The 144,179-nt window shown below is 40.1% G+C and overlaps 3 protein-coding genes across 17 annotated transcripts; all 3 read right to left on the bottom strand.

Annotated features, from left to right (window-relative positions):
- Positions 1–19,738: 19,738 nt before the first annotated feature.
- On the bottom strand, positions 19,739–57,693 carry ZDHHC21 (zinc finger DHHC-type palmitoyltransferase 21). Of its 9 annotated transcripts, none has more exons than XM_048292255.1 (11): positions 55,791–57,498; positions 54,636–54,728; positions 54,055–54,400; positions 53,648–53,704; positions 48,865–49,063; positions 47,945–48,043; positions 45,231–45,342; positions 44,107–44,245; positions 35,545–35,661; positions 22,287–22,330; positions 19,739–21,753 (listed from the first exon to the last, which is right to left on the bottom strand). In XM_048292255.1, the coding sequence occupies exons 5-11, from the start codon at positions 49,016–49,018 to the stop codon at positions 21,621–21,623; spliced, it is 798 nt and encodes a 265-aa protein (XP_048148212.1). In that variant the 5' UTR covers positions 49,019–49,063; positions 53,648–53,704; positions 54,055–54,400; positions 54,636–54,728; positions 55,791–57,498; the 3' UTR covers positions 19,739–21,620. The 9 variants fall into 9 exon arrangements, 8 of the variants coding, with proteins under 8 accessions (XP_048148212.1, XP_048148215.1, XP_048148208.1 ...); XM_048292258.1 differs by having other exon boundaries at positions 54,345–54,400; XM_048292251.1 differs by lacking the exon at positions 54,055–54,400 and having other exon boundaries at positions 53,648–53,803.
- Positions 57,694–66,779: 9,086 nt separating this feature from the next.
- On the bottom strand, positions 66,780–68,452 carry CER1 (cerberus 1, DAN family BMP antagonist). The gene is made up of 2 exons (XM_048290798.1): positions 67,925–68,452; positions 66,780–67,073 (listed from the first exon to the last, which is right to left on the bottom strand). Exons 1-2 carry the CDS (start codon positions 68,450–68,452, stop codon positions 66,780–66,782), a joined length of 822 nt encoding a protein of 273 aa, XP_048146755.1.
- Positions 68,453–75,363: 6,911 nt separating this feature from the next.
- Positions 75,364–141,780, bottom strand: FREM1 (FRAS1 related extracellular matrix 1). Of its 7 annotated transcripts, none has more exons than XM_048291990.1 (37): positions 141,392–141,778; positions 135,517–136,015; positions 130,336–130,430; positions 129,497–129,792; positions 128,793–128,989; positions 127,800–128,123; positions 126,297–126,405; positions 124,322–124,453; positions 122,417–122,761; positions 121,617–121,759; positions 120,849–121,045; positions 119,601–119,691; positions 118,421–118,588; positions 117,667–117,875; positions 116,787–116,880; positions 116,161–116,413; positions 114,302–114,499; positions 112,894–113,079; positions 111,700–111,896; positions 110,673–110,901; positions 108,949–109,093; positions 106,481–106,622; positions 104,924–105,119; positions 103,932–104,196; positions 98,057–98,519; positions 96,761–96,962; positions 96,163–96,307; positions 93,848–93,977; positions 92,362–92,434; positions 91,336–91,485; positions 89,887–90,125; positions 89,115–89,162; positions 88,685–88,843; positions 88,381–88,500; positions 87,585–87,700; positions 80,296–80,381; positions 75,364–78,923 (listed from the first exon to the last, which is right to left on the bottom strand). In XM_048291990.1, the coding sequence occupies exons 2-37, from the start codon at positions 135,745–135,747 to the stop codon at positions 78,724–78,726; spliced, it is 6,573 nt and encodes a 2,190-aa protein (XP_048147947.1). In that variant the 5' UTR covers positions 135,748–136,015; positions 141,392–141,778; the 3' UTR covers positions 75,364–78,723. The 7 variants fall into 7 exon arrangements, 6 of the variants coding, with proteins under 6 accessions (XP_048147947.1, XP_048147948.1, XP_048147949.1 ...); XM_048291991.1 differs by having other exon boundaries at positions 98,105–98,519; XR_007200975.1 differs by having other exon boundaries at positions 78,840–78,923; positions 80,296–80,386; positions 141,392–141,779.
- Between the last annotated feature and the right edge of the window lie 2,399 nt (positions 141,781–144,179).

The raw sequence follows: 144,179 nt of genomic DNA, 5'->3' as shown, positions 1-144,179 counted from the left end.
ACCAAGCATCCCATCGTGAATATAATCTGAGGCTGAACACCAGAGACACCGGCTTCCCACTGGATTTCCAGAGGACAGGAGCTACACAGCCACCATTGGACTTCCTGAGGAAGAGCAGACTGTTTTACTACAGGATCACTGCTTCAGAGGACTGCAGCCACCATTCTACCAGACTGCTACCACCACCCTGCCTAACAGGGTGTCAGGTTGTACCTTGACTCTGTCAGTTTGACAGTGTTTTCTTTTACCTTTTTTTTCCCCTTTTCTTTAATTTCCATTAAATTGTTATTCTGACTTAGTGCCTCCCACTGGTTTGTTTTCAAACTAGTACATAATTTGGCGCCCAATGTGGGGCTTGCTCTGAGAAAAAGTCAGAATTACAATTTTGTATAAACAGAAATCTATTCACCATGGTGCTCAGCTGGTCTGCATGGGTACTGTATCTTGCTCTCTATATTTTTCCTCACATGGGGAACTACCTGCCTGTTGTATTACTCCTGTTAAAACCAGGGAATGGTATGAGAATTGCTTTATTGGTTTATTATGTCTATAGCATAATAACCTGCGAGGCGATGAATACCATTCGGAATATATACTCAATTTTGTTTGGCTGTCCTAGTCTGGGCTCCTATGTCTGGGACCTCTTCAACAATCACAGCCAGCCCCTGGTGGGAGGAGTAGAGAGTGGTTTCTTCCAGCCTTTCAGGCCAGGCACAGCAGTTTTTGAAAAAATTGAGTTCCCTCTGGATGTTAAGGATGGTATAATCTTCTTGTCAGTTCTCTTCTCTTTTTTCTCTATGGCCTGCATTGTGTACACCATGCTTAGAAACAAAACACTACTTAGTGTGGTGCAACGTCTGCTTGAGGAGGAGGTAAAAAGGAGCAAAGCAGCAAATACCACGTCTACACAGACTGTCACACAGAAAGGAGCCAAAAGCAAAGCAACCGCATCCATTTCTACGCAGACCGTCACAGAGGAGAAAGGAACCAAGAGCAAAGCAACCGCATCCATTTCTACGCAGACCGTCATAGAGGAGAAAGGAACCAAGAGCAAAGCAACCTCATCCATTTCCACGCAGACCGTCACAGAGGAGAAAGGTACCAAGAGCAAAGCAACCGCATCCATTTCCACGCAGACCGTCACAGAGGAGAAAGGAACCAAGAGCAAAGCAACCGCATCCATCTCTACGCAGACTGACACAGAGGAGAAAGGAACCAAACAAAAAGCAACAGTGTCCATCTCTACACAGACTGTCACAGAGGAGAAAGGAACCAAATGTAAAACAACAGCGTCCATGTCTACGCAGACTGACTCAGAGGAGAAAGGAACCAAAAGCACTGTCAGCGTCCCCATGCAAACCATCACTGAACCAGAACAGCCTAAACCGATTGCAGTTGCCCCCGTGCAGAAGAAGAAATCAAAAAGCAAATCAGTCCGCATAGTGACTGACGAGGATGCAGCAGGACCTTCGCACCCAGCAGAAGAGGCAGAGCCAGAGATCATCACTCGGTCACTATCCCTGGGTGAGCTGCGAGACCTGCGGAGGGAATTCACCCGCCAGACGAACGAGTCTATCCTGACCTGGCTGCTCCGCATCTGGGACGCTGCAGCCAATGACACCATTCTGGACGGAAGTGAGGCCAGGCAACTGGGATCTCTGTCCCGGGATGTGGTCATTGACCAGGGGATTGGGAGAACCCAAGAAACTCTCAGCCTCTGGCGGCGACTGCTTACAAGTGTAAGGGACAGGTACCTTTGTAAAGAAGACCTCCAGGTGCACCAAGGAAAATGGAGCACAATGGAACAAGGTATCCGATGCCTGAGGGAATTGGCTGTGCTGGAGATCATTTTCTCAGAAGATGAGAGATTTCCTAAGAGCCCAGATGGTGTCCAGTGCACGTCATAGATGTGGTTGAGGTTCGCACGCCTTGGACCAGAGATATACTCCCGTTACCTGGCAACGCTGCAATGGAGGGAAGGCGAGGACAGGGTGGGTGTCTTGGTGAACAAACTGAGGATTTACGAGGACACCGTCACAGCCCCGTTTCGCACCCATGTCTCATCCGTGGAAACAAGTCTTTTGGCTGAGCAAGTCCGGAGCTTGATTGAAGAAGGCCATCAGAAATTGAAAAAGGAACTTAAGGAAGAGATTTACCAGATCTCACCAGAACCAACAAGAGTCTCTGCCATTAGGAGCCGGCGACCCCCAACCAGGGAGAGAGGATACACCCCACGAGGTAATCTCTGGTTTTTCCTTCAGGAACATGGAGAAGACATGAGTAAGTGGGATGGAAAACCCACCTCCTCCTTAGCAGCTCGGGTACGTGAACTAAAAAGAGGGACAACTACCACAAGAAGCGCATCTAGAGTCAACATTGCTCCGGTCTCCCGCACACAGAACTCCAGACGGTACCGGAATGATAATATGACCGATCCTCTTGAAGGGACCTCAGGAACGTATTCACCGGAAGGGAGCAACATGCAACATGACCAGGAATAGAGGGGCCCTGCCTCTAGCCAGGTAGAGGAAAGGGAGAATCGGGTCTTTTGGACTGTGTGGGTCCGATGGCCTGGCACATCTGACCCACAAAGATACACGGCTTTGGTTGACACCGGTGCTCAATGTACTTTGATGCCATCAAGGTATGTGGGAGCAGAACCCATTTCTATTTCTGGGGTGACAGGAGGATCCCAGCTGACTGTACTGGAAGCTGAAGTGAGTTTAACTGGGAACGAGTGGCAGAAACACCCCATCGTGACTGGCCCGGAGGCCCCGTGCATTCTCGGCATAGACTATCTCAGAAATGGATATTTCAAGGACCCAAAAGGACATCGTTGGGCTTTTGGGATAGCTGCTGTGGAGACAGAAGATATCAGACAACTGAGTACATTGCCTGGCCTCTCAGATGACCCCTCTGCCGTGGGACTGCTAAGAGTTGCAGAACAACAGGTGCCAATCGCCACAGCAACAGTGCACCGCCGGCAATACCGCACCGACAGAGACTCTGTGGTTCCCATCCATGAGATGATTCGCAAACTGGAGAGCCAAGGGGTGGTCAGCAAGGCCCATTCACCTTTCAACAGCCCTATATGGCCAGTGCGTAAGTCCAGCGGAGAATGGAGGCTGACGGTGGACTACCGTGGCCTGAATGAGGTCACGCCACCATTGAGCGCCGCTGTGCCGGACATGTTGGAACTTCAGTACGAGCTGGAGTCCAAAGCAGCGAAGTGGTACGCCACTATTGACATTGCCAATGCCTTCTTCTCCATTCCTTTGGCAGCAGAATGCAGGCCCCAGTTTGCTTTTACCTGGAAGGGTGTGCAATACACCTGGAACCGACTGCCCCAGGGGTGGAAGCACAGTCCCACCATTTGCCACGGACTGATCCAGACTGCACTGGAAAAGGGTGAGGCTCCAGAACATCTGCAATACATCGATGACATCATCGTGTGGGGAAACACAGCAAAGGAAGTGTTTGAGAAAGGAGAGAAAATCATCCAGATTCTCCTGGAAGCTGGCTTTGCCATCAAAAGGAGCAAAGTCAAGGGACCTGCCCAAGAGATCCAGTTCCTGGGAGTAAAGTGGCAAGATGGACGACATCAGATTCCCACCGAGGTCATCAATAAGATCACTGCGATGTCTCCACCGACCAGCAAGAAGGAAACACAAGCTTTCCTAGGTGCCATAGGTTTCTGGAGGATGCACATTCCCGAGTACAGCCAGATCGTGAGCCCTCTCTACCTGGTTACCCGCAAGAAGAATGATTTCCACTGGGGCCCCGAACAGCAGCAAGCCTTTGCCCAGATCAAGCAGGAAATCGCTCATGTGGTAGCCCTTGGCCCAGTCAGGACAGGACCAGAAGTGAAGAACGTGCTCTACTCTGCAGCCGGGAACAATGGTCTGTCCTGGAGCCTCTGGCAGAAGGTGCCTGGTGAGACTCGGGGCCGACCACTGGGATTCTGGAGCCGAAGCTACAGAGGGTCTGAAGCCAACTACACTCCCACAGAGAAGGAAATCTTGGCAGCCTATGAAGGAGTCCAAGCTGCCTCAGAGGTAATTGGCACTGAAGCACAGTTGCTTCTGGCACCCCGACTACCGGTGCTGGGTTGGATGTTCAAGGGAAAGGTTCCTTCCACGCATCATGCCACCGACACCACATGGAGCAAGTGGATCGCCCTCATCACACAGCGTGCCCGTATTGGAAACCCGAATCGCCCTGGGATTCTAGAAATTATAACAAACTGGCCTGAAGGTGAGACTTTTGGATTATCCTCTGAAGAAGAGGAAGAGCAAGTGACTTGTGCTGAGGAAGCCCCACCATATAATGAGCTACCGGAGACTGAAAGACGTTATGCCTTCTTCACTGATGGTTCCTGCCGAATTGTAGGCGCTAATCGAAAGTGGAAAGCTGCAGTATGGAGCCCCACACGACGAGTTGCACAAGCTACCGAGGGACAAGGTGGATTGAGTCAGGTTGCAGAGCTTAAAGCCGTCCAGCTGGCTTTGGATATTGCTGAACGAGAGAAGTGGCCGAGGCTCTATCTCTACACCGACTCATGGATGGTAGCCAATGCTCTGTGGGGATGGCTGGATCGCTGGAGAAAGGCCAACTGGCAGCGCAGAGGGAAACCCATCTGGGCCGCTGAGATTTGGCAGGACATTGCCGCCCGAGTAGAGAAGCTGACCGTGAAGGTTCGACACGTGGATGCGCACGTACCCAAGAGTCGGGCTAATGAAGAGCATCGCAACAACGAGCAGGTGGACCGAGCTGCCAAGGTGAAAGTATCACAGGTGGATCTGGACTGGCAGCACAAGGGAGAATTATTCCTAGCTTGTTGGGCCCATGATGCCTCTGGTCATCAGGGGAGAGGTGCAACATACCGATGGGCCCGTGACCGAGGGGTGGACCTTTCCATGGACAGCATCTCCCAGGTCATCCACAGTTGTGAGACCTGTGCTGCAATCAAACAGGCCAAGCGGGTGAAGCCTCTGTGGTATGGTGGACGATGGTCAAAGTACAGGTATGGTGAAGCCTGGCAAGTTGACTACATCACCCTTCCCCAAACCCGCCAAGGCAAGCACTACGTGTTGACCATGGTTGAAGCAACCACTGGATGGCTGGAGACCTACCCTGTGCCTCATGCTACAGCCCGGAACACTATCCTGGGCCTGGAAAAGCAAGTCCTGTGGAGACATGGCACCCCTGATAGGATCGAATCAGACAACGGGACTCATTTTAAGAATAGCCTCATCAACACCTGGGCCAGAGAACACGGTATCGAATGGATATATCATATTCCTTATCATGCACCAGCTGCTGGAAAAGTTGAATGCTGCAATGGACTACTTAAAACTACCCTAAAGGCACTTGGTGGGGGGACTTTCAAAAATTGGGAAGTGAACTTAGCAAAGGCCACCTGGATGGTCAATACCCGAGGGTCCATCAATCGAGCTGGTCCTGCCGAGTCTGAACCCTTGCACACAGTGGATGGAGATAGAGTCCCTGTGGTACACCTGAGAGGTATTTTAGGAAAGACTGTTTGGATTAATCCCACCTCAGGCAAAGACAAACCCATCCGTGGGATTGTCTTTGCTCAAGGACCTGGTTGCACTTGGTGGGTAATGCAGAAAGATGGGGAAACCCGTTGTGTACCACAAGGAGACCTAATCTTAGGTGAGAACGGTGTGTAGGTTTCACTGTGTATATATATATATATATATATATGTATGTGTGTTTTAGAGTTTAAGAAGGTATTGGTTTGGGATAATGTAGATGGTAATAGAATAAGGGGTGGATAATGTCCTGGGTTGCAGTGTATTCTATTACCATCCTCAGGAGCCATTGAAACCAGGTGGGGCAGTGTTTCCTTGCCTCCTCCCCCCAGACTATCTTTCTGTTAACTGCCCATCATTGTCCTGCCGCCTGACTCAGAGATAACTCCCTCCGGACTATCTCCTGTTAATGAGCCTAATCAACACTTGGCCTCATGACTCATTACCCCATTGTGAGATGCTCCGCCCAGAGGGAGGAACCAAGCATCCCATCGTGAATATAATCTGAGGCTGAACACCAGAGACACCGGCTTCCCACTGGATTTCCAGAGGACAGGAGCTACACAGCCACCATTGGACTTCCTGAGGAAGAGCAGACTGTTTTACTACAGGATCACTGCTTCAGAGGACTGCAGCCACCATTCTACCAGACTGCTACCACCACCCTGCCTAACAGGGTGTCAGGTTGTACCTTGACTCTGTCAGTTTGACAGTGTTTTCTTTTACCTTTTTTTTCCCCTTTTCTTTAATTTCCATTAAATTGTTATTCTGACTTAGTGCCTCCCACTGGTTTGTTTTCAAACTAGTACACACACTTTTACTGAACGCAATGGATACCACACTTTTGCCAAAAGAGCTCTATGAAACCACTCATTTATATTGTCATGAAATCAAGGTTTGCAAATTCCACAGGTGAGCAAGGGACATCAGGCGTGACTCGCAGTCTCTCTGTTCGGCTCTCGTCTGTGTGCCTGCTTCTTCGCTCGTAGAGTTGTCAGAGCGCTCTCGTGTGCAATATGGTTTCATGTTCCTTGTGGGGACCCACTTAGGTCCTGCACCTGTGGAAACACAAGCATACCCTTTGCCCCAAGTTATTAGTCGAAAAGGACCTTCAGTTTGTCCTGTCTCAGGATTTCTAATTAAAACGGGGATTTTCTCTCAATTTTGCTTGTGTGTTATTTGAACAATGCCTAAAAATTGGTGGATCAGGTTCTGCAAAAGAGCTGCTCTCCCAGGGCAGAAGGACTGGGCATGGCAGGTGTCTTGGTCTGAGTGCTGGCCAAACCAGAGCTGGCACAGCTGGGGCAGAAAATATGGTCTCCACCAGTTTTCATCGATGAAACAAAACTCCTGAGAAAGTGAAGAGCAAAGAAAAGGGAAAACCCTGTTCCAGCTCATTTCTTCCAAGAATATTTATATTTAGTTTCTGTATTTCATTTCAACGGTTTTGCTGGAATGATGTAAAAGGGGTTTCTTATTAGACATGAGGCACAGATAGTGAAGTCTCCTTGGTTTGCGGTCATCATGTGTCTGTGTATCTGCTAAGAATAATCCTATGGTATCAGGGTAGCTACTGGCTTATCTCTGAGTAAGGCTTATGGTTATCTTCATCCCACCTGGCTGCCCAGGTAGCAATGGTTAATAATTTCCCCATGATGAGCAGTTTCATGCCCTTTCACACCCTCTCACAGTTCACAGTCTGAAAGCCCATTTTGCTTGTAAAGAGAAAACTACAGAGGTACAGTTAAGCTTTATGCAGAGTTATGTAGGCATTGTGGCATACCTGCAATTGATTCCACCTGATTATATTATACAACTGAAATGAGAAAAAGGGCAGAATAGGCCAGGACTAAAAGAAAAGTTCCTACTTGAAATATCTAGGAACTCTATTTCCTTTTAACTCCCCTGGACTAATCTATGTTTTTGATAGCATCTGCCAGCAAAAGGAGACTTCCTTATTTCATGTTGACAGTTATCATAATTCCCTCCAGATGCTAGGCAAGAATTCCGACTTCGCTCAGCACCAGGCTGGGTCAGACCCAGCACCATTCTGTGACGAATGCTAATGCACTATCTGTATGAGTTTCTATCTGCAGGAAGGCAGGAAGCACAGGAGGTTTTTAAACAGTGTTCAGCTGCATGCTCAGCACTGTGAGAGTCCTTACTGCTGCAGTCAGTCACAGAGGTTATGCTATCCCAGAATTGAGCATATGCCTCCCTTGGCATAAGGTCCATTTCTCTTTGGTCCTCCAATAGATCACCACGGTGTGTCCCACAGAAGGGGTATAGAAGCAATCTCTGTAGATGTTAATGTAAGACCTGCAATTTCTTAGGAAGTCTTTTTTTACTGGAGTGTTTGTCCAGTTGTTAAAAGGCCTGCATCTGCCATGATCTTCTCAACATTCTGTCCTGCTCAGTTTCTGGAAGGTTGGTGCTGTCCTAGCAAACAGCACTTCAGGTTATTCCTCAGGTTATAGCCTGTGGTAGGCAAGCCAGATGCATCAAGGTTCAATGCAGATGTATTTTGCCTTGAGTTTTGGTACCAGACCCTTGGACCTCACACAGGTATCTGTCTGATGCCAGAAGGGAGGATTGAGTTTTCCCACCTGGACTGAGAAGTTATCAGTATCCCTGTGACTACAGGCATGTGATTTAGCTACCTATCCAAACACACTGATAATTATCAATGCCTGCTACTATTCTGACTTGATACAAGTTTTGGCCCACCTTGCTGTTTAGGGTTTTCATATTCATGTGTTTCCGCATCTTCGTTGTGTCCAGTTTTACCAGATAAAGGTAAGCACACTGTGGGCAGAGCATGAAGTAACTCAATAAACTGACAAATCCAATCCTCTGCTGCCAAATTAGATACCAAAAAGCTGCAGGAAAGAGTAAATATGGGGAATTAGAAGTCCACAGGGAGCTCAGAGGTGCAGCACTAAAAGAAGCTAGCCCCACTTCTTTCAGTTCATCGTCTTTCCATACCCCAAGGAAGCACAGAACAGCAAGCTGCAACAGAAGGACAAACTGTGTATAAATAGAAAGAAGAGTAACATTTAACTCAGTTCACATCTGGGAAAAGTACTACCTGTGTGAAAACTGCCCCAGGGTCTCACAAGTGTCTATTTTTTTAAAGCTTGTTCCCGAAAGGACTTCATATAATAATGTAGCTCAATTCATCTAAGCAACTTAAAACTGTAAGGACATACTAGACAAATTGAATGCAACATTCTAACCAGCTGGTGTTGGGGTTTTAGCTGGCCAGCTTCTCTGGGTGATAATAATCAAAACATATTTAGTTAATGATACAGATTTCTACCTTCAAATGGCCTTTGGCCTTTGTGAAATAACTGCACAAAATGTATAGATTGAGAGAGCACATCCTACAAAGAGCTCACTAAACCCACAGTTGCTGTCCTCCTCACAAACTAATTACACAGTGTGTATTCCACATCCATTTTACATGATAAATAAATACAGCTCACCATCCATAGCATTGGTTTTGTACACAACTACCACTGTAATACAATACAGACCTTCACATTCAAAGACTTTGGGAATTATAACTGAAAGTGCATTCAAGGTACATTTGCCCAAACCTTTATTAGACCTAGTAATGGTCTCGTCAGTATTCTCCTAGGTGGAGACATAATACTTTTTTCTCCAACCCCTTTTAAGCAACACATAAATGTTGTGGAGACATAATACTTTTTTCTCCAACCCCTTTTAAGCAACACATAAATGTTGTTTACTGCCTATCTTTTATGAGAAAACAAACTGCTCTTTCACCCATTCATATATCTTTTTTCCCAAAATTTGATAAGCAGAAACAATGTGCTAAAAAAACAGTTTAATCTTTTATCAGAATCAGCTGCAGATCACTATCAGAAAATTTGCCTGTTGACTTTCTCAAGCAAAAGAGATGTAATTGAGATAATTGTTTCAACTAAATGTTATTCCCTATCATCTGCCTTTCAGATTAACTCAAGATCTATTTGCAAGAATAATGGTTTCATTCAGACTTCTCCAAAGCTGCAAAATTGTTATATGAATCCATACGAGCACACTGATTTCAACTGCGAGAGTTTTCTTTTTTTTTCCCGAAGCAGATAAAATAGGATATGTAGAGACTGACACATCTTAGGTGTAACCTCTGGCTTTTTCAATTGCCTTTGAACTAATTTTTCAGAAAGCAGCACCTACATTTTAATGAGAAGATTCTCTGAGGTACATGGATATCAATTTGGCTGGCTAGTATATTCAGAAAATGAATAATTTTGCTGCTTTGAAAAAGGCATGCAGGTGAGAAATCTGATCACCTGGACATGACTGTGGCTGAAGTTCAACAGTTCCCTCAGTGCTACATCTTCCAAGTATCTGCAGTTTTGACACAGTTGAAATGTCTAGCTTTTGGAAAGTGAGATTTCTAGGGAATTTGCAGGAAGACTCAGGAAGGGTGCACTGCATGTCCCATCCAGATGCAGCCATTCAGAACTCGGCTATTCCACAGGAAAGCTCCACAGAGTTGTGCTTAACAGAAAAAAAGCAGCTGAACTCAGGGCAGCAGAAAGGATAAAGAGACCAAATAAGACTTTTTTTCACTAAAACTGCTATTAGTTGAAAATTAGTATAAACCTAGTGATAAAAACACCACTGCTTTGACCTATAAATAGGTTTTACATATAAACCATTTCAATGTCTTTAATTGTGGCCTGCTATTAGCATGACAAACCTACCCTGCAGCACTAAGAATTGACCTTCATGCCCCATGCCATACCACCAGGAACAGACTAATAAACAGACAGGGAGTATTAGCAATACTGAAGATAAAGGTTTACTGAAATAACACAAGCATGGTTGCACACCTTTTGAAAATAACTGCTTTTGGAAATTTGAGGTCTACAAGCTGCAAAAACGTCTTTTTAGCACCACTTTGCCAACAGCAGAGCTTGTGTGCCTAAAGAGAGATTTCAAAAAATAATGAGCAGAGAGTCACTTTAAGAGAGAAATGGCATTGATTTGAAAACGTGAAAAACATTCTGTTGAAATATTATTCTGACCCAAATATTTTGTTGTAAGAAAGGTCCAATTTAAGCTGTCATTTTCTATTGAAAAAATGTATTGTATGTACTTCAAAACTTTAGCCAATCAGGACAAAATTAGATGTGTAAAAGCATTCTGATTTCATTGAATAGTCATAAATAAGGTCTTGAAAAAATATTTATTTAATTCAGTGTGTGCATCTCATTGTATTCACTTACTGAGGTCCAGGCATACCTTTACTCTGGAAGGCTGCAAAGAAAGCTGTGTTTATGGAGCAGGTACCTAGACCCTATGTTGCTGAGATGCCTAATTAGTTTTAAGTTCTCACTGAAAAGGTGCAAGATGCTCACATGATCACAACCCTTTTCCCTTATCTTTTTTTAGGAAGCTATAAAGGTTGTTGAGTTCACTCTGTAGGAATTCTCCATCTAGGAGCTCAGTAGAACATCAGCAAATATGCATTAGAATTTTTTTAGTTTAGATTTTAAGCAAATCTGTCCACAAAGCAGCTCTTTTAGAAGAGATTGTACAATCCTTCAGTTTGTTTGTCTTTTGGTATGGGCCAAGCCACAATCTAACTGGAAGATGACAAAAACTGGTGTACTTGAGTTCCACCTGACATCAAGCATTTGTTTCGAGTGACAATATTTGAGTTCTTGACCTGAAAGAAGCTTACAGAATCTGTCAGAGAGAAGAGAAACTCCTGTTCAGGTATCTGCTGCGGTTTGACACTGGTCCAACGCCAAGCACCCATGAGAGCTGGCTTGCTCACCCTCCCCTGGTACAGCTGGGCAGAGGAGGGAAAAGGGAAAAAAAAAATTAACAAATGCTTCATGAATGAGGTAAGAACCAGGAGAAACACTTCAAGGGCAAAACAGGCTCAACCGAAGTTGCAAAGTGAACTTACTACTAACAATCAAAGCAGGATAATGAGAAGTAAAATAAGCCCTTAGAACACCTTCGCCCCCCAGCCCCTCCCTCCTTCTGACAGTGCAGGGAGACAGGGCATGGGGGTTTGGTCAGTCCATCACTGAGATTTCCTTCTGCTGCTCCAGGAGAGGAGTCTTCCCCTGTGAGGCCGTGGGTCCTTCCCACGGGAGACAGTTCTCTGTGAACTTCCCCAGCATGGGTCCACCCTCACAAGCAGTAGCCACACTGCACCTGCTGCACTGTGAGCCCTCCCACGGGCACACAGCCCTCCCAAAACTGCTGCACCATGGCTCTCTCTTTCCATGGGTGCAGTCCCCCAAGGACAGGCTGCTCCAGCCTGGAAGCAGGGGCCCTCTCTCTCCACCGGGTCTCCCACTGGATCACAGCCTCCTCCAGGCATCCACCCGCTCCGGCACGGGCACCTCCCCCACGGGCTGCGGGTGGATCTCTGCATCCCCCATGGATCCCCATGGGCTGCAGGGGCACAGCTGCTTCACCATGGTCTGCACCACGGCCTGCAGAGGCATCTCAGCTCTGGTGCCTGGAGCACCTCCACCCCCTCCTTCTCCACTGGCCTTGGTGTCTCCATGCTGTTTTCCCTCACATGTTCTCACCTCCTCCTCTTCTCTGAATAAAACCAAAACCTTGTCACTTTGATTTTCTTCTTAAATGTGTCATCACAGAGGCGTTACCAACCTCTCTCATTGGCTCAGTTCTGGCCAGCAGCATGTCCATCTTCAGAGCCATCAACCATTGGCTCTGCTGGACATGGTGGGAAGCTTCCAGCAGCTTCCTCACCGGAGCTATCTCTGTGGCCCCCTGCTACCTAAAACCAGGCCGTGCCAATCCAATACAATATCTCACCTGGGGAAGCAGACCAGTGCCCAAGCTTCCTAAAGTGAAAGTAATTCTGAACTGCTTCCTCTGTGTTGGAAACAAAAATTTTATTTCCTTGACTTTATAAGGCCCTCCTCTCCCACACACAGGGAGATGCTGCTCTGAGACATGGAGAATAGTTAGATCTCTCTGTTCATATGCAAAAACAAGCAAGAAGAAAAAAGAGTCACAGAGCTACCCACAGATTTCTCTGGAGCCCCATCTCTGCGTGGTGTGCTGTGGCTGCAGTGCTGTTACTTCCTCTATCTGAAAACAACACTAGGTTAAAAATCCATGCTTTATTCATCAAACAAGGTTCCTGACTCTCCGGTATGCAGCAAAAAAGATTTAAAAAAAAAGAGAACACACTTGGACCAGTAAAAAAGGCATTGCATCTCCTTTCCTAGTTCATACATGTTGCAGTGGCTAAGTCCACTTTACACCCCCCAAGTTGCCCTAAAAGCACAACACTGTGCTAGAAAGTTCTCCCTTTGTCTAGATTCTGCTGGTCACTGGCCCTCTCTCCCCTCCCATCCCTTTTCACACAGTTATGCCATTCAACCTTGCCTCTGCCCCCTAGCCCTCAGACCATTGGTTTTGGATGCTCTGCCTGCCCTTGGGGGAGTTTTTGGGACAAAACGGGCGCAGGCTTTCGGTTTGGTGTTCTTGCCTCTGTTCCCTTGGGGGTGTTGCCATTAAACACCTCAGAATTGCAGGCAGAGAGCCCCTCTCACCTCTTTGTCTCCAGTTCATGCACAGACTGTGTTCACAAGCACCTGCGAAGGTGAGATCGTGAGCACGCATGGGTGCCGGCAGAGCCGCCTGAGCGGTGCACGAGGGACCCACTAGGGACAAACGCAGCATCGATCCACCGAAGCCCTCCCCCATACATACATACATACATATTGCTATGGCTTCTCACTACCCAAGGATATGAAGGTAGTACTCTCTAGCAATATTTTTTCAGAGTTATGAGGCTATGAGATCATTTGACTAGTCTAAGAAAAAAAAAAACTTCTTGGCTTTTTTGTTCTGGGAGTATTGAGGTAGAAGAACGGGGAAACCATATTTTGATTTTTCAATGCCAGATCAAAAAACCTTGATATAAAGCTGAACAGCTGATGATGCTGAAGCTGTACTACTGGTGAATGAAGAGACTTACAATAAAAATTTACAGTCTTGGCTGTTAGTGATAAATAGAAAAGAAGTATGTTTTTGTAGAAATATGTCCTGAATATGTAACTGTGTAGAAAAGAGCCAAATTAGATGCAGAAAGGTATTTTCAATTTCCCTACAAGTACTTTCTATAATAAAGGCATATACATAAAACTTCAATATTTGAAAGCAAAATAAATTTATCTCAAATGATTACCCATGACACAGTCATCTGTTATCCTTTAATTTAATCCAAATTCAAAGGCAGAAAACTAAATACAGTTTCTTATTTTTCTTTATTTTATTTATTATAAATAAATTCTTTATTTCTTATTTCTTCTTTCTTCTTGGTGTGTCCAAAACGTTTATCAGAATGAGCTGAAAAATACATATACTTCAAATTCCAGTCACCTATGCACTGCTGGATGTTAGCCTGAATTCCTTATGTGACCTGTGGGATATGACTGTTTCTTCTGAAGTGGATTATCCAGATTTCTGTGACATTGACAGTACACGTTCAGCACTGCAGCTTTGCACAACTCCTGCTTTGGAAACCCAGGTGTCTTTGCTACAAGAACCAGAGGTCATGCAGAGAACTGAAGGCAGATATTCTGAGTCCCAGACTTGCAGTCTGGGAGTTAACATCCATTAGCTATCAAAATAAATTACCAAATTCCACCTCCCTAGGGCTCAAATTACTGCACTGTCCGCACTTACACATCGTGCACTTTATACCAAAAAAGAGGAGCCCATTACCCACATGGCAGCCAACAGACTGGATTTTTCAGGTTTTGACCACAGCTCCAGGAAAGTCCAAGCTTCATGGAGTAAAAGTGATGTTAGGAAGCACATCTTAAACAGGAAAATCATGTTGTATTTAGGAATAAACTATTACTTGGGCTTGAAAGAGTTGCTACTCCTCAGCAGCACCCATCCAGTTTATTTTATGCTCATCTCTGTGCAACTGAAATACAGCTTTTTGGCTTACTGCATACAAAGCTTTTGATGCACACATCTGTGCTCACACTAATCCTTCAGCAAAGGGAATGTTTTTGAGATGGAAAGTCTAATGAGAAAAATATTGTGAAACTAGAGGACATACAAAGAATGTGCTGTAACTGATACAAATTATGGCCTGGGTTTTTTTCAGATTAGCTTAGCTTTATTTTATTCAGACTAACACATCCTCCATCCTTCCTCAAGCCCATTTACTCAGGTGGAAGTACACAGGGTCCAATTCTCACTCCAACTGCCCTTCCACACTAGTATTATTTCAGCTTATATGGGTAATTAATCAGACTACAGGAGTGTTTGCACGTATTTGTTCATCTGTACTACCTGGTTGCCTCTTAAAATAAACATATAGACTCAAAAGTACTGTTTCATTCAGCTTGTAAATAGACAAAACACATCAAGAAATACTTTCAGGAGCCTTAGGCACTAAAAATACTGGAGTGTACATATTAAAATTATTTTTATGGGCAACTGGAAGTAGACCTCAGTTTGCACACATTGAAAGGATAGCATGCACTCATACAAGCCACAAGTCAGTTGTATCTAATTCATAAATACTAAATAAACTTCATTTCAGAGATAACCAGATTTGAAACTATTATCTGGGGAAAGAGGCCCATTGAAATTTCAGGCAAGAGAGACTGACATTTTGGCAGCAGGTAAGAACAGCTTCTTCTGGAATACGCACAGAACACAGAATTTTACAGGCTGGTTTTAGGCTATTGTGGAAAGATCAGTACGGAAGTGATTTTTATTACTGTTACTACTGTTATTATTTATTTATTACTGTTATTTTATTAGGTTTTTTTATTTATTTACTTAATATTTACTTTATTTATTTATTTAATATTTATTACTGTTTTATTTTATTATTATATTTTATTTATTACTGTTATTAGCAGAATCCGGTTCTTGGGTTGAAACAGAAGATGCAATGCCTGCACCACAAACAAGTACCATGTAGTTTATGCCTCCTGATTTATGAAGTGACACAGTTCAGCTATTTTAATCATTTCCTTGAAGAATAACCACTGGTTTTCTTCTTGGGTTCACTAGTCTTGCAGTGATCTTCCTAGGTGTCTAAAATCTTGCCTGTATTTCTAAAGCAAAGACTACAGCTCGCACCATACCCAGCAGCTTTTATTGCTCTCTAAAATCTTTTCCTGTGGCCACTGCTGCACTTTTTTTTTACATCTTTAAAGCCAGTATCTCATTTGAAATAGACCAAAATGTGTGAATTTTTTCTGCATCAAAATGTGACATAAATTCCCATGTGCACAAAACAGAAGAGCTGCTGATTCAGATTCATTTAGCTCTCTCAAAAACTGCTACAAGGATGAACGATTTAATATCGTAAAAAAAGAAATACAAGTCAGAGATTAAAAAAGTCAGACTCTATTTTTGCAATTTGAAAAATGGCAATTTATATAAATCTTAGTTTGTACCTACATCAGAGGTTCCTACTCTGGCTGGAACTGTGATTATGTAGGCAAGAAATATAACCAATACTACAATAATACTAGTGTTGTTATGCCAACATTAGTTGGTATACTACTCCTAACAGAGAAAGTTACGTTCCACCAACGTTCAGCTCTTCTCTTAAAAGCAAACAACAAAGCTCAGATAAGTACCTCACTAACTATTCAGCAATTTTTCACAGTTCATTTTTTCAAAGCAATCATTTGGGATTCTAGCTTTTTCACTTGTCACAATAAAAAATATACAGCAATGAGAGTAATTTAAAACAGAATTAGGAAAATCTACTAAGAGATTTGAAAAATATTAGTAAATAATTGACACAACTTTAAATCTATGTAAATGAAATTCAGTGAAGAGAAAGAAACTTTTACTTTTTTTTATTTAAAAATAAGATTTCATAAAAATACAGGACAAAAGAATTCTCAGTAGGAATGAAAAAAATAAACCATAACTTAAATCAATTTAAAAAAAACCTCACAGAAATATTACATGAATGAAACAAGCAAAGAGAAATAAAGCAATACATTGCTTATCAGCTGAACATATTCTTGCATTTTCAGATTTGATTAAAAGAATACCAGAGTAAGCTTTCCTGTTTTTATATTATTCAGTCATTCACCTTGTACATTACCCATTCAGGCATAACCAGTGTTAGACCTCATAATTTTCAATAACTCCAGCACAACTTTATTCAGCATTATTTGAAAACAGTCAAAATCAAACTAAAAACAAATGACTAAAACTCAAACACATGCCCACATGTGAGCTAAAAAATTCAGAATGCTAGTTTACAAAAATCAGTATTATTTTTCTGCCTGTTAAAGAGACAGAGTGATAGTTTTCTATCTGTAGACTACTGTGATATGCAGATACCAGTCCTAGGAATGTGCATAAAAATACCCAGAAATGCACAGAAATTGGAAGTTAAAGTAGAAATTAAATTTAGTATTTTCTAACTTGAAAACCACTGTAAATATAAGTTATTCTTACAGTTAGGCAGGTGGTACTTAGATGTCCCTTGTTGCAACAACTGGCTTTAACCACTCTGCCATAGTCTGGCCAAGACACAAGATGCCACTGGATAATTTCAGCAGAAATCAAATGCTAGGCCTAATGCAGTCCACAGATACAAGTATTTCTATGCCTCACAAGTTCAAATGCTCAGCACTGAGAAAGTAGTACAAAAGTCTTTTGAAGAAAGAACCATGAGGAAACATAGTGACTGGGCCTTTTTGCTCCTTACATCATCACACCAAGGAGGCCGGGGATGCACAAGGAGTGGAGAGAGAGGGGACACAGCTGGGATAGCTGAGCCCAACTGACTCCAGGGATACTCCACATCACATGGTGTCATGCTCAGCACACAGAGCTGGGGGAAGGAGAAATGCATGAATATTTGGACTGGTGTTTGTCTTCCCCAGTCACCGTCACATGGCTGCAGCCCTGCTTTCCTGCAGCTGGCTGAACACCTGCCTGACCACGAGAAGCAGTAAATTAATTCCTTATTTTGCTTTGCTTATGTGTGTGTGCCTTTTGCTTATCAAACCTATTGTTTGTCTTTATCTCAACCCAAGAGTCTTCACATTTTTACTCTTCCAGTTCTCCCCCTCATCCTGTTGGGGTTGGGAAATGACTGAGTGGCTCTGTGATGCTTAGTTGCTGGCTGGGGTTAAACAAGGACATGTGACATCCCACTTGGTGTTTTATTAACCATGTATTTATAAACTAATGAATTAACTATCAGGAATATCTAAAGAACAGCTCAGAACATATTTTAAAAGTTACGTATATTAATAAAGACTGATGCATAGAAAATTTATTCTTAAAATTCCACGTACATGAGAATTCCAAGACTCCTCCTTCAAAGTAACAGAACAGAGGACAGATTTACAGACATTATTTACTGCATTATCTTTTACTTTAGACATCAGCATTTTTCAAATGAAATCTCAAATCTCTGATTATGAGAAGACAGCAAGTTAGCATTCTTCAGTCCTACCGGGCGTTACCCCACACTGCACATAAATCAGCTATTTTCAAATGTTTTCAGGGAGGAGTTAATTGGTTGTTTAAGTTCACTTTGTGCCTCTCAGGAAATCAAATATTGCCAAGGCAGAAGATAATCACTTTTCTTGATAAAGTATGTGTTGTTCTGATATTCTATTAGGATGAAATTTAGTAACAGTGTCTAAGATTTTTTTACATGCATAAAAATGACAAACACTAATCAATCTTAAAAATGCAGTTTATACTGAAACAAAGAATCTTAAGAAAGACCTGGAGGGAAAGAAAGCAATGGTTCGAAGGATTCAAGAATTTCAAGGTTTGAAGGATTTCAAACTGGTTCATAAAAAAGTCTATCTGGTTTTTCCTGATAGAACAACTCTTTCTGAAAATTAGTTTCAGAAACATTACTTGGAGAAACTAGTAATATGATAGGGTCATTCAGTTAAATTAAGGAAAAAATAATTACTTTTACCATTTTAGAGGCCTCTCATTCAAACAATGAAGCTTAGTACCTCCTAAAATATCAAGCCTCTCCAAATTCTCCCTTCTGTCCTCCAAATACTTATAAAAGGGATAGAAATGAACTAGCAGTCTTAATCATGTTGCAAATTGATTCCTAAGGTCATGATGAGCAGGAGACTGAGAAAAAGTAGATATAAAAGGAAATCAAACAATATGGAAACATTTGAGAATGTGAATTTGTGAAATTAGCACTTTTGTTTGAGAATCAAGCAAGATTTTCATGGACATCACTTGCTGGAAAGTATAACTGATACTCCAGCCTCCAGGGTCGTCTGTCAGTCATTTAAGCAAGCACCTTGGAATGCAGAGGTTTTCTAATTTCCCACGGGCAGCCGCTCGAGAGGGAGGTGTAAAGGCTCTGGCGGCTCTCCGGGGTGTGCGGGGTCCCGCGGCGGCTCCGCGCACGGCGGACGACAGGGGGCGCGGGGCGGTGCGGGGCGCGGGGCGGTGCGGGGCAGTGAGGGGCAGTGAGGGGCGCGGGGCGGCGCGGGGCGGTGCGGGAGGCGGGGCGGTGCGGGGCGGTGCGGAGCGGAGCGGTGCGGTGCGGGGCGGGGCGGGAGGCGGGGCGGTGCGGGGCGGTGCGGGGCGCGGGGCGGTGCGGAGCGGAGCGGTGCGGGGCGGCGCGGAGCGGTGCGGGAGGCGGGGCGGCGCGGGGCGGTGCGGGAGGCGGGGCGGTGCGGGAGGCGGGGCGGTGCGGGGCGGCGCGGGGCGGTGCGGGAGGCGGGGCGCGGGGCGGTGCGGGGCGGCGCGGGGCGGTGCGGGGCGCGGGGCGGTGCGGGACACGGCCGCCGCTCCGGGGCCGCTCCGGGGCCGCTCCGGGGCCGCTCCGGGGCCCCGCCACCCCACGGCCCCATCCCGCCGGCCGCAGCAAGCACGGCGCCCTTTGAAACTAAGGCTTCTGCCTCAGCACAGAACATACAATTATATGCCCCCACGGTAAATGTACCAAAAATAGTTAAATCCTTGGTTCTCCTTCTGAATAAGGTTCAGAACTGTACAATCTGCTATGATAACTGATTAGCATTGAAAACTTCAAACTATGTTTTGCTCATGGAACATTTAAATACTGGAACGGAAAATGAAATATTATTTCCCTGTATATTCCAGAGACTTACAGTTGGGGGGCGGGGGGGTGCGGTGGGAAGGAAAAGGAAATAATAGAGCCATTACTTTATTATGTATATCCACATTCTTTTCAATTTCAAGCACTGCTCCAGTCTTTTCACCCACTTCCTCCAGCTTCTTTTTGTTTAAATATTGCTGCCAATACAAAAAAAGCCTAACCTCACTACAAGTGGTATATAAAAAAAAAAAGGAAAATGGTTGAACATTAGGCTTGAAATTAAAATTAATAAAACATTGCATCTATTTTTAAAAGGACAGGAAAAGTAAAGTTGGATCAAATGTTAGACATTTACAAAACTTTAAAGTTCAAGTGATTTTTAAGATGCACTTTTTGGAACTTTGAATGGATCATCAAAATCTGTTCATTCAATAAAGGGACATCTAACATTGGCAGGAACTGTATTAAGACTTTAAAAGAGTTGATCTAAAACTTTGTCGCAAACACCACTCATGACAAATCTTACCCTTCTTTTTTGAATTAACTGTCCACAAATAAAATATTATTTTCTGAACAGTCTACATATATTAAATCCTGACTTTGTGTTTTTTACTGTGTCCTCTTGCATGGATGATATTTAAGGTGGGTCCTAGTCCTATTTGAACTATGCAACAAACACAGTAAGTGGAAACATTAAGCTGTGAATTCCTTCTAGAAATTCACAGTAGTTTTCACAATCATCTCAAGTTGATATTTGTATAGATACAGAGGGCTAAAGTAAGTACATAATTTTTCCAGATACAGGAAGACTGAGCTGGTACTTTGGCAATAGTTACCATTTTACCAGATCTGAAGGATGCTTTCTTTGGTCAACTACTTCCATACTTAAAGGAACAACAAGCTATCTACATCAACGTAGTACCCTATTAATTGAGTTAATATACTTCACTGTTCATGTTAGTAACAAATCTATATTTATGTATAAATATTTTAATTACTTTTATTCAATATACAAACACTCAGACCAATTCCAGCTAATCAAGACTAAAGAAATGAAAATATAAATTTTTAACTTTATTGACAATATACTCTTCTTTATGGTACATTATGCTAACTAACTACATCTGTATTTTTTAAAATTAATCATTCTAGTATTTGCACCATGCAACTTCTTTGTTGATTATTGCTGATTCAAATCCTTGAGATATAGGGAAAACATGCTTTGTATCTGCATAGTTTACCCTGAAATATTTAATCCCCCTCACTGACATAAAGACATGAACACTTTTCACTAACATCGTATCTAGGCTGAAAGATAACTGTAAGATTTCTCTATGTAAACACACACATTTGCGTGCATTTACAAAACCTCTCCAAGAAAGGTTTAGGAGGTACTCTGTTTCAGATTTAAATGTTATCTTTCATAGTGTGGTGCTGCAGGATTACTTCTGCATATCATAAATAACTGGCAGAATTAGGGAATTTTAAACACACGTAGCAGGAAAAAAAGACATTATTATTATTCAGACAGCCCTACTGATAAAACCTTAAAAAAAAAAAAATTCAAGGCAGAATAAGACACTTAGTGAGAAATCTAACCATCAATGTAAACTTCAGTGCTTCATGCACAAAAAAAAAAAAAAAAAAGAAAAGGATAAAAAAGGAAAAAACAAAAAAGAGCCTATATCAAACTGGATGACAACTACATTCCAGTTGTTTGCTTTTGGTATTAACCTCAAAGACAAACGGAATCTCTTTAGAAAGCTAATTTGAAAGTAAATATGCATAAAGTTGATTGTTTAACTTTCATTAATCTCAGAACAGAATCAAGACCATAACTAAAATAATGCCTGGGGCACACTGTGATGCCTATAGCTGGATTTTAATTGACTTGAAGACTGTCATAGTCCTATTATCATAAAACCTGTAATACACTTCCAGCATGGAGGACCCATCTGTGCCCACCATCCATCTGTTTAGACATGATTGGCAAAGTGGTAGGGAACTCGCAGTGGTTGCCTCTGCCTGAAAGGAATAAACCACAGGATCTTCCAGTGAGTGCCAAAAACTTCTGAGAAGGTCTGCTGCCATGGCTTTCGGGGCCTTGATCTACAGAAGACAGCATTATTAGTGGAAGACAGCATGCCCACAGTGCACTTCAGTCAGCTACAACAATGTAAGTTGGCTGGGGATCCATTACTGGACTCTGATGAATTGTGTCTGAGCATCACAAATACAACTTCCATTTCATTACAACACACAGCTGAGACTTAACTTTGGAGAACAGAAACTATCTGTGTCATCAATCAAACAAAGGCACCTTCTGAAGCACAGGAGACCTCAGAATCAATGAAATGTACATGAAAACACAGCAGAAAGTATCTTTTGGTCTGTACTTTTGAAAGAAAATATAGTTCCACTGGCTTTGGGTAGGGAAAGAAAGGGAACAACATGAGGCTACTTTGTGTACAACCAATATTAAAAGATTAGTGAAGTGCTGCTAGAGATAGGAAGTACAGAGCACAGCACCATGCAAAATCATCTTAACAAAGTGCCTTTAGCTCCTTTACTGTCTCAGCCAGTTTAAAAAAAACAGCTACTCCCTTAGCATTTCAGCAGTATAGGAATTTTACAGAACTTACACATCTTCACAACAGTTTGACATTTTTTCTATGCTTGTTGTGTCCTGTTGAAGAAAAAAAAACCACCATTAAAAAGTATTTATTTATATTCCTAACTTTTAAAATGTCATTAGGAAAGCAGGTAAATAAAGCAGGGAATGAATTATTAGTGTACACTGCTTTGACATTAGTTCCAAAGGTTGCATATTACACATATGCCATATTAGTTTTAAATTAATGTGAGATTACACACATAAATTTTAACTCAGTCTGTTAAGTGATTTTTACAAGCACGGTATGAAACTCTACTGTGTAGTTTGACTACAATACCAAAGAATGCCAACAAAAATTTACAGCATTATTACAGCTGAAATGAATTCAGATATTACAATTAATTCATGGGACATTTAGAAGCAATGTGTATAAGGTACACTCTTGCCATACTTTCCACAAGCACTCATTCCAGACGTGCAGTATTCCACTGAGACAACCACAGGAAAAGTTAGTAAAATGCAACCGTTAACAGATGAAGTATTTTCAAAAGCAGGAAATAGTCAGAAGTTTTAAAACCATTATCTTCATGAGTATTATAATGCAAAAAGCACAACTGGAAATATACCATAAATTTCTATAGTTCTACAGTTAAATACCAAATATAAAAATTGTTCTCTTAAAATATAAAAGCTAAATAATGTGCAGAGTTAAGGCAATCCTGCAGCTAACAGCAACTTAAAGTCATACTTTAATTATAAGACGTTGAGAAAAGTAACAGACCAATTTTAGCTTAGATCATCCCCAAATAAAACCTCTAAAACTACCAATAGTACTTTTTTTCTCACTTTTCACTATGTATTTCACCAAAAAGCTTCCCTTTTTTTGTGAGTATCACGTAGGGGGTTTCAATACATGTTTATAGTTCATTACATCCCCAAATCACTTGTGAAGTTCAAAGCACTATTAATTGAAATATTCCTCATGGTTTCAACTCCTTTCCATTGGCAGTTTGATATTTCCCTTTACTTTTCATTGATTCAGGCATGCACACAATGCACCTGTCAAATCACAGCAGCATTTGAGTAAGACCAAGAGCTTATCTGAGTTGTCCCAACCACATACAGACGAAAGGACTGTGGTTTAATTAGGCTGCAACTGCATTGTCATCTGGAAACACCACCTAGCACTAAAAACCATACTGTGCTCCTTGATTGCTCCTGCCATCAGTGCATGCAATTCAGTGCAGGCACTCCGCCCCATCTTCCACACAGTTTTAAGGGGGAAGGGTGAAATATGAGTGGGAAATAATGTACAGGAAGCTAATTCCCTGCTCCACCAGACATGGGTGGCTCCAACTTCCTTGCCAGTTTTTGTCCTTCTATTCTACTTCCCAGCTCTGATGAGTTTTGGAACAGGATCCCTTACCACACACTAAATGGTAAAAATCTTAATTCTGTCCACCACCTATCCAGCTGGATTCCAGATGCACTATGGCAAAGGGGAGAAGTCCCCTTTTCTCACACTAACCCATCAGGATGCACAAGTTCTTGCCCAGAAGTTTGTGTAGAGAAGGCATGCCCAGAGCAGGTTACGTAAACCACGCTGGCCCCATCGTCAGGTGGGTTTTAACACCGACTCAGCAGTGAAGGAGGAAAGGACTGGAGGCAGCAAACTGTAAATACTGCTTGTTGTTTTGACTCCCACAGATAAACTGCTGCTCCTCTCACCTTACAGGCCTGTCTTCCCTCTCCTGCTACAAGTGTCAGGAAAGCAGTACAAGACGCAAGTCATTCTCCTTGTTAGGGCGGGACCTGAGTGCAGAGCAAAGGTGTACTTTGCTTCCTTGGACTGGCTTTTTGTTCAGCTTTTGTCAGAAAAAACACCACCTTTGCCAACCACAGAAATTCATACATAGCTTTTTGAATAAAAAGGACTAAATGAACATGAGATTACTTCTATGGTATTTCAGCAAGGTGGAAACAGCACTTTCATGAGATGCTATAGCTCCTTTTTTACTGCAAAAATATCTCCGTTCTAGGAATAATTCTCTGGTCAACTCAAACCTATCTATCCAATAGTACAAAATAATATTGGCATGTTTGAAAGCAATAGTGGCAAATGGTCTTTTTAAAAACAATAACATGCTAGTCCAGACTCTAAACTGAGTTATAGCTATGGAAGATTTACGCTACCATTTCAAAAAAGGGGCTTTTTAACCAGCTTTGGGTGCAGAACTAACACCCCCAAATACCTTACATATGGCTTTCTGCTATGTTTCTGCACATTGCTTATTCACTAATACACTTGTACTGCTCCCTAAAATACTGTGTTTGAGATTTCTGGGGGGAAATCACAGGTTAGAAATTGGAGATTGTATTTCATTTTAAGTGTTGTCATGGCATGTTATCAAGACCTGAAAGGTTCTCATCAGGGTCTGCTCCCTTCAAAACTGTAACCTGTTAAATTAACGAAGTTAAAGCATCAAAACAGGAACTTCCTTCCTCCCTCCATCCCTCTCTTTTCCCTCCCTCCCTTCACCCCTTCCTCCCCCTCTTCTTTCCCTTCCTTTCTTTTCCCTCCTGCATTCTCTGCCTCCTTCCTTGCCCCCTCCCCTTCCCTTAAAATGCCAACATATACTTTAGATTACTTTTGCTTTACAGTGAAGTAATTGGGACTGAGCAGCAAGTCCTTTGCTTCTCGGATACTTTCAGAATTATAAAAACTTTAGAGAAGCTGCAAACTAGCAAAGAAACATTGCTCTGAAGTTTAGCTGCTTAACAAGTGCTGGTGACTGAACTTAATAAACAAAATGCCCCTCATACCTTCCTTCCCCCAATATTGCTGCCAAACTCATTTGAAATGTACTTTCATTTGAGACTGAACCAATTTACCTTTTCACATGAAAGTGAAACTTCACAGCACCCCAGGAAAGTCAGTAGCCGCTCTGGAGACAGGAGATGAAGGAAAAGGAGAGCACCACAGCTGAGTTTTGACCTGTTATTTAAGGCTTCCTTCTCAGACACTAATATTTCTTCTTTGGAGACAAAGGACCAGAATAGCCACTATTCTTCTGAATGACAAGGTGTTCTGCTCATTAAGACATCTTACAAATGGCTTTCAACCAGAATATCATCTCTCTTAATTATTCATTTGATGTATACCAAGATTTTGCTACAACATCAGAATTAATGTGTTCAGCCTAAGAGGCTTTGGCTGTCTGCATCTACTATCAGCTTGGATTACTATTAATACAAATAGAACTCTACTAAGATTTTTTTTTCCAGACTCAAAGCTAATGCTAATGTTAAAACCTTTTGGAGCACTGGCACTCATCCAAAAGTTTAAAATAACTTGCTATGAGCAAACATCACATACCTATGGAATCCTAGTAATCTCTAACTCTAAAAATCCCTTAAAATTTGGAATTGAATACAAGATGAAATTGACAAACACACAACTGATTAATTTGACATGATGGATCATCTGGATTCCCAAAGTCATCATCCAGATTGGAAATAAAAATTGTTCCTGCACCTGGTTATTGAGAGATACATAGCCAATCATAAGCATCTTAAAGCAACTAGAGAAAAAAAATCACACCTTAGTGAGATAGGCAAAAGAAATTAGAGGAAATAAACACAGGTATAGGAATAGGAAAAGGGCAAAGTGTTCAGATTCTGCTGAGGGGAGAAGAAATGTGGGTTTTTTTCACTTTGAGCTTATACCACAAGTCCGTAAGAGCACTTTGCTTACTCCAAGTAAGCTACTGCCACAGCTAAAACTGCTGTAAGAGGAAGGAGAAGAATGGAAAGACACGTACATGAAAGCACTGAAAGAGTTCTGCAAACCAGCTTCAGATTCACTTGCAAACGAATGCATCCACATTAGCTCCGAAGAGAACTGTATCTTTCACATCTACACTTTTATTTAGCATAACCAATTGCCAAAAAAAAAAAAGAAAATTTAAAAGATCACATGCACTGTTTAACAGACCGTGCTATAGGATGGGTTTTATCATGAAATAATTCAGTATGAAAAAATGCAAAGGGTATTTTTTGCTTACTGAATCATGTTTTCCAAAGGATAAACTGTAATTTGTAACTCAAACGACTAACTCCAAAGCATGAAGCTACAATCCCTGGTTCAGTTTTTCTTTTGTGTTTGCTTAAAATGACATGCAATCATTACAGCTCTATTAAATACTTGCAGTAGAAGAATGTAAGCATTATGCCATGCTTTCAGTATTTTCAAATGTTCAGTATAGATGAATCAGCAGAAAAGTATAATGAAACAGAAAAAGAGAAAACAAAACTTGCAAGCCTTCCTGGATTTGCAGCCTTTGCTTTTATCTGAAAGTTCAAGACAACACATCCTTTATATAAAGGGGTTTTTTTGCTTTTTGTATAACATCCTCCCATGGTGTGCATGCAAGTGACAGATTAGCAACGCAAGAATATAAAATACTAAACACAGAAAGAATACATCATATTTGAGAAATTTTCTCTTTTTCGGCATTAAATACATTTTGGGTTTACTTTTGGCCACTTTTTAGCATTCTTTTTTTAATCCAGACTTCTCATATATGATTAATTTTATCAATTATAATTATGTTCAGCCTGAAAATTATTAGTTCTAACTTTAAATCCTTATATCGGATTCATGTGCTAAATGAAAAATAAAGCTACACTATGTTATGTCTAGGGAATAGTCCTGCACTCCTCTATGCTCTGATTAATTCAGTTAAATAGATTTCCAATTTATTTATCGGATATTGGAAAATGATTCAATGAAAAGAAACCTTCTGATAACAAATGAGGGATACATCCACAATGGAGGAAATACAAGCAGGTCTCGTAACTTCAGGCTATTTCAAAACTATGGTATGTTTGGTGCAGATAGCTGCATGACAAGAGACATAAAAAACATGCTATATTTATTGATACCTACAATTACCTTCTTAAGACAAAAATATCAGGGAAAAATACTTAAGAAAGCTAGTCGTTGATCTCCTTCACACAGAAGCCATTTTAATGGTCTGATGTCTAAATCTGACAAGCAATATGTAAACAAAATGTACTCAGCTCATGGAACACTCAAACATTATTTTTACAGTTACTTATCTTCAAGTGGTTTAAAGTACTACCTTCACTATTAGAAAAATAGATTAATAAAAGGATTTCGTTCTTGAGTGATGAACTGGGGATAATTTTGGCATGATATTTTACGATATTTTACACTCCTTGCACAGTATAAAATCTGATTACATTTTCTAGCTTGCACTTTTTCCTTATAATATTGTAAATTATTAATTTCAATAAAAGTATTCCTATTTACCTAAGACCATGCAGTGACCTAAATAAAAGAGATGAGATCTTTTGCCACATAGAGTTTCTTACATTTCTATTTATTCCTACATTTTAAAAGAGGGGATTTTTTTAAACAAACTAGTATTTTATTTTTACGGTAAATATGTATTTAAAGATGTCAGAATACATTCATTAAAAATGCTAAACAAATTCCAAGTGTATTTGAGAAAAATAAGGTAAAGATACAAAAGAATTTACACAGTTAACAAAAATCATGTTCAAAGACCAGGACATTACTAATTCCTGACAATTTAATTTATAGGACTTCCCACAGTCTTTTAATAGGCGATCTACCTATAGCTGGATTAAAGGTAGAGACAGGAAAAGGGGAAGGGATAAGAATAACGAGGAAGAGGAAGACAGACAATGTTAACATTAAGTTATTTTCTGTTAGTAATTTCCAATTACTGTTGGGGGTTGTAGTTTATAAGCCCCTTGCTTTCCCTCTACAATTACTTTATATCTTACACTGTATTATAGCCACATAAAGAATACAATTGCCTGGAAATCCTAATTTCCCCTACCAATCCTAATTTTTAATATGCTAAACTTAATTATGAGGATTAATAGTTCCTTGATTATGCTCGTGCCATGTGTGAAAAAACAGGAAAAGCCCTTAGTATTCACTAATCAAAATAGTATTTAATAGATTATCTGATTAAAGATATGATTACAAATATTTTTAATTACAAGATACTCATCATTAAAGACAAAAAGCATTTCAGCAGAACTACAACTAGATCACTCTGCATATTAAATCAGCAATAGATCAATACTATAAAATATGCAAAGAATTAAAAAGCTCTTGATTTTACTAATGGAATAACTGCAGCTACATTTTCATTATTTTGAAACTCAATCTTTGTAAAAAGGTTGAAAAACTACCTAGTAAGATACACTTGCTGTTTTAAGGTGAAAAGGAGAAACACTGCAACAATAAAAAGCAAGTATCAATATTTTTAAAAGCTTCTAAGGGGAAAAATGTATGTGGTAGGCACCATATTGTGCACCACACAGGCTGTTGAACACTATTTTCCCTTCTATCCTTCCTAAAGAAAATAAAGGGAAATTTCTCTTTTCCACATCCAGAAAGTATTGTTGCAACAGGATATTGGCATATCACTGCACACCATTCAAACAGTTAATTAACAGGAAACCCTGGTAGCATTAATTAAATTAATAAAGTCACTGTCCACTTAGTTTATGATAATACATCCACTACTTTGCACAAAGGCCACATGGTATCTATTAAATTTATAAAAGCCTATCCATTAAATAGTTCTGCCCCAGAGAAACAAGTTAATTACTAAATAGTTTCAATGAAAAGTTTTTCTCTGCAATACCAGCATAAATCACATTAAATCATATTTAATGGACTGTAGTGGAAGAATTAAGAAAATTTCTTTTCTTCCATAGAAATAGTTTGTTAGAACATACGGAAAAATGAAACACTGTTTAGTGTTTGAGATAAAAACAATCAAAGGTAATCCTTTAAAACGAGGATTCAGATTAGTGTCTGCAAAGGATGCTGTTTAACTGAAACATCTGGTAGCGTTACGTTGAGAGACAGGCCTTTTTTAACTTTGGAAATGAGATTAGTAGATCAGTTATTTGTAAGTGTCCAAGTAATTTCTAATTATTTTATCTGGGTCACAGATAATCCGCTTTTACAGGGCTCCCACAATGACATCAGAGGATCACTGTTGAACTGATTATCCTGTTACCTTCCACCATCCATGGGAAGACCGGATTTTCCTTTTGTACAGAGGAAGAGAAAGAAGTGGCTGATTGCTTCAGACAGGTGACAGCCAACAAAATAAAGAACACCACAGATCTTGAGAGAAGAAAATCTCATATATGCAAAAGGTACCACTTTTAAAAAAACAGTCAACAAACTGAATACTTCTTAGCACTATCTGGTGCAATTAAAAAACTCACTAGATACAAACAAATATGAAAATAATCAGAAAAGCCATTGTTTAAAAAACAGCATGCCATATGTTCTATAGTAGTGTCTTGTAGATCAAACATAACCAATGGAAGAATCTTACAGTATAAAGAGAAAAACTAGGTTTTATCATCATTTAACTCTTGATGTGAAAAACATAGAGGAGTAATTTCTTAAAACTAAAATGGAATATGAGTGAGAGAAATGCAAATTCCAGGGTTAGTCTTCTACTAATATACACATGAGCATCCTGATAGTGCCACCTTTTTTAAACAGACTGAAAAAAAGCATTCTCTTTATAATAGCTCTGTACCTCCAGCAATCATACATGAGAAACAATCTGGGGTTGATAAAAGAGACTTTTTTTTCTAGGTAAATTTATGCCTTTTCCTATGAATAAATGAATAAGTAGGCTAGTTATGGGGTTTTTGAGGAAAACAAACATCTGTTACATATAAAAATGAGAGAAAAATTCTTGAAAATTCTTGAAAAATTCTTGTCAAGAAAATATGTCTTGAGAAAGCAAGCAAGATTCTGTGTACTATTTGATTTAGCTTCCCAATTAATTTGTTTCATATAACTACGTGAAAAAAAGGAACTGGAAATAAAAAACAGTAACACAAATACATCCTTCTCAATACCTTCTCCTAGCTTAAGTGCAAAATACTCTTTTCTAGATAAATTTTGGTTTTGTCACTTCAAAACAATGCCATTAATAGGTGTACACAACTGTTGCACAAGACAGGTTGTCTGTATTTTTTTTTTGCAGAAAATTTTCAAACTTTCTGAAATGGACAAAGTGATAATTTACCCATAAATCATGCTTCTACTACTTACACCAAACCACCAACAAAACCCCACATCTCTGTCTTCACAGGGTTTTAAAGTGTCTGTACTGCAGCTATCTTGTCACCCAGTAGTGATTGAGGCCAAAGACTGCTTGTGGACTACAAGCAGCTAGAGGAGGTCTGAAGTAAAGAGTAACAATAATCTTTAAAATTGTTACTCTCAGTAGAAGAGTAGAAGAACTGCACTCTTCTAAAATGCTTTTTGGTATGTTTTTGTTTGTTTACCTTAAAAGTTTGCTTCTACTTTTCAAGCAGTGTAATTTAAAAAATCATGCTGTCTGAGAATGTAAGAACACACACTCCAGTTAAGGAATATACAATTTGAAACTGCACTACAAGAAATGACAGGGAATAGAGGAGTGGTAAAGCAAGTAACAAGAAGGCCTTCAACATAAATGCATGATCGTCTTGGAAAGTACATCAGACAGTGTTTAATTCACGGGTGAAACCAATTTTTTCCATCCAGTTCTCTAAAAACTTGAATATTATAAGTAAGAAGACTAATTGTTACGACGAGATTTTAAGAGGAGTATCTCCTTCAAAGTCCTAGAGTTCCTAAATTAGGATTTTAAATTTCTCCCTATTTCAGAGGCTTCTGAATTAGAAAGAACCTAAATACTTCTATTTCCAAATTATCCAAATAAAACTTCCCCAAGAGTAATGTAAAGTACATGCTAGCAGAAGTGTTAAAATTCAGGGTAACAAAATTAGAGGCAAGTAGAGCTCAGGGAAAGCAACTGGAGAAGGAGGATGAAAAGAGCCATGTGCCCCTTCTGATAGAAGTGTGTTTCACATATGCTAGTTTCTAAGGAGAAAGCACTAATCCTGTATACAGAGGCCACCTCAGCTGCTCCCCTCTTCATCAGAACAATTCATGTCAAAAGTTCCTCTAAGGACAGTTTTTGCCAATCAGCTGTTCTCCTCTCATTGTAGGAAGTCACCTCCTTTGCTCTTTGGCTTCCTGGACCTCCAAATGACTTATGAATAGCCCTGTGCTAATGATACCCTAAACAGTGATACCACAATTACAGTGGTGGTAAATGTACTCGGAGAAATTACTATGTGGTAGGTTACTTGGTCTATTCATCGCCTTATCAAGCAGTACAGCCTCAAGAACATTCTCTCAGTAAGAGCCATATTTTAGTATACAAGTTACAAAGTTTTCATTTTTACCAGAGAGCACATTTTTTCCAAGCACCTTGATATCTGTTGAACACACATGAGGCGGGATAACAGCAGAATACATGCATATTTTTCTTAAAGACCTTTTAAAAAATTATCTACTGTTATAATCAGTGACAGTTACACAATGACAGGCACAGATCAGTCAAATGTGCAACAAACCCGAATTTTCCAAAGTGCTAGCACACATGGCAGAACACTTCATCTGCTCTTCATAATGTGCTGCTTTGCTTTTCTCTTATTAGCCACTCCCTTGTTCCAGAAAAACATGATGGAGGATATCAGATATATTCTTTCCATTATGCATTCAACCAGACATTTTATGACTTTTTGAAAAATACATCAAAGAGGAGAAAAAAAAAATGCTAATCTATGAAGGCCTATGAAAACCCTCTGGCAATTCTTATGGTTTGTCAATCTACCACTTAATTCTAGGAGAGTATAACCCTACTTCTTAAAATGTACACAAAGATCACATATGCAAATTTATTCTGGACATTAAACTTTATCTGTCTTGGTTTTCTGGCAAAAGGATAAATCTCTGAAAATATAAAGACCAAGAATCTGGAATTTTTTAATAAGCATGTCTATTATTCCTGGGAAAAAGGGGCCTTAGCTTTGTATTACTAAGATGAAAACAAAAACTATTGGCTTCATTTCTGGAAAATTATGTAATGATGGTCAAGCAAGTTTACCTTATGGAGAATCAGGAAGTCTTGTTAAAGTTTGATAAATCTTAGATTTATCTTTCTTTCCAAAAATTTTTGCAGTACTTGAAATACTGGTAAATAGTAATGTTAAACACCAACAAACCTTAACCTGCTGGACTCCACCAAAATTCAGATCACAGGGCTGCAACACTTATTGTCTCAACTGTTCAAAACCAGCTGTTTTTCCAGGAGCTGTGGAATTAATCTTGGTAGGTGTTAAACTGCAAGAACAGGCACAAGAGCATAAACTACAAAAATGTGTATTACCTGTTCTGCCATACTAGCACAAGAGTTGCTTTGCCTTTTTCAAAAGGCTCATGCTCTCGTCCCTTGCACACATCTCTAGGCAGCTTCAGCAATCACTGAAATTAATGCTTTCAAGAATAGCTACAGAGCAATTCATATGACACGAATGCCTTAACTGTGCATATCCATGCCTCCAAGCATCTTAAGTTTCTTTCAACTTAACCTTGTCTGCACTATTACAGTTTAATGATTGTGTTCTGCTATTAAGTTTTGATCTATACCTTATACTAAATTAATTTCATCACTAATTCCATATTTAATATAGAGCTCATTTCAGATACAATTTGTTTAATTTACACAGGAAGGTTAGATGCTGAACTGTAACTCCAGCACAGCACACAGTAGAAACATCACTGCTTCTTACTGTTCATGGTTCATTGCTTCTACAGGACATGAATGTCTTGCACACTCAATGTGCTCAGCTTCTGGGTGGGTACACCAGTTGCATTGTTCCCTACTCTACCACCACAGGCCCATTGCTAGCCAAAGCTGTCAGTGGTTACACAGGAAGCAAGTCCCCACACTAGAATGCTGGCAATCAAAAACGGTTTGCACAGAAAGAGTTTCTGACACCACTTGCAGACTAAGCACAACTGTACCAAACAGACTTGCTTTGTTTGAAATCTGACTGGTTGTTGCCAAGCAGATTTCTTCATAATGACTGTATAGTTTATTCTTGCTAATTCTGTACTTACGAAGAAGGGAATGAAAAGGGAGAAGATGATTGTCCTGCTGGTATGAAATGCTCTGACTGGGGGATGGACTACATGACCTATGTTCAGTGAGTAAGTGCAACAGCATCCACATGGTGTGAATGAATTAATGTTTCAGATATACCAGTAACGGATTTCTACTTCCCCAGCAATCCCATCAAGCCTAAAAACTGTCCATATGACAATAGCCCCTCTGCTACTGGGGGGACAGGTAGGATGCAGTGAGAGGCCTTAATGAAGATCTGTACTTTTCAGCATCTGCCTCTCACAGACCATCCACATCGACAATACTGGAGTATGTTTGTTTCATGAAGTTTGGCAAAGTCAACAAAAGAGAGTGTCTAGGCATACTGCAGCTCAGCAATTATCATTTCAGCAGAAAAACTGGACTTGAAAATGCTATTAGCCCACACCTGTTCCAGAGTAGCTGCCAGTTCTGTAAGTGAATGTACTTCACAGTATATTATATAACTGACAGAGAAAGAAAAGATTTTACAGCAGCCTGAAAGTGTTAAGGCTCAGGACAGTGAATTTACAACTAGGCATTCTTCATGCCTATTGCAGTGGCAGCACAGCTGGTATCCTCTGTCAGAACAGAAATGTCCCAGGCTCCAGGTGTATCTGACAGAAACAGGTTCAGTCTGAGAGGTCTTATTTCACATCCAGTAATAGCATCTGAATGGATGCTGATGGTCACTGCTAAAATTTAGTCCAGCTTCTGGCAGCACACAGAACAGAATGATAGACTTAAGGTCTGTTCCTTTTTCCCTTCTATATCCTGTCTGTGGTTTAGTTCAGTACTGATCACATGGGTTTTCTGATCCTTCTTGTACATATCCATTTAACAGAAACTAAAAAGACATCCATATTTCAGTATCTGAACTATTAGGGTCACTGAGTTTCTGTCTCTGTCTCTCCTGTTATGGGTGAGCAGAATTCATCACTTCAGCTAGATAGCCACCACAGTGCTGGTCTAGAAAAACATGCCAGTTCTAGATGACGCAGACATAAAGGTCACGTGCCAACATTTAAACAGGGAAGAGAAAACCTGTCAACAAGACCCTGGAACAGAAATCAGGCACACAGTAAAGGTGCATAAATCTGTTGACCTGGGAGTTAAGAGTAAGAAGGAGGCAGCCTGGTAGAGCAGCTGGGGAATAATAATAGACAGTATAGCTATCATAACAGAAAAAGGCAGTAAATTTATGTAAAGGTAATACAGTAAAACCATAAAGCAGTAATATTGCTTTAATGTCATTAAGAACTATAGAGTAATTTTTTTTCCTTTATTCCATACAAAAGAATTACACAATACAGTTAGGAGGTTTTCCATTCTGTACCTACAAAGGTTAATACTGTGCAAACCTTCGTAATTCCAAAATGAAATATCAGGCAGATCTCAAACAATTGTAGTCACAAAGATGCTGCCATCTTGAATGTTAGTGCCTTTAAAAAGAAGTTCAGCAGGCAACATCATAGACTCTTTCAGCATGTATATATCCAATTAAAGTACTCTCTCTGTAGTGTTGAACAGTATTTTAAATATTTGTATGGATTCTCAAGATAACTTTAACGCATTTCTTGGCACCTATTAACTTCTAATGTACAGAACAGGACGTTACGCCAAAAATAGCTTGTTTGTTGTACATATTTATTACATTACCAAATTCCAGTTAAATTCATTTAACTGGAAAATTTTTCTATGCAGTAGATTTTTTTCTTTGCATCTCTAAATGCAGAATATGCATCTCGACTGTAAACTGCACATTATTACATTCTACAGTTTAGCAAATAAAAAGATGAACATAAGCATATCTATCAAAATACTTAACAAAGAGAGTGTGTTCTCAAAATTTGATTTCTTAGTGAGCCTCACTGTCACATAATTTTGACCAGGGTACACAGGAGTTTAAAATGAAAACAAAAAACACACAACTACATACATTGTATACTGCACAATTCCAGGACAAGGTATGAGTTTATTTTACTAATAAAAATCAGGAAACTGACTTGAAAGGTGAAATTATTAGACACTTGTTTGTTGGAAAGCTTCTCAGACTTCACTGGTGTCAAGAGGCTGGACAGAGCACATATCAAGCAAGTGCCTCGTAGTGTGTTTTTCTAGTCTTCCCTTAAATGCAATCTGCTTTTCTGCTTTGACTAATTGTACTGAAAATAAAACTAATATATACTTCTAAAATTAGGTACTTACAGTGAAAATACCCATTAGCTGAGTGTAAAAGAGTCGACTTATTCCACCTAGTATTATTAGACCCATGAAGGCAGATATTCTTAGGAGAGCAAGTTCATGTCTAAATACAAACACATCCTAGAACAAGACAGAAAGAAAAGAGAGACTTTAGCAGCTACAACTTAATTAGTCTTTGAACCAAGTGGAAATACTAGATGCAAGGTGTAAGAGGTGTTCTCAAAAACTAAAAGCTGAAGGCAAATATTGGATTTTGAGCTACACATCATTGATATATTTATTTATGTCTTAAAAGTAGAAACCAATAATCTTTTCTTTATACATGTTAACAGCTGGCAGTTTATTTTGACAGAATGTTAAAAAAACTCCTACAAGTAGTTGAGGTTTTGGGAAAAAATCAAGCTCAATTGGATTATTTCTGAATCTTTCATCTCAAACTGTGCCAGATTGCTGCACAAAAGCTACATAAGACAGGAAAACTACTCTGTTAAACAGTCTGATTTATTAAGACTCTCATACCTCAAGTACCACGCATAGCACGTTTCATTTTTACAACACTTCTTTTGAAAGAAAATAAACAACACTCCAAGCTTGACTCTTGAAGATTATACCTTCAAAGTCCAAGTATCTGCATTGTTCTCACTGTAGTGCTGTCTATTATCCAACATAAACTTATCTCCAACTTTTAAATTTTGGCCTTGAGTGGATTACTGTCACTTTGGATGCACAGTAAAGATGCTTCAGGATACAGAGGAATATGGGTGTATTTGATCAGCTGCATTGGAAAGCATGTTCTCATCCAGCGGAATATATGAGAAGCATTAGACAGTGTTATGTAATGTCTTCAAAGGACAGAGCACCTTATTTTTATCACAGAACCTTTTTACGTGGCAGTTACATTACGTGTACTCAAGTTCAGACCCCATTCTCTTATTTGCAAGTTACAGTTATGTTCTTAAGGCTGTCTTTTGAATATACACATCTGTTTTTCCACTTACAGATGCTAGATCATGGCAGGAAAGTATCAAATCTTTCAAGTAAACTTTAAATTACAACCAGAATATAGAAGAGAACTGAATGAAAAACAAACAAACAACAACAACAACAACTTATTTGAGGAAGTGTTGATTTGAGGAAGACAGATTGCGGGTTTTAATTAAACAGAGAATAGTTAAAGCAAATTATGTTTAGTAAAAAAAATCTGATTTTTCATTTAAATAATTTCCATGAAAGTTCAAAATATAAACCCAGGAAAAAAAGTTTAGACTGCCTACTAAAGCTGTGAAGAAAGTCAGTATTTAATGAGCAAGTATAAATCATAGTTTAAGTATAAAAATAGTTAAGCAGCTAAAACAAAAAAATCCCCAGCAGTCTTTTCTGAACTGTAATGATGCATCCCCTCTCCCCCTCCCTTGTTAATACTGGCCTTTCTTGCTACTGTAGAAAATATATTAATTTCCACTTTTTTAACTCTTCTTACTCATTTAATGACTTAATTCAAAGATAAATCAACTCCAAATAAAACCAGTCATACTATACTTTATTTCACTTTCCATTAGCTAATGAAAGCTTTAAAAAAAAGCAAGGTAAGACACAACTTCTACTAGTTGTAAAATACTACTTCTTCATATCTTCATTGGTATGTTTTATTATATTAGAAATGTTTTGATGTATTCAAGCTCAAGAGTGACACAGAAAACAGAAAAATAGAAGAGTGCCAATGCAAAGTTACATTCTGAATGTAGTATCACACTCCACCACTAGCTCCCCCTCCAACCTTAATTTAAATGAGTTCCTTCTCTTGAACATCATTTTCAGCATGAAAAAAATCCGTCACTTAACATATGGCAAAAGAAAATCCTAGCTCACGGAAGGGAGGCTGCATTTTCATCCAACTCTTTTAACCCATGTTAAACTAGAGGTACAAAAAAGGATAGACCTTTCACACTAAAGATCACAGAATCACAGAATGGTCTGTGTTGGAAAGGAGCTTAAAGATCACCAAGTCCCAACCGCCCTGTGGACAGGGACACTTTTCACTACAGCAGATAGCTCAGAGCTCCATCAAATCTGGCCTTAAACACTTCCAGGGACGGGGCATCAATAAATTCTCTGGGCAACTTCTTCCAGTGCCTCCTTAGCCTTTGAGTAAAAGATTTCTTCCTAATATGTAATCTAAGCCTACTCTCAGTAGGTCAGTTTGAAGCAATTCCCCCTTGTCCTGCCACTACATACATGCTCTCTTTCTTGTAGGTTCCCCTGAGGTAATGGAAGCCTTCTCTTTTCCAGAATGAACAAACCCAATTCACAGAAACATGTAATCATTAGGGTTGAAAGGGACTTCTGAGGATCCAGTCCAACCCACCTGCCAAAGCAAGGTCACCTAGAGCAGGTGACCCAATGCATCCAGATGGATTTTGAATGTCTCCAGAGAGGGAGACTCCACAATCTCCCTGGGTAGCCTGTTCCAGTGCTCTGCCACCCTCAATGCAAAGAAGTTCTGCCTCATGTTGAGGTGGAAATTCTTGTGCTTGAGTTTATGGCCATTGCTCTTCAACCAGTTGCTGGGCAGCACTGAAAAGAGTCTGGCACCATCCTCCTGACACCCACCTTTGAGATATTTGTATGTATCGATGAGATCCCCTCTCAGTCTTCTCCAGACTAAACAGGCCCAGCTCCCACGGTCTCTCCTCATAAGAGAGATGCTCCAGACCCCTGATCATCCTTGTGGCCCTCCACTGGACCCTCTCCAGTAACTCCTTGTCTCTCTTGTGCTGAGGAGCCCAGAACTGCACACAGAACTCCAGGTGTGGCCTCACTAGGGCCGAGTAGAGGGGGAGGATCACCTCCCTCGACCTGCTGGCCACACTCTTCCCCATGCACCCCAGGATGACATTGGCCCTCATGGACAGCCTGTGATCCACCCAGAGTCCCAGGTCCTTCTCCACAGGGCTGCTCTGTAGGAGGTCAGCCCCAGCCTGTGCTGGCACTTGGGGCTGCTCCTCCCCAGGTGCAGGACCTGACACTTGCCCTTGTTGAGCCTCATCAGGTTTCTCTCTGCCCAACCCTCCAGCTGATCCAGGTCCCACAGAATGGCAGCAGAGCCTTCAGGTGGGTCAGCCACTCCCCCCAGTTCCCCTTCCTCCAGGTTTTTGATAAACAAGTTCAGGAAGATTGGTCCCAGTATTGATCCCTGGAGAACACCACTGACTGCAGGCCTCCAGCTGGACTCTGCTCCACTGATGACAACCCTCTGAGCTCTGCCTTCAGCCAGTTCTTGATTCACCTCACTGTCCATTCCTCTAACCCACATCTCCTGAGCTTACCTGCGAGGATGTTATGGGAGACTGTCAAAAGCCTTGCTGAAGTCAATGTAGGCAATATCCACTGCTCTCCCCTCATTGACCCATCTTGCCATGCCATCACAAAAGGCCATCAGATTGGTCAAACATGATTTGCCTTTGGTGAGTGCATCCTGACTACTCCTGATGACCTTCTCTTCTTTTATGTGCTTGGTCATGGCCTCCAGAGTGATCTGTTCCATTGCCTTTCCAGGGATGGAGGTGAGGCTCACTGGCCAGTAGCTTCCTGGCTCCTCCTTTTTGCTCTTTCTGAAGATGGGAGTGACATTGGCTTTCCTCCAGTCATCAGGCACCTCTCCTCCATTATTTTTCAAAGAAGATGCAGAGTGGGCTTAGCAACAACATTTGCCAACTCCCTCAGCACCCATGTGTGCCTTCCATCAGGGCCCATAGATTTGAGTCTGCCTAGCCAATCTCTAACCAAACCCTCTATGGCCAAGGGCAGGTCTTCCTTTCTCCAGCCTTCCCCTCTTGTCCCCAAGGTCTGGGTTTCCTGAAGGATGGCCTAAGCAGTAAAGTCTGAGGCAAAGAAGGAATTCAGTTACTCAGCCTTCTCTGTGTCTTCCATCACCAGGTAGCCCATCTGATTCAGCAGTATACCCACATTTTCCCTAATCTTTCTTTAGCTGTGTTTTCAAGGATTTATAGTATTCCTTTAAAGCAGCACACTGTACTGAGGACAGAGCTTTCAGCCAGAAACACAGGGCTATTGTATCTGTTCTAGAAGAGACCATCTTCATAATTTTTCACTTATAATGGATGATTGATTTATTCAATCTTTAGTTCTTTACTGAAATACGACACACAGAGAGATGAATACACAAGAAAATATATTAAGATACCTCATTTTTCTCTTGGGGAATGATATATTATGTAACACATGCTAACCTGCTTGTCTGTGCTCAATTGTAAATGCCTGGGATGTCCACCCCAGCCTGATGATTAAGTCAGTCTATTAACTTGGCTATCACAAAACCAGTGTAGAATACAAAAGAAAGCCAGGCTTTCCAGAAAGCAAACTAAAAAATACAGACCGCAGGTTTTGTAGGAAGAAAGAGGAAGGACTTAATTCAATCAGTATTCAGGTACTGTCCTTATACTATACTGTAGGAGAGCAGGGTTGGGTTCGTTTTGCAGAATGCTGAGAAGGAAAATTTTGATGTTTTCATTTTTTTAAAAACTCTCCCATCCTGTACATAATTTCATGATTCTATGAGAAAAGGCTTCCTTTAGACTCTCTTTACAATATAAATGAACTTTGGATGATACATATTTCCAGATTTTAGTTAGTACTAGTCAATGCATAATATTAATATTCCTGCAAAAAAATCCTTTTCTGAAGTCAAATACAGAGATTTTTAATTGCAGAAACAGGAACAAAATAAAACTAAACCAGAGCAAAGGGGCCTAGGGTTTTTGTATGTCAGGGGATTCTGCTATGACAATTATTGTAGCAACATTTCTAGGAAACAGAATGTATCAGCAGAATTTCTTTTGCTTAGAAGATTAAAAGCCTTCTATAAATAACGTAAATATACTGCCAAACCTTTTACTTTTGCAGTTTGACCAGCTGTATCTAGAATCTGTGCCAGCACAGCCAGGGAGAGAACAACTATGTAGTGATGAGAAGTCTAGTATTTTTTCTTATCATCTCACTACTCACAAGATTGACTACTTCCCAAAAGATACAGGCTTCCTGACATTGATATTTTTCATGAAGATGTAAAATGAAGACTATTCCTGTGTTAGCCTCTGAAAATCACCAAAGCTTGCAGAAGAACTAATACGATGATTTTACTCAAACTATCTATTTTTCCTGGGCTATCATCCCACGTAGTCAATCTAATTACCCTCTCCTTTACTTCTAGCAGTAATTGCACTCCTCCTGCTGGACAAACAGAGGCAACAACCACAATCTCTTTCTGGCAGTTTATAAATTATAAGAACAAAGAATACTATGAAGCAATTTTCTGCAGCAGGAGGTGAAGCTGAAAGATTTCATCTCTATGGAAATGGCTTCCTCCATTACCTTTAAAGCTATCACCCTAAACTCGGAACACTTAATTAAAACTTTTTGGGGTTTTCTTTCCTGACCCTTTAAAAATAAGAACACAACTTTGATTCAGATAAAAGATACTAACATGCTGATCAAATCTGCACAATGCATTAATCAGTACTGTAGTAAAATTATTATTTCACAACAGCACTAGAAGCAATTTTAATTCTACAGCTTCTGTGTTATGTACTACTTTATACCCGAAGAATAAAAATTCAGATGAAGGCACATTGCCAAAAAATTCATAAGTATTTTTAATGAGCAAGAATAAGCTTATTCCAGATGGCTGTTTAGGAAAAAAGTCATCCAGTTCTTTGAATCTGTGCTAAACACTAGTCCCTGTCAATTCAGAAAATGTAAACTCTCAGTTACAGCCATAATTTCTACACAGAACAGCGCTTCTGTGAAAGGCTGAAGGTACTGCACTCTGGGATGTGCTGGTCCTTCAGGTTTAATTAATCTACAAAGATAAAAAGAATCTTTCCGGATGCTCACCTAAAACCCTAACTACTACTAAGTCAACCTTCTCACTGGTCCTGTTCATCTGGTGTCAAAAATACATAGTTCTGACAAATTGTTCGGCAGCACAAAGCTATAGGGTATCACATCCTTAGCAACATTTTAAAAAATCAGCTTCATGGGACTCTGGTGTCATCTTACAGGCAGATATATTGGCTAGTCATGCCAACAAACTATTTTAGTTTTCTCTACTTCACTATGTGCTCTCCAGTTCTGCAGCTGAAAAACTGAGAAAGCTGAATACTATCCAGTGTTACGCTATACTTAACAAAGGTCTGAACAGACCAGACCTGCTGTGTCTACTGTTTTCCTATATCATATAAACATATTATTTCTCTGGGGAACAGAATACTGTATGCTATAACACAGATCCAATTTTTAAAAGGAAGAGTGTCATTTGCAGTGTCCACATATAGAAATTGATAAAGCCAAAAAAACCGCAGGTAAAACTAAACAAAACTAAACAGAAAAAAGTACTCAATTTCTTCCACAACTCTCTTTATACTTAGGCAGCCAAACACAGAAACCTGATCCACTCTTCGGGCAAACACATAAAAGTAATTGTTAAAATTAAATTAATTAAAATAATTGTTGCACATGTATTCCGCCTCCTAACCTGTCGCCTATCGAAGGGTAGATATTAAAATTAGGCCTCTCTCCAAAAGACTTCATATGAATCCAGTTATACTGGCAAGAACAAGTTTTATACATATTCATATTCATTTTATGAACTGTCATCATTAATAATTATTATCACCTCTTTAGGTACTGTAAAACATCTGAAGTAAACAAGATTTCCCTCTTCCTCTCTTGCACAGACCAGCTCCAAGCAAATAACCTGGTTACCTTTCATACTACTTTTAAAAAGCAAGGTTAACAGACAGAACTTCGGCTCATTACCTAACACAGTGTAATTATACATAATACATTCAGGGACCATTCACAGTAACAAGAGAATAGCCTACCATGACATAATACTACTAGAAGCTTACAAGTCTGTTTCAGTGCCTATGGAAAGATGCTCCAAGAACACAGCAAATTCTTTTCTGTTCCATATTTCTAGAGTATCTTAAATTACTTAAATGGAAGTATTGATGTAGATGGACAAAAATGATTAAATCCCTTTAGAGTAAAAATTTTTGAAGGAAGATTTACAAAAATCCTCAACTTTGGTATATTCCATATAATAAAAAGTTGGCATCTATGAATTTGAATATAGCACTTTCATCAGTTTTGGATTATCCAAGGAATACAGTCTTCCTACACTTGCAGCTCTCCTTTGCCCCATCATCTTCACATACACTTTTATAGGAACATCACATCCACTTCAGACTGATACAGGAACAAATACGAAGCTTGGAAGACTATGCCCCATCCTTTTCCAGAAGCAGAATTTTTCGCAAAGTGAAATTCTTATATAGTGTAGGATACAAAGTCATATGACAAACTTCAGTTGTTCAAAATAATGGAAAATAGGACTTGCCTTACCCACAATGAAAAGTCAGGTTCCAGTAGCCTGGAAAGATGAGTATGACATCACCAGCAGAGAACATGCTGGGGTGTCACATCAACAGAATTAAAAAATCTGCCACACCCCAGTATTTGGAAAAAATCTCCACAAAATTTAGAATGCACTATCAATATCTGAGATAATCTTATTCTCTTCACTTACAACATTGGCAATGTTACCTAATTTTTAAAACATTTTAAATGTGTTTTTTAAGTTTTTCTCTTTAGTGTAATTGTATTTGTTATAGTCCAGTACAAAGTTCATTTGAGATTTTGTCTAGAAGTTTTTATGCTTCTTCATGAGCAAGATGGCATAACAGTTTTCTTATAGAGGTCTAACTTTCCTGTTCTGGCACTTTTAAGCACTGAGCAACTTTCAAGCAAATCTCTTCAATATTCAGAGTATTACACATAATAGATATAAAATGAGCACCAGACACATCAACTTTACAATGTAAGTTTCTTAATGCAAGAAATTCCTTAATTTTTTACTCTACTCCAGTCTGTAAGTCCATTTTCTCTGTGTGTACAACTGCCTTTTACTGAGGACACGCCATGGAAATACCATAACTATTTATATATAGTCCATATAAAACAAACCAAACTTAATTCTCCCTTAACCCACATAACCTTTTCAAAGCAACAGAAAATACTGCTACAAAACCAATGTATATTTTTCCCCTTGCAGAATGTTCATGTGTTTTTCTCCTTTCTTAAAAAAGCAATATCAGCTTTCTTAAACAGGATATTAGGATAGATATATATTCTGCATAAATCTACTTCAGAGAAAGTAAAAGAAAATTTGAATACATCTAAAGTAGTTACCTTACTTCTTCCCAGTACTCATAATCACTTCCAAAGAAATCTAACTGGTTCTGTCCTTTCCTAGGTTTCTAAGAAAATTAGTGTGTTTTCAACACACAGAAATCATACACCCTTTAATAAAAATATTTTGTTACTTACCATAAATCAGTTTGCTTACTTAATAACAAACAGCTAGTTGAACTCTATTCACTGTCAACAACTGAGCTATCAGAAACGTGTAGTAAGTAGAAGCCAAAACAAATTACATTGCAATACTAGCTATTCGTTTGCTCCACAGAGGAAACAGGTTCTTACCCAGTTTTCCTTTTTCAGAGGCAAAAAGTAGTAGTAATGGCAGAAATCAAGTATCAGTGTATAGGAACTAAGGATCTGGGTGTAGAAACACAGCTGTAAAAACAGCCAGTGATTGTCTTCACCAACACAATTATTAATCCTGCAGAGAAATAAAGTGTGTATATATAAAAACAGAAACACAAATACTTTAACACTAAAATTATGATACCGTGAATAGAAGATTTTATGATTACTTATGGAGCAAACATAAGAACTACTGGATCCCTTGCACTACCACTTAAAGTGTAGGTTGCACTACTGAGATCACTGCTTAGAACAAGAGACATATTTCTCTGTATTTTCATATAACAAAGATACTCCTGCAACTTTAAGAACTCTGTAATAAAATTGGTTTTTTAAAGTCTGTGAAATTTCCCAGTACTATGTCTTATCTTTTGCTACTCAACACATTTCAGAGGTTGTGAACTACAGTGAGTCAAAAAACTGACAATGCAAATAAATGTTTTAAAATAAATGTGATCACAGGCTACCCCAATAACAAAGAAATATGACTTAGAAATGAACCAAAGGTACAGAAGACAATAGCATCCCTATTCAGAAACTCCTTCTACATACTCCAGCATGAAGGAGTAAAGGAAACACAAGGATTCTAGCTATATTAAGTACAAGATCAAAAACCTTTGAAACTGGGGCATAGTCTGCCTCACAGAAGTTACATGGATGCAATTTCATACAAGCATTGGCACAGACATCAGTACCAAGATAAGCCAGAACGACAGAAGCACTATACTACTACTATTTTCTGAAGTAGCAATAACTTGACAAAAAAGGTAGTTTTAAAAATGGCTAAATCAATATAAGGGAATCCTGATGTCAGTTCTGTCCTCCGCAGTTTGTCTTGCTGGAAATGATACCTCGAAACTACTTTTGAAACGCTTATTTTCACTTACTCTGAGTTTTACAGGTAGACATATGAAAGCTCAAATTTATTATTTCCCAGCTTTAAATGCCTAAATGATTAAGCACAAATTAATTAGGACAAATGAACAGCAGTCAAGACCACAAAGTTAAAAATTATTCACTACAACAACAGCAGACTATAAGAAGAAATGTGCTAGTTTTACCATGGACAGTGGTGATCCATCCGCCTCACACAATGTCCACAGCGACTGCAATGGTGTGAACGCTTTGGTCTCATCATATTGCATTTGCTACATAACTCCCAATATTCTCGTTCTAGGTGAAAATGTAAAGACACATTAGAGAGAGTCAAACTCAGTAGCGTGTGCTCATAATAAATCTGTATGCTTGTGATTCTAATTAAAAAAAGAATCTTACTATGATCTGAGAAGAATAAGCACCACAAAAAAATCTTTTTCCCACTGTGACCTTAATTAAACTGGAAGATATTACCGCTACTCTGTGCCAGTTTCCTTCTCCAAAACATTCTCTCTTCCTATAAATTTCTACAAAGTAATTATTACAGTACAAAAGCTGTCACTCAAACAAGGAATACTGTAACTCAATTATTTTCTTATGTTTCTACTCTGAAAAGAATTATCTGCTAGACAGAATCATGATACAATCTCGCTGTCATTCCAGAACCTCCTGAGGAAATAGTGGTACTGCTAGCTAACTAAAATATGACACACAATGAACACTCCAGGAGCATCTTCTTTCTCAAAGCATTTTACAGACATGTTTTAAAGGACTAATCTTTTAAAAGCTAATCTTCAGAGGTACAGAGTAGCTGAAAGTACCAGGAGCTACTATTGCTCATCTTTGCTATTATATATCTCAAATTGCACCATCCAAATTAGAGGAATTCTTTGAAAATGAAAATTCAAATTATATTGAAACATAGAAGATTAACACTGACATTAATTCCAGTCACAAAAGCATATATTTTCTGTCTTTAAGAAAAACAGGTGGACAACTGAGAAACTTAAATACTTCAACTGCTCAACTTTGTTCCTACCTAAATAAACTTTTCTTGAGGCACAGATATTTCTTGTATTTCAGGGGTAGGAAAAAAAAAAGGAAAAAAAGCTTAATATTTACAGTAGGGCATTCTGAAATTTTGGACTGTAAAACACTGTCCCTATGTAAACAAAATAAACTTATATTTAGCACTTCTGAGCCATATGCAAGTAGCTCTAATCTGGTCTTCCTTGCTGCAAAATAACATTTGGACACTGGAAGTAAAGAAGCCCAGTATCGGAGATCATTAAACTAGCAATAATGACAGATGGAAACTGATTTACAATCTGTTCCTATAAATCCAGTGTCACAAAGGTGTCACTCACTAATAGGGTAGCTACCACCAGAGTTCAGAAACACCCAACTCATTTTTTAATACAATTTATACTATGCAAAAACATATCCTCCTGTCAACCTAGAGAATATAAGAATAAATGAAATGCTACTTCCAAAAGTATGAAACCCTTGATATACGACACACCAAATCAAAATATCATGACCTAGCCTAAACGTTTCACCTTCAGAAGTACCTATATAAAGTATCACTGCCATAGGGACTGAATGGAGCATGCAAAGGTTGGAGGGCTATTCTAAGAGATACCTTAAATTAGAAAGCAACATTTTTCTACAAATGGATTTTGCACTGGTCCTGGTATTTTGAAGGTAAATTAAAATTCCAATATAAATATAACTGTCTATAACTGTTCTGAGTGCCTTCATTCTCCAACTCAGGTTGCAAAATCCATGTTGTTCTTCCTCCAGCAAAAACTCTGACTCCAGAATCCAAGTCTGACATCTTACAGTTTACTGGATCAAAGGATCAGTTGCCAGAAGCAGAAAGAACACTGGCATGGGATTTTCTGCAGTTAGTGTTGACACATCTGAACCCCAGGGAGATACACCTCTTTCTACTATCAGCTGCCTACTTCATGCACAACACACCATCAGCACTAAGGCTAAAAAGATCATGCTTCCAAACACATCATCCTAGATTTTCGGTAACATCAGGAAGAAGTGCAAAATTTTATTCTGGGCATTAACCACATCTGAAGACTGAAGTATTCACCCTCACTGCATGTGATACATTTTCTTCATTCATGAGGTGTTATCTGTTACTGTGACAAAGCTCATGCTGTTTAACAGCCCTACTCCATTCTAAACTCTTACGTAAAAGCTCTATGCATTAGATAATAGCACCTAACAGTTCATACAAATACTGTCTTTCTCTGTGGAGAACCCTTAAGGATTTAAATTTCCTCCAACTTCTGGAGCACTGGATACCATACAGGAATTGTGAGACAAATTTACAAGGACAGAAAGGACTTGCCCTGTTAAGTTGCTACCTTATAGAAATGCAATGTAATCAGCACCATGGTTTGGTTTTTTTGTTAAAAGCCCATACAAACATAAGACTGGAAAAAAAAGAGTAGGTACCACACGGCTAAAATCCAGCATAGGACTACCTTCCACCACCATTTTCAACATCATATAAATTTACTTAGAATTAAAATAACTAGCCATCTCTAAACATTTTTCATTAAATACTATTAAGCTAGTAGCATATGCAGTATGTTTGAAAGTCTAAAATGTAAAAAAATTCTTCCTGTGGAAGAATTTCCTAGCAGAAGGTCCTAAATAACTGAACTTTCTGGTAGAATGTAAGTTTTAGAAAATGAAGTTTTGAGATTACAAAAGGAAAAGTGCTAGAAATTTACAACTTAAAAACAGCGACATACTAACTTTATTCAGTAGGGACAGCTCATGGTTTCCATTAAATCCCACAGAGTCAATTTATTCCTAACTATTTTGAGGATATAAAATAACTTTCATTCAATTATATAGAAACAATTTAATGTACCTGTAATTGGTATCTTTGGATTTTCAGGTAGTTTTCCTGGATCTGCTACTGAAGCTCTAAATAATGAAGCTATACAAAACAATGAGCAGAAGTAATAACCTAAAAAAAAATAAATAAGCATTTGTTAGTCTTTTTCAGATGTACAAAGTACACTACATCAAAAATATAGCTGCTCCAGAACTGAGCTGGAAAATACTCAGCCTTCTCATTCAATTCCAGGTATTTTTTTGATACTAAGTATACAACATTAAGTACTCCCCAATAAACAGAGTGAAAAAAGCAGTAAACAGTTCCGGTAGCACCAGCAGGTGCTACTATGACTGTACCACTGTTTTTGAGAAGTTCATCCACTGTCTCACCACACAAACACCAATCATTCCACACCTCAAAGCCTCAATATGAAAGACATTCCCAATAGTGCATTTTCACTTCGAAGTTTGTTCCAGCCATAATTCAAGCCTTTTCCCCAGAAAACCTATCAGCAAAACTCATGTGAGCTGACCCACCCAGGCACGTATGACAAAGCTAACAAAATTTAGTTTGTTGCCAGTCATCAGTACTATAACCCCAAACTCTGACAGGCACTGAGAGATGTGGACTCGAAATCCTGTCAACAAGTTCTAAGTACAGGACCTGAAAGCCACATGCAGGCTTTTCACCGGTTTCTACAAAAACAAGTTCTACAACACCACCTTTGAAATGGTGTCTCAGCTTGCCAGAACACAAAAACATAGGACACATCCCACTACTCTTAGCCTTTATCTCACCTTTTGTCTTTATCTTTCACCCTAGTTTTTATTTAACAGGAAATTTATATATATATATATATATATATATATATATATGTATATAACTATATAATATATATATGTTAAGTGGAGACACTATTTTATTAGTAGAAAAAAGTTAAAAGGACTTACACAAAACCGCCACAACCGAAATATTTCCCTCTTCATAATGAGGAAAAAGGATGACCTTTGGAATGAAGATTGTATTGTACAGCCACACGAAGATAATTAGGCCCATGCAGCACCAACCCTGAGGGTCAACCACAAAGTGAATTCGTTGCCCCATTGAACACAAACAGGCAATAAATTGTCACAGCCCAGGAAGATAATCCTAAAGAGATAAATAAAAATATGTATTTTTTAAGAAGTCTAAACTAACTAGTATAGCGCAACCTACAGGGTTCATATATTCAAATTCACACATTCAAATAAGAAAGAAAAAAACCTGACAGTTATTGAATTACATAAAAACTTACAAACATTTCACATACATTTTTCGAGCACCAGGTAGCAAAATATTTTATGATTTCATTAATTAGTTATATCTGGCTAGAAAACAGTATTTACCACCAAGATGCAAGTAAAACCACTACCTGAGAAAACCATTAAGTAATAGGTAAAGCAGCAACTATCAGTCAGCTGGCAGCAGCAAAGAAAACCCTTCCATCAAAGTAAGAAGTTCGCAAAGCAAATAAGAAATACAGGGAATGATTTATGTTCTACAAAGATTCACCCTGCCTACCTATTGTAGTTTCCCCCTACATTTCATGATTGCTTTCTTAAAGCTTTTATACTAAAACAGACAAAAGCTTCACTAAGAATTTGGGTTTTCCTTGCTTAAAAAACCTCCTTCATTATATTTATAGCAAACCAAGAGAGAAAGGAGTCACTACCCCAACCTGTTTCACACAGGTTACTAAAAGGATCACACAGTAGAACCTTTTCTATTAATCACATTTAAAACTTCAAGGTTTCCATTCTTACATTTTAGTGTGCTGGGTTCCTTTTTGTTTGAGACTGAAGAAACCCCACCAAGTCCTACCATGTGAACTTCTGAGCTTCATAAACTGATCTCCATAACAACACAGCACTAAGTCCTAACCACTATTCAGCACAACTTTCAAGGGAGGGATTACTACTGTTATTTTTTTTGTCAGACTACCTTCATACACATATTTTCATATTGCAACACACACGTAAATCCCAATCTACTCTCCTACCCATTAGTTTCCCCAGTTTCTGGGTTTCAGGAATCTTGTCCATTTCTGATGGATTTCTTTCATTCCTTTCAGCTTCTACTTGTTGCATTGAAATTTTGTTCGTCAGTCAGACATCTCTGGTTCCAGGGGTTTTGCTTACTTGTTTCATGTTTGACTGTCCTCAATTGCATTCTAAATTTCCTTACTTAATGTTATTCATAAATTTAATTAATGTCTTCTTTGCTTAATTTTTAAGATTTCTAATCAAAATCAGACCCAAACAAGCTGCCTTTTTCCCACACTTTTCCTTTGCATTATTTATCATAACCCTTTGTTCACTAGCCTCTAATGTAACAGTGTTCCCATTCAAGTATAGCAGAGTAATAAACGTTTATTTTTATGCTAAAAATATACTGAATTTCCTAACATTTGCTTTTAGAACCATGTTGTATATTGAATAAAACTGCTGTGCTGTTAAAACTGGTTTTTAAGTTCACAATAATCGTAAAACCTATTTAGGCCTATGATTTCTTTTAATACTTAGCACATGTGCACTACTGGCTGTTACATACATAGTATTAATACACTACACACTTATGTACAGACTCCAGACACAAAATGATGTGTTATTATACTACTGAATCTGCTAGTTCTTAATCTATCTGATCTGTACGCTAGCTGCGGCAACCAGCAGCTTTAGAACAAAAAACCATTTTATGTACTTCTAAATGTGCACTGATGAAGGACCTGTCTCATCAAGCAGACAAGTTGTGGGAGAAGGTGAGCAGACTGTGTCGGGGTCTCCTCCCCCTGCCATGTAGCCCTGGGAGAGGGGCCCTGAGGGGACAGAGATGGGGTTTCCCTGCCCCTGCTCAGCCTCGTTCCCCATGGGTTGTTTTGTGTTCCCCTGCACAGGCAAGGACCCTTGGGTCCCGTGATTGAGCAGTTCCTCGGCAGAGCCCCGGCCATGCGGCTGGAGAAATAAACATCTCTGAAACATCTACCAAGAATCTGTCCATATATATTTCTTTTCCACAGTCTCCTTGTTTGGTGCATTGTGTTGCAGTATCCCTGCTGTAACAAACGGTAGAGAATTGCGAGCAGAACGGTCACCGATCCCTAAGCAACTGATTTGTGAGTAAACCCTAGAAACTTCGGATTCCTCTTCTTAATTTTGTTTTGCTATTCCATATCTAAACTATGGAAGAACTGTGGAAAGACTCTTGGCTCTCAGAGCCGCATATGGACATTTATCTTAAACTTGAAAAGATTATTAAACGATTTGTAAATTTTAGCTTAATTCAAGCTCAAAAAAGAACTGAAACACTTCCTGGCATGGTTGTTTAAGAACTTTTTCTATGTTTCTTGGGATTTAATTCTTACCAAAGACTTTTGGAACACCATTTGGACACAGTTAAATTTTGAGTCAAAACATATGCTGATGGAAGAATATTTTCGTGAATATTATTTAGTTACTGAGACTGTTGAGCAATGTCAGCTGTGTCCTGGCGAAGGGAAGCCTGGCGCAGGGACCGTGCGACCCAGGCCACGTGGACCGAGCCCTCTCCAAGCAGCAGCGAGGCAGTTCCCGCGTGCGGGCGGAGCCACGCGAGCCGCAGTGTCGGTGGCGGAGCGAGGCGCGGCAGGAATAGGGAGACCAGCGGTGCCCGCCCGGCCCCGCGCAGCGCGTGGTGGAGCGAGCCCCGTGAACGCCCGACCGAGAGGGGCGGCGCGCGGGCGGCGGCTGGCGGCAGAGCAGAGCCGCGCCCAGCCAAAACGCGCGTTGGAGCAGGGCACGGGGGGGTCATCGCTCAGGGGCCCGGCCGAGACGTGGCTGCAGGGCCTGGCAGCAGCAGCGAAGCTGCGACCAGAGGAGGCGACGCACGGAGAACTGAGTGGCGCGGCCCAGCCCGGCCCGCGCAGCCCCGAACGCGACCCCGGGAAAAGTGCGCAGGCACGAGCAGCTCCGGCAGCCCTGGCAGCCCTGGCAATTCCAACACGGGAGCAAGCGAAAGAGAAAGCAAGAACGCAGCGAGACAGAAAACAGCAGCCACTCGGTAAAAGGAAAATATCGTAGCTAAGATTTTAGGAATAGTAAAGTGGTATAATGTTAAACAAAATTATGGTTTTATAACAAGATGTGACAACCAGCAAGACATATTCGTTCATAGAACTGCTATTAAAAAGAATAACCCTGAGAAATGCATCCCCAAGCTTGGGAGATAGAGAGGTGGTGGAATTCAAAATTGTGCAAGGTAGAAAAGGGTTACAAGCAGCAGAGGTCACTGGGCCTGATGGTGTTCCTGTAAAAGGCAGTATATATGCAAAAAATCGTAGTCATGTTAGACAATATCTCCATTATAAGCCCCCCCTACAGTCTCCCTTTCCTGATCCCACCTTTCCCTTTTACCCTATGTCCTATTACCCCCAGTGTATTCCCAATCCGTTTTTTCATCCATGGTTTCCCTCACAAAACCATACCTTTGCCAATTGTTTCCCCAAAAATCCCTTTCCAATGCCAAGGGGGGAATGAAAAGGGGGAGGGAAGAAATTAAACCCTCTCCTGCATCAGTTTCCCTACAAAGCATTCTTGGAGAGTCCTGTCTCCCTTCTGTCAGCCTTAAGACGTTCCAGAGAATCTGTTTGGACATTTTTGAAGATTCAGGAGGGTGGCTTGTATCGTTTTAAAACTGTTCTTGTTATGTTTATCCAGTTGTTTTCAGCGTTAAGTTTTAAATCTCTTTTTGTTAAAAATAAACGGGTGAAATGTTGGGGTCTCCTCCCTCCGCCATGTAGCCCTGGGAGAGGGGCCCTGAGGGGACAGAGATGGGGTTTCCCTGCCCCTGCTCAGCCTCGTTCCCCATGGGTTGTTTTGTGCTCCCCTGCACAGGCAAGGACCCTCGGGTCCCGGGATTGAGCAGTTCCTGGGCAGATCCCGGCCATGCGGCTGGAGAAATAAACATCTCTGAAACATCTACCAAGAATCGGTCCATATATATTTCTTTCTACGGGCCTCCTGGTTTGATACATCATGTTACAGTATCCCCTCTGTAACAGACTGTACAATATCAGGGGTGCTGAAAAGGAGACAGACCAGACCCACCACGTTCCTGCAGCTACCGGAACCCCACTACACAAGGAGAAGCAGACAGAGCCTCAGCTTGTCAAGCTGGACATGAAAACACAGAATGAAGCAAAGCCTGGGAGCCTCTGAGCTCCAGCACCAGGAGTAAGGTTCCTGCTCTGCCTGCAGCTCTGATCTACAGAACAGGTTCTGAGCCCTGGCAGCAGACATGGACAGGAAGCTCTGTGCAAAAAAGCCTCTGAGCCATCTGTGCCTGAGTCCAGTGACAGTATGGGAAGGATGGGGTAAGGAACAGTGGTGAGTTCCTGCTTCAGGGACAAAGACACCTCTACCGGCCCAACCTGTCACCTGGCAAAGTATGCTGCTTGCCAGGGGCCTGGGTCCTGGACAGGCTGTTACTGAGACTGGCAGTAGTCTGGCCCTTACACTATTACCCTCAGCTGCTCTTCAATTCGGGCACCATGGACATATCCAGGGCAGAGCAGAAGTGTATCAGGCATGACTACATGGTTCACAGGGTGTTGACCAAAGCCTGGTAGCCAAGCAGCATCTCATTCGTGCTGCTGGTGAAGGGGGAGAACTTAAGAAGTAGACAGATCCTGCAAATGAACAGCAGTTGTGTAGCACTTACGTCCATAGAACCTTCTACGAAGATCAAGAACTGAGGGTGAAGAGGAGCAGGATCCACCTGAAATTACACGGGGTAAAAGCATCTTTTCTGAGAGGCTGGTTCATCTGCTCAGGGAATGCTTAAACTAGGCATGATGATAGAGGAAGGTGGTGACCTCTGAATGAGAAAGGAAATGGTGGTCAGGGCTTGCAAGCAAAGGACATAGGAAGATGTGGACAACAGATATCTTATAACCAACCAAACCAAGGTGAATTGGGGCTGCACCAAGTGTGTGCACACAACTGATGCAGGAACATCACTTAGGTGCACTAGGATGGGGTTAGAGAAACCAAGATCCTCCTGGAGTTCAATCAGGTATGACATGGGGGATATGAAGTTCCAAGAAAAGGCTTTGTAGAGGTACATACATGACCAGCCTAAGGAAGGCTAGAGGATGTCAACCCTGTTTTCAAGGACAAGAAGGAGATCCAGGAAACTACAGGCCTACTAGCCTCATCCTGTTCCCTGGGAAGGTGAAGGAAACAATCTCAGAAACTACTTTCAAACACGTGAAGGACAAGAAGGTGACTGGGAGTAATCACCGTTAATTTACAAAGGGAAAAATCATGCAGACTGACAGAAACACAGAGGCCAAAATAACCAAACATAGCTAGAAGCACTGCTGACCACTGAGGAATCCATCTGTTTTTCATCTTACCAGAGCAGTAGAGATTCCATTACTTCACAGCACTTCCTCAGAATGGGAAATAACAGCTCAACAAACAAAACAGAGAGATATAATTACTGAAATACTTGCTTCTGAGTGGCCTACTAGTACCATGTGCGAGTAATAAGCAGTGAGAGAAATTCGGGAGAAAACAGTAAGAATGCCTATCAAGAAAATATATCCCAAGTTTTTATCCCTTGGTGACTTACTTTTGCCTGCATGACCATGTTGACTTTTAAAATTAAAAATCTAAAACAATCATCAGAACCCTTCAAACCGTACCTTAGACAACAAATTCCACAATTAAGTCAGAACCATGCAAATACAGGCTCCACTCTCAAGACAGGGTGATTTTTCATCTGACTTCTGTATCTTCTGAAAGAGACAGAAAATAGTGTGATACACAGCCAACCATCATCACTTGTTCGAAAGGAAGCATGTAACAGGTTACTTTCTATTCTATTTTTCACACCTCACCTTACTGAGTAGAGCTGTCTCCAAAACGACATGTTAATTCTAACTAGCATTCCTCAAATCTCAGTTCTAGGCCATTTCACAATTTTAATATAGATTCAAAAGGATGTAAAAAGAAAGGTCTGTGTAAAACTGCACTACTGCCAGCATGTTTCAATTACACATATTTGCTTCCTGTATGCCCATTATAATGGTAAATTAAGTTTTGTATTTCTCATTATACTTTGTCAGCAACAGTGAACTAACAATGTTAATATATTGACTTACTCTGGCAAAGTGAGTTTTTTCCCCTTCTTACAGTTTATGTACCATGCATAAATATATGAAGTGAGAGGAATAAAGAAAACTAAGATGTACAAAACCTGATAACTAGGAAGAATGTACTAGATCAAAATTTAAGTCACAAACAGAGTGAATTTATTACTCTTTCAAATACAATGTCAAAAAAGAGATCACTGACCTCAAATAATTTTGTTCTTTAAAATTCATAATTTCTGATCAGTAAAACAACAATATACAAAGAAAAAACTGTATGACAAGGTTTATAACAAACTGAGAGAAACAATTAAGTGACTTATATCTGTATACACTCAGTATTCATACAAGCAATGAAATTCTCCAAGCAAAGCAATTTTCCAATGAAATAATTTAGGAGAAAATACAGAGCACTAATGTCAGAAGTTTTGTGGTTTTCTTCCCTTGTACCCTAATTTATAGCTATTTTTCCTAAATAAACAACTCAAATACAAATCATTTGAAAGCAAACAGTAGCTGTGCCTACGAAAAGCTTCAGCTTCACCAAAACATGACTGAGTCTTTCCTACATGATCAGGAATTGTTCTTGCCTCTCCAAAAAATACTTTTATTACAAGATGCCTACACAGCATTTTTTCCTAGCCCTTTTCTTTCTGCCCACTTCCATCAATAGTATCATAAACTCAGTATTTTGTTCACTACAATTACCTGCAATATGACTCTTCATGTAATATCCACGGAATAATGAGACCACAGAATGAGTCAGGCAGGCAGAAAGCCAACACCAAGAAACGAGAAAGCTTTGTGCTCACCAGAAATGTTAATATGAAATAGAAATTGCTTTAACAGACTCATTTGAATGCAAACTCAGAAAAATAAAAAGTATACAATTTTGCATCAAGACTGTCCCAAAATGTACTCAGAAAATTGTATTTCATAAATATACCCAAAATGGGCAGTACTCAATTTCTCACTCTAAGAAGCATAACAGTCAGCTCTGAGGACATCCTGCTCCTTGCACATTCATGGATGTTGCACTGATACATAACTAGAAACTGTGCCTCACTTTAGCTCTGCTCATTAAGAAAAGTAAGACTTCTGAAATCTGACTTGCAGAACTTTTTTCACAAGTGCAGAACACAGATCAGTAATTTATTGTATTGTTCACTGTGAAACACAATTTTAAGGCCCCACACAAAGTGAACAATACTATGCTCTGCAATACACAGTTCTAGAGTGGAAAAAACACCACTTTCTAAAAAGGCTAAGCAAGTCAGAAAAAGGAACAAAGAGTAGAAACACAAGAGAGTCACAGTTCCCATAATATCTGTGATAGCTAAGGCAAGGCAGCAACAATCAACAGCCTTCCCCAATTTCTGGATCCAGCTGCAGTTTTAGACCAGTGACTCTCCTGAAATCTGAAGAATTACTGCCAAAGAGTACTGATGCTAAAACTAAAATTACACTCCAACAGGAAAAAACAAGGTGGACTTGAATCAATCAACCAACCTACTTTTACAAACTAGATTTTAAAGAAGTCACATTATAGTATCAAGCATCAAAACAGAATTGTCATGAAGCTTTTTGCAACTCTTCTGTTTAACAAAACAGAATAGTATCTGAATAGCCAGTTAACATAAGCAATAGCATATTTTTGCTATGACAAAACCCCACACACCTGGCATTTCTCATGTTTATAGAACGGATGGTTGTAGTAGAGACCTCGGCACAATGCAGTTGTTAAGTGGCCGCTGACAGGTGTGTTGAGGTAGGCAAGACATTCCCACCCAGTTATTTTACATTGATAGGATCTAACAAAGCGTATCTGTAAACACCTACGGCATTCATAAAAAATGTCGCTTGGGCTTGGAGAGGGATGTGGTTTGGTATTAACCTATGCACACCAAACCGTCCTTATCCCAAGCCCATGAAAACTGTCCTCACCTACTGCCGACCAAACAGCCCCTTGCAGACAGGTAATAAACGTTACTTAAGAACATTACTGTTTGGATCATCAGTGTGAAGGGAACGAAGACATGCAATTTTATTTGACTAACTACTGGAGCTGGGAAATGAAAGTGTGAAAGCAAGGGAGGCCAAGCCCATTGCATTTCCTTGTGCCGCGCCGCTGAACACAGAGCCAACTACTACCACGTGCCTCTCCTATTACCACCTCAATAGCAGCAAACGTCCTCCCCCTCCTTTACAGGAGAGCCAGCACCCTGGAGCTGCATGAAAGCGACACCAGCATTTCCTTATTTCATAGCCGGGGAGATACCCGGCAAGTCTGCCCAAGGCTTCCCTCCCCGGCTCCCTGCACAGACAACGGCAATGCTGGAGCGGAGGCGCAAGGACGGAGGAAGCCCCGCAGGAGCCCGCCCGCCGCGGCGGGGCCGTGCCCGAGGTGCCGGGGCCGTGCCCGAGGTGCCGGGGCCGTGCCCGAGGTGCCGGTGCCGCGCCCCCGCCCCTCCCGCCGGCCCGGCCCAGCCCGCCCGCGGCGCCGCTCCCGGAGGAACGGGGGTCGCGCGCCGGCCCCCGCCCGGGCACGCGGCGGAACCAACCGTGGGCTTCCGCCGCTCCGGCCGCGCGTGCGCGCTCCGAGCGCCGCGGCGGGTGGGACCGCGCCCGCAGGGAGGGAGCGGCGGAGGCAGAGCCGGCCTTTGGAACCCGCCCGAGCCGGCCCCGGCTGCCCCGCACGGCCGCGGAACGGGGGCGTGTCGCTTCGGATGCGAGAGGCACGCACGCGGCGGGCACGGTGCGGTCTGTGCCTCGCCTCCGGCGCGGGCGGAAGAGCCGCTCTGGAAGGGTGGTTTACCCTGCCCGGTGGGAAACCTGTGTGAGCAATCCGCCTGTGGCGGAACAGCCAGCCGCACTTCCCCAGGGCTGGATTTCGCTGTCACGAGCCCGTTTCCGAGCACAGACTTCAGTCAGCATGAGCCCTTCGCCGTCCGTCTTTTTTGCAGCGTCTCTTTGCAGTCCCTGACAAAAATGAGTGCTGCAGACGAGACCTCTGCCTCAGTGTCCAAGCTGCTGCTGGGAGAATCTGGCAGCTGCACCAGCTAGGCCTTACAGTATGTAAGTTGTATGAACTCAGTAGTAGCTAGGCTTCTTAAGAGATACTTCCGCTTGTATACTGCGTAACGATGGTTTCATGATAAGGGAAAGGCCCCAGCTGCCTGCAAGGAGGAGGACAATTCCCCACCTTGCAGATAAGGACCTCTTGTCTTTCAGAATCTTAAAGGCGTCCATGAAGAAGAAAAATGCCCCTGGGGTATGAACATAACAGCAGAATCCCAGTCCTTTCAATACCTCTTACAAAGCCCTGCCATAATCTGGCATCATAGGTGGCTGTAGCAAGACCAACTCTGGGAACACTTAAATCAAGAAAGAATCACTTGTGACACCACAGATCTATTGCTGTTTTCCAACATAGTAGCATGAATTTGTGTTACGTAGTGAGTGGTCAAATCATGTATATGAATGCATGAAAGGCATAAGAACCATTTGTCAAACACATGCAGTGTGCACTGATTTGAATGGGACACTTGACGCTCATGAATAAAGAATTACCCTAGTAATTCTGAACTTTGCATCCTGGTGTCTCTCCTCAGCACAGACCAGTTGCAACATTTTCATGACATTCAGGTGTCCTGCTGTTCTGTGCCCTTTGCTCACATAGGGCCCTTATCTGGCCACAAAACCCAATCTTTGTTTTAAAAAGATAATTCAGACCCACGAGGGATTAGCTGTGGCTAAGAGCCACAGACAGCTTGTAATGGATAAATTTTTCAGTGTTCCCAGCTGGGAAACATGCCTTGAGCACCCATTGCTGATGAACATATATGATCGTTTGGCTACCTAAAGGTACCCCATCTGTCTGAGTGGCATAGTTCCCACTGTAAATTGATGGGCTCTTACCCTAGAGCATTTTTCCTTCATGATGATGGATGAAATGGATGAAGAGTAATGTTGTGAATACCACCAAGGCAGAAAAGTCTTCTTTATTATTGATCATATTCTTCCAAAAACATAATCATAACATGATTATTCTGAAAAAACAAACAAACAATAAAATCAAAACAAACAAAAAAGACCAACAAAACAAAAACAAACAAAAAAACCCCAACCAAACAAAAAAGCAGAACCCAAATAGTCAGGTTAGTATTTAGGTAGTTTTCAAGCTTTTGTCAAGATTTTGGACCTTGTCCTGGTTTGTGTGTCTACTGTCTTCTATTACACAGGGCAATTGTTAACATTTCAACCTAAAGTTGCTCTGACCTGAATATAGATATTTGTAGGAGAAGCTGGAGGTTGTCTGGAAGGTGAAAGAAGCATGTTCCAGGTAAACCAGAGAAGAGCAGTTCCTCAAGAGCAACCTATATGTGTCAATAGGAGCAGGTAACACTGAAAATAGTAGACATATTAATTGGACTGTTAATATGTCTATTAAGGAGAAGAGAATAACTGAAAAAGTTGTTCTTTTATAAATATTTGTAAACAACAAAGACCAGCCTCTGGCTCTATTCCATGACAATTTCATATACATATTTGTGTCTACTTGTAAAAGACTTAATAAGTTGTGAAAACTTTTCACTGATTTGAAGAATAAATTTTGATGGGAAAAAACCACAAACCAAAACAATCAAGAAATTTGAAGGAAACCATGGATTTGCGAAGTAAAATCGAAATATAAGCAAAGAATAATAGTATGATCAATGAAGGTTTCATGTAGAATGAAAAAGAATCAGTCAGTAATACTATCTTCCATTTGAACACCAGGCTTTGCATTTCTGCAGTGGTATGCTGGTAATGGCCACTCTTTAGACCTGTAGTCCTGCCAGACAGGTTGTATTTTTCTCTTTTTTACTTAGGGATGTGAAGTAAACATAGGTTGTGGAACAAGGGCAGTGGTCTTTTCTGGCTTAATCATCAACACTGCCATCCCCTTTTGTTAAGGCTTTTTTTGAGAAAGCACATTGCAGGAGGAAAAGCAGGGAGTTACGTGCTGGACTTCCCAACTGAAAAGTCTTGGCCCATAGATATTACCTGACTCTATTGCCAGAATATCAAATCCAGATAGATAGATAATGAGTCTTTGTGGTGAGCTCCACTCTGTGTGAAAAAACATACCTATGGGAAATACTAACTTTGCATAATATGGATTTTACATAAAATCCAATATGGATGTATTACAGAAAGATTATTAGAAGACTGCAAAATTATTTGCTTTCTTCAGTGCTAAATATTGCACGATAGCACAGAATTCCTCTTGGAGTTTCTGATGTCTGTGTTGTGTTGTTGTTGCTGTTTATAAATTACCACAGGAGCCACCAGCTGTCGTCCTATAAATTTTATTGGCACTCTGTAAATAGTAAATCAGCCTGCTAAAATCAAGCCATGTGCAGTAACAGCTGAGGCTCTGTTATGGAGGGTACATGCAAGAGAGAGATATGCACTGTGACTCCCATGATTCTTACAGCTTACAAGCCCCTTGTTTCTTGAGACTGTTTTCCAGGATTCATTTTGAGCCCAACTGTGCCCCTTGACCAATGTGCAGAAGGGGCATTGTCTGTGCACAGATACATCCTGAGCTGAGAAATCAGCCTTCTCAGTAGTACTCAGTTTCCTGGATCCTTCTAAAATGTGCAATTTCATCGCTACCACTTTCCTGCAGCACTGATGCATTGCTCACTTTCTTGTAAACCTTGGTGACATGCAGAGAACACACTTGTAAACTCTAGAATGGGGGCAGAATTCTTGATGTCATGAAGATCCATGTCATGAAGAAAAAAGTCTGTGTCAATGAAACAGCTTGCTGAAACAAAACCTGTTGTGGCCTAGAAGTTTTGTCAGTCAACAACGTGACGTATTTAGGATGAGGCTGTAGCTGTTAAGGGAAAATGTGTCTCGGGCTCCATTTTCTCTCTGACTTAATAGCCAGAAAAATCAAAGGAAAGGTATGTTTTCTAATCTTCCTGCCTCAATAGTAGACATGGTGAAATTTCCTGAGCCTGCGGTCTAGATAGATTACGTAGGGTACTAAGATAAACCAGGCAGTGGTGTAAATTAGGGAGTTAATTTTCATCTTAGGCACTTCAGTGGTGTGAGGAGTTCTGCTCAGATAGTGTCAAGCTGCAGATGTCCTGGTATTAGTTCTTCTAATGGCTCTCTTCCTCCAAGAGTTGCTGTCTAAAGACCAGGCAAGGCAACAGACTGCTTAAATGTTCCACATCTATGTAGTGTGAGGTGAGTTTGAACAAGCTTCAGCAAGTACGCCCTTGTTCAGAAGGCAGCTTAGGTGCATGCCTGCTCAGTTTGAACACCCTGCTGTGGGCTGCAGCCACCAGCAGAACATCAGATTAAATGACTGGTAAAAGCAGTAGCTAAACCAGGAAAAAGGAAAATGCTTCAGAAAAGCCCTTAGAGAAACATCAGGCTATCCCTGACTTTTTTTATTTATTATTGTTGTTATTATCATCATCGTTTTTATGATTGTTATTACCATTACCAGTATTAGAGGAGGAGGAGGAGGAGGAGGAGGAGAAGGAGGAGGAGGAGGAGGAGGAGTAGTAGTAGTAGTAAGTATTTAGGTTCTGGTTAATTTTTTAATTTGCAAGTTAAAATGCATTTTGCTGATGCTGTGGAGCCTGTGGTGCTGTAAACAGGACAATCTTGTTCTCAGTGAGGCCAGTTAACCTTTTATCAATATTCTTGCAATAGGGCCAGGTATAGAGTCCTTTAATCCCCATTCTTTCTCATCTGAGCAGAGGGAGTGTGCACAGCTGTCAGGGAATGATTTCAGGTGAGCTGGAGTTGGTGGTTACATGCCAAGATATTCAAGGAGTTAGGTTTAGCACAACAGAAAATGCAAAAAATTTATAATTCCTTACCAGTGTTTCCTGTTTCTACTGGTAAACTGTCTGATGGAGGACCCGAAGTAGCCCTAATTCCACACCTCTTAAAAATGCACCATCTGGCACAGTACATACTTCTGGGTACATTTTGCAGGATCTGCTGCTGGATGGATCCCTACAAATCTATGGGGCCTGATGGGATTCATCTGAGAATCCTCAAAGAGCCGGCTGATGTCATTGCAAAGCCTCTCTCAATGATTTCTGAATGGTCTTGGGAATCCAGAGTAGTCCCAGCTGACTGGAAGCTGGTGAACATTGTCTGATTTATAAGAAGGGGAAGACAAAGGACTTGTCTTACAGAAGGCAGAAACTGCAGGGTTCTGTCAGTCTCACTTTGGTGCCTGGCAAAGTTATGGAGAAGACTTTTCTGGGAGGTATTGAAAAGCACCTGAAAGACAACACAGACACTGGTCATAGCCAGCATGGCTTCATAAGGAGGAAGTCCTGCTTATCAAACCTGATTTACTTTTATGACAAGGTAACACACCTCACTGACCAGGAGGTGCCAGTTGATGTAATCTTTTTGGATTTCAGTAAAGCTTTTGGTACCATCTCTCACAGGATCCTTCTGCACAAAATGTCCAGCCCACAGCTGGATAAACACATCATGTGATGGGCGAGCAACTGGCTCACAGGTCGGGCACCAGGGGTTACAATGAATGGGGTGACATCAGACTGGGGACCTGTCACTAGTGGGGTTCCACAGGGCTCCATCCTCAGCTCTGTGCTCTTCAATATATCCATAAATTATTTGGGTGCAGGACTGGAAGGGATACTGAGCAAGTTCACAGATGATACACAATTGGGAGGAGCTGTTGACTCCCTTGAAGACAGGAAGGCAGAGAGACCTTGACAAATCAGAGGGCTGGGCAATCAGCAACCATGTGAAGTTCAGCAAGGGAAAGTGCTGGAATCTGCACCAGGGATGGGGCAACCCTGGATGTATGGACAGACTGGGAATGAGATGCTGGAAAGCAGCGCCATGGAAAGGGACCTGGGGGTCCTAGTCAGAGGCAAGTTGAACATGAGTCAGCAGTGCCCTGGCAGCCAGGAGGGCCAGCCCTGTCCTGGGGGGCATCAGGCACAGCATCACCAGCCTGGCAAGGGAGGGGATTGTCCCGCTCTGCTCTGCACTGGGGCAGCCTCACCTCGAGTGCTGGGGCAGTTTGGGCACTGCAATATGAGAAACGTACTAAGTTATTAGAGAGCATCCAAAGGAGGCCAATGAAGATGATGAAGGGCCTTGAGGGGAAGAAACCCTTCTGAGAAACAGCTGAGGTCACTTTCTGTTTAGCCTGGAGGAGACTGAGGGGACGCATCATTTTGGATGACTTCCTTGTGAAGGAAATGGGAGGAGCAAACACTGATCTCTTCTCTGTGGTGACCATTGACAGGACCCAAGGGAATAGCCTGAAGCTGTGTAACGGGAGGTTTAGGTTGGATATTAGGCAAAGGTTCTTCCCCCAGAGGGTGGTTGGGCAGTGGAACTGCTCTCCAAGGAAGTGGTCACAGCACCAGCCTGACAGAGTTCAAGAAGTGTGTGGACAGTGCTCTCAGGCACATGGTGTGATTCTTGAGGCTGTCCTGTGCAGGGTCAGGAGTTGGACTCAATGATTCTTGGGCGTCCCTTCCAGCTCAGCATATTATGATCCCAGACATGATTATGCAGCTGTATAGACTGGCAGAGAGCTTCTGTCTGAGTAAGTTTTGTTTTGCTCTTGCAGCAGGGAGTGAGTACCTTTAGGAGAAAACACTGCAAGAGATTTCAACACCTGCCAGTAAAAGCTAGTCAGCTGAGAGCCATGGGGTTAGTTGTGAATGTTTCGTAGATGGTGAATGAAGTACCAAGCACAGCATGAAGTGCAGCTTCAGAGACTTTTCCCTGGAATATATGGTTGTGCAGAATTCAGTAAGAGTTTGATGTAACCCTGGTGTTTGATGTATTTACAGGCATTAAAACTGGTTGCATTACATCCACACTTAAAAGACTAGCCTGGACTGAAGATTTATTTTGCTAGAGCAATAGGAAAAAAACAGCACTTCTCTTGAATTATTTTCTGCATAAAGCACATGCATTTCAAAAAGAGACAATAGGACAAGTAAAAGGGCAGAAGCATAGAAACTCTTCTTGGAATTGATCGGAATTTTCAGAGAGCTCAGCAACTATAGTTTAGTCTTGTTCTGTAAGGTAGGTTTGCACAAGGAGTGCTCTGAAATAGATCACATTAACGGCACTTACATTATCGGCATAGCTGCACTTACAGAAAGCATGCAAGCTCTGAGCAGACATAACTAGGGTTTGTTGCTATAATGTTACTACTGAAAGCATCCATACAGTGATGCAGATGAGATCCCTCACCTTTCTGATCCACAGTGTTCTGCTTGTAGAGGCAGTCATTATGCTCAGAGAGCAAAATCCTGTTAGCCCCTGGATAAAACATATTCCTAATATAGATTTTTTAAAGGCTGAGAAATCTGATCCTATTAACACATTGATTGATTTTGTGGAATACTGTGCAAATTACATGCAACCAGTCATTGCTGGGTTAATTAAACGTGCATCCAAAAAACCTACAGCACTAATCTAATTAGCAATTACTACAGCTGTCATTACCTCTTTTCACCTACTTTTAAGCTGTACAAATTTACACTAAGAATCTCGTCCCACAAACTTCTTACATGAATAGCTTTCTTCAACGGGAATAATGCTTCAGCACAGAGAAGAAGCTTTAAAAATTAGACTGAGTACTTTGCAGTCCACAACATAACTTCAGTTCAGCCATCCTCATGATAAGCTCATAGTATATCCATCAGTTTTGTCAAAATGACAAGACTGGAAGATTTTTCTTTTTAACTGACACGTAATCTTACTGGGAGTGTATGTAGGTCCTACCTTCAAGTGGTTCTCTGCAAGTATCAAACCTAAAAACATATTTGCATTTCAGAAAACAAAAAAGAAAATGTGGGTGAACATTCTTATATATTTGGACAGCTTTAAAACGTGTCAAACATTCTGAGAAAAACATCTGAGAACACTTGGCTTTTTCAGATTTTTTAAAAAAAATCATCAATAAAGAGAAAAAAGTTGAGAACTTTAGTGCTTTTGTGCTTTTCTTCCTTAGGCTTGATTAAAAATGAACACCAATTTTCATACATAGTACAGGGATTATAAGACATTGATAGCTAGTTACTTGGAATGATACCATATATCATGCCACAAACAGCTATATATAGTTTTCACATAGGTCCTTCATGTAAAAGAATAGAGAAAATACTTTCTTGAGTTTTAGTACACAATTTTTATTATTTAAAAACAGGTTAATATATAATGAAAAATAACTATATACTAATCTTCAGTTCATTCACTGTGAGTGACCTGCAGAAGCAAACAGCTTCAGATCCAGTATCAGAACATAATTCAGATGCAATTTTTGGTAAATATTCAACATGGGCCTTGCACTCCAAAGCCATGCTGAACGTATTTTCTGACAGAATATTAAGATAGCTCTAATCCCATTGCAGTTCAAATACAAGGAATCATCTACCCAGCCCTTGAACTTAACCAGCTAAGTCAATAGTGTTTTCCAATACCCTAAAAAGGAGCTGTGACAGTTTAGCAACAGTGGCCCAGGTCTGAGAGCAGATTCCCAGAGGACTGAAAAAACTGGCTTAGAAGTATGCTGAGCTCTGTTGCTGGAAGCTGATCTCTGGTGTGCCAGGTCTGCAAGAGAAATCCAGGGAGAAGCAGCTGGAGAGAGCAGGAAAGCCAGCAGTTGGGCTAATAGCCACTGGTGCTGTGTTGCCTAGCAGTAGACTCCAACCCTTCCTAGCAGAGTTCTCTCAGCTGTTCCTGTAAAGTTGTTGAGGTATTGCTATGATTATAAAGTCTTTCTCAGATTTTCTGTCACATGAATGCCTTTTCTGCTTTAGTTTAAGTGTTGAGAACATTATTTAAACTTTATCTTAGATTCATTGACAATGTTAAAATTCATCAGACTGGGAAATGTGCCTTGTCTTTTCACAGTGAATTTAAATAATAACGACAGTGTATTCATCTGTGATGTTTTCTGTAGGACTATGGCATTTTTTATAATTTTTTTTCCTTCTGCAGTTGAACACTTTGAGTAAAAATAAAGGTACAGAGCAAATGCCGGTATGTGGAAAAGAGAACAAGTGGTTTCTATGGCAAAATACCCTTTGCCACTATCTATTGGTGTAAATTGTGCAGTATATTAGTTTTCAATGAGAACCGAACTCCAGCTGGGATCAATCAGTATGACATTAACTAGTCACAGCTTTCTATGTACCTCATGTCCATTTATGTTTTACACTCTCCAGCCATTATCTTGATGTAAAAGTAGATATATTTTTGCCGGGAACAGACTAAATCTCTTCTTTGTTGCCAATGAAGTTAAATTGGCACTCCTTACAAGCAAAGGCAATGAAAAAAAAGTCAGCGTTCAGTTTTTGCACAGATAAATCATGTTAGTTCTTCAGCCTTTGTTTACTAGCATGCTAGAAACAGTGATAGGAAGGGTGGAAAAATTTTTAGAGATTTCCCTTGTTGAAGTAAGAACACATAAGCCCAGTAATTTCATCTCCTTTTCTGTAACAACTGCAAGGAAACATTTGTTACATTTTAGATAAAGTTATTGTTGAAACAGAGAAGATCATGTAGAAAGTCTACATTTTTAATATTTTTGTATACTGGCGTGATGACAACTTTTTTGGATTTTTTTATTTGCAAATTCTTATGATCAAGTTAAGCAGTACTTTGCACAGGTTAATTGTGCCCATGTACATTTGCATACAAGTCTGACAGTAGAGATCCAATCACGGGGTCTTTAATCTTCCTAGTTTCACATTTGCACTCTTCTACAATCATGATTTCTTTGATCACTGGAACAGAATCAGTGCAGTTGAGATCCAGGCGTTTCATGGAGAACTTGCTGGGCAAGCAATGAGAACAAAAGGTATAAAGATGGTCTTCTGAACCAGGAACGTGAAAGGAACTGCATTTTCCAAAACACAGATTATTCTGTACTGTCACCTTCTCGCAGCTGTTATGAGTAACACCCTGAAACAGAAAGCAGTTCAAGGTTTCTGGTGCAGAAATGGCCCATGGACTTTGCTAGAAGGCATGAATGAAAAGAAAAAGAAAAAAAAAAAAAACTGCACTTTTTTTTTCTCAGAACAAAAAGTACAGGTTTCTAAGCCACATCTGTATGTACATATGTCTGTGTGAAATAAATTTAGTTCTGGATATGAAAAGACATGGTCCTGAACAGATTGTGATTACAGAAACACTGAGAATAGATGGTAACTTACAGGGAATACAGCACTTTTACCTATACTGTTTGCTTGTCTTGATGTTACAATATGACAGAATGGCTTCATCTATGCATGGGACAATTTACCAGTTCTCCAAAATTCTTAGCACAGAATTAGACATAGGCAAGTGTTCTACTTAATACAGGAGAAAAGAATCCTTGCTTAGCTGTAAGAAAACAACCAGCTTTTCCTGTTTATATATATACACACACGTGTGTGTGTGTGTGTACATACACATATTTAGCTCTATCTATCTAGAGAGAGAGAGATCGTGATTCAGATATACAAACAGTTGAGATGTTTATTTATTGAATGGATAATTACTCATCACTTCCCTGCCTGCATAGGCTTTGTCAGAATATCTATGCATAAAAATAATAAATAATTCTTTGAAAATTGAGTCTGCGGCTTTCCAGTGCTGCAATTTAGCAGTTTGCCTCATCAGACTAAAATTTTTTCATCAGTGTCTTTCAGCCACTTACAATGTGTTCTGAAGCCCTGTGACTTAGCCACTGAAATAACCCATGTCCCTTCAGTTGCTGATTACAAGAGACAGGGGCAAAGGCATGTTTGTTGGTCTTGAATGCCTGTTCTTACCTGGGCAAAAGGCAGGGTTCTGCAGTTTTCTTGGTGCATTTCATTGGTCTTGATTGGCAGGACAACCTCTTCAGAGTCTGAATTTTTCTTTAACATGAAGTGGTCCCAGAATTTCTTGGCATCTTTTCTGTAGGGAAATTCAGACTCTCTCTTGCTGGAATAATGGGGTGGAGAGAAGTTTTCCACAGGAGAAATCTCTCTGGGTGCAACCCAGGTTCTCAGGTCTTGGTCTGTGTGGAGTCCTGTATTGGGAAGAATGAATCTGGACATTTTTTTCTCCTCTTTCTTCTCACTTCCAGATGCTGTCTGTGGAATTGATACAAAAAAGCTTGGTACTTCCAGGGTCTCATCAACACCTACTGGGTTCTCGCTTACCAGCTCAGGAGAACTCTGACTTTCAAACAGATTTTTGTCTGGGTAGAATAAGTGCTGAAATGGCCTTCTGGTTTTCCTTTGCTGAGAATTTCTCTGTAGCTCTGTGGCTCCAAGACATGAGAGCACTAACATCTGAAGGAGAAGCAGTGACATGATCCTGGAAAGTGCAACCCTGTAGACCTGCTGCTATTGCAGTGAATGTAGTATGCTAGCTTTATATGAGAACCTAGTGTCAGATTATGGCAGAGGAGAGGAGGGCTCGGGGGAGACCCTCGTGTAGCTAATTACATTCATTTACTGTAGATTACAATTATGATAGGGAAGTTTGTGCTAATGAAACTCTGCTTTCAATCTGAGTTATGTGTATTAGAAGCTCCTATCTAAAATCTAGTAACCCAGGATGTTGTGGAGGACAGAAGGAGTCAACAGGAGGAAATGTTTGGATAAGGTGTCTAGTTTAGGCTGAGGATTTAAGGAAACTTTCAAAGTTGTGTATTAGAATGTTCAGTGTGGTCTTCATTGTTTATTTTGACTTTCCATTCCATACAGCCAGAGACTGTCAAAACAGGGAGTGTTATTTCATTACAATAGGAAAAGACAAGCTGATTAAAGTTTGCAGAAACAGTAAGCTCGATCTTGAGACCATGTTTTCAAAAGTCTAACTTTGGTCTTTCAGATTTGGGATATGACCCAAGGTCTGCACTGCTAACAGACTGCCACTCAGACAATCAGAGGAATCTGTCAGGGAGCACTAGCCCTTGCTTGATCTTCCTCACAGCAGGTTTGCAGCTGCTGGAGGGCAGACGTGTCACCAGAAAAGAGCAAAAGGTCTCAAGGTGAGGAAACTCTGCCTCCTGGGCTCACAAAGATTAACTAACAGTGCCACATCCTGTTCAGGCACCAAAGCCACTCCAGGCATCCTCTAAAGTTGGTAAACAAAATGAACATTTAAATAGAACATGTTAGAAAAGACATATTTATGATTCTAGCTATCAAAGTCTCAACAGAAATACCTCAAGACTACTAGACTTTAAAATAGAGGCATTTTCTGCAAAACTACCATGTTATGCAACATGTAAGAAAAAAAAGTCTGCTAGAACAGCATATAGAGAAAGGTTTTGGGAGACAAAAAAGTTATTTTCAATAAACATTACAAACAGGGATCCTAATATTAAAATACTAAAAAGAAATTCTGCTTCAGATAATTTGCCATTTAGGTACCCTAATCTCTACACACTCCTGTTTCTACGAAAGTCTATCCATAGACTCTAAAGTTTTTATTATTCTTGAAAAAATAAATAGTGTGTACTAGATGTATGATGTTACTTGACTTTAATTTTCAGGGAATTAATTTATTACCTAGAACTGCAGTTTGAATCTTCACATCATATCTGTGCTGGCCAACAATTTGAACTGAAGCAGTTGACTTTTGTAACTAAAATACCTTTTATCTGATGTGTACTGATAAAAGTCACTCAAAACTATTCAGGATTTCCTTCTTTTTTTTCACTCTGTTTTAGTTGCTGAAGAGTCCCGAGACTGGGCTGATATTCACACCTATGTATTATATTGTATGATGTTTACACAGAGGATGCGATACATTTGCCAATGCCTTTCAAACATGAAATTTGTCTGTTTGAAGCAAGATACATATTTGCAAGTCATCTAAGAATGTCTCTGATAATGCACAGATGAAAACTGAGTGAATTGTAGAACTGGAATGATTTGGCTTCCCAGACTATCTAACCTAAATTGGCCTGGGTTATTGCTGCAGTGTAAATGTTAAGAAGGAATGTATAAAAATCTTAGTATTGACATATATGTATAGATATTTTGCTGCTAATGTTACATTGCAGTGCAAAGGCAATGAAAAAAACCTATTCAAGATCCAAATCCATTCCTGGTACATACCATTCTGTCCTGTAACATATAGCAAGAAGAAAGGCCTTTGGGGGCTTCAGATGTAAATGCACAAATTATCATTTACAGAAGGGTAGGGAAGAAGACTGAAGCAAAGAAGTGTCAGCAAGTCACTCTGCAAGCTGCTCCGCAACCCAAAGGCTGATAAAAGAGTTCTCTTCACTTCTAGGTCAAGCCAGTTCTAGTTACTGGGGTTTTTTGGATGGTTTTACCTAAGATCTGATGAGACCCAAAAGCAGCATGCCAACTCTGGTTTTGCCAAGCAAGTCTAAGACTGTTCCCTCATGCCTACAATAGTATGCTATGGCTGCTTTCCAAGAGGCAAAGTTGGTAAGATATGGGACCTGGTACATCTGGCCATGGTTTGTTCAATATATAAATACTGGCTTAATTTGTTTCAAAGTCAGCTGCCTATATAACTATGCAGAGGTAGCAGGTCTCTCCTCAGCCTCTCAGCTTAGGCAAGAGCCTGCCTGCATTACAGGAAGGCATCCCAGCTCAGACAGCAAGCTCAGATAATCATTCTAAAGTTAAAAATAGCAAGCATTTGCAAGTTTCTTTGTGGTGACATCAACTGCAAAGACTAATCATTGACTACAGGGATTGGACTGGGCACATAAACATTATGTTCCAAATAGACCTAATCTCAGATTTATACAAAAAAACAATGCTGTTTCTTTTCTAAAAACTTGTTTTCCTGCCTGATTACCCTTTCATATAAGCATAGAGCATGTTTTCACTGTATTTTGGTTGTTAAATCTTGTGGCTCTATGCAGCAGTGCCTTTCAAGCAGGCTTTGATTTGCCTTCATAGTAGCAATTTATTCAGGACATTCTGTTTTCACTAGAAATAGTCACTGTGAATGTTTGCCCATCCTTTTAAAACTGTCAGGTCTACAGATGACAAGTGCTATGCAAATGCGAAGTGGTATTATTCATCTGTTTCAAAGCTGGAGTTTATTCAGTCATTATGGACATTATCTATGCTGCCAGTTGATGCCTAAAAATAATTCTTGGGCAGCACTTGAATTACTTGCCTTCTGTTGAGCTAAATAGTCTCATCATACCATGATTGATGATAAAATCATTAAAATGGATTTTCTATATACAGTCCAATTCAATATCTCCTAATTTTCAAAACACATCCTATGTAGACAAACTTGTATTCAGATATATCTTTAACAGATCCCATATGAAGACCTCAGAACTAATGAATCACTATGCAGTTTGTTCTCCAATAATTGTACTTATCAAAGAAGGCCATCTGTGGTCTTTGTTTTACTGAGTTTCAGGGAAACAGATCACATACAGGCCTCATGGGAAATTTTTAATTATGAAACCAAGAGTCTTTTAACAAGGTATGAGATGAAAGAACAGACAATAGGTTTGTTTAGTTTTGTACCTCCAACCTTAGATACTCTACATCATGAACACCCCTCTGTTTCAAGTCCTCTCTTGCACTGTTTCTTGCTTCACTCATTTATATCTTCCTGTTCACTTTTCTCTGTTTCTTTTCTGTGTTTTAGCAACAGAACGAAGAACAGCAATAAGTTTCATACTGCAGCCAAAATGAAGGTGCTCACACTTTAAAATGTTTATGTCTTCAGTGGGGCTAGGATGAGTGTCCTTTCACTCGTGTTGGCCCATGTTCTCCTGGCTGTAGGTTCATACACAGGATGCAATGGGTTAGAATTGTCCAGACTGCTGGGTTTTGTACAGGTGTCCTCCTCCTGAAGCATCTCCTGAATGGTCCTGGCACATATGTACTGCCTAATTGACAGTGTGTCCAATTCCAGACCAAGCATGAGGAGTTCCCTTGGGTATGTGATTGGTTGCTGCAGGTTACTAAGGCATGGGACAGGGATAAAGAGACTGGGAAAACCTGTGGGACAGGGAAAAAGGAGTCTGGGCAAACACACAATTCAGTCTTCAGGGAGATGCATATTCTTATATTGTTGCGAATAATTTGAGAGAGGTAATTCACTGAAGAATTTGACCCCACCAACAAAATGTTTGTAATATAATCCAAGGAAGATGCAGATAAGGTTTCTTAGGTAAAATAAAAATTTATATAGACTTATCTTAAAATTTCTTCTCTGTGAATAAAATTATAATCTTTTGCTCACTGTGCTTATATGCAATACTTCAGATACAATATTCTTAATCACAGAATCACAGAATCATTAGGGTTGAAAGGGACCTCTGGAGATTGTCCAGTCCAGCCCACCTGCCAAAGCAAGGTTACCTAGAGCAGGTGACACAATGCATCCAGGTGGATTTTGAATGTCTCCAGAGAAGGAGACTCCACAACCTCCCTGGGTAGCCTGTTCCAGTGCTCTGCCACCCTCAATGCAAAGAAGTTCTGCCTCATGTTGAGGTGGAAATTCTTGTGCTTGAGTTTATGGCCATTGCTCTTCAACCAGTTGCTGGGCAGCACTGAAAAGAGTCTGGCACTCTCCTCCTGACACCCACCTTTGAGATATTTGTATGTATTGATGAGATCCCCTCTCAGTCTTCTCCAGACTAAACAGGCCCAGCTCCCACGGTCTCTCCTCATAAGAGAGATGCTCCAGACCCCTGATCATCCTTGTAGCCCTCCACTGGACCCTCTCCAGTAACTCCTTGTCTCTCTTGTGCTGAGGAGCCCAGAACTGCACACAGAACTCCAGGTGTGGCCTCACTAGGGCCGAGTAGAGGGGGAGGATCACCTCCCTCGACCTGCTGGCCACACTCTTCCCCATGCACCCCAGGATGACATTGGCCCTCATGGAGAGCCTGTGATCCACCCAGAGTCCCAGGTCCTTCTCCACAGGGCTGCTCTGTAGGAGGTCAGCCCCAGCCTGTGCTGGCACTTGGGGCTGCTCCTCCCCAGGTGCAGGACCTGACACTTGCCCTTGTTGAGCCTCATCAGGTTTCTCTCTGCCCAACCCTCCAGCTGATCCAGGTCCCACAGAATGGCAGCAGAGCCTTCAGGTGGGTCAGCCACTCCCCCCAGTTCCCCTTCCTCCAGGTTTTTGATAAACAAGTTCAGGAAGATTGGTCCCAGTATTGATCCCTGGAGAACACCACTGACTGCAGGCCTCCAGCTGGACTCTGCTCCACTGATGACAACCCTCTGAGCTCTGCCTTCAGCCAGTTCTTGATTCACCTCACTGTCCATTCCTCTAACCCACATCTCCTGAGCTTACCTGCGAGGATGTTATGGGAGACTGTCAAAAGCCTTGCTGAAGTCAATGTAGGCAACATCCACTGCTCTCCCCTCATTGACCCATCTTGCCATGCCATCACAAAAGGCCATCAGATTGGTCAAACATGATTTGCCTTTGGTGAGTGCATCCTGACTGCTCCTGATGACCTTCTCTTCTTTTATGTGCTTGGTCATGGCCTCCAGAGTGATCTGTTCCATTGCCTTTCCAGGGATGGAGGTGAGGCTCACTGGCCAGTAGCTTCCTGGCTCCTCCTTTTTGCTCTTTCTGAAGATGGGAGTGACATTGGCTTTCCTCCAGTCATCAGGCACCTCTCCTCCATTATTTTTCAAAGAAGATGCAGAGTGGGCTTAGCAACAACATTTGCCAACTCCCTCAGCACCCATGTGTGCCTTCCATCAGGGCCCATAGATTTGAGTCTGCCTAGCCAATCTCTAACCAAACCCTCTATGGCCAAGGGCAGGTCTTCCTTTCTCCAGCCTTCCCCTCTTGTCCCCAAGGTCTGGGTTTCCTGAAGGATGGCCTAAGCAGTAAAGTCTGAGGCAAAGAAGGAATTCAGTTACCCAGCCTTCTCTGTGTCATCCATCACCAGGATACCCACAATATTCCTATAGTCCTCCTGATGCCTCTTCCTGGTCTTAAAATCAAGAATCAAAACATGGTTAGAAGGGGCAAAAGGATTTTACCTTGGTATTTATTTTAAGCATCCTTAGGTGCACCACGTCCAGGTGGAATGCACCAAAATGCACACCGCAATGGGCACACACAATAGATCGGGTATAATATTACAGGTCTTACTAATTAGCATGTCTATCAAAGATTCCCCAATGAGAGGCTCGAGTGAGCCCCTCTCCCCAAGGAGCCTTCCCCTGGATGGTTCTGTCTTAGTTTACAGAATGTGTTCTGGAGAGGACCTTGGGGTCTGGGGCACACTGATCCCTAACTATGAAGCTTCTAAAATGTTTAGTCTCCTAGCTTGACAAATTCTTTTAGCCTAAGAATGTAGGCTAAAAAACACTAAGAATACAGAAATTATAAAAATGTATATAAAAGGGGTATAAAAGAAAAGGCAAAAAATCATCATGGCATCACTCCCAGATGGCCTCTATCTTTTTCCACGTTCCATAAATTTCTTTCTTCCATTTGAAATTTACTAGAAGTTCCCTGCTCATCCCTGTAGATCTCTTGCCAGCTTTGTTTGATTTCTTGCTCATGGGGATACGTATGGTCTTGAGTTGGCAGGAATGCTGAATATTGACCAGCTCTCCTGGACTCCCTTGTCTTCTATACCCCTAACCCATGGGATTCCTCTAATTAGGTCCTATTGATAGGTACTATTTCTGATTGAAAACAATGCATTACCTCAATGCCAAAAAAAAAAAAAACCTTAAAAACCAAAGCCTATTGTGTTCATGTCATTTAAGTGTACCAACATAGAGAACAGTATTTAAGTAACAGAGTAGAAGAGTTATCCAAATTACAGTCAGCATAGCTTCTCAAAGGGTAATAAGAGAGGAAAACTACCTCTCTCCCCTGAAGATGACTGAGGTTTCTGAGGGACAATGACTTTTTTCACATTCTTCTTTAAATCAAGCATCATATTAAACTTCATTTTTATAGGCTGACAGTCTTTCTTGAATCCATTCTTCTTGTATATCTGCTTGCAGACCTTTAACTTTCCTTGGATTAATTTCTCAAAATAAACATCATTTTCTCTTTTAAGTGTGGTTAACTCATGGTACAAATATCCTTATAGTATTCACTCAAGAATAGGCCCAAACAAAAGAAAAAACTGAATTCAGAAACTTCATGGAGTAAACAGCAGCAATATTATGCTTAATTATAAGTGCATTTCTACTATGCTAAACACTATAGTTTTTATCACGAGAAAACAAGCTTTTGTGAGATTTCAAAATAAAGAAATTCATATTCACAGAAGTATATTTTGGGGTTTTTATTAACACACATTACAGAGTTAAACATAACAATATACATAGTGTTCTGAATAGAAGAATTACAGCAGCACCAGTCACGTGATGTAAATAATGTAGAATCACTGGTATTCACTGAGTCTTACGCATAATTCTCTCAAAGTTATGTTTATAACATGAGTGAATAAAGACTTGAAGACATTCAACTAAGTATCCATGTGTAGAAAGAAGATCTGGAAAACTTCTCTGATAGTTTTCAGGCTAAATACTTGATATACATAAACTTAATAAAAACTCAAGTGTTGTAGAATATTTTGGTTCAGAAGAAGTGATCCTGTGACCTGTTGGCTATCCAATTTTTTTCTTAACCATTGGCTTCGAGTTAACCAGTTCTCTGTCAAATTTGTTTGAAATATTGACATATTTAAAAGATATTTGACAGGGAGTGAAGGTAGTTTAAAGTGACAAGCACACACAGCACTCACACAGCCCATCCCTCTATTGGATATGGATATATGGATAGTTCTGGTGAAATTAATCCTTTGTTTATCCAGAAAGTGTGGCATCCGTATGTGAATACCAGAATTTACATACTCCTTTTTCTTACTTTCAGCCTTTTGAAATACTCTTGGTGATGCTGATCCTCTAAATACTGATCTTTCCTGGAGTTTACTCAGAGTCTAATCCAAAAATACTGAAGATGAAAAAATCCCCAAAGCTCCTCAGGACTGTAGGCCCATCCTTTACTAAACTTCTTAGAAGAAATAATTTCCTATGTCAACAGAAAAAATAATAAATTATTTGTGCTTTCCCTGATTTGAGTATGTTTTGTTCTTTGAACTCCAGTATTCTAATAATAAAAATAAAAGATGTAAAAATCTGTGAAAAAATACTTTTTTAAGCACAAAAAAAAATAAAATTTATTAGTAAATGTTTGGAACAGTTAATTGTATTGGAAAAAAATTCAGCAGCCTTTCAGGGCAGAAATATACTTGCTCTGCAATATAAGAATTTTAGTTTCATTATTGTATTGTGTTAGATAAAATTAAACCGGTAAACTCATGCAGTTTGCACCACTAAGAGTCTGTTGTGTAGTGAAATCTTCATACTCTGCAATCATTTTAAAGTAGTTCAAATGAAGTACAGAAAAGGGAAAAATTCCCCTACTCTCACAGAAGCAAACCTGAGTCACTGTTGTGTCAGGTGGCATGAGTAATTTATTAGTTACTGATCAAGTAACAAGCACCTTTGTCAAAATTCCCACTCTGCTGATATCATTAGTTTATTAAATAATTGGGAGAGGTATTTGAAGTATCTCAGTAGGCTTTTTCAAATTAGCACCAATAAATTCTACAGCTTTTATTTAAAAAAGGCCCTAAAGAAATAAAAGTTTATGTCTCAATCAATTTTCCCTGGAATTCCAGAACACACCACTAAGAGATATCAAGAGTGCTTTTTTAGATGCTGATTTTTTTTTTCTGTAATGAAAACTATCAGAAATAAAATCAGGTCTAAAACCAGGGATTCAGGAGTACTTGGTTTGGAGACAAGTAGCATATCTATGTTGACCTAGAAAACTCCTTAAAAAGAATAGTTTGTGTCTAGCAAAAGTGTCTAGAAGCTTGTCATAAATATTACCATGAAAAAAAAAAAAGAGAGAAATCCTGGAAATATTTTTGTCTGCGTCTGTTGATAGCAACAATACAGGTGAGGACGTTCTGTCCCCAGTACATTTTTCTCTGATGTTGTGATGCACTCATGTTTATTGGCAACAGTCCCTTCGGGGTGGATTTTTCCTATATACAAAAGCTGTTCAGCTACTCACATTTTGATTTAACATGTCATAGCAAGGAGGAAGGATGAGTAACATATGCATGACAGAGGCAAAGAGGAGGAATATATATTACCCCTGAAACAGTGTCCTTCAGGTCAGAGAGGAGAGGTGATTCTTCTCTGTCTGTCCCTTGCAGGACTGAGAAATTGCTGAGAGGAACCCGAGAAGGAGGTTTTGCAGCCCTGGTGCAAACCTGATCTAGAGCCTGGCTGAATAGATGAGGAAGGGGGGGATCAACTGCTGGCAGCAGGCAGGCAGATGGGGAGAATGAGAGTTCATAAGTACAGGGCAAATTCACCCTGCTCAGTTCCAAAACAGCTGTCACACACTGGCTCCTGTTGAGAGGAGCTTTAATTTTCTTTTTTTTTAGGAAGCCTATGCTCAGATCCTTGTATCTTTTTTTTTTTTTTTCTAATGGTAATTTTAAGGCTGGCAGTAAAAATGTCCAAAAGCAAGCTTTTGACAGGTCAAGTATAAATTTAATATATTGTTACAAAATGGTTATACTGCAACTATATATATCTAAAATAATAAGTTCTGGCCAGCTGTTTTTTTCCTATTACTTGCTGGGATTTAAACCTTTCTCTGAAGTAAATCTGGATTTTTAAATACCTCAAATCTCTAATAAAGACTTAGATTAATACTTTTCAAAAGCCATAGCTGCTTTACTACAAAATATGTCTCATGATTACATTGGTTTATACACACATATAAATCCTATTGATGTTCATGTATCAGTGAATATCCCAAGATAATATCCTAGGATTAAGTTTACTTTTTTTTTTTTAATAAATCGTCATTTGCTGTAACATTAGGTTTAGAGATGTCCCATTATTTAATTACACTAAAAACTACAGCACCATCCTGTAATTCCCGAAAAAAAAAGAAAAAATTTGCGTAGGAATGTGAAACAGATGCAACTCTGTGTGGGCAGATCCATTAGGTTCTCAAGCTGGCCTTGGGAGGTAGAAGAAATACAAGACTTTGCTCCTGTTGGTACTCTGTCACCAGCCAAAGTCCAGCTATTGGTACTTTTGTAAGATGTACTAGGGCATCCACCAAAGAAACTCCAGTACCTACATGACATCACCCCTGTCATCACCCAAGAGGATCTGCTTTTAGCCAACTGTTTGCCCTCATTTCCAACCCCAGCAGTATTCCTCTTTTTGTGACTGCAGAGTAAACCTGCAGTTCACAACCCCTCCTTAAGAGCAAAGCAAACCAACTGACACATTCTTTCTTTAAAAGAAAAAATACTTTTACACTGAAGTGTGATGAAAGCCTTGAGACCCAGCTCTTTGGCATAAAAATACCTATGAGTAAGTGACAGATCAAAGTCATTGGGGAGATTTCAAAACCTTAACCTGGACTTAATTTTTGCAACTGATCTCTATACCTTGGTTAGAGGCCAGTGCATCTGCACCTCTGGCAGCATAAAATAGGCCTTGCTGATAATTAGGATGGTTTTCTAACTGCAGATAACCCACTGAAATAGCATGAATGTGCTTATGCTTTCAGAGGCATCCTCCATCCATTAGAACTTTCTTGAGCATATATAGCTGCTTGGTTTGACCTTCTTGCAGTCAGTTGCTTGCCATTTTCCTCGCTTCTGCACAAATACACAGTTTCTTCCTCTCATTGGAAAGTGGTAGGAGCTTCTTCTCCAGTTTATGTAGGTTACAGGTTCTCCTCCATTCCACTCCCAATGTCCAGGATTGACTTGGTCATTCAAACCTGTGTGAAATCAGTAAGACCAAATCAGTGATGTTTATTGTCACTGGAGCCAGATGCCTAGAGATGCCTATGTTGTTCTATATGTTGGTCTTCATTAAAAAATGCATACAATTTCATGCTGAGAGAAAAAGAAAACATCTGGTAGAACGCAAGCAAAACACAATCTGGGATTTAATTAGGCCACTTGAATCACAGTTAGTGCCATATGAATAAAGGAAAATATACTTTTCTGAAGTAGCACATATCTAAAATGGTTTTTTCTCCTTACGTCTATTACATGTCTATCACCTCATAGGTTTGTCTTTTGATACTTGAAATAGCAAGTAGTCTGGGCAGCATCAGATGTCTTCAGATTTCTTCTGAATATAAAATTCTGCAGATCTTTGTGGACCTTGTTTACACTTTAAATTAACAGTTGTAAAATTAGCTTGTGTTAATTACTACAACATTAAACATATCTTTTCCCATATCGTCTAAGACCAATATGTGTGGCATAATTTCAGACATGACCTGTCTTCTTAGGAGAGATCAAGATAAGAAAATTGGCATAACAATCTTGTAGTCTTTATCTTCATCAACCAAGTTTATTTCTTTCAGGTTAACAGAATTATGATCCATTAAACATGATCCAAAACCAGCTGTATTTTTTAGAGGTAATTTAGTATACCTAGTAAATCCATCCAGAAAATTACTAGGAGCTGATAATTGCACTTCAGAATCCAAGAAAAAGAACCAAACTGAGGACAGTATAACAGAAACAAGAAGGGTTAGAAGAAAGCAGTAGCACTAGTATATGAGCTAAGGCAGTCATCCACAGAAAGGAGGTGCTAAGAAGATCCATCCAAATTCTTTCCTTTTCTCATTAAATGTAAATTGCCTAATAAGAAATAGCTAAATCTGAAATGATGTGATGAAGTGTTCTTTAGCTTATCATTTAATTAATTCATAAGATTTCTAACACAAGATGATGCCATTAAATTAGGAGTAACATAAATGATTAAGTTAAAACAGAATAAAATAAAAACCTAAATTGTGATAAAGTAATAGTCAAAAGAAAGATGATATAAACAAAATTGTAGGAGCTGCACCGGAACTATTTTCATCAGCTTGTGTTAAAATAGGAAAGGTTTCAAGACAAAAAAAGTCCATCAATAGGCATCATGATAAACTCATCTTTTTGATAAAGAATTATAAAAGTAGCCAGGTAAATTACAGCTTTTGGTTACGCCTTGCTCTGAAGTAATAAAAGCAGCAGAAATTTGAGGACAATACAGTATTTGAAACCTGGGCTCAAATTGCTGCAGCAGTTTCTGCTTTTGATGGTGCACAGGAACTGCAGTCTTCAGAGGGGACTTGCAGCCAGTATACTTGCCTATCCAAAAGGGCATCCTCCCACTGAAGTCCCACAGCCACTGCATGTGTTGTTCATTAGCCACACTTGTTAGACTCCCCAGGTATCTAGGCTCAACGAGAGAGGACAGAGTAATTAGCATTCCACAGGGTGACAGACAGTTCACATCAATTTATCAACAACGGGTGTTGATTCTAATGTAAAGCATAAAAATAACAAGTCACAGGAAAACTGCATCTTACTGGCATGAAGGAATAATTACATGAAGTCTTAAAATTGTGGATTACTTGGAGAGGAAGTCCTAGTCTGATTTCTCTAACAGAAAAATTAAATCAGCTGGGCAACTGAAGGAAATGTATGTAGGAAATACATGCCTCATACTCACAAAATGGGTTTAAAACCATTGGCACAATTATTGATACCTTATTTTCCATAAAATAATAAACTTCATACACTGAAATCCAAGCCACTGAAAGATACAAGTTCACCTATTTGGTAGGAAAGCAGAAGATATCTTTTTTATATCATGTTTTGACAGGACTGAAGATATGAATAATACATTTAAATGATAATGTGATTCTGAGAAGTCATCATAGAATCACAAAATCATAGAATGTCCTGAGTAGGAAGGGACCCCACAAGGGTCGTCAAAATATAACCCTTGGTCCTGCACAGGGCAGCCCCAAAAAATCACACAGTGAGCCTGAGAGCACTATCCAAACACTTCTTGAACTCTGTCAGACTGGTGCTGTGACCACTTCCCTGTGGAAGCTGTTCCAGTGCCTGACCACCCTCTGAGTGAAGAACCTTCTTGTAATATCTAATCTAAATCTCCCCTGTCACAGTTACACATGCATCCTCTAAAATCAACATTTGGGCTGTTACATCATTCTCCCCCCATTTCCTTCCTCACCCGCAATCCAACCCCTCTTCTCTTTTTGCATTTTCATTCTTTTCCATTTTGGCTTTCAGCTGAGACGTTCTGGTTCTCCATCCTCCTGTGAATCTGCACTTGGTAAATGCAGGTATCCCGTGGACTTCCCCAGTTGCTCATCACAAGAAATTTGGTATCTGAAAAGGGTCTGAAAAGGCTCTGAAAAGCAGCACATTCTTCGGAGGGTTGTCTGCAGTGACTACACATTTACTTCAGATTGAGAGAATTTGTGGTTTGTGTTAAGCAGACTATTTCTGAGTTAAGTCAATGCATAAACTCTGCTCTATGTTTGTATTTATAGTATGCCAGTTCCCAAGGAGGATTTGCAACCCCTAGCCACTGAGTGGCCTTGCCACTGACAAGTCTTCCAACCAGTACCAAACATACAAGCACCAGCAGGCAACTTTTAAGCCATTTAGGCTAAATCTTTAGGTATTAAGAGACAAATGGCGTTCTTCACATTTACCGGAAGCTGTCAGCCCTCAGTGGCTTCACTTTCTTATTTATCCATCTTTGTGTCTGCATTGATATCATATCACCTTTTTACATGTCACACCTGGTGCTGCCATCCCTCTGATGCTGAACCTCTGGTGCTGACATTCCTGTTGTCCCATATTTCTGACTGTCACTCAGTCTAAAAGTGACGTCAACCCCTTCAGCCTCCTGGAATATCCTGGGTGACAGTTGATAGGGCCAAAGCAAACAACACTGCTCATAAAAACGTTTTAAGAGAGCAAAAAAACTTTTCTAACATCAGAATAAGTAAATGGTATTGTAAAGATTTTGCTAATTTCAATGCTTTTGCCAGATAGCAGAGACAAAAGATCACTACTGCTCCAGATGAAGTGATAACTGTCTTTTTTAAGAGCTGGGGCAGCAACCAGGCCTCAAGAATGGCATGGCAGACTTGAGCTCATGAACAGGTGTAGAGTGAAAGCCTGCTGCCCAGTTAGAGATCCATGCCTGGAGCACCACTCACGTTATTTCCCTGTATGTCTTCTAGGAGTAGTCATCCCATGGATTCCCTGTGATGCCACACAAGATAGGGAAGCAGGAAAAATTTACATGAGGAGAAGTTCAAAGTAGTAGTCCACAATATTGGCACAGTCCCTACTGCACAAAATCTGGACCATTCCTTAATCTTCGCCCACAGGGTCAGACTATGAAATAAATTCATTGTGCTGCTGAGTGTGGACACTCTTGCTGCACAGACCTCCTCCACTATCCCTACAGGCCAACCAAAGCAGCAGGGGATGGAGTTGCCCTCCGCTCCACGCTGCGTGGGGGTTCTGCCAAGGCCAGCAGGACAGCTGGGTGTTACCCTGTGCAATCACAGCTGCCCTGGGGCAAGCACTGCACAGTAACGTAGGGCCCATCAGGGCTTCTCTGAGTTCCCAGGCCACCAGAGAACAGCATGGAAAGGATCTCACTGACACCTGTGTACACTTTCCTCACCGAGGGTGTGGTGGAACGGCCTCAGAACTGTCTGGTAGGGATCGGGATTGTGCACCCACTGTGGTAGAGGCTCCCAAAACTGCACCCAGTGAAGGCGTCAGCAGAGCTTCAGCTGCGCCTCTCATCACTGTGAGATGTCCCAAGGGTGACAGGCTTCCACCCTTCTGGGCCAATCTCAGGCACAGAATCTCCGCTGAGCTAGGAACAAAGCTGTTACACTGACGCTCTTGGAAAGTTTTGTACTCCATCTTCTTCTACAGACAGAGTCCAGGAAAGCAGGAGTAGTTAATTCAGGGTGTCCTCCCAGGCTAACTGCTTCAGCAAACAGGATTCCATTTCCCCTCACAGTGACTGCGGTTGTACTGACCAAATGGGCCTGGGAAGAGGTTTGGGCAGAAGTTTCTGTGGTATCACTACTGGGTGAGAAAGAACAAAAATAAAGCATTTTATCTGGCTTCTGTTTAAGGACACTCAAAACCCAGGAACTAAGTAATTTACTTTAGGTAAGCATATCTTACTCCTGTTGTTCTGACTGTCCTAGAAAATGCGAAACCAAAAAGCATCAATGTGTGTCAGTAACTGCTCTATCATTTATGACATACAGGGGTGGTCTAAGCAATAACAGTTTCAGACCTTTACTTCAATCCATGTACCAGGGAGAGAATTCATCACTGTGAAAGGAAAGCACTGCAGTAATTATAATGTTACCTAATCTTTTCTCTATAGGAGTGCTTTCTAGGTACAGCTTGAGAAACACATTTCTGAAGAGAGAACAACTGTTCTAATTGTTATACCTCGTTAGGGGGTTTATGTATTGTAGGGAAATGAGAACCATCCTGAAAGAACATAGCACTTCCAATAATGTTACTCACTGAACCTCAAGGCATAGCGTCAGACACCGGAAATTACAAGATAATGTTGTTTATGGAGTTGTATGCATCTAACACTTCCTAATGTAAATTATTCAAGATAAGGGGTTATAATGCCTTATTAGGGAAAAAAACCAAACAAAACCAAAACCAAACAAACAAACACCAACCAAAAGAAGCCACAACACCCCCACACACATCACTTTTTTCTGTGCTAAACCATCCATTTAAAATTGTTCCTGCATTCTTTAGAATTTTTATTATTGAGTCAAGAGCATCCTTTATCTTAGAGCAGTTGCACAAATTAAGGAAACATTTTGGGTAGCTATTGACCTTGAAATATTATATGGAAAACACTTTGCACAAAGACTTTACTGATTTTCCATGAAATTATCTGATACATTTAAAAGAGTCTTGTATCATTTTGGTAAATTTAACATCAGCAAAAGCACACTTGACTAAGTATGAAGGTCTCCACAGGACACAACATTTTGTTTGAACTGCTGTAGTAAATCCATGTCCTATACTGGTGTTGAAGGGAGTGTGGGGGTGACTGAAAGGCTGTGCTTATCTCAGTCTTTTGTTTGGTCACCTAGGGAGTTATCCCGATGCCTTGAAATCAGTGTCTAGTGTTGCTTACAACACCTTGTGGTATTCAGAACATTCAGATGAGAGTGGCAGACATGATGCAGAGCTTTCAGGAGCCCTGCACTTCCAGACTGGCAGCTGAAAGTCAGACAGCGTACACAAGGCCTTTAAAATGACTCTAGGTATCTGGATCCCTGTGCTGGAGTCACACACAATAGTTAAACCCGTCACTTTGAGAACCAGTATTAAGAGAGGAGGGCTGCTGTCCTGCTTTGCACTAGGGAACACTGAGCCATCATGAAGGATCTAATCTGTTACTTTAGATGTGGTTCTGCCTGAGATTCCCAAGGACTGAGACCACATGTAGCTAATATAGTAGCTACCATCAAAACAAATAACATGTCCTGCTTTACACAGCTAGCAGTAGAGGACCTGAAATCTAATCATATTTGTGCTTTGATTAAATGTTCAACTTAAAAAAAGATAAAGGTATAATATGACTAATTAGGCACAAGACACAATTGTGGATTCTGTCTATCCAGTTCTTCCATCCCTTCAGTGGCAGCAGTGAAACCATCTCACATGTGAGTGAGCCCTGCTGTACTGACCCTTGGGGAGGACATGTTCCTATTGGATAAACAAGAGCTGTGGCATAAATCATCAAAATTGCTTCTAAATCAGGCTGCTGTGGGATCACTCAGCCGTAATATCCCCCAGATGCTTCTCTTCACGTTGCCAAGAGCCTCTTCATGCATACAAACAAAGCTAGAGAAATTAGTTCTTAAACCACCTTTCTCTCCAATGAATTGGAGGAGGGTTAGAAACAGTACAAGACTTTCATAGCAATTAACTGAGATTTCCCTGCCCTCCCCCATCCCCAGTGTAACACTGACACATAGAAACTTGCATCAAGACAAGGACATATTTGTGTCTGCTTCTACCCCTGCATATGGAAACTAAAGGAGAGGGTTGTATACCACCCGCAACAGATGGATGCAGTGTATGTCAATGGAAACTCAAATAGGTCTGCATTAGTCCCTGTATATGTAGTTATGTCCAGACAACAACTGCTTCCACAATAAATTGATAGGATTGTTTTGATGGAATTGAATCACAGACTATCAGGTTGGAAGGAACTTCAAGGATTATCTGGTCCTGCCTTTCTTGGCAAAAGGACACTCCAGACAAGATGGGCCAGCACTCTGTCCAACTAAACCTTAAAAGTGTCTGAAATTGGGGAATCCACCACATCCCTGGGGATAGTCTTCTAACAGCTGATCTCATTGTGAAAAAAAACTTCCCTTGTGTCTAATTGGAATCTTCCTCGGAGTAACTTGTACCCATAGCTGTTCATCTTTTCTATGTGACTCCTTGTCGCCACCCTTTAAATACTGAAACATGGTGATAAGGGCTCCCTTATGCCTTCTTTCTTCACGTGGCAGGCTTTACGGTTCTTTGATCATCTTTGTAGCCCTTCTCCAGACACTCTCCAGCCTGCCCACTTCTGTATAGTTTTTGTACAGCCTGTTACCTAATCTGTCATCTCAGGATAGCAAGGTTGTCTCAGAAAGGGTAGGAGGTTGGTTACTTGGACACTCTTAGTGAATCAACTTTAACAATGCTTCTGCTCTTTTCCCTGTTCTGTATAATAGAAAAATTCTAGCAAGACAAATGAATAGGGGCTTAAAATGATACCATTTTTGTAGTAATAAAAGAATTATTCTTTTTTTCAGGGAATTTGGCTGGTTTGCTGAAAGTCAATTCTAATATTTTCATTTAATATCTAGTTTGTTTGATCTATTGAAAATTGAGGACTGACCTCCATGATAGTTTTATTTCCCTGTTGGAAACATTTAAATGTCAATGGAATCAGTATTAATAGCTGAAACACTGCAATTAGTGGTGGTGTTGGTTACTGGAGGAGCTGGGGAAAAGCACAAAATATAATTTAATAAGTTATGTTCTTGTACCACATTTAAGTGTGTTCCTGGAGTTGTACTTTTGTAAATCAGTTCCAGATGGAGGCCAGGAGTACTCCGTTTACCGGGATAAACCTTCCTTAGTCTATGCTAGTATGACATTAATTGAATTATCACAGCCCTAGGATTCATTTCCTTATGGATTCAGTGATATGCCTTGATTTTTTGTAGTTTTTTTAACACTGTCATTTAAGAACTGTTGTTTACATTTCTTTACTTTTATTCAGTTTAATATCTACATTGCACACTACAGCCTTCATCAAGAAGCTACTGCCTACAAAAAATATGGGTCACAAAAATCACACTCTTTTAGAAGATAGGAAACGCATACCAGTAGAGTGACATATGGTCCCAAGGGACCAATTGACTGTTGAAGCCTCCAGAAAAAAGAATACTCACGATTTATAGCTTTGTTTGCTAACATGTAGCATAATAAAAGCAGGTAGTAACAAACAATTTCAGGAGATGAAATTTTAAGTAAACCAAGTAATACTGTAAAATTTGGGGTGAGCTCACAGGAGCACGTAACATTTACCTTTTAGTAAAGAATATCTTCCATCAGCTGGGAGGTATTAGAATCAAGACTTTTCTTTTGCATGTTACCAAGACAACATAATCTGCCATAACTGTGTGGAATGAATCAATGTTCGTTATGCATGCTGGGCCATGATTGACATTTCCAGCATGTCCTTCCAATACTTATGGAACGTACTGTGTTTCTATCGATTCCGACTCTTCCCTGTTTCAATTTTCCTTTCATGGAGTAATGGAGAGGTCTGTTTAAGCCCCTTCTATTTTTCAGATTGGTTTTCAATCTGGTGCTCTCAATTTAAGACAAGGTACAGAGCATGCCTATCCTCAGACAAGCTTCATGTTACCATGGCTAACATTTCTTCCAGTGCAAACCTAATACCCCTAAAACCAAAATCCCAAAGCAAGTGTCCAAAAGCAAGACTGGCAGGATTTTTGTCTCCTACTTTGAGACAACTATTATTATCATTATTATATCCTTAAAAAGTCAGAAATGTACTGCTAAATTAAATGCTAAAGTTTTCAAGTTGTTACAGAATCTTCAAAGCTGCATCTTCAGAAGAATACAGTGAGGCACACAGGAGCTGGCAACATTCTACCATTGCTGTATCAAGTGGAGTTAGAGCCAAGGCAGAGGCGGGTAAGAGGGGATGAAATTCTGAGTCTTTTCTGTATTTCTCTTCTCCCAAACTAACTCTCCCCTTAGGAAGGCATCCTCACTGCAGATGGACAGCTTTGGGAATTCATGCTGTGATTAAGACAGCATCATCGCCTGAAACATTATGAGACTAATATTTGTATCGTCCACTGAGTTTGAATTCCAGGACTTGTTCAATTTTTTTGAAAAGCTGTGCGGAACAGCCAAAGCTGGCTTATCCAAACAAATTTGGCCCCAAGAGCAGCATTCAGCTCAGGGCAACAGCAGTGCACAGCAAACACGTGATGGTCTCTTACTGTTCTCTGCAAGCCCGAGCAGCAGTGTTCCAGGTGACCTTGTGATTCACTACCAGGAAGTAGCAGCTGCCCTCATGATAACTCCATCCGGAGGGACATTTCTTCATGGTTACCTCCTAAAATAAAAGAGGAAAAGGTAAAGCAGGCTTCTGTCTGTGCACAGATAATCTGTGCACTAGTGCCCAAAGTTAAACTGAGCATGAACTTTGGTGTATAACTAAAGCTACAGCATTGCTTAAAAGATTTAAATAAATAATGCCTGACAGAGGAGCCTGCAGTTTATAATTAGTAGCTTTAATGGTGACAATAGAATTCAGTTCCAAAAATCCTCTAAAGATTTTATATGAGTTTGGATACCATTTTCTGTATCCTGCAGTCTGTGCAGGGAATGCAGTGCAACAAAATTCAGCATGCCATGTTAAGTGGTGGACGGAATGTATGTTTACAGAATACCTAAGAAAGCTTATTTTACTGACTTCCACCCATTCTCTCGCAGACTTCATTCCCTGACTCTGTTACACCCACATCGTCACAAGCACCAAGACACTATTGCTCGTGTGGTTTGTCCAGGAGCACCTCTGGATGACAGAGAGGAAAGGCGACCCCAGCAGTCAAGTCCTCCTCATATTTCTGGGAAATTTTTGTCTCTCCTGAAAGCAAACCTGAATCTGGATAACACTTATTCCCTGTTCCCTGTAAATAGCAGTTGCAGGAAGGTCCTCTGCTTTGGGGTATCACCGATCAATGGTAGAGTCTATGCTCCGACTTAGATACATACACATGGCTACTTTTTTACCTTGCTTTGGGAATTCCAGAATTTCCATGTTATCCCATCACACTGAAACAACTTTTGAGTGCTTTCTTCATAATGCAAGAGGCCCTTTAAATCTGGTGTACAGGCCTTTTGAAAAAAGTCCTGGAAAGAGAAAATGACATTTGAGGGAAAATAATTACACAAAACAAGTGAAATTAAACAGATTAATTAGGTCTTATAATAAAATGTTATGCCATGAAAACTCTTCTAGGTGTTAAATCATTTTGGAAAATAGCACGACTGAAAACAGATGGTGAAAATGCCCATGGAAAAACAGGTTTCATACCTTATGTCTCAATCTTGGTTCAGATGCAAGTTCTGCCTTATCAGCCTGTGGGATTTCTGCCTTCCTAGAGGAGATGACATTTATCTGTAGTTGTGCCTTCTTGTTGGTTTCAGCTGAGGAGATGTCATCCTCTATTTTGAGTGATACAATCCCATGATACTTCATTTTACAGTATCACACACACAAGAACAGGAGAGGAAAAGAGAGGGTTAGTACATACAAGCAACTATTAAATAAACTAAACAAATAACAGAAATTAATTATAATACAAATCATTGTAAACCAAGGGAAATTACATCAAAGAAAAAGAAAGACACATAGAAAAATAAAGTATTGGTCGTAACAAATTATTAAAATTGATAAAGCCTGGAAAGAACAGAATCAGAAAGAAATCATGGAAATGTCTGACCAATACCCATAGTACTCTTACTTTGAAAACAACATCTGTTTCATTTCTAAATACAGATGAAGGATGAACCTGAAAAAGGTAGAACAGCAGAATGAGATGGGTATATTCATGAATTATAGAAACAAAAAGACTTTATGTAACATTTGCTCCTAGGTTATAAATCATGCAGAGCATGTCTTGGGTTTACTTCTTTCTCTTTAGAATATAAACATACCACCTCTGAAAGGAGCCATTAAAAAGCACAGATTACAACTGTAATGTTCAGTGTTTATAAAAACAGATTCCAGTAACTTTTAAGGTCACAATAGCAGAAAGTTACTAAATACTTAGCTAAACCAATATAGCTTAAACAGGAAAATCAGTGGGCAAGGTTTAAATAACTATTCCCTGTTTAAGCTAACAGTATTTTCAGCTTTAGAACTTCAGCACCAGATGCACAGCTTCTATACATTTGCCTGGCTCCACCAACTTCTTTCTTCTAACTTACCCATAATTTTCACAAGATTAGAAGCTTCATAATTGCTGAAGTTGCTTGATGCCTGTTTCCTCCCCCAAATCTTTTTTTTATTCCTCTCTTGCATGCATGGATCCTCAAAATCAGGTTGGTTTGTTTTTGGTATTTTCCCTACAGATTTTTAAATAGCCTTCAGGTCTCACTCAGAGCAAACTCATGTAGTTTATAGTTATTGCGTGGTCAGATACGATTGCTACAAAAATATGACAATTAAATGAAGATACCACATCACAATTAATTCACAAATCAGTCCATCACTGAACCTCAGAAGTGTCTTACTATTCTGCCATTTCCAGTTACTCTCAGCCTGATCCTTGACTGATTTGCCAAGCTGTGCTCCTGCCACAGGTCCCCTCCATGCTCTGTCATCCCTTTGGAAGGAGGCAGTGGGATCCCTTCCAAGGAAACACTGCCAGGCCTGGAAGGTGATGAGGAGCCCGAGGAAACTGGAAACAGCGTGTGTCTTCCCCAGAAGTCATGCTTGCTTTGGCCAGAAGAACGGGAATGGCTGCATTGGCCTGAAACCATAAAAAATGGCAGATGGTCAGTTCTAACTGCATGAGCAGATAAGTGGTCACATTGACATGGGGACATAAACAGCTTGTCCTTAAAAGTTGGATGATTCTTTCACTTGAAGTAGTTGATTTGCTGTTTGTTCAGTCACCCTTGTTTCTGGGGTTATCTATGACTATAGCTGCAACTACTACCTATGTAAGTATGATTTTATATGTGATGCATCTCTCCACCCACAGGTCAGAATTTCAACAAAGCATCTGCTGAAAGTACCTGTTTTCATGCTTATATTGGGGTTTGAAGTGCTGGGGTTTTTGGTCATGGATATACCGGTATCTTTAACTACCATTGGTGATATTTCCATCATGCCCAAAGAAGTTTCTTCTTGGAAATCCAGGACACTGTTGTTTCAGTGAACTCATTGTGTCAATTAAGTACTGATTTACCCTAGGAATGTTCAGGAGAAAATAAATCTGAATTTTTAAAGGGACTTTCTGTAACACGAAGCCTAATTCATTGCAACATGGATATTTAAAATATTGTTTCACTAAACACCAGAAGGAAAAACACTCTTCAGCTGTCAGAGGATGCAGCTGCTTTGCTAGTTATTTCTGTTTTTCTACAGTTTTCCTATCTTTCTGTTTCTACAGTTTCCTCCTTTTTGGTCCAATTTTAGGCACGCCACATTCAATCACTGAAAAGCACAATAATAATGCAGTCTTAAAAGCCTAAACTGCGTAATGATCATTGCTGTTTGCTGTGAAGCTGTGGGCTGTGGTTTTTAAGCATTGGAAAATATATTGCTAAGAGATGGATTAATTTGTTAAGTTTCTTTTTTGAGAGGAAAGTAAATCTCTTTTAGAGGGTGTGTAACAACTGCTAAATAATAAATGGAAAAATTCTAATGGATCTAAAATAAATTTTTCCCACTTTAATAAATGAGAACTGAACTCATGTTGTTATGAAAAGTGGTTTCTTTCCTGGCGCTTTTCTCATTTTGTACTCATTGCTTTCTCCATGCTGTGTTTCCTAAGAGGATGCATATGACTGTGTGAGAGAATAAAAGGTCTGCAACTGTCAAGCCTGTTTTCTCTAAAAAGAAATTAAGCGGTTTGATCTAACAGTGAGTGTTAGGAAGAACTTGTGGTTGAAAATAGGTAGCTACTCAGCCAAGATTGTCCCATCTTCTTAATCATGAAGATCAAAAGAGAATACCTCCTTTTGAGTCCAAAATTTTCACTACAGCTTTTGTCCGTGTGCCAAGAACAGCATTCACAGGGGAGTTCAGAACTACTTCAAAGACTTCATCGTCTTCCTCTAATCCATCATAGGTAATTGCTATATTCCACATCTTGGTTGACACTCCTAACAGAAATAAACATTTTAATTACTCTTTAAGTGCTATTTCAATCAATCAGGGTGTCCAAGAAATAGATTAATTAACATGTCTGCAGCTAGAATGGAGTAAATTGTGTATGCTATTGTGCTCCTACTGACTGACTGGACTCCTGCTGTTCTTCCAAACAACATTAAGTTTGAATTTGTTCCTGGGCAATGATGATGCAGTTGAAGTGCATACACTGTAACAAAAAGCTGCTGTGGATGTGCAAAATTGCACTGCAATACATATATTTAGGACTTCTGCTGTGATTTTCAAGAGAAAATGTATCATAGGATTTTTATCTGAAAAGCTTAACTATAGAGACGGAACTGTTATTTAAAATAACTTCAAATAGATCAAAAACTGTGTTAGATTGAAGTGCAACTTTTTAGGCAAATCTTACAGTTGTTTTTTCTTGGTTCCTTGTCTTTACTGGGTAACTTCAGGCTTGTATGTGAATGAAAAAGGGTCCTGGACACCTCGAATAACCTAAGTTGTACTCAGTTTTGTGTAAATTTGACCTGTGTCCTGGGCTTTACCTATAATGACTGAAGTCTTTAAAGCATCTTACAGCTCAGCTCAGGGTGAGTCCTATCCAGACTAGTTACTGGGAGGAGACATCATTTCAGCACTTTTGGTATTTTAACAAATGCAGAAGACAGTAGGCAATATCATGCTAATTAATAAGGATACCAACTCACTAAGGAAGCCCACAGTACTTCCAGAAAATGAGCCCAAGTCTGAAATACTATTCAGATTCTCTAGCTACAGATATGTAAAGGATTGCACTCTCCAAAGCAAGTTTACTCTTTCAAAATCAGTGAATAAATTTTAGAGTTGTTCAGTGTACTGTTTCATACCTGGATCAAACTGAACAAGCTTGGAGGGAGTCACTGTGAAGTCCTTCCCCAGCCTAGCAGATATTTCATTGACCTGAGAAGAAATCAAACAGTAAATGCCATGCTGTGACCCATTTCACCAAACCACTGCTTTCTGCTGCATGCTGAAGGTACTGTACACATCTCAAATAGACACGCCGACCCATACATATACTCAGGCTGGAAAAAAAGATAAAGACCTGGAGAATAAACCTTGTTATGTGCAACTGTCATTCTGTCCTTGTTCATGGCTTTAAAAAAATGCATAATCAAAAAAAATTTGCTTGTCTTATAGTTTTTCACATTCCCTCTCAGATTGCTATTTGACACCACCAGTTAACACTGCTGTTCACCATGCCTGGGGACCCTGCACACCTGGCTCCTGGACAAGCACATCCTCTCATGTCAGAAGAGCAGCAACAACCTGGCCACGTTTTCCTATTTGGCCCTTTGTGATATCTTGGAAGAAGTGTTTGTGCACAGAGCCGTCTGTCATCCCCAAAGACTCATTAGGCTAGGTATCAACATATGTGAATACAAGGATTCCAGCAATTCCCTGAATTTTCATAGGAGACACCAGAGGACACCAGTTTCCACATTGTGCTCTTGATGGTAGAATCAATGGTCTGTTTATGCAAGTTAGTACTAGAGTAGAATCACCAAGTTCTGCGAAGGATTGGGCAGGATGGCCCCGATGGAATCATTAGCAAATGGATGGAATCATTGGCAAAATTCCCACTAACTTCTGTAGAAGAAAAACCAAAATTATGTTCCTAATTAGAGTATAGTCCTGAGAAACTGTGAGGGAAAAAAATTGTACTTCTCTGGCAAGGGGAGCTTTTAAAATACTGGAATTTCTATTTTATGAGGAAAGATAAAATTTGTGAAGGCAAGTTGCACAAAATCTGTTTTACAAAGTTATACCCTGCAGCTTTCAGTCTAGTCTTTTTGACATAAGACAGAGGGAGTCATTGAAGATATAGGGGGTTTTCCACAGTCTAGGAAAACCCCCTATAGACTGTGGGCAGTAAGGGGAGAAATGGAGAAGGCTGCCTTGGCTGTGTAGTTGAAGTCCCTATAGCTCCTAGGGTCCTCCAGCCTGAGAAGGCAAAACAAAACTCCCAAGGCACCACCACATTGCCCAAAGCCTGGATTTTAAAGTAGCAAATCCTGGAAACCAAGCTTCTGAGCACAGTGACAGAGGAAACTGCCAGCTCTGTTTTTTCATCAAAACTGAAACACTGCTCCAAAACAATCCAGGTTTGGTTAATCAGCATTTCTACTTAAAACTCAGGAAATTTTGTCAGAAATGCTTCAGCCATCTGTAGCAGCAAGGGCAATGTCCCAGCAAGTATGGATTGAATCAGATGGCCTCTTTGATGATTACTGAATTATCTTTACATCTGGGGAGTAAAACAACAGGCTGCACTTCTTATTATTAAGTTAGGATGTTGGCTTTTGGCTTTACCTTCACGGTTATAAAGGCAGGCTCCACCAAGTGTCCTGCCCTGGAGATTTTCAGGGACACCAGTCCCATGTTTTCACACACCTCATATTCAGTCTGTAGCATTTCAATCCGAGACCACCGTAGCTCCAGCCTGTGGGAGAGGAAGGAATGTGAGTGTAAAGCAGAGCCACCTTACCAGCCACCCCCAGCTCTTGCTGCTCAGAGGCTGTGTGAGGAGCCTTCTCTCCCAACTACTGATTTAGCCAATACACATACTGAGTCTTTGTCTCCAAATCAACACACTTGTATGATTCAACTGATTAGGAAGAGGCATGTAAATCTTCCAGACCAGCCCTGATCTACTCTAAACCACAGCTGAACCTTGTTTCACAGCCAGAGGGGTTCTACAGTAACCTTGAGAGCAGCAGTTTGTCCATAACAACGATAGGCCGAGACAAGTTATCACTGTTTGTCCTGGTTCCCTTTAACCTTGGAGTCTTATTATGCTCTCACTCCTCAGTCTTTTCTCAGCAATAGCCTTCTTCCTGCCCATGTGTCTTCACCTATCCTCTAACTCTCCTCCTATAGGGTACAGAGTATGCTCTAGGACTTCTCTTGCCTGTGTGCAAGGGCCTTCTCTCCTCCCCTTGCTTTAGTATTTTGCATATTTTGCTCTTCAACCTTTCCCCTGTCTGATTCCAGGTGCCTTATACACTGAATTTTAGAGCTGTTTGTGGGCAGTGGGGAGGGAGTGTCTGAACCTTGGAAGACTGTGTGCTGCACAAGGTAGTCAATAAAGATCCTGACTTTTTAAAAGCTGTGATAAAAATCAGTGAGAGTCAGAGAGGAATGAAAGAGAGTGCAAAGAATGAAAATAAGCTGAGCTATTTACAATTTGAACTTTACTAAAACAAACTTCTGGGCCTTTCACAGTTGACTAGCTCTACCACCAGTGAAAGCTTCCTCCTGTCCTCCTTTATCCTCTGATGCTAATTTTGTGGGAAATCCATTTAGGAGCTGAATTGCTTTATTTTTGCTAGAGAAGATGGATGTGCCAAATGTAGTCCAGCCGCATTCGAATAAAAGCTGGGACATCAACAATAAATCATGTATTTTGAACCAGTGATCATTTGGTGGTAAATAGTTTAAACTGAAAAAAATATCTCACAAGTTTTAAATCCAATATTAAAATATTATTTTTTCATTAAAATTCTCCTTTGGTCTGCTAGTGGATAACTTCACAGTACACCTATTTTCTGCAAAAAAGTGCTATTTCTGTGCTCTTTTCCTAAACTGTGCTATGCTTTGCTATTCATTTACAAGACATCACACTTTCCCTTGAGAAGTGGCATCATATAACGGTGGTTTTAGTATCAGTTCATCTGTGAGCCAGCACAGAGCAGCTGGGCAGTGCTCAGACTGCCCATGCTCAGATGTGTTTGTGTATGGAGACATCTTTTGGCACAGCACATAACTGCCTAAACAGTGCCTCCATCTCAGCTCAGCTCAGCTCAATCCCTGTCCTCTCTCCAGCATGTGGGGAAGTGCTCTGCCCCTGGGGCCGGCTCTCTGCTCCTCTTTCTTCACGATGAGTCCTGGTTTGTGAGTAGCCAGTTTAGCCCAGGAAAAGCATACTGGTTATTTTTTTTCTCAATTACTTCTGATTAAATAAGTTGGTTGAACATTTTTGCCCTATTTTCAGAAATAAAGAGAAACACTGCCTCTGCTGAAGAGCTACTTGCACTTCTGGCTTTCATCATCAAAGCACGGTTCAGATGATATTCTAAGTTTTCTACATGAGGCTTATCGTATGTCACAAGGAAATTTGGATAGTATGCCTAATACATGCAGAGGATGACAAAGAAGATGCTGTGTGCTCTCCACCTTCTTTCAGTACTCTTTTGTAGAAGTATGGCTCTCACAGCTTTGTCATTTGAGAGCGTCCCCTCCATTGTAATCTCAAGCGTGCAAAAAATGCATTGCCATCAGCTAAGGGCAAGAGTGACCTGCAGCTGCAGGACCATGTTCATGAAACAGTAGTCCCATCCCTCCACACCCAGCATTTCAGATCTCCAAATGCCCAACTGCTGCTAAATCCATTGTGTCTCAGTAAGGCCCTGAAGGCCTTTGAGAACTGTGATCCAGTCTAACCTGGAGCTAACCCCTTGTAATTCACCTTCTTGAGGGGAAGAAACCTCTACTCTAGCAAAAGCAATAGCAGGCTGAGTTGTAGCTATGTCCGTGTCTGCGTGGCTTCAAGCCCAGCACCAGTTCATTTGCCCGAAGGGTGGCGAGCACAGTGCAGCACAGCGCATATCACCAAGGAGGGGAGCTACCTTTGGGGCACCGCAGAGTTTCCGCTGGCATCTGTCACTTGAAACTCCAAACTGTCAGAATTTGCTTCTCGTGATTGGTTGATGACATAAAGTATGATTTTGCTGTTTAGATCCTTTTGGCTAAATCCTTCCTGAATGAATCCACCTAGGAAAGATGAGTAATATGCAGGTGAACAAAAAGCCTGTTAGTAAGAACCGTGTAGCTCATATAGACTCTTTTCAGCTTTCCTTTTTGCTGAGAACCTGAACTTAGAGAAATGTGGGTTTATAGCTAAACAGCAACATCCGCTCATTATAAGCCCCCGCCAATTTCTTCATGTGCAACCTGTTTATCAAAAGGCCAAGTTCAATATTAATTTTTTTTTTCTTGATACAAATAAAAAAGTTTCTCAACAGCTGCTATTAAAAATTATCTCAAACTCTGAGGATTCATAACAAACATAAGACTCAGGTTTCGTTGTAAAAGTTTTGTTACTACAGTCAAACTTTGCCCAAAGTTTGCTAAGAAATGTCGATTCTATCAAGCAAACATTAACAGGATACGGTTTGGAATCTGGCCTGGTATGCCCCAGTATAAAGAGATTATAGAACAAATCACCTGTTGTTATATTTTCCAGGTATCCATAATGAGGACCTCGCAAAATCTTAAAAATTATTTTGTCATCTTCTGTATTGGGGTCAGATGCCCTCAGGTACCTGGCAGTAATATAGATCCCATAATTGCCATTCTTCAGCAGTTCCACATCAGAAAAGCAATGGAGATGAATAATTTTTGGTGCCATTTTGTCCAAATGATCCACCTAAATCAAAGTTAGACATTCATTTTACAGCATCAGGGTATTCTCTGTCCTGCTTTTTCTAAAAGCACGGTAGCCGGATCAGGGTGGCAATAGCCACTTTGGCTCACAGTCTGCTGCAGACACCTGAGTTCCAGTTAAGATGTACTTCACATGAGAAGTTTCCAGGCCCAGACTGCCCATCCCTTGCCATATGCAGCAGGGTACAGTACTCTCTGGGGAGTGTAACACAAATTCTATGTACCTCTGCCCTGATGTCCCACATTCCCCATAGTGGGACATTTTTGATGTCATTTTCTTCACAGCAAAAGACAACTCCAGCAAAGGTTTGTCACCTCTGTTGTATAATAACAATGCCACCTTTCACAAATTCAGATGAATCTTCTAGCATTCCACAGTGGTTGTTGCTGTTCCCGTATCTCACCCTCTACTGAAATAGTACTCCTCACTCATCACAATACTTGAAACTTTGTCATCAGGAAACATTAATAGCCTCTTCATTAGTATCAGTGTTTTCAAACACAGAATTTTGACATGCAATGCAACAAGGCCTACTTTGTATACTGAAACATGTCGCATAGATACATACAAAAATCACAGCAAACATATCTGAGCCTATGATGAAGCATGAAGGACTTGAAAGCAGGGGAAATAGGAAGTAAACAGAAAGATTCTAGTAAAGAAAGAAGAATCAGAGCAGGCATCTTACAGAGACTCTCAGAGAGAAGACAGGATGTCCAGCTGGGGGAGTAAAGTGGCTGTAATTCAAGATTCCTGTGACATGAAGAACAGTCATCCTCACACCCCCATGTGTGCACATCACAGGGTCAGGCACCAAGTGAGAAAGCAGAGCAGGAGGAAGTTCTGTCCCTCCCAGAGCTGGACTTGACTTTATAGTTGAGATGCCTATGTAACATTTTAAGCCTGTAAATATTAAGTATGTAAGTATTTACTTGCTTATATTTATGCATTTTGGCAAGTAGTTAATTCCCCACGTTAATTATTCATGGAACACAGAAAGCAAACATTTTAGCTGCACAGTTCAATCAGAGACTGCAGCAAGTACCAACTGTCGTCAAAACTGCTACATTTTTTACCTTATCATGCTGTTTATCTCTCTTAAGTAGGCCTGTGGTCACACTTGCCTGAATGGTGAATGCCACTGGCTCGCTCTGCACCCTCCCATTCACGATGAAGCCTTGATTAGTCCTATCTGTGGCAACAAATGTAAATCTGTCAGTCTGGGAATTCCCACCTCGGTGCTTGTATGCAACATCCCTGTTGTCCACATCTTGCTGTGTGAAATTGTACTGCAGTAGCACAACCCCACGAAAATAGAGATGACCGTACTGGGGGAGCTGAGCCAAGAGGAAGGTAAGGTTTTCTTTCGCAGTATCTGGGTCTGAAAGCTGCAGGACATCAGGCGTTAGAAGTGCTGTAGCTCCTTCCATTAATCTTAACCCCGTGTTCCTAGATAGTGTGGGCAAAGCCTGGTCAGCTGCCTCCAAGAAGATCTTGAATGTCCCATGCTTCGTCCTCAATCCATTGCTGATGATGAATCTGGCAAAGAGAGGCAAGGCAGTCTTCAGCATCTGTTCTTGATTCACCATGTACTGAAATGAAATGATAATGCAGACCTTTACTACAGGACTTGCCTGTGTTGATACTGCAAAAGTAGAAGAGCTGAGTGGAGTGGATGTAAAACTTCAAAATATGAAAACAGACAGCCAGGTATATGACAAGGGTTACAATGCACCTGCAGGGACTGAGCAGATGCCAGAGGAAAGGCCTTGAGGATCAACAGTCATAACAGAGCTGATCTAATTTTCTAGCTGAGGTACAGGTGGAGCAGATCAAAAATGACAGACAGGCTGGGGGCCCTATTGTAGCTTCTGGCATACATATTTTACACCTCCTTAAAGTTTGTCTTCACTTGGTTACCTGGAAGTAGCACCTACAGCTTACAGAAAGAGGTATGTGAAGTGCATTACCTGCCTGGTTTGGTTTGGGTTTCTTTCTGTTCACTGTTACAAATCTTTTCAACCCAATGCCCCCAGAACTATCTTAAAAACCAAACTGGAAGAAGACTCATCCTTATCTCACTTTATGGGTTTGTTTAGGCACTAAGTGTATCTGTAAATTTTCGTATATTCAGGGGAACTGATTTATGTTTCTTTACAAAAGTCAAGTAAACTTTCACTGCAATACTGATATTGGGCAGAGCTGTACAAATTGTATAGGGTAACGTTAAAAACATAGATGTCCAAAGCATTAATTTATCAAAGGGTCATACCTACACAGTTCTTCTTCTGTGCTGGGAATTTCTATCAATAGCAACATCATTTCTTGTAGTTCTCTCTCAAGTAGTGATGTTTCTTGAGATACACTAAAGATTTGATTATTCACTACAGATAGTTTTTCTTTCAAAACTAAGAGAAAGGTACCCAAGGCTGTAGAGAAAATCTGTTGGAAGCTCTGCTCTTGTTGACTGGGGTAGAGTCAATTTTCTTCATAGTAACTTGTATGGGGCTGTGGTTTTGATTTGTGCTGTAAATAGTGCTGATAACATAAGGATGTTTTGATTGTGTTACTACTGAGCAGTGCTTACACAGCATCAAGGCTTCTTCTGCCTGTCACACTGCCCCATCAGTGATTGGGCTGGGAGTGCGTAAGGAGCTGGGAAGGGGCACAGCCAGGACAGCTGACCCCAGCTGACCCCAAGGATATCCCAGACCATCTGGTGTCATACTCAGTGTATAGAGCTGCGGGAAGAAGAAGGAGGAAGGGGAGATGTCTGGAGTGGTGGCATTTGTCTTCCCAAGTCACTGTGGTGCATGATGGAACTCTGCTTTCTTGGGGATAGCTGAACACCTGCCTGCCCTCAGGAAGCAGTGAATGAATTCTTCATTTTGCTTTGCTTGGGTGTGCAGCTTTTGACTTACCTATTAAACTGTCTCTACCAACCCGTGAGTTTCCTCACTTTTACCTTTCCAATTCTCTCCCCAATCCTACCAGGTGGGGAGGGAGTGAGCAGCTGCCTGGTGCTTAGTTGCCGGCTGCAGTTAAACCATGACAGAAGCCTACCAGCTGGGTATGGGCTTTTGCCATACGAGTGACAGCATGGTCTGCAGAAATATGTTATTAAATTTAGTTGAGGAAAATAAGGATAAAACCTTTTTGCCTTTAAAATTCATCCTAGATTTCATTGTCAAGATTATTATTTATGTATTTTCTTCTGAAAAGAATTACATGGAACATTTTCATGCCTGTAACAAAAACTTCTGAGGGTATATAGAACTAAAAATTGCTCTGAAAATATCTCATGGTCCTTTGTGTCCCATCAACTTACAGTGTGTATGAATTACCTGTCTTTCTACATAAATTTCTGTGATTGTGCTGCACAGCGTACGCAAAAACATTTTGTTAAGTGGTTTTCACACAGGTTTGTTCTGCCTGAGCCAGATCAGAGTCCGCTCTGCAAAGAAATTTGTCTCTAGTAGAGTGGGACAGTTGTTTCAGACAGTATGAGGGCAAGCCTAGCTGGCTGCTTTCCACCTAATACTCTTCTACCGTACTTAAGTAAAATGGGGACTGGCTGACATTTAGTAGATTATCTGTTTCCTCTTGGTCTCTTGACTGCAGACCTTGAAGAAGTATTTTAAAAATTAGAGGGTCAACACCTAGTGTATCGTTGTGTGACTCAAATGTGAGTGACTTTCAGTAGGTCACAGAGCAGCTTACTGTGTCACACAGACTGTCCACCTAAAACTCCTCATTGCCTTCACCATCATTGGATGATTAGAGCTTTATCACTTGTAAACTGGCACTATGCCATGAAACAGATGGGAATGAGCATAGGCGGACCTGGGACTATGTAGCAGTTAGAAATATGTTTACTGAGGATGGTATTCCCAGCTGGGAACCTAGAGACATCTGTCTGCACTGACCTTATGCTATTGTGCCAATGGTAAAAGGGTTGTGCTATTTGTAAGCTATCTGAAATCAAATACAGAACTAGAATAATGATGGTAAATACTATAGTTAGGAGAAAGAAGGGTAAAACACCTTCAGTCAAGACCTTAACCTTCTCTCAAGATGCCTGAAGGATTGCAGCAGAAGTGAATTTTCTCTCATTCTTTTGATTGTTGTAAAAACATTTGGATGATGCCTCAAACAATATTTAAGTGAAAGACTTAGATAATTCAGTTCATGAAGCTGAAGGTGCATCCAGCCTTCTCGAAAATACCAGATAGGAACAAAGCTTCTGCATGTCTACATCAGAGTGAAATTTACAATGAATTTCATTCACTGCTCAGTTTCACAGGTGATGAAACTGCCTGTGTCCAAGATGTCCATCTTCTGCACTTTGGGAGATTTTGGTTGTTTATTTCTGGTTTATGTCTGCTTTCTAATTTCCTCAGGAATGGAGAGCAGCCAGTATTCTCACTCTCATGAAATTTAGGGTACAATTCCCAGGCAAAGTTTGGAGGACATGTTGCATGGTTTGATTTCACAACTACCAACATTTCATGCTTTATGCAGTTTGATGGCAATGGAGTTGGCTGTAGGACCTGCCATCTGTCATGGCATTTAAAAGATAAAAATGGAATCATAAATAGTGCCAACTCATTACAAAATCGAGCCAGCATGTCAAAATGGAGGACATTAGCATGTTCTTTTAGCATCCTGCTGCCAGCGTCTGATGTCAGGTTGCTAATCACTTGCAGTCGTCTGTCCAGACAAGCACTGCCAAATCTTTCTTCCAGGCCAACAGCACCAAACAATACAGGTAAATTTATGTCTGAAGGAAGTACTTTAGTGGAAAGTAAAAATCTGGTCAGTTAATTCCTCCTCCTCCCATAATTACCCATATAATTAATTCCTTGTTGAAATAATAATACTATTCTGCCAGAATATTTACATGTCTACACAAAACCAAATTATTTTCCAAAAGATAGGAGCAAGGAACATAATTATTGTGATTGAAATATTTATCAAATCTCAATATTTATTAAAGAACTATACCTTATGTTTATAAGGCTGACTTTCTAGTTTGGTTCTTAGCCACTGGCCTAAACAGAAAACATGGGGTTTATCCACATTTGTAGTTTCCCTAGAATTGTTTGGTCTGCTTTCGTAGCTGTGATATGGAAGTCCTACTGACACAAGCCAGTATATCATGCTGCCGAAACTAAGTCTGGCATGACTGCAACCTTACTTTTATAACCTAATTCTAGTTTTGGGGAAAGTGTTTCACTATTTAGAAATATAAAACCAGGGAGTATTTGTTCACATTTTCTGTAGTGAGTAAAAGTGAATCAGACAAATCTTCTAACTAGAATTTCCATCATATTGAATGTAGTGGAAGGGATAGTTTAAAATATTTCATCTGAGGAAAGTTCCAGAATTACTTTTGGGTTAACTCTGGACGATGCTATCTGAACCAGTATCACAGGGAGATTTCTTTCATAACTCCATGCCCCACTTGCTTGAATTGCCTGTAAAAAAAACTCTCAAACTGGATGATGCCACATATTCTTGAACTTCCTCGTGCCTCACAGAAAAAGCCATTCAGACCAGGAATCTGTTCTAGGAGTGCGAAAAAGGGTCTTTTCTGAATTGCAGCTCTTAGGAGTTAAAGCCTTCATTTCTCTTAGTCACAAGTGAAAAACAATAAGCTCTTAATTTTGAATTTTACAGTAAGTCCATCTTCTGTCAAAAGCTGTTTTCAGAGAAAATTGCCGGTATTAGCAAAAGGGAAGCATTCTTCCCTTAGAAATATTATCTTTATTTTTGAGCTTTTTTTCTTCCTTGATTTTGATCTTTTTTACAAAACTGTCCGCAAAACTTTGAGCAATGTATCTGTTCTTTATCTGATGATAATTCATTACATCATTCTATTTTATAACCAAGGGAGCTTCATTTAAGAACAAAATAAGGGAGCACTCACTTTAGGAATTCACCTAGTATAAACTGTTCTAAGAGGAGAATTTCAGTAACAGGTGAAAATAATTATCATTAGGCTGCTGAACCGGGCCTGTAGCTAAACCTATGGCTTTATACCAAAAATTCAAGTGTCTGCATGAATTTCTGAGCTATGGTAGTGTCAAAATAGATTAAGTGGACTGTGGATACAAAAATGCTGTTAGCAAGGAATTTTCCTGCTTCTTCTAAACCGTGGGATACTTTTCTCTCTCATGAAGAGATTATCAGAAGTTCTGTAAACCATGAACACCTGTGACCTTGTAGAACTTTGTTTATAGTACAGTAGAAAAATATTTTGACAATGGATGTTTTAGGATTTTAGCCAATCACCCCAAGGTGATTTTGTCCAATTAGACTATGAAGAAAAAAGTCTATGAAAGAGTTTGTAAAATAGTTAAATAAATCAATCTTGCTGCACGATTCCTGCCTGCTGGATCTTCTCTCCTCCTCCCTACGGCTGTGGGACATGGTAATATTTGACAGCATTAATAGTGGACTGGTTTTCATTATATTCCAGAATACTTAGGGATTCAAAAAACCCATAATCAAATTAATATGGTAAACTGTAACAGATAAGAAAACCATTATTTAATACCTGAATTGATCAGTTTTACCACATCCAGCTGTAGCAAGAAATCAAAGGAAAATTCCACCAAGTATGTTCTTAGTCCTCTCTCACTTAAATCTTAACAGCTTTGTATGCCTGGGTGCTATAATAATGTTGAAGTATCACTGAGTAAATGTGTCTCTGGCTATGTTTTCAGCATCAATGAGAAAATACATTTATTACCAAAGCATTCCCAACTATATTTATTGCAGTAGAAATAGATGTGCTATATAAATTTTGGTAATTCACACAGAACCTCCAGCTCTTTTTAATAATTTCTTTTGGGGTTTTTTGGATGTTTTGTGTCATGTAGCACAGGTTTTTTGAATACCCCAAAAATTCAAGGGGAAGAGTTTGGGGGGTGGGGTACTACACCTTACCTGAATGTATCTTCATGAACAACTGCCTTGGCTTTGTGAACGTAGCAGACGATCTGTCGTGCTACATCCATTTGACTGAAGCTCGTAATGGGGATGCCAGGATAGCTGACATACTCTATTTGCCCGTACTGGGCTGGGGAGGTTATCACGTAAAGGAGCTCCTCTGGCTTGTCAGTACCGTCCAGCGCAAGGAGGACGTCAGTTGTAATGTAGCTGCGACCTCCTTTTGTCACTCTAAGGAGTTTTGTAAAAACAGCAATGTCTCCTGCAAAATAGACAAAAAACCTAAAATAGTCATATTGAACTGGATGATCTCTTCTGCATTGTTTAGTTACAGGAAAGCCGTCACCAGCAGAAAAACTATAAGACTGTAAGATTATAGAGAAATTCAGCAAGGAAGAGGCTTCAGGACATCTTTAGTCTGACATTCTGCTTAAAGCAGGGTCAGCCATGAGATCAGCCATAGCCACGTTACTTGGGGCTTTATCCTATTGGAGACTGAAAACTATTATCCTGTTTGCACCAAGGATGAAGAGACCATAGCTTCTTTTGACGCTTCTTCCAATCTTAGCAGTGTCAGGTTAACCATTAGGTTTCTAACAGATTTTATAAGAAAAGAAAGACCTTAAAACTGTAGAATAACCTGGGAGACAGAGCTGTTTCTGAACAGTCTTCTGCCTACCTTTTTACATATTTGCTGTTTTTCTGTGCTGATTTACTCAAACATAAAGCTAGTTTCAGAAAGATATTTTCAGCTCTGTTTGAAAAGCAGCTGGGAGTCCTGGGAGATGAGGTGCAACACATTGCATTTAGCAGAGCCTTTTCAAATCTCAGGACCTGGCCAACAGTGAAATCCAAGCAGTTAAACTTACAGGATCTGCAAGGAGACTTGCCGGGGTCTATATAATGCTAAAGAAAGGATCAGGACGTGTACTCAAATATCTTTTTTCAGAAACAGGCACTGTAAAACATCAAGTTTAGTGGATCTTTACCCTTTTCCAAGTCCTTGATATTTATGTAGAAGTCCACAGCTGGGGATCTGTTGTACCCATCCCAGAGGTAAAATGTGAAGCTGTCTTGTTTCTTGGACCCCACAGTTCCTGTGTGGACATATCTCACAAGGTTCATATCCAGCTCTTCCTGAGAGCACTTCATTCCAGTTTGGAGAACGACCCAGTCTTGTCCTACCTAGAAAGAATAAAAGCATCCTTCATGAAATTATAATCACCTGTGCATCCTTCCCAGTTAATTATGTTTCTTTTTAGTTATATAGACTGTTAGTGGCAGCTACCTGTCTTCCTTTCTATATGCTCTTTCCTCATAGTTTGTTTTGAAGAGCAGCAAATAACTGGAGGTTTTTTTCCAGCAGATATAAGGCTGGAGAAGATACAATGACCATTTATAAAATAGAGTAATATGGAGTTTAGCCACTTTTACTCTAAGAAATAAATTTCTGCACACTTCTCATTCAGACACCAAGATGAAAATTAAATAGTTCCTGAGCCAGCTTATGTTTTCTATTTCTTAGTTTCACAAATCTTCTCTTGGCTCTATCTGAAGTCATAGCTAAAACAGTATCAGGAATAACTTCAGGGAAGCACAGAAATTTAGAGGCCCAGAGATCCTCAGCTGACAAAAAAAAGTAATAATTATACCATAAAATTTCTTGCTTTTCTGAAAATAGCCTAGTACCCTAAGTTGGACTGATCCATGTAGTTGACATTTAGCTGCAGTAACAGCATCACTAGATTTGGAGCAAAGGTTATCCAGGACAGAGTGCTAAGACATGGGTACCCTACATGTTTAAACTGACAGACTCCAGTCACCAGCTGTCTCTTGTCTCAGATTTAATTCACAAGTCTCATGTGATCCACAGGTTGATGCTGAGATCCAACGTCAAAGTACTTTCCAAGCTCACAAGTTTTAGAAACAGAATTTTATTTCTATTACACATGCACACAATTTAAAAGAGGCATTTTTTTCTATCTTTGTTCCTTTGTCTTATTTTAGGTCAACAGATTATCATCTCTCCTTCCATTTCTAATCTTATTTTTTGCCATTCCTCTTGATATAGCCCTTCCATCATCTTCCGTTTCCCTTCCTTCCCCCCATGCTTTTCTTCTAGTTGATGAGGTATTGCTTACTCTTTCACATGCAACTCCTTCCGTACTTTCTAAATCCTGAAGTCACGGAAGTAAAGGCACTTTTTTTTTAATCAAGGGCTTTCACCCTCATTCCCTCCTAGCTTTGATGCTTGATTTCCCCCCTTTTCAGGATGATTATCACAGCATCTCTCTCAATTTTCACCTCAGATGATCTGACATGTGTTTTACCTTCCATCTTCTCTTGTTCAGGATCTGGGTTTTAGTGCCAAAGCCTCTGGGACAGCATCATTTTTGACTCAAATGCTCCTTCAACAATCAAACTGGCCAAGCTGTCTACTTCAAAATATGACAGACATTTGGGAGAAAAGGAAGATGAGCTTCATTTTGCCCTAAAAAGAGAGAATTCTTTGCATGTCCGCTTTTTGTTGAAGTACAAAGACTAACCTTGAGCTGAAGCTGACCATTTTCTGGAAGTCTTTCAAATAAGTAGTAAATTCTTCCTCTGGGGGTATCTTTATCTTCTGCTGACAGAATAGCGCTAGAAATTATTTGAGTTTCACCTATGTTCACCTCTATATCGTTCTTCCTGAAAAAATTAAAAGTCATGTATTGATGCAATAAAAGGAGCCTTTTCAACATGTAATTTCTCTACCAGAAATATGGATTAACCAAATGCTGACAGAAATGACAACTGCAGAAAGAATAGAAGGAGGGTGCCTATTTCAGTTCAAAAGAAAAAAAGAATGAACTGTGCAGGCAAGCTTCTCCTCACAATGGTGAGAAACAACAAAGATACCTAAAACAAACTGTGATTTAACACATCTCTCTTATTCCCCTGGACCCTATTCTGCTTACCTTCATACAATTTATAGGAAGAAGACAATGTAAACAAATAGACTGCTTTATTACTCCAACTACAGAGCATAGCAACGCTGGCTCTGATGAACTGTTTGCTCACTTAGGAAAAGACTGTCTTTCAAATTACTAGTCTTCAAGGCTCACATTTATCTGTAAAGAGACACAACAAAATCTAACTGGCTTCTTCTCTATGGTCCTTCTAGCACCCACATCTCATTTTGGGAAGAAGCTCTCAAGGGGAATGCGTGAAGGCCTTACATTCCCCAAGGGCACTCTCTGCTACAGGATGCAATCCAAGAGGTGACAGATTGAGGTTTTGGCAATCACTGTGAATAAGAGGCACAGTTTGCCAGCCAAAACATCCCATCACAGGTTCTTCAGTGTGTTGACCGTAACTAACGGAGATGAGAGCTGAAAATCCGTGAGGTGGAAAGTGCCCCCGGATCAAAAGGTAAAGAAAAGCTTACAGGTACTGCCCATTAATCACCTGTAAAACACCGCACTGGCACAAGGAAGTTTGTACCCTACAGAGAAAATGGAGAGACTGAATGTGGCAGCTACATCACCTCAGTGCCAAACTGAAAGTTTTCTTAAAGCACTACTGCATAAATACTGGCAGCAGACCTCATTGCAGTGGAAAAGTAACAGGCAAGCGGCAGTGACTTCTTTTAAAGAAATAGCTGTTTCGGGAGCAGATGTCTCACTCTATGCTATTGTTCACCACAAGAAGAGCAAGTGGTGAGACAAGACATTGCCAGACAAGGTAGCAAGTTTCTGGATCTAGCTGGGCAAAGCTAAAGACACTTGACTTCTTGCACTTCATCATCTTCTTTCAGAGAGAGAGGGTGGAAAACGGCAGATCAAGCTATAACATGTGAGGAACAAATAGGCAATTATCAGTAAATATCAGTACATGATATATGCATACATAAATTATACTCTTTATTCTAACTAAAATTGACATTCTCTCATATTAGCATTATGTGGTCACTGAGCATCTTTTAACTAAGAAACTAACATTTGTTATTGCAGGAAGCTCTACCTGGTTAAAAAAAAACATTAAAAATTCTTTGCAATGGGAAAGGTAAGTCTGACCTGAAAGTAGGCCAAATATCCTGAGGGATCAGAAATTCCCTCTTTAGTGGCAGTCTGGTTAACAGGTTGTGGTCTGAAATGCAAACTTTAGAGGTTCAGATCTATACTCCCAAAACCTTTGGGACCATAGCTTCCCATCTGCCTGTCTGACGCTGGAAAACAGTCACAAGTATGGAGGTCCTGATGCTCTGTGACAAGTCATCAGTTGGAGATCCCAAGGGATGAGCTCCTTTTTAAAATGTTGAGGAGGTTTGGCTCTCTTGCAGCCAGCTGCCCATCTATAAATGTTCTGCCAGGAAATTTCTGATCATGTCTATTTCATTTATGACTCCTAGCTTTGAAGAGTAAGGGAAGTTATTGTGTATCTTTTCAGAAGCTGAATTATGGCTGAGAAAAAGAGTTTTAGAATATAGAGGAAGAGAATTATAATCTGAAAGCTCTTCGCTGCTTCAACCTTATGAATTCTCTCATGCCAAAATCCAGAGCTGCTTTCAGAGAGGTGTTTTAGGCAGGTGTTTGTCTCAAAGAAGAGGAAAACAGTACCATAGTGCTCAGCATTCAGCAGAGGTGAAACACCTGGAAAATACCTTCAAGTAGCTTGTGAAAGACACAACAGGCATGTCTCCCTACACACTTTTATTTCTACTCTGTTCTCTTAATATAGAGCATCACTAAGCATGTAAAAACTTTTTGTTAAACAGCCTGATAGAGACCTATATAGAAACATCTTTACTGACATTAGTCTGTTGCTAGTTATGGCTTCCTCTTTGCATCAGGCACCAAGGACATGGTTTAATGGTGAACATCATGGGATGCTAGGTTGATGGTTGAACTTTGTGATCATAAAGGCCTTTTCCAACTTTAATGACTGTATGATTCTATGATTTGATGTTTTGTTCACTCTTCCATCATTTTGTCTGAACACGTCCCACTCTCAGAAACAGGAACATGTGACTTACTTGCTCAGCACTGGTTTCTCATCATTAACTGGAATGACCTTTACTGAAATGGTTCTGAGGACTTTATGTTTTCCATCTGATAGCTGAATTTTAAAGCTGTCAGTGAGGTTTTCAGAGTTGTCGTGCATGTACATCAGCTTCATTCCTATGTGAGGCAGGAAGGGGGAGAAAAATAAGAGAAAGACAGGGAGAATGGGAGAGAGAAATGGAAAGAACAACTTCATCTGACTCCTTCAAAATCCCTCACATCATTTCACTCTGAGTCAATCACCTTTCTTCCATCTCCCCCTGCCATATGATGGGGTAACCATAGTAAATTTGCCTTAGCTATCAGAAGATGAGTTTGGTGAGCCGCTCCTGTTCATTGTTCTAACATACTATTGACTCAAGGTCACCAGCCTGACTTAAGTCCAAAAAAGGGGTCTCTGTCAATCTGAAAAAGGTACATTTCTTCTCCTCTCCTGATTCCATATCACTTTGATGGAGACTATAGAGAGGGTGAGAGTGTCAGACAGTACTTTTCTGTGCTTTAAATAAACCTCAGGGAACTTTAAAGAAGCCTTTGGAAGGACAGCTGGCCTTGTATCTATGACCATGGACAACTAGAAGTTCTGGGCTGATGGTGGTTTGTTCACTGTTGTGGATAACAAAAGGAAAAAGCCAAAAAAGAGAGTCAAAACCAAGACTTAGGAAGGCAGAAGAGCTTGGGGTGGACACCTGATACATCTGGAGGTTCATATTAGACAGGCAGAGAGATAAAAAAATCTTTCCTCAGGTTTTGAGGGCTGAACTGAAATTGGACTGACAGTATTGAATTCATGTTCCTCTTTATACTGATAGATTCCATGTTTCACTAAATAGCCACAGTCAGGAAGAATCCACCATAATCTTGGCAATGTAAAATACACTTTTTCATTACATGTACTTGAAATAGATTTGCTGCTTTAAAGCAGGCTGACTAATCATGCTAAGCTGTAGCATCCCAATTTGTACCTTTATTGCTAGACATGTGAAGGTATATTGCAGCCTTACAATGTCCAAAGAAGGTTTACAGTAAAGATAGAGAGAGACTTTTTACCAATGCCTGTAGTGACATAACAAGGGGCAGGATTAGGTTTAGTTGGACATAAGGACAAAAGGCTTTACAGTGAGAGTGGTGAGACACTGGAACTATTTTTCCAGAGTGGTTGTGGAACCCTGAAAGTGCTCAAGGTCAGGTCAAATGGGGCTTTGGGCAACTTGGTCCAGTGGTTGTCCCTGCCCATGGCAGGGGAGGTGGACTAGTTGACCCCTAAAGGTCCCTTGCAACCCAAAATGTTCTAGGATTCTGTTACCATGTGAAGAAATACTTAACCCCATGATCAGTTAGTGTGCTTTTAAATCAGTCATCTTGTCTCCCTATTCTAGGTGCTGTAAAACATTTACAAATCGGTTTGATGATATTACATTATGTTACATTACTCCCTTTTTTTTTTTCAGGGCTGATGATTTTCCTACTCATATTACTACCCTTTTTGATACAGAGGTCTCTCAGGATGATTTTATTGACAGTTCCTAAAATCAGTAGGCAAGAACAGCATTAAATAGGACAACTTCCATTCCTAAACATTTTCTTGAAAATAAACATAAAGCAAGTGAATAAATAAATGATGAAGATGTCTTTAGTGTGCCACTTGCCTCATTAAAGGAATGAAAGACCAATGTCAGAAGAATGCTGCACCTACCGTTCTTCAGTAGCTCCATGGAAAAGTTATGAACAAGCAACCCATGGCTGTGGTGATCACGGGTAATTAAGTCTTTATAATGTAGAATATCACTGCCTTGAGCACCGTTAATAAGGAACCCATACAAGGGCCCCTGCACAACCCCAAATACCAGAGGGTCTGGAGGCACGTCCAGATCAACTGCATTGATAACAGACAGATCCAGCTCTTTCATCTCCCCTTCTTGAACCTGAATGTGAAAGAAAAAACATCCAATTCTTTTACCTAAGAAGAAATAATAGAATTCTAGCATGGTTTCATGAGTAAGGTGTTTCTGTTGCACAAGTGTATCTCTTGATTCCTCCACCCCTTTCCCAGCAGCTTTTTAACCAGCTACTGATTTCAACCAGTTTAAGAGACATAGAGAAAGTAAATGGTTACAGTGACGAAGAGAGGAGTTGTGATAAGGAGTTCATATTTGCCCAAATTAATAGAAAATACATTAAATAAGACAATGCCAAATCCAGTGCTCAGAAATGCACAAAGGAGAAAGCCTTCAAATACATAGATATCTGAAAATACAAATGCATATAAATTTATACATGCACTTTTTACTTTACATTAAGAGTAAGTTTACACTCTCTCTGTGTTCACAGTGTTATTTATATTAAAAACACTCTGAAGAGAGGCGAGAAGCTATGCCAGAAATATAAAAAAATACTCCATTAAAAATTGTGAGAGTTCTGGAGAATGCAGAAGTAGCCTAAAGATCTCTCTGCTTTCTAGATGACTTATTAGTTTAAAGATTTGAGCCTTTCTTTTCACTTAACTGCAAATTTCCAAGAGCTATGCACTACTTCTATCCCACTGAAACTCTGTCTTGCAGTTTTACATGGGATTTCACTGAGCTGTTTCCTGAAGTAGGCTGAACTACAAAAAGTACAGGAAATATGCAGAGGAACAGCTATCAGGACAATGTTCTTACTATATTAGAGAGTGGTTTCTGGTTAAAGTAGTTTTATAACAGGCATTTTGCTTATTTCCTTACAGTAATATTCCTGGCTATGAATTCTGGAACTTCATCATTGGTTGGGCTGATTAGCACAAAAAATGGAGTCTCTGCTGAGCGATGCAGCCCATCAGTGACATAAAGTACAAACTTGTCTGCTGTTGGCTCCATTCTCAGGTGCCTGGCTTGAACATAGTTTATATTCATGGCTTTCAGGTGCTTCAGCTGAAATGAACCTACAGATTTTAAAGAGAAATTAGTTAGCACAGTATTTTCATGCCTTCTAGTCTTATGCACCATTAAAAAAATTGAAACTATGTCTTTTTTCAAAGAATAAACAACTTGAATTTTTTAAGTTCTCTGACATTTTTTGACTGTAAGAGTTACACTGCAGATTGTTGTAACAGCAGATGTTACTGCAGGACACAAGCCCTTTCCTGAAAATGAATGCATTATTCTGCTTCTGGTGGGATTCTGAAGCTTCACACTTTTCAGTTCAGTCTGCAAAACTGAGCCTACATAAAACTAACTCAAATAGCAGGTAGGAAAATATCTGAGGTCCAAGATTCCTTGGTAGTGCTAGGTTAATGGCTGGACTTAATATTTTTTCCCAAGCTAAATGATTCTATGATTATATTTTTCAAATTATGCTGTTATTTGACTGAAAAATGAGAACTTAAAGACTCAGTGATTTCAGGTTTCCAGCTGGAGAGGCTGCTAAAGCTGATAGCATTGCAGAGCATGTCACAGTCTGTTCTGATGGTGAAACTGCCTTACATAGTTTGAAAGTGGGCAAGGGAAACCACCACCTAAGTCAAACACCAGCTCTATCACCTTTGTAACTTTGCCTTGGAAACTAATGTGGAACCCAGGCTACTGCATTTAATTGACAGATGTGTAGGTGAAGGGATGCTGGAGTCTTTCATGGGGGACTGAAGAGGAAGGCAGATTAATGTCTCATATCATGACTTCTAATAGATCACAGCTGGAATGCATAAAACAAGGATTTCCTTGTTTACTTCAAGTGCCAATTCTTCTCATTTGCAGGGCTTCTGTCTCCCTTTGAACTCCTCCCTCAAAGCCCCACTGCTCTTCATTTGCCAGCACCTGCGCTCCTCAATAAGCCCATATTAATGCCCACACCTGCATCTGCACCACCAGAGCCCACTGAAGAGCCCTCCGCAAGCCCCCTGTATTTCATCTGCTTGATTATCTTAAGTTGTTAAGACTTACCTATGCTTATTCCGATGTTGCTCTTCTCAAAACCAGGAGAAGGCAGTATATTTTCAATGTAACCAAACTGGGGAGGAGAAACCAACACAAACTCTAAGTCATCTGCAGGGGTGTCAGCATCAGTGGCAAACAAATGGTTGGTAGTAAGGGCTGCTGAGGAGCCCTCCTCCACCACAAAGCTTGCACCTGTGCACAAAAAATACATTAAATGTTAGTGGTCATAAGCTCATTTTACTGTTGTTTTTGTTAATAAGAATGGAAATAATAACTAAAGGGGAAAATACAATAAATACTGAATTACTGAGAGGTCGTGTTTTCATGTGTTCTTCTCTGCTTTCACCAGCATCTCTGCTTTTGCCATCACAGAAGTAGAGAAGAAGGGAATAATGAAATTATTTTATTGTAATTTATTAGGTAAGGTTTATATACTGCTCAAAAACAGTTGTTACCTCTTTTTGTCAGAGCATTAATTACATAAGGGCTGTTAAGAATTGCTCATAATGAACAATTTTTCATGCATCACTGTTTAATTTCCCTGCTGGGACAATGTTTCATTTCCAGAACATTACTTGGGTGAGTGCCTGCAAATTACAAAACTACTTATACATATGCTTAAATATTCCCTGAGATACAGAACATGTACCTGATACTTAAAAGCAAATGACATTGAAAGACACAAGCATGTGGAAAGCATGCTTTTAATATGTATACCACAGACCACATTGAAAGCCCAGGAAATCAATGGAAATTTCACACAATGGGCTGTACTTGGACTAGATGTACATTATCAACTCTATTTCCATTTTAACTGAGTTTTTTAGATCCTGAAGAGTACTTGAGAAAATGTGGCTTCACATCTATTAATGTATAGCCTTTGTCTTTATTTCCTAAAAGAATTAAATATAGGTAATATAGGTAACAATGATTCTCTCCCTTCATGTAAGGCCCAAATTTCTGTTTTATGCTCTACACACAAAGGTAAATAAATATCTATATTTTTCTTTATGCTTTTGAGCTGTATAAACCTGACATCTGTTGGGCTGTAAGTTCAGTTCAGGGACAAGATACTGATCACTTTTACCTAGACATAGCTTACATATGCAGCAATGGGCATGTAGAGATGGTGAGGAGCAGATCTGAGCACTCTCATCTATAACCACATGCTTTAAACATGCAGCTGAAGAGCAACAAGCTCAAACTTGCACTGGGAGCTGGATTGGGTGTTTGCACTGTACTAGAAAAAGAAAATAAAATTGATGGAAATTCTGATCCAAAACTTTTCTGTGCTGATCTCAACTAAATATTTCTAATGATAAAAATCAAGCAACCAAAAAACCACTCTGGGTCTTTAGCCGCTACAGTACTGTGTAACCCACATTACACTGCTGTAGTGAGAGGAAGCTTTCACCAGTTGCAATTGATGGAGGCTGGTTGTCCACTGGAAGTACAGTGATGTTAAGGTCATAGAGGGGAAATGGATCATGACGTGAAACTGGAGGAGGAGGAGGTCCGTCATAGCAGCAGTCTTTCACATCTAGGCCAGCCTCACCATCAGAGACAATTAAGGTTAAGATCTCAATGGAAGGAGTCAGGCCAATCTCCCCACCTGGAAAAAAATATTGCAGTTCAGAAGTGTTTTACCAAAACTTCCCGAAGACTAATTTTTATCCTGCAAGGACAGCCTTCAGTATCAAGTCTGAAGAAAAAGAAGCAGCAGCAAAGTTACTGGAATTCTTAATTCGGTCTGCTGGGGGTGCTGATTGGTTAGAGATGTGGTTTGTTGTATAATTAATTTTAACCATCTCACTTCTGTGCTATAATAAGACTGTGTAGAAAAGAGTGTTAGTATTGTTATAATAGTGATAATGTTATAATTGCAATGTTATGATATTACATTATATTGTAATAAAATGGCTAATAGTCCTCATGATTCTGTTCTTAGTGCACTAAGCTATGTAAAAAATGTATATTGTGTAGAAAAAGTGGTTTTTCTGCACTCCTTCTCAAGGAATGTAGGAAAATCTTTATTTTATATGTATGTTCCTCTATGATAAATGGTGATATCCATGGTCTTCCAAAAGACAATTTTTTATACAGTAAGTAACGCATGTATTCCTATATGCCTCTTATCCTTACAAAATGGACTATAACAAGGGCTGTACTTTATTACTGTAAAGTATATTATGCTTGTGTGCAATCACATTTAAAATGGGGGCTGATAAAGGGGTGGGAATGGCCACCCCTTGCAAGAAATATCTGTGACTCAGAGTATTCCAGCTGTCAGCACTTCTGGCAGCTTGTGGCTTGCACTGCTGCAAGATGTGTAGAAATTCGGGAATGAAAAACATAAACACTACACCCTTGAAGGTAAAACTTCATTGCCACTGCAAAATATTGTCATTGAAATACAGTTTGTGATATCTTTAGGATGCAGAAGAAAAGTTTGTTGTAGGTAGCCACAATTAAGTACTTCTTTTTCAAATACCAGCTGTTCATTTTAGACAGTGCCAAGTTTGAAAATATCACATCTATTCTCCATGCTAACACAAAATTACAGAATAATTAAATAGAAAACCAGAACCTTTGGGGAAAGAAAAAGACTAAAGCCATCATTCAGAGATGTAGAAAGAGAACCCCTTTAATCCCAATGAAAGGATAAAATTAGGTTAGAAAGAGGGTTAAGCAGCCCTTGATTTCTCCCAGTAATTAAAAAAAAAAAAAAAGGTACTAACAATAAAAAATAAAATAATAAAACCACAAAATAACATCTTTTTAACATTGTGTTTCTCATGAAGAAAATCAGAACTTCCTTTATCTTGTGGTATGGAAAGACTGTGAACTCTCCAAAAGTAGATATCCCCCTAGGCTGGAGAGGCAAGCAAGAAGTACCAAAGGGTTTTTTACTTTCATGGAACACATAAAAATACTCTAGTTTGTGCCTAACTTAATAATAATTTTGTCAAAAAGGCCCAAGTTATTTTTTCAGCAACAGTGAAAGAGTGCCTCCAGGATTCTGATACTTTCATGTACTTGTTTGAATACAATTTTCAGTTCAAGCAGGGATTTGGAGAACTTATTAAAACATTTGGTAGTTGTCTATCATCAGTTCTCTATTTTAAAGCCAGTTTATTTATTTCCCTAGTCACAACATGTGCTTTGTCAGAAATTCCTACTGGACTTCTGCAAAGGCGTGGATTCAGGTTGAGATTTTTTTACTAATACTTGTCTGACCACCTTCCAGTCGAATTCTGTCCTTAGCTCACTTACTAGTGTGCTTGTATGTGACTAAACCAGCAATGACATCAGCTTGTGAGAAATGATCCACAGCAGCGCCAGCTTTCCTCACTACCCCGTGGTAGGGCTGGTGGGCCAACACGAACATCAGGTCCATGTCATCGCTGTCCGCATCTGTGGCATAAATGTACTCGGAGGAGAGAACCACTTCTTCACCCTCTAGACAGTGGAGCACAGGAACAAGGCCTGTTTGCATAACAGGTAGCTCATCATTCACAGGCAACACCTGATCAGAAAAATAATTTAAGATTTTCTTATTGTTCATTTCAGTGGAAGCCAGTTGTTTCAATACATTGCATTGCAGCTCAAACTAATAGAATGGTGCCAGTGTCAGAGTGCATTGAACTTTCTCTATGAGCAAAAAGAAACCAGCTGAATTAAAAATAAAAAGACATAAGTAAACCAAAGGAGATAATCATCGTTTAAGTACAAAGTGAAAGTCAAAATTCCTCTCAAATTTGCTACATGGACCTGAAATGGAAGGGGTTGAAATACAGAAGCCTAATACATCCATTATCTTCCAGTTTCCAAGGTAATGCAAGCTTTGAACCTTTGCTTCTACACAGACAATTATTCTCAGAAACATGCAACACACTGACCTTGACCTGCAGAGTGAACTTTACAAAATGGATGCCATCTGTGGCTGCAAAGAAAACATCATCAGTGAGAGTCTCAGAGCCATCATGACGATATCTGTGAAAAAAGATGATAGAGCTACACAAATTTTTCACAAATAAAAAGAATCCATGCTTTCTGGTCATGCCCTACAATGTGTATCCCTCCCAGTACAAAAAGCCGCTCCCTGTGTAAGGGTGTCCACCTAACACTGCTGATTCTGGATCAGAGTTTCTTTAAAGGGCTTTTGGGGTCTCCTATGAGAAGAAAACCCCCAAGGTAAACCATTCATCAGTCAGCAAAAAGGTTTCCCTGAGGCTTTGTCATCTCTGTTGTGGCTGGTTGTGAGGTGTTTACCAAACGTGTATGTCGTCGCTGTGGTAAGTGCCCACTTTCTAACAGATGGAAATAGAGCCAAGGAGCTCTAACTCTGCGTGTGTGTCATGTCTTGTTCTTGCCACAAATAAACAAGCAAAATTTTCATCTCTACATTTAATCAGTGTTAACAAAAAACTAACCAAGCTTAATAAACACACGACTTCCTTTAAAGAAAAAAGCTGGCCACCAGTGCCTTCTTCACAGGAACTGCACAGCTGCATCCAGAACTTGTCTCCTCACCAGCATGGGGCAGCGCTTTATAGAGAAACCTACCTACAAGAGGCATGGCTGCTAACTCCTATTTCCTGGCCACACAGCTCATTTCATGGTGACATTGCACTCCCAAGGCTCAGCCAGCAATCCTGGAGCAGCTCTGCCAGAGCTATGGTGAACATTGCTAGCCTCTGCGCCCTGCACCACTTCAAGATTTAGCTCATTCAGCTGAGAGCCTCGGCCACCACAAAAGACAGCCACCACTCTTCTAACCTGGCTGCCAGGGTACGCAGGTCCTCATAGGAAAGCCTGTCACCTCCATTCATGGGAATGCCATCCAGCTCCACCACCCCATGCTGCGGCTGCCTCAGCAGGAGCAGGAAGAGATGCTCTCGTTTTGTGTCTGCGTCAGAGATGAGAATGTGTCCCTCTGTAACAGAGGTCATGCCACCCTCTTCCACTCTCAAATGGGTTGTAAAGACCTGCAGGAAGGAGAAATGCTGAGCTCTCTTTGCTGCTGCACCTCCAAACACGCAGCAGACAGGGTTATTCCCATTTGCTCTGCTATAAGGATGTGTGACACCTTAAAAAACAAAATGCCAAAGGGTATAATCTTTTCTGCTGTGTTAGAAAAACCTAAGGAAATTACCAACAATGGGCTATAATATGTGCATCCTAGTTCTCATCCCATTCATGGAAGCTTCTGACCTGCCTTATAGGCAGTAAGCAACACAAAATGTAGGGATGCAGTTTTGTTAACCAAGATGCGACATACATGTTTTTGAACAGATGCATAGATGCCAAAGTTAGTCCTCGGCTTACTTAGCACAAAAAAATCACATTGTGCACTCACCAGACTTCACCTTCTACTTCAATCCCAGTGCAAGCCGTGTGCAAGGTGCTGAAACCCTGATCCCATGGAAAATTCATTTTTTTATCTCAGTAAAATCAAAATATTTTTCTGCATTTCTGTTTCTACTCAAAGCAATTTCCAAGTCCTTTTTTCTCACTTTCACCACCACCCTACCTCTGGGGCTTGGTTGTCCACAGGAAGAATTGTAATATTGAAGCAGATCCCATACAAAGTGCCTCCATGCTGATTGCTGACAGAAAAAATAAACTGGACTTGCTGAGGTTCAGGTCCGATGTCCTGCAGGGGTGGCATGTAAGCAATTTTCATATAGTTCACGGCATGCTGCAAAAAGAGAAGAGGGGTGCATGTAAGAGGAGATAATGGGGGTATCCATAATCCATGACATTGGGGACTTTTATCATCCCCTGTTTAGGTGTAATCCAGCCATCAAAATAAATTTCAGAAATTTTGCATGTGCTCTTTAGCTACTAGACACACCTTGATTAAATGCATCTTTAGATACAAATTAGGTGAGTACAGGTTCAAATACTCAAACCTGTAGCAAAAAATATAGATATGGTTTATAAGTGATAATGGAGTTGATGGCCTGACCTTCTTGATGGATCCCTTTAAAAATGCTGGTCCAAGGACCTTTTCAAACTGTGACTTTAAAATAAACAATGCATGAAAGCTAACATCTCCCACAGCAGCTGAATTTCATCAATGTGAATAGTAACTGCATGTCCTGTGTTCCATGGTGAGGACAGGCCAGTGAAAGAAATATCAAAAATCTTGCATCCAGATACGTATATTAGGCACACATTTTAGAATATGTAGGTTCAGAGCTGTCATTATGGTACTGCAATGATCATCATGCAACTTTAACCATACAGCAGGATATAAAACAAGACGCTTTAGTAATACTTATTTGTCAAACTACAAAAGCATGAAAACGGAACTACAAAGAATCTGTTCCATCCTATTCCATCCTCTAGTACATCCACTGGTGGAGACACTGAGAAGAAGTAGGAAACTGTTCAAGGTCTCATTTCCACATTTTGTGTACTTTTTCCTTCCTCTTACATCATGTGAAGCCAAATTCATCCTACCCAAGCAGCTGTAGCCCCTGCTGGTTTTAGGATAGATGTGTTTATATATTCCAAAACTGAAGCATGATAGAAATTTGTTTTAAAACCTGGTATTGGAATAGCAGAGTTTTGAGTTTCTTAAGCAGAGCTTGTGATAGTACTGCTCCTCGGTTTTCACCTCCTGTTTTCCTGTCAGATACAACTGTGCACTTGTAACTTTTGAAAATTGTTTAGAACTCATTGTGGTATCAGGTAACATAACAAACCTGAGTAAATGACTGCAGTGCAAGAGCAGCAGGATCCTTGACCAGTTTGGGGATGGTGTCCACCATAAACAGCTTCCCAGCATCCGAGTAGCTGCACAAAAATATGCATGTCACATCTTGGCTAGCAATACCAAAGAACAAGAAAAATAGCCACATAGCTCGATCTTGCATTTCAAGTTAGCTTCACACTTTCAACTGCATTGAAAGGAAAAACATTTTCCTTTCTTCCATCCTTGTCACCCACTTAAGCATTACCACAGAAAACTGTCCAAATGAAATATTTTTCAGGATGATCATGAAAAATCATCTCATAACTTATAAGCAAGCTCTGGAATTGCTGCAAGTGTGTCTCCACACACCCCAGATACCATTTACACCACCTGCAAATCTAGTCCATCACATTCTTGTTACTTGCACACCTGTGTTTATCTTTAAGTAGAAAAATTAATTATTTCTAGTTTCATGCATCATATAAACTCTGAAATTAACCAGTTTCCAGCCACCCAGCTTTCCAACAGCAGTAACAGGCAAACTGGGTAACCATGTGGCTATTTGACTGATTAGGGAAACAGCTTTCTCCCCCAGCTGCACACTGATCCTACGTCGCTTGAGGTCAAAATTGAGAGTGATGATTGATCTTCAGCTTAAACCATACAATGTCTGGATTCAAAACTTTTCATTTAGCAAATTGTTGCTGATGGTCTAAAGAGATTACAGCACCAGTGATGTAAACTGCTATTATACCCATTCATTCCATACCTCCCTTGCTCCCACAGCCTGTTCTGCCTGTTTTCTGCTCTACAGCTTCCTAGTCCACAATCAGGAGTGCCTGATACATATTCTTGAAAAAGCTGCAGCACCTTCTCTTCTCAGTCTGGGGAAGGCACAGGTCAGCCTCATTCCAACAGTTAGGAGAGGTGCTGTGACTTGTACTTGAGGCTGGACAGGATCCCACAAGTCAGTGTAAAATCCAACAAAAGGAAATAAAATATTTCACATGACTTCCCACTTCTTATTCCTTGTTAAACTATGCATTACCTATTTTTTATTACTCTGTGTACTACTCTGTTGCTTCAGGCTCTAGCTCACCCTTAATCAACAGGAGAGCTGCACCCAGTTGTTGTCACCTGCACTGTCAACAAACAGATGAAGAACTTGAGGCACATGCATGTTACTGCCACTGAGGCTGCTCCTGTTACCTGGGTTGTTCCCCTGTCCCACCTGAAAGGTATGTCAGGTTGCACCTACCCATGGGTGCAAGAGAAAAATGGGGCAGTGGTTACGGTGTATGTGAGCTCTCTGTCTTGCTCTTCCACATCTATGAAGTGGAGATGTTTCTTTGTTAGATGAGAAATCTCAGTCTCCTTAACAACCAGGTGACGGGTCACTCCTGGAGCTTCTCTGGGTAGCTGATCATCCACAGGGATAATGTGAACCACCATCACCTGAGATTGGGGAGACAGTAGAATAGTCAGCCATTCCTCTCAGTAAGAGAGTGTCCCGAGTAGCTGTTCACCAACATGCACACAGAAGTAAGTGGATCACTGGAATATGAGATACAGGATGTGTCTGTCATGCTATACCATCAGCACAAGATTAATGGAGGTATATAACAGTTAAATGCAAAGCCTTTGAATCTCAGAGATTTCCCTTTAAATTAAATGCAAAATTAAATTCAGTATGTTGGATTTTTGTGTGAAAAAAATAATCTGTTCTCAGTTGACTTCAGGAGAGTTTTTTTAATTTGTTTGTACTGTCTCCAAATACAATTTGTTTTCAACATTTCGTATTATAATATAAGAAAAGGTCTTTTTGATGAACTTGTCTCTATTCAGCCAGGGAGTTACCTCATTGAAAACAAGAACAAGAAATAGCCCTGAAGAACACTGTTTGTGGTGGTGACTGCCATCAGAAAAAATCTATGCCAGTTTTATTTGAAAGCCAGCCAGAACAGGTAAGATATCAACCATTTGAAGAAAAAATTCAGGAGACTACAAAGATGTTTCTGTTTCATACCTGTGGCTCTGAGAGGTTTGGAGGGTCATGGCTATCACATAGCACAAACTCAAGGGAATCTTCAAATATTTCTCCTCCCAAATGATGATAATAAATTATTCCATTAAATAGATCCCTCTGAAGAAAACTGTTGACAGAATACCCTGTTGAATTGAAGAATACATCTTCCTTTGAACACTCCATGATTTTAATACTACACCAAAGTTATGCATTAGTTATGCGAGTAGCTGGGGAAGTATAATACCTTCTTTTTCACCCTAACTGGAGCAAATCCTTTGAAATGTTGTCTCACTGTCTTCCACATTCTCTGAAGATCACCAACTTCTTTTCTGTGTCACTTAAAAATCATTCAAAAAAAGAAGCAACACAGAAAACAGGCTGAAAGCCCTGTTCAGAAGTCAGAAGAGAATTTGCAGGACTAGCAGTCTCTGCAGCCTAGCACAGGAATTTCTGGGTTGTTACGTGGAAGGAGAGCTTTCTCATCACTTAGCATAATTAGCATCGTGTATTAGCTCTGAATTTGTCACAGATCCTTGCATCTAAACTAACTCCTGACTAGCCCAATATTTTTTCCAGAGAAAAGTACTGTAGGAAAATAGACTCAGAATGGAAGAATTACAGGAGAAATTGTGTACACAGGTACAGTTATCCTAGTGCAGAGACCAACATTAATTAGTGATGGGGTTTTACACTATAATGAAAGAAGTCCAAATTTGCCATTATTTCTGACTCTAACATTAAATGTATTTTTAAAAAGAGGGGACAAAGAAAAGTGTCCTTTTATGGATGTGTTCCATTACCTATCAAGTTTGGTCCTGGTTTCTTCATGATTTCTCCAGCCTGTGATGGCTTGGTAATATTGAATAGTATGTAATCGTCACTGGAATCCATGTCAGAAGCATGAAGCATGGAGCCCTGAATCAGGATTGTCTGTCCCTCGTGAACTTCAATGACCACATTGCTGATCAGAAATGGAGGGCTGTCATCTTTAGGGAGGATATTTATTGGGAACTTATGGCGAATGCTGTGGGGGCCATCAAAAATTCTAAATACCACAAAATCCTTAGTAGAATCACTGTCATCATGATGGTAGTGAACAACTCCAGCGTGAATGTCAGAGACTGTGAACATGAATCCTTTCCCTCCTGTCAAAACAGTGGAAGAAAACACATCAAAAATGTATGGTTCAGCCCAGAAAGGAATCTTTGCTCTAATACAAAGATTATTGAGGGAGAGAAATGAGCATTGTATTTCTAACTAGAAAAATCAAATGTAACTTCACCTACCAAAAACAAGTTTGTTGGAGCTGAATTGTTAATAAGAATGCAGAATTTGCAGCTGTGATAGCAGAGAAAATCCTCCAAATGTCATTAAAGGTAACTGGAGACATTAAGGATTTTTAACTGCAGTAGTTTCCACTTTAATTTCAACCTCTACTTTCTTATCAGACCATTTTACACGCATTTTAAGCATCAAAGAAAATAGGCCTTATCATTAAAGCTCAGGATTTCACTGCAAGTAAAATATAATGATGTGGCAATTTTGGTGTGTTGAGGTTATTGTCTGTAATAAGACAATTTTATACTTCTGCTTCACTAGAACTGTTATGCAAACAGACAAATATTCAGGCAAGGTACAGGATTCAAGAACAGCAAGCTGGCCCTAAAATGTATGATATCCCCCGGGCCACCAAGAAAAAAAGCCAGGCATTCCTCTAAGGTTTTACACAAAAAAGGCAATTGCCAAAAATTGTGGTGATATTTTCCTTGGCATGTACCTATGCATACAGATAAAAAGACAGTAAGGTGCAGTCAGTGGAGGTGAAATATCCACCTCTGGCTGCTGCATGGTAGTCTGAGAAATGCTCAAACTCAGTATGCAAGGGCAGGAGTGCCAGTGGGAGATGGGCCCTGGCTGGCTGCACAGTCCCCTAGCACTGTCTCTGGGGCTGAGTCCACCTAGCACTGCTGACACCACACAGTTCCTGTCTGCAGCTTTGCAGGAGGAGGATCTTTCAGACACTGGACTACTTGGCAGGGATTTCCTGAATTTAAATTTACTTCTGAATAGTTTCTATGTTTGCTATATTCAAAACACTGCATTTCCCTTTTCTTTAAATAGTTGGTTTATGTCTTTAGGTTATGCATTTTACATGAACACATTCAACTGTCAAAAAACTCAGCATTGGTAGTGGCAACATGTTCCCACCCTGCCAAGCTCAGAGTGACTTCCATTACACAACTTTTTTCCCAAGCACTGTGGCAACTCATGCGCTGAAGAGCAAAACTGGTAGTATTGATAATGCAGAAGGCTAATGAGTTAGAAGTCTAATTTAATTTCCACTTTTTGAAATAAACCTTAAAGCTGCCAGTAACAACCATATCCAAATGTTGTCTATTATTTGCCAACAAATCAAAATCACTTGGTGTTCCTTAACATCTGCAAGCAAAAATGTAAGAACCGAAAATTTATTGACTGTGTTTCTCCTCATGCTGCTCAATGAAAACATAGCTGATTTTTTTTTAATTTCAGCTTTGGAATGTAAATGTACATTAAGTAAAGGTTTAAATACTGAATTTTTGAACATTCCTGTTTCAATACCCATGCTTAGCACGGTTGTAGCAGAAGGTGGTCAGCAGAGGGAGCAGAGCTGCTGTTTAATCACAGAGGAGATTTTTCCAGTCTCTGGAGCTGAAATGACCTACCTCTCACTGACAGCCGCCCATGCTGTAAGCCATCAACTGTGACCAAGCGAACATTTTGGATATCATCATTGTCTACTATTTGGAAGTGTTGCCATGTGATGGGTCGGGACTGCCCCTCTAGGAGGTTGAGGCCTGCAAAGAGCAGAAAGTTACATCACTGTCAGCATGTAATGCTTCTAAAGGTGTTTCCAACGAGGAAAAAAAACCCAGAATATTTAATTCTAACTACATATCTACGTGTGAAAGGCATTGCAGTAGAAGTTTAGATTGGATATTAAGAAAAATTTCTTCACTGAAAGGGTGATTTAGCTTTGGAACAAGCTCCACAGAGCAGTGGTGGTCACTATCCCTGGAAGTGTTCAAAAAACAAGTAGACATTGCACTTCATGATATATTTAGTAGGCATGGTGGTATTCAGATGAAGGTTGGACTTGAAAATTTTGGAGGTCTTTGTCAACCTTAATACTTCTATATTGTTATGATTCTGAGGCCACCTAAAAGGCTGATAACAGCTTCTGACATACTTGAATTAGTTCACTGTCTTTAAGGAATCTTTTTCAGAGAAATAACCAATTCTGATGTAGAATGCACCTAGTTTAGGTTGCTTCATGTGCAAGCTGCACATTGTGCCCTGGGTGGGGGGAAATCTCTGGAGCTCTAGGTAAAAAACCATGAATGGGCATGGACCCTTTGTCTAAAAAAAAAGGGCATGGAGTGTGGCTGGTCATACAGAGACTGCAGGACCTGATGTGCAACAAGAACAAATATCACCGTTGCAGCAAGTACACACAGACTATGGGGGTATAAAATTCAGGGATTCCTTTGTTCAGGGTCCCTCCCTGGCGACACCAAGTTTGAGCAGTTTTTGTGTTGCTGCACCACAGTTAAATCACATAAAGGAAACAGAGATCTAGGATTCCGATATGGGAAATCCAGATTGAGCAGTAACAGAAATTTGTCTGATAGCGTGCATGTGGTGAGCATAGGAAGACAAGCAGGACATCCATCACGTCACTGGAGCCACCTGCTGTGAAGGGGCTTCAGACCCAGCAGTAAAATCTTGGGTGGTGCAAGTGTGGCTCACAGAGACAGGCATCTGAAAGGTCAGGCAGGAAAGTTGCCTTGACATCTGGTTTCCAGTTATCTGGTAATCTAATGAGGCACATTTCTGGAGTTTGCACCAACAGGAGCATTGAACTTGAAATCTCACAATGTCTGAAACTGGGCATTTAGCTTCTTTATTGAGTCTGCATTTAAAAATGTATGTTGATCTTCATGGCAGAAGACTGTGTTCCTTCATTTTACTCAGACAGCCATTTCAAGTGGGGTTTCTCTGGAAGACGTTAGGTACCTTCTTCTCAGCTCCTTTCCTTTTCTACTGTAGGGAAACTGCACTTTCCCTAATGTTAACTTCTAGGCATATTTGATCTTAAACCTTTAAATATCAATGCACTCTAGATGAGAGACTCTGTTCCCTTTCCAGTGCAGGCATTATGAGTCTGTTTGAATTAGCCTTAACCTTGTAAGGTTTCCAGGCTTTAAATATCTGGTGGTATATCATGCCCTCTGTTCCTAGTTGTTCATTTTTGCACTTCCAACTTTAACAATACCAGCAAGACTTGGTCTTTCGCACATGCTACCCCACTATTCTTATTCCATCATATATTTGCCCTTAATATTTATATTTTTTTATGTAGAGTTCATTCTACAAGGAAATGCTGTATAAATAAATCCCATTTTTCCTGTAACTCCATTTATTCTTTATTTTTCATTCCTGTTAAGTCATTAGATCCTTTTAAAGTTTTTGTAATATGTTCTCTCCAAAATGGAGATCGGGAAAAAATAGATTAATTCTCCTTCAGTTTAATGATGCTTAGACTCCAGGTGTAAATCTGAATTTTAGAGCTTTTTCAAATATGTCTGTCAAAATGTTATTAACTCTGAGGCAAAATAAACTGAGTATAAGAGATCTCACCTGTATTCCATGAAACCCGAGGGGCATTTGTATCTGTTGTTCTGATAGAAAGATGCACAGTGATTGGCAAACTCCTTTCAAAGTAGAAGTCATGAACCTCAAACTCCACCTGTTAAGAAAACAGATAAACTACTTATTGAAAACTGGAAACCAAATGTAATTCAAAAAACATATAGTGCGTTCTCTTCTGAGAGCTCTTACAGGCTTCTGATAATATGTTAATAAACAAAACTTGATTTAGCTTCTAAAAAGAGCCATGGAAGTTCTGCACAAAACTGAATATCTGCCTTCTTCACTCTTTGCAGTGAATTATGTGAAACTTAGTTTGTAGTGTGTGGAATTTTCATTTTTGTTTGGAGTGCAGTTAACTCAGCAATTAATATAGAGCTTTTTTTAACTAGTAATAATACAAAGGGAGGAGACATTTCCTGCTCTTTTAAGAGGTGTAGGACCAAAACCAGATATGATAGAAAATATATGCACTAGTATAGAAAAAACAAAATTTTTTAAAAATCGAACTCTTGAGTTGTCAAACTCCAGAACTGTCAAATTCTTGAACATGGACTCAAACAATGCTGAAAGCAGAACAGTGATGAGGCACTCAAGGAGCAGATGTTTTGGATGTGTGGTCCTCACACTACGGAAACAGGGAAAGGAGGCTCCTGTGACAGCCAAGAAAAAAATGAGACAAGCCTTGTCAGGGTCAGATGCCAATTACTGTTACTGTTGCTCTGCTTTCCAGGCAACCCTTTCCTCAGCTTACCTTGCTTTGGCTTTTTTTTCTTTGGTTTTATTACTTTAGTACCAACCATTTTGCTTTGATTGGAAAATTCCTTAACTATCTTATCAGACAGTTATTTCGTAACTCACTCAATAACCTGCAGACAGAAGCTTGATCTCATTCATCATTTGCATTACGCTTTCTGTGTTAGTGACATGCATTTATTATTCCCAGCAGGAACTGTTGGGAGTCCCTTTTTGTTATCTCTAAACCACCATTATCACAGCAGGTAGGGTGTAAGGCCAAATAGCAATCCTGACCTTTAACTGGTCCATTTTTCATGAGTTTAAATATGTCACCTCTGCACAGGTCACAGGGATCAGTAACATCATGCAGGGACAAAAGCTGTATGGAAAAGGCACCACTGATCTTTCCAAAGGCTCTTGAGTAGATCTACAAGTACTGTTATTTCACTATTCCTCTTATTTTAAAAAAATCCAGTTTAGATAGTTCTCAGTCAGAGGGATTAAAAAGTTTTCAGTACAAAGAAATTCTTATGTAGTGAGCAATAAACATCTATTTTGTGTTAGATAGTTAAGCTGACATGTCAGACAAGAAAGCAGTAAAAGATTTTAACTCTGCTCCTGCATTGCATATAGTTTTTAAAACCTTTTTCCTGAAAAATATCCATTACCTACGATTACATTTATTTCCATCTTACTTAAGGAGATGAAAAACAGCAAATACTCGCACTATTATGAGTGAAAACATTGCACTGTTACCTCATAATTCCTCCTCTCTGTGTGGCTGTTATTTGGAGGCTGATAAGCAATGAGCATGTCATTGAGATCTTTCCAAGTGAAGGAGCCAACAGGTTTCGTGTGGTCAGATAGGTGAGTGATAAAGCCCTGTGGAGGTGGCTTGGTAATATTGAATACAAGCAGGGACTTTGGAGTTTCATTGTCTTCAGCATCAATGGTTGTGGTTGTAATAGGGGTTAAAATAAATTGATCTACTTCCAGGGTGAACTTTGCCATTGGGGCAGCTTTGGGTGTTTGGTTGGGAACAGCACCTTTAATCTGAACAGGGAGCCATGCATACTCCGTCTACAACAGGAAAAAATGAGACAAATAAACAGGCAAAGTAAAGCAAAAAAATAAATTCTACTTCTTTTAGCTTCACATAGCAAATTGGGGTACATGTTAAAGCAATAATTATTTGGAAAAAAAAAAAAACCTGAAACATTTTAATTAGAAAATGCCTAAAGTAAATATTGAGACATAATTAATACGACTTTCAGGTTCACTAGTCTTATTTGTGTCCTTAATTTGGGACTGAAACAATTTACTTAATGTGATGTGAACTTAATAAATAACTTTATCTGACAGAAACATGCACAAGCCATTAATTATTATTAACTGAATATGTTCACAGAGCTCTTAACTTATTAATTACTGTATATGCTGAAGTCAGTGCAGATCATGCTGTATAAAAATTGTGGAGTTATGCCAGAATTAATTTTTCTCTCAGGATAAACTACTTATGTTTGACAGTAATCAACCAGAGGTGTTTCTTTGTAGCCATAATGGTCTAATCATAGAGGCATGGAGATAATGCCTTCCATTTGCTTAGCTGGCAAAGTTCTAAGAACTGAAAAAAATTAAAGGATTCCTATCTCTCTTCAAATGTGAAAAGGATAAAAAACAAAAAACCAACCAAACAAAAAAAAAGCACAGGATGACAATCAGATATTATAAACTTGCATTAAAATCTACCTTGTGCAGAGTTTTGCTTCTGCTATCTGAGAGATCCAACCTCACAGGAATATAATCAGTGTCAGGCGAGGGGGGGTCAAGGTGTCGATACTGAATGCCCATCCTCAGAAATTCATCACAGCTCATTTTTTTGTTGTTAATGACTCCTAGTCCCAGTGTACAGCTCCCATTTCCGCACTGTTGTCCCAGGCTGTGCTCTGTAACCCAGTAACAGCAATAGTGAAACAGATACCAGAGCAGAAACCAACACGGGGAACCTGCCCTTGTAGCTAAAATAAACCTCAGAGAGAGACAGTGTGATGAGAAGTAGGGCTCCTTTCCTGACTTAATTTCTCCTACACGATTTTGTTTTCAAATTACATCTTCCAACTCCATCCTCCCTTGGTATCTTGACTAGGTGCTGCCTCCAACAACTACCTCTGCTGTTTCTACCAAGTCTTGGCACTCACAAAGCTGTCACATTGGTCCACATATCTAGAAGCCAGAAGCAGAGTCCAGTCAAGGAATTATTGACCCAGATCTGTGATCTGCATTGTGCCTCACAAAAATTTCATGTCCCTTTCACATCCATGATAGCTCAAGCTGTTCATTAAACTTCACATGACCCACTCTTACCCAGCACATCTGAAACAACCCACTGCTGCAGATTTCATCTGCTGGGTCTCTTTGAACATGCTAATACAAACAACTAAAGCACATCATACTAGTGCCAGGGAAGAATGGCTGATCTCCACGAAACTGCTCTTGCTGCTCTTTCCTGGTGACAAGCTGGCCATGAGCAGGCAGGTGAGTTTCCGAAGAGATTATGGAAATGGTGCAATCCAGGTTTATCTTCCTGTCATAATCAAAGGTGAGGATGTTCTTGTCAATCACCCTGGACAGACCGTGGTATTCAGGGACCTCCAAAGCATGGGAACGCATTTTTATGATGTTACAGTCTGGCTCAAGTAACTGCACATGGAGGGTGAATGTTTCTACAAACGTTTCAGTTTCTGTAAACCTGCAAGTGACAGAAGAAAATTAGTTATGCTTCATCCCATCTTCAGTTGCTTTGTGATTTGGGTATTGTCCTCACCATTTAAACTGAATTACTTGAACCCCTTTCTCTCTTGTGTGCTCAAGCCTTGAATTGCCATAATCTGCCCAAATCCCCATGCTTGTAAGCAGGGTGTCTTTGTGAAGGAAGAGGTTATTCGCTGTGTATATGTGAGAGTGTCTGTCCCTATCAGCAGGACAGCAAAGAATATGCAGTACTCTGAAAGTATAGTTGTCACTTCCCATAGCACAATGAAAAATCACTATTTTTCTGTAATAAGCAAGCAATACATAATACACATTAAATGGGCATTATCTGCAATACATGGTGAGAAATGTTTCTGTAAACAGATGGTCACTTGTTAACTAATGATGCAGCTACTGGAACTAAGTAGTTACAGCATGTACAGCAAAACATGCTCTAACTGTAAAAAATGGACTGCTTGCTCTTCCTGAGGTCAGCTGGGCTCCTGGCAACAGTGAAGTGCGATCTCCTGCTGCTCCTTACCTGTACAGCCTGAGCATGACCATGTCTTCATCTAAAATTGGACATCCATTGTGGGTATATTTGACTTCATTAGGAAGGAAGTGACAGTCAAAAACCTACAAAGGAGACAGAATAGACTTGACACCACACTGCCAAGGATATTAACTTCACAACATCTGTTCCACTTCTCTCTGAGTGCATGGAATACATCAGACTGAGGAAATTTTTAATATGTAGTTTGTTTCTACAAGTAGGTATTCACCTGTTCTGTAATCTCCCAGTAAGAATCAGAGCAACCACTTAAACATGGGGCTGCTAGCACTCCACAGTTAGAAGGGCAGAGGTCATATGTGATTGTTTCAGGCTGCCAAGTCCCTCCCCAGTACAACACATAGTTTGACCTCATCTTTACTGCAGCCTCTGGAGTTAAGGACACAGGTGTATCCAGCGGCACATACAACTGCAGTGGTGCTGAAAAGACAGCAGGTCCAGCATTATAACATGAGATTTATTGACTTTTAAAGTTGCTCATGGCGATTGCTTGATCATATAGTAAATCTTGCTTTATGACTACTACAAATGGACTACAAAAATACAACCCAGCGAAATTTCTGTTAGAAACTTTGCTCAGATTTGTTAGCTCTTTTCTAGATCAGATGTCTCTGCGCCATACCAAGATCCAGCCCCAAAATCAGTATAATCCACTTCAAAAAACAATCTGTCCCATGATGTTCCCTATGTTGTCCCTACCAGCTAATTCAAAATAGACTAATACTTACAACACACCGGATACAGGTAAAATTTGTGAGTCTGTCTGGCCACAGTTTGACATCTAAGCCCGACACTTACTTCAGGCAGATTGATTTATTTAATGGTTGGTTGACTTGTGAAAGCAAGGCAATGAGGAAACATGCCTGACACAAAGAGAAAAAAGATTGCTTTGTAGAACTGTGATACACTCATTCTTTGGAAAAGGGATTTGGATTCTGGGGCATACAATTTTCGTGTTCTCAAATACTGCAATTTGCAAGACTGGCAAATTATAATTCCCATGCAGTGGTGTTTTTTTACAGAAACAACATCTGAAAGCTCCTAGCATTGATAAGACTATGTCTATGTTATCCTTTTGATAACAGGGAATCCCTACATAGTCCATGGAGGATGGAGGATACTCATGTTTTGTAACTAAAAGGCATGTTCTAGCCAGCAAGAAACCCAAAACACTGCATTTCCTAAGCATTTTGCTATGAATGTTAATGTAGTTTTCATTGTATTTTTTAGGAGCAGTATTCACAAATCATTACATGGACTTTCACAGACTAAAGTGAAATCTGTTCAGCATTCACTAATAGACCTAAAGAGGCCATAACTAATAGTGATTAATATACTTATATGGCTGACTGACTAGCCACTTTTTTTTTTTTTTTTCAAAAAAAGAAGAGGTAACTTTTTAATGACAGTAATTTTTTAATATATGACAAAAGAATCATGAAAATGAAGTGCCTTACTTGAATTGCCTTTGTTTCCCCAACCACTTTGGAGGATGCTGAAATGACTGAGGGACTTCAGTGAGGTTCTAAAATGTTGACTAAAAGTGTAGCTCATAAAGAAAATTTTTAGATATTCTGACTTTCAGTGTAAAAATTACGTAATAATTTAATTCTAAATTAATTGTTATTGCATAGTTAACTGAAGCACCTCATGACCACTTTGTGGATTTATGCTAAAGGATAAAAGAACTACTGAACTTCATTTCTTTCTAGCCATTACACAGAACAGAACTTACATCTTTCTATAATGGAAGAACAGTTAGAGTTTCTCAGCTTCCATTATTAGTGAGAGGGTCCATTTCCTCTGAAGTTATTCTCAGATGCTCAAGCAATGTGATAATTATTCTATATTCTTAGCAATTTTAAAATTTATTGCCTGCTTTTAACTTTCATCAAGAAGTTCATTGTGCAAAGTCTTTCCCTTTTTTTGCCTGTTTGTTTTTTTAAATGATGAGTTAGTTGATTTTCAGACATATATACACGGATTAACCTCTTGGAATAATCTGTAAGATATAGTGTTATGGAAAATATGCTTGATTTTATTTGTTGGGACTGCTTAGAAAGGAAAGAAAAGAACAATTTGTGGAAAACAAAATTACTCTCATATGATGTAGGTTTTGACTATGTTGTGGCTGTTCTGTTATGTATTATTTTCAAATGCCGTAGAAATATGTGCTTTGCTTTTTTTCAAACAAAACCAACAAATATGTATTTTTCTTACTTAATGTCTCTTCTTTCTTAGTACAAACTAGCATAAAGGAACATGATAGTTAACTAATCAATTGGATAGTCTTATGTGATATTCCACAAAAACAGAAAATAAAATTAAGTAGTTATGTGGTATGTTATCTTAAAGAAAAAAAAGTATATTATGTACAAAACCCACTCGTATTGTCATTTCAGAAGCTTAATATTGTGCACTGAAAGTAAGATTCTTCACTGACATAAATCAGTGCAGATCCCTCAAAGTCAAGAGGATTTTGGTTACAGAATGGTGTTTTGGGGGACCATGTCAAAGGCTTTACAGAAGTCAAGGTAAATGATATCTGTAGCCCTTGCCTTGCCCACTGATGGAGTCTCTCCACCACAGAAAGCCAATGGGTTGGTCAGGCAGGATTTGCCCTTGGTGAAGCCATGCCAGGTGTCTCAAATCACCTCACTGTCCTCCATGTGCCTTTGCACAGCTTCTAGGAGGTTCTGTCCCATGATGTTCCCGGGCACAGAGGGCAGGCTGAGAGGTCAGTAATTCCCAGGAAAGATCCACTCTTTTTAAGGGTGGGTACTGTATTTCCCTTTTTCCAGTCTGGAAACTGGGATTTCACCTGACCACCACAACTTTTCAAGCATCATGATATGTGAATTTCCAACTACATCAGCCAGTTCCCCCAGAACTCTGGGATGCATCTCACTGGGTCCAATCATATAAAATAATTTATGCCTTTATTTTTAAGACATCATTTGTTCCACATCTTAATTGATAACAAGGGGATGGAAAATTTAGCACCTTTCTACAAAGGTTTGTTAACACTGACTGACAGTCAGTTTATATGTGTATTGAGACACAATCTGCTTTGTAAAAAGAAACATCTGGTTTATGTTTCCTGATACGTTTTCCTTTTGTATGAACAGGCAACTCTAATTGTCTATAAATTCACTGGGTGAGACAAAGGAAATCTAAATCTTTTTCTAATTAATGTTGAGCTTTGTTTTTTTCCACTTCAACTGCTTTTCAATTACAATTTGTAATTAAATTGTCATACATTCCTAGAACATTACTCACTTTAATGGTAGTAAACCAGATCATACCAGAGACATTTTCTGGCTGCAGAATTTTCTGTAGAAGGATCATGAGTGGCACAAGGAGATCTGGACTCTGGCACCTTTTTTCAGGAATGGTGAAAGCTCAAGCACCGCCCCTCTCCAGCCTGCTGCCCTAGGGCCACCTGCCCAGCAGAGCTCTTCTCTCTACATGAGTGCCTGCAGCTTCCATGAGCCACACTCAACTGCCTGGGCACACGTTCATGGCCGTAAAAGAACAGGTGCTTAACAGAAGTGGGGCTGGGAGAGGGGAAGTCATTTGGAAAACAAGGTGTAGTGAATGCACATCCCCCAGGATCTCTTGAAAAGGGCCTCTAACGATATGCTTGAAACATGTTGGGTTACACAGGACAAAACAGCTATTTCAAAATACCTGGGTCCTACTGCAGACAGAGGCTGAGGCAGAAACTGAAAGCAAAATCACCCCTCAGCCAGACAGATTGCCTGCAGAAGAGGTTTGCTATAGGTTTCACATTTAAGTCCCTCTTTTTCTCCTCTCCTTTAGATTGGATATTATGAAAAATTTCTTTACCAAAAGGTTGGTCAGGCATTAAAAGAGGTGTCCCAAGGAAGTGGTGGAATCACCATACCTGGAAACATTCAAAAATTGTATATATGTAGGGCTTGGGTACATGGTTTAGTAGTGGACCTTGCAGTGCTGGGTTACTGGTTGGACTCAGTGTTCTTGGAGGTCTTTCCAGCCTGAATGATTCTATGTTCATATGAATCAAGGACCAACCTATACTGGGGAAATAGAGGTGGGGTACTATGGTCAGTGTCCCTGTGCTGGCAGAAAACAAGCCCTGGGGTAGCTTCAGCAGATGCACCTATACTCCTTGGGGCCAGTCTATAGAGAAGATCACACATTGTCCTGTCCATCACCTCCTGTTTTCCCTGGCATGCCTCTGCTCCTTAGGGGTGCTGATTCAGCTGAAGTACTTGTCAGTGGTATGCAAAAATAATACTGATGACCAAGACAGAGGTTTTGAAAAACCTTTTGATACTGGTGCTCCTTCACCTATATTCACAGAAGATACCAACATCCCCAGAGAGTAGGTTTAAAACTATATTCATACACAAACACACAGAAGTGTGCTGTGGCACAAACCAGAATTTTTCAAAAAGCCAAAACCTGCTTGGCTATGGTTCATTAAAACCATTCATCTTCTGTCTATAATATTACATCTGCGTGACAACTACTTTCAACTCCTTCCTACTATAACTCAGGTGGGGCGATTTCTAAAGCAGATGAGTAGCAGAATGGTAATATGTGAAATACATTTCATTATTCCTACAGGCTTGACATTTGAACAGAAAACAGGGGAGTTATAATGTATTTGCCATCTGCTAACAATTTGGCTGCTGCAGAGCAGAACAAACAATGGTGCGCACAATGTGCTTATTGTATGTGATTATTTTTTTCTTAATTGCTCCTTAAGTAGTGGCTCCGTGACTAAAATGCAGAATGCTGTAGTGGGCTACGCATTACCCAAGGGGCACTGGTTACTCTCATGGGAGAAAAATAAGCAGCTGAGAGACTGGATGATATCTCCTAACTGAAAGTTTTGAAATACCCATTCTTCACTTGTGAAAGGAGACCCTGACCAGACTCATTTCTGTGCACTCATGCTACTGAGCTCAGCTTTTGGATCTCAGGGCTGCAGTTCTCTACTAGCTGTCTTTTTAAGAAAAAGGCCGAATGCCACAGACCTTTCAGTTTCATGCCTTTTAGTTACTACCCAAAAGAAAAACAAAAATCAGTAAAGCAGCTCTTTTTAGTTTCTCCCAGACCTGCACACACCAACATTCAAGCAGCAAAACAGAGCCCAAATACCTGTGGAGTTAGTTTCCCAACCCTCTGTGTTATTGGCTCATTAATCACAACTTCTACTTTGCAGACATCTTTCTCTCTGGGTATGGAAAACTTGAGGTCTTCTTCTGACAGGAAGACAGACTGCCCCTTCATCACTTTAACCCCAAGGTTCAAACTAATAAAGGAGGAGCACACAGCTCTTAACATGACAGGCAGCAGTAGAAACAACCAGCTTTTCTCAATGGGCTTCATATTACAAGGGGGTGCCAGCCTTTTTCACCAGTAAAAAAATTTCTTAACAAAAGGAGTCTTCTTTCTCCACCAGCAGAGTTTCACCATATAACGAAGGCATTATTAGCCACAGGTAAAAATGTATGATATGTTTTCTATTAATAGGTCCTTCTTGACTGAAATTTGGGCAGGACCCTTTCAAAATACACTTAGGTTTTTATAAAATTCACTGGTCACGCCTGACAAAATGATGAATGTGTTCTCAGAGTCCTTTCAAGGTTTGTTAATCCTGAAAAAAAAAAGGAAAATTGCTATAAGGCATTGAGCAACTATAGGGATAAAAACAGAACAACAAACAGACACACAATACCTTCCATCATTCCTGACAATTGCAGTTCATTTCAAGCAGCAGCTTGACTTCACCTTTGAATGCTATTCGGTGTACACATGCTCAGAAAATTAGGTATCTACCAATGAGAGTTCTCCCTCAACAGATCAGCTCTCCATGTGAATTCCAGGCACCTGTAGTCTGTATGCACATACAAACCCTTGCTGTGTAGGATCCTTTGTTACTGACCTTTTTAACTGCAGGACTGCATAGATATTAATAAAACAGTATGAGCTCCAAATAGTGTGAAAGTTCAAAGGTGCTCATTCAGATTAAATAAACCAGAAAGTGAGATGAAAGGAAGGTGGCCTCCTGTTAAATCTGTTTTCTCTCTGCCATTGGAGGCATGAGAAAAAAAATCAACCTCTAGTTGAAAACACCTTTCCCATGCCTCTCTACTCTTCCTGTTACAGTAAGTAACTGTGCCAGGACAGCAGCATAGGAACATGTGATATGGCATGGCAAAGCTGTAATTTTTCTTTAAAAAAAAAAAAAAACAGCTGAGAAAAATTCAGTGACAATAAAGAAGAAGAGATAATATGGAAAATAAATTACACAAGTTTCTCATGTGCCTAGTTACAGTTAATCTTCATCTTTCATGTTTATAACCGCATAAAGAAAGAATTTTTCTTCTGACGTTAAACAAGCACTATTGAAATCCTTTTAAGAGCCTAATTTCTACAATCCTCCAAAGTAACTGAATTTACAGCCCAAAGAATAGGAAGTGATATCGATTTAATAAAATTTGAGTAGATCGTAAGAGTTCCAAGACAGAAAAGTGTCAACATTCCTTTAGTTTATGTAAATTTTTAATGTCCTGACTACTTATTTGCCACAACCTTACTACCAACAGTGAACTTTCCTGAAAGTGAATTTAAAAACAAATCCTTGTATCTCTTTATTTTCTTTGTTGATTTTAACAGGTAAGTGTTCCCTCCACTGTTTCCAGAAGAATGACCTTCTAAACAGCTTATAATGGAATGCACATCTCCACCCAGTTTTAAATTTCACTGGAAAACAACTGACAGTTCAGAAATTCTGTCAAACTATTCACTTCCTAAAGTTAAACAAGACAGATCCACTCACTTCACCACAGATTTAAGGTTGATTACTTTGAGAGTCACATACATGTAAACTTGGATGTATGTTGACTATGTAGTCTGGGACATAAAATTTAAGTCTAGTTTTCTAAGTATTTATCTGAAAGTCTTTCCATTTTGGTTTAGAATATTGAAGCCATACCTGTCTGAAGAAAATCTGAGAGAAAATGTAGAATTCTAGCCAGTGGAAAAGGCATGAAATCCATGGTTGAATATTCAATAAGAAAGTAATGCGAAATTTTAGATTCAGCCTAGGACCTGGCAAAGTGCTAAGAAGCAGTTAATGACTCTGACGCACAGACCCCATGGTTTACCTCTCATGACAGTGCCAGTAACTGTCTGCTCCATAACAGCAGGCTGAGGCATAGACTTATGGTTCAAAATAGCTTTATTCACAGGCATTTTCTTACAGGACAACTCATCAGAAATTATGACATTAAAGCCCAGATAGTTTTTACTTTCTCTACTCCCACATAGATAGCTATCACAAAACCATGTGATAGTTGTGAGATAACCTCATCACCAGCTGGGGAATGGCACTCATGCAGAGATGTCTGCATCTTGACTCTGTTACAACCCAGGTTCATCTATTTCTTGCGCCTGCCCTGTAAATCCCAGCATTGAGTGAAGCTTTAAACCTCAGGTGCAGGTACAGGGTTCTGTGCTCCCGTTCCTTACCCTGCATCAAAAACAGAAAGTCTACAAGAACAGAGAGTCCACAAGAGGAATCAGGACCATTTTGATCAATTTCATGGTGGGTGTATGAGACATTCTCTGCTACAAATTTGGTCCTGTTATCACTGTATATTACAGTCTTGCTTTGGCTACTTTAACATCCAGACACAGCTCCTGTATCACTATGTATGTGTTTGTCCCATGTGTTTCAGCCACTGGACTCTACTTGGATGCTGTAGGACTCTCTCCTTAGGTGGCCAAGTGAAGATCTTGGGAAGTATAAGCTCACTTTCTCAATCACTTATCCAATCGCAACAAAATGAAATGGCAAGGGATCCTTTCAGTACATAATGACAATAAAAATGAGAAGGTTTTGGGGTAAGTGCCATGATACTAACGCCCTCCCTATTTGTAAAGAAGGTCATTGCTTCAGTGAAGTCATGTGTGTGCTACATGGTACTTATGCTAATTGACAGAGACAGTATGCTGCTCTTCAGCAGATATACAACTGCTAGTGATGCCACTGTCACTTTTTGTGGCTGCTTTGGACTTCCTTACTGCTCTCCCCTTAATATCACAGCTGAACCTGATTCACCCCTGATAATCCTTGGCATGCCACCTGTGTATCCAAAATGGACATCCAACTAAGGCACTGTTTAATTCCAAATGCACCAAAATATTTCAGGTATATTTAGTGGTCTAATGAAATAATGGTATTCATTAACAACACAGAAGGAGAATCAGTATTGCAAAATTAAGCTGCTTTCTCATCAACTTTCTAAGGGTCTGTCTATATGCCAAAACACCTGAAACAACTCCAAGTTCACTGGGTGAATGCAAGCCCACAGAAAGGTACCGGGTTTTGTCCCAGAAGTAAAACAGTCATGTCAGTTCAGGGATATATCATATACTAGCTGTTATCCCTCAGTGGGGATGGAGCACATGATGTATGAGGAGAGGCAGACACAGCTGGATTTGTTCAGCCTGGAAAAGAAAGGCCTTATTGCTTATTTTTAGACTTCTAACAGAAGAGTGCCTGGAGCACGGGGAGAGACATGCAAACCCATTAAAACAGCAACAAGGGAAATTCACATTAGTTTTTAGAAAAGAAGAAAAAAAAAGACATCACAAACATAGGCAGTGGAACGGATTTCATGGAGTCCTCTCAGATATATTTAATAAACTAATCAGAGCCTGAGTTGCTTGATGTAACTTTGAAGCCAGACTTGCTATAAAACAGGCTTTTCTTGGGGAAAGAGGTGGGAGGAGCTACCGTCAGAGGTCCTTCTTGCCCAAAATCATGTGCTGACTCTAAGCTGAAAAGACAGAACCATCTGACTGCCAGGATCTAGGTTAATTACCTGGTGTATTTTTGCAAAATACTTCATTATACCCTGCCAACTGTCCAGTAATTCCCCTGAGATCCAATAAACCCATACTGGTATCAAAAATGTGGTAATGAATAAAGAGACCTCCTTTCCTGTGTACATTGGCCAAGCTGATTCTGAGATTTGAAAGCCTGGAATATAAATCCTGAAGACATGCCCAAGGCATTGAACAAGGGACACATGGCAACGGTGCTCTAAGGAGCTACTCATCTGCTGGCAGCTCCTGCCCACTCTGGGGAGAAGGCAGGGGGAGAAGGGGCCTCTGAGGAGGCAGTGAATGTGACTCTGTAGAGTTGACAGAGGGACATACCAGACTGGGGACAATGTAAAGGAGGGTTTCTGTGAACTTTAGATGTGGTTTGTTAAAAATTTCCTCCGAGTGACAGAACTAGTTTTCCCTCAGGGCTGCTGGTGCACATGTGGGAAATGATGCAATGGTTAATTACAAACATTAACGACTAGTGAGTCTGATTCTGAGGAGAGCTAAATTGATGTAAGTAAAAGATTAATCCAAGTAGTTTAGATAGCTATCTACCAACACAATAAAACCTGAAACAGCACCAATAAGTCTCAGCTTTAATACCTAAAACTTGACTGAAGAACCTGTAATCACTAGTGAGCTTGAGCCGAGTCTCAATGACACCAAAAGCCTTCACTCGGATTTGGATGAGACTTCAAGAGTTTCTCTGTATGTGACAAAATCTCTGGTTGCCTGGGATATTTCCCTGAACAGATGGATCAAAACTGCCCAACTCTTTTGCAAAGCTGGAAGGAAAATGGAGAATGATTGTTGTGGGTTGGAAGCTGGATTGATTTGTTTTAATGAATACCAGAAAAAGTTTGCAAGAAACAGAAGGAAGAGACAAATTTTTTTGAGGATGGGTTTAAAGAAAACATGTAAGAGCTTTCCATGATTTCTAGGAAAGGAGATGAATATTATTACAGCAATTAAAATCTAGCCCAGGGCTATGAAAGGATCATGAGCTATTAAATTAGGACACTGTCACTTCAGAATGTGCTCTTAACACATGCACCCCTTGGACTGTTTGTTATTTTATGGTTTTGTTCCATGCACTACAAACAAGGATTACAGGTTACCAAGAAGCTAAGTATTTGGCAAAATATTTCCTGAGTTAAGGAATGGCAGATAACACCCTGTATGCAGTTACACCTTGGACATACGTCAACAGAAAAGATGCATTTTGCCTGAGGTAAAGTACAATCCTGAGTTAGGTGAGATTATGACTAGTAGAATTCTCTAACTAGCAAAAAAGTAACTTGCAAAATCGCCTTTTAATAACTGTTTGAAGACACAGTGTATAATTATCTGCAGAATGTGTTGGAATGTCTCAGCACAACACAGTGACAGCAACTTATCTCTAAAAGGTGATGGTTCCAGACAAATATGTAGAAATCAGCAGGAAATGTAAAAAAAAAAAAAACTTTGTAAGCACATATGTGTCAAGGAACACACATTAACTTCTATGCATACATTGACTAATAAATATCTGCCTAATTCAGATGAACTGAGTCAGCAGTCTAAACATAAATGAAAATGTAAAAATGCTGGCAGATCCCTACTGCAAAATAAGTGTACAATTTTAAAACATGCATTTAAAAAACAAGTCATCCCAGTTACATTAAATACATCATTTTTAAATACTTACTAGTATCAAAAGTTTTTACCATATTCTTCAGTGCTTTTTATCACATTTCTTCTAGTGTGTCTCACTAATAAGACAGTTCTAAGCAAAGAAATCTTATTTAGTTCTTCCAAGCTTTTATAAAAGCTAAAGCCACAAAGTTTTATTAGATCTGATGGAAAAAAGCCAGCATAGTTGAGAAATCTATATCAACTTGAATATTAGGATAAAGTAACTTATTTGGAATTCAAACTTTCAAGTTAACTTCTGCTAAACCACTGGCAGAACATGGTTACTGTTTTCCTCGAAGTTAGAACTGAGCTTTCATCCATCTCAAGCTCAAAAATTACTGTCTGGTTGCTCTGCTGCAACATTCAGCAACAAACTGAACTCTGCAAGCTGTTAAGCACTATTATGGCAACAAACACAACAGCATTCAATGTGCACAACAAACTTGAATAAAATACTTACAGGTAGTAGTGTTTCTGCTGGAGGCGAAACATGAGCTCATACTAGGAAAAGAGGAAAAAATGTATGTCACTGACCCAGTAATTTCTGTTTTAAAAGACTGGCAGAGAAAGAAATCCAATGAGTGAGCGACAGAGAGAAAGCAGAGAGGGGGAGGGGAGAGAGATAGATGAAATTCCAGTCTTTCTGGTCAGCTTGGCTGTAGTTTTCTCTGTACTGAAAATCCACAATAAACACTCCTTGCTTGCAAGACTGCTCCTGACTGCAGAGTCGCAAACTACAAATACTTTCGGGCTCCATATGATAACAGCACTCAGAGATGCCCTGTAGTGTTTACACTCAGCAATGCTTCTCTGGCAGCCAGCCTCAGATCTTCTTTTCCCCTTCTGCTAGTTAAGTCTGTTTGGAATAAAAATTGAGCTGCTGTTATTAAGGTTTGCTCTCTTTTTTTTGTCCCCACTTTTGCTAGTTTATTTCCTTCAAAACACACACACACCCCACCACAGTAGTATTCAAATTTTAATTTTCTTTTTTTCCATTCAAAACAGCAAGAAAGACAAAGAGTATAAGCAAAATCCTAATAATTATTAAATATCTCATAGGATCCAATATATGTCTCCAGCCTTCTGTCATGAGACACATCAGATTTGACCAGCTGGTGAGATTCTAAGTAAAATTTGCTACCACACAGTGGCTCATGTATGCACCCTGAGGAGTAAACCTGACAGCCCAAATTTTCAGAGCACAGAATCTGTATTGCAAAGCCACAATATAGGGACAGACCATCCTATGTCCACCTCAGCAGAGGGACCAAAAGAGTTTTTAAGCATAGGGGACAAAAGGATCTTCAACCCAGCCACAGGACATTGTGACAAAGGCAAGAGGGACAGCATGGAGAACAGCTACTGACTTCCAGGTTACCTGTGTAAACAATAGTCAAATCCAGCACAACTATAATGCTGTAACGTGTTGTCTCCCCTTGCCCTTCTTTGAACAAGCAAGCTGACTTTGACCCTCATATGGAAACAAAACCGCAATATAAAAATGCAAAACTGAAGTCAGTAGGAAGAAAGAAAAGAACCAGCAGATGTTCCTGTGGCATGACTTATGTACAGATGACGAAAACAGATGAGTGTTAAAAATTAAAATGAACTCGAAGCTACACAATGTGTAATATAATACAATCTGGCCTATATTTCCCTAAGGAAAGAACACCACGCAAAAAATACTTCCTTGAGGTACATAACTAGTATTAGAGTGATATATTGTCCTGGATTTCAGACCACACATTTTATCAAGTTTCAGAAAAACTTGCAATAATTATTTGTCTCCTCTGAGTTATATAGATGGCTGCGGGTTAGCCTGTGTGTTTGTGTTTTTGTTTGCTGAAACATAGCTTCTAATTCACTGTGATGAATGGCCTGTCTGCCTTGTACAGTGGTCTGATAAGGAGCTTCAGCATAACTGCCCTTACAGGCTGATTAAAATAGTGGCAGTTTATTTTAAGGTCTGTGACACATTAATCAATAGTATCACTGCAGAAGCTGTCTTCAAACCAGTTTTATTACTGCAGCAATGAACTTAGCATCTCATTTCATATGGTACTCTTTAACTACAATTAATTTTTGCGATCTATCAAGATCACATTACCTAAAGGATAGAGCAAAATTACCCAAGCTTTTCTTGGTAAATGCCAGAGTACTGAAGAGAAGACAAGCCTTTTGCACAATATTCAGTCTCTCCATTTCAATGTTTGACCACACAGGAAAGAGTGTAGTTCTGTTTCCCATAGATGAAACTTAAGCACAGTATTCTTTATCAATTACTAGTAAAATCGTGCAGTCCAGACTGTTGATATGAAGGTAATAAGTTAAAAGTTTTCTGCAAGCTTTTGTTACGATATAGTTAAAATAGTTCTTTACAGGTTTTTATTTGAAAAAAAAAAAAGATTTTACTTGAGGCACAAAGCAGGCAAAAACACACACACACGCACACACATACGCACAGACACCTCACACACAGCCCCACCTCTTCTCTTTCATTTTGACTTACATTGATAAGCAGTGTCCTAAACCCACATTGTCTGATATCTGCACCTTCAGTCAACACTCCTGTAAGCAGGATGGGGTTCTCAAAGTAGCAAAAGACTTGTCCCTGTCCTAATCTGGATGCTGTACAAGACGAAGATTTGATGCATTGTGAAGGGAAAAAGATACAATTATTTTCCAGGTATTTACTACATGACATAAATTTTCTTGAATGAGCAACAACAGCTGGTTGCAGCAGTCCACTCTTCAGCCCCTAACACAACACAAGAAGGACAAAGTGAAAGATCTTGTTTAAAAGGGTAAGTGTTAAATCTACCACCTTCTTCCTCATCTCCAGCCCTTATGTACTCTTTCCATAAAGATTCATTGTGGAAAGGCCATTGAGTCCACTATGTACTTCCTAAACATAAAACTACAAGATTAGCAGCACAGGGCCTGACAGTGAACACTTAAGTAAGGTAGATTTGTTGACGGAGAGCTGACCTTGCAAGTGGCTGTCAATCTGCTCAGCTTACCTGGTGACTCGCCTAGTGGTTCCCAAGATCAAATTCATAAAAACACAATAATCTTGCCATCAAAAAACTCAGCACACTTTCCATGGAAGAAACAAGGATAACCTGGGACTACTGCATGCTTGTGGCTGGAGTCACCAGCTGTGTTTCTTTGCACGGCTGTACACTGCCACCACAATTAGGAGGGTTGCACTGCTGCAGCAGCCTGTCATCTTCATCCGCAATAACCCA

This window comes from Corvus hawaiiensis, chromosome Z, assembly GCF_020740725.1.
Source record: "Corvus hawaiiensis isolate bCorHaw1 chromosome Z, bCorHaw1.pri.cur, whole genome shotgun sequence".
In the NCBI taxonomy this organism is placed as follows: domain Eukaryota; kingdom Metazoa; phylum Chordata; class Aves; order Passeriformes; family Corvidae; genus Corvus; species Corvus hawaiiensis.
Note: the sequence above shows the minus strand (reverse complement) of the source record. Positions and strands in the feature narration are given on the sequence as shown.

Bases quoted from the DNA above. Each gene is read 5' to 3' on its own strand.
- ZDHHC21 (XM_048292254.1), bottom strand. From the start codon at position 49,018: ATGGGGCAACGAATTCACTTTGTGGTTGACCCTCAGGGTTGGTGCTGC. The intron at 45,343-47,944 runs GTACATTAAATT...ATTTTCACCTAG, and splicing joins TCCAAAGATACCAATTACAG to AACGAGAATATTGGGAGTTA. The intron at 35,662-44,106 runs GTAAGAACCTGT...GTCTTGTTCTAG, and splicing joins CTCTGAAAAAGGAAAACTGG to GATGTGTTTGTATTTAGACA.
- CER1 (XM_048290798.1), bottom strand. From the start codon at position 68,452: ATGTCACTGCTTCTCCTTCAGATGTTAGTGCTCTCATGTCTTGGAGCC. The intron at 67,074-67,924 runs GTAAGAACAGGC...TTTCTGTTTCAG, and splicing joins GAACCCTGCCTTTTGCCCAG to GGTGTTACTCATAACAGCTG.
- FREM1 (XM_048291990.1), bottom strand. From the start codon at position 135,747: ATGAAGCCCATTGAGAAAAGCTGGTTGTTTCTACTGCTGCCTGTCATG. The intron at 106,623-108,948 runs GTAAGTCACATG...TAATTTTTTCAG, and splicing joins GAGAAACCAGTGCTGAGCAA to GAAGAACGATATAGAGGTGA. The intron at 91,486-92,361 runs GTATGAAACAGT...TATTTCTGTTAG, and splicing joins GCTTGTTCAGTTTGATCCAG to GAGTGTCAACCAAGATGTGG.